The 115842-nt window shown below is 44.0% G+C and overlaps 1 protein-coding gene and 1 non-coding gene across 6 annotated transcripts; both read right to left on the bottom strand.

Annotated features, from left to right (window-relative positions):
* Window positions 1–7198: 7198 nt before the first annotated feature.
* Window positions 7199–103418, bottom strand: IQSEC2 (IQ motif and Sec7 domain ArfGEF 2). Of its 5 annotated transcripts, XM_056130013.1 has the most exons (16): window positions 102438–103418; window positions 67047–67076; window positions 52530–52625; window positions 28982–29243; window positions 27644–28045; window positions 23722–24617; window positions 21930–22091; window positions 21321–21443; window positions 20219–20385; window positions 15267–15406; window positions 14112–14237; window positions 12141–12240; window positions 11447–11608; window positions 9702–9875; window positions 9179–9228; window positions 7199–8571 (listed from the first exon to the last, which is right to left on the bottom strand). In XM_056130013.1, the coding sequence occupies exons 1-16, from the start codon at window positions 103142–103144 to the stop codon at window positions 7606–7608; spliced, it is 4563 nt and encodes a 1520-aa protein (XP_055985988.1). In that variant the 5' UTR covers window positions 103145–103418; the 3' UTR covers window positions 7199–7605. The 5 variants fall into 5 exon arrangements, with proteins under 5 accessions (XP_055985988.1, XP_055985989.1, XP_055985985.1 ...); XM_056130014.1 differs by lacking the exon at window positions 52530–52625; XM_056130010.1 differs by lacking the exons at window positions 9179–9228; window positions 52530–52625 and having other exon boundaries at window positions 8467–8571.
* Window positions 43559–43665, bottom strand: LOC130038245 (U6 spliceosomal RNA). The gene has a single exon (XR_008794624.1). It is a non-coding gene; the product is annotated as a U6 spliceosomal RNA (small nuclear RNA).
* Window positions 103419–115842: the final 12424 nt, after the last annotated feature.

Raw genomic sequence — 115842 nt, 5'->3', positions numbered from 1 at the left:
GTCCCAGCTTCTGAAACTAAAATGGAGATGATAATACCTGCCTTGCAGAATTGGTATGCAGTACCTGGTACTTGGAAGACCCTCAAAATCTGTTAACTTATTTTTATTTCTGCGAGCTAACAGTCAATGTGTCAAAATATATTAAAATTTTCCTTTGTGTCCATGAGCCCATATATTTAATGAAATATAATTTTATTTTATTACCCTGAATGTTTAGAATCTTTATCCTAGTTGTCTTGTGAGGAAAATTGTCCCAATTAATATAAATTCTCAGTGACACCTTGCTAGTTTTCTAGGTGTCTGAAGAAACCTTAGTCATTCCCCATCAGAAACAAGGTGAATGACCCAACTGAACAACTGTCCAGGAAACAGAAGGAAATAGACAAGGTTGTGTATATTACAGTAAAATCATGAGCTCTTCACATGTATAATCTTCTCAGTCCAGTCCAGTCCATAATTCTCATGGCCTTCATTGATGTCCTTAGCTCAAACACCTACAGAATTCCCATAGCCTTCATTGATGTCCTTAGCTCAAACACCTAAGGACAGATGGAAGGGCAAATGGAAACTATACAGAGTATTTGAAGCAGTAAAAGTCAATTCTTCACAAATATTAAATTCCTACTATGCATTAAGCACTTTTCAGGAATCTGGCTATATTGTAGTGACCAAGGCATATATGGCTCCATCTGACATTGACCATTGAGATATGCCAAGTACCTCATCATCCTGAGCCCTGATTTTCTCATTCACCAAATGAGGATAAATAAGCTCTTCTTCTCAGGTTGTTACAAAGATTAGAGATAATGATGACTACCATTCATCAAGGGCTAGGTGCTATGAAAACAGTATTGTTATTACTGTTTTACAAATGAGGAGATTGAAGCTAGGAAGCTTAAATTTACCCATAACATAACTAGTAAGTGGCAAAGTCAGAATTCAAATCAAAACCATGTCTGTCTGAGTATGCCCTGCAGCCACCTCCCATCCCTCACAGAAAGTTGTTCAAGAAACAAGTTCCTTTACCAAGTTTCTGATCTTGCTGGGAACAAACCTGAATATGAACAGAGCAAGGTTAAAAAATGGGAAGCATTAGGGAGTTCACTCTGGACTGGAGACTTGAGATGGCCTGGGTAAAGGTCTTAGTGGAGCTGGTAGAGAGCTGTTCTGGAAGGTGTGGCTGGGTTCTTGATCACACTCACCCCATTACTGTTTTCTGCATGAGAGGAACTCTGTATCACTCTTTTTATTTGGAAAATAGGACCCCTTTTAGTTCTGATGAGCTGTGAGTTCTGTCACTTACATAGATCTGCCATCCATCCACTTTTACCCATGCCATTTACTACTTTCTCTGAGAAACATTTACTGCCTGTAGGCCAGATTAAAAGAGCCTCCTCAAATTACCAAGACATCTGTGTGAACTCCTGGTTCTGTATATGGTGTATGTTCTGTATATGGTGTATGGTGGATGGTGGAGAGAAAAGTAAATGTCTGTTTTGTGCTTAATACATAACTATAAAATGATATATTTTAAACAATGAATTAGGCATAGTAAGAGATTAACAATAGTAACTAAAATAATAAAGTAGAGCCATTATAATCATGTGCACTGTAATGAAAGTTATGAGTATGGTATCACTTTGTCTAAAAATATACTATGGAACATAATACTGACCAGGTGGCCGAGTGTAACTGAAACCTTAAAACAGGAGGAGACTGCATAGTGTATCACTACAAAGTACTCATTAATTTCAAAGGGGGAAAGAGTAACTTATGACTTAGCCTAATGTCTTTAGTAAATCCACGTCTTTAGCTCCTCCTGAGACCAGGTTGAGAAAACCTGTTACCAAAGAGGAATGAACAAGCATTGCAGCTATGCCATGCTGTTGCCTGGGCTGCTCTCTCTCATTCTTTGCTCACTATTCAACCAACAGCATGGCCATACATACCTACAGGCCTTTGCACAAGCTGTTCCCTCTGACAAATGCCTTCTGTGAAGGGCTATTTTCTATTCACCCTTCAAGAAAGTTAAAGGAAAATTTCCAGAATCTGCTCCCTGACCCCTCTGCCCCACCACATGTCAAATTTTTCCCTGCATCGCACCCCCATATAGGCTGTGCTTCCTTCTGTGCCTGTATTTATTACATGGCCATATTATCCCTGACAGGCTATTTGTGAAGATCTTGTTCTGCACTATCCAGTATGGTTATTTAAATTAAAAATTCCAGGCCTTCAGTTATACCAGTCACATTTCAAGTACTCAGTGGAACAGTGCAGATAAAGGGCATTTTCATCATCACAGATGGACCTATTGGACAGCACTGTCCAATGATAAGAATTCTGTGAGATTCTAAGACCTTAGTCCTTTGACCTCTGTTATGTGTTGTCCTTCATCATCCACATTTCCAAAGAGATTGCCAGTAGAATCCTTAATTTAAAGGTAACCAAAAAAAAGATATCCAACCATTGTCTTTAGGTCCTTAAAAAGTAGGGAGAGAAGGAGCCACAATACTTCCAGAATCTGGAAGATGAGCCTTCTGGGAGGATGTAGGGTAAGAACAGCCTAGTATTGGGGGCAGCAGTAAAGATGAAGAAGAGAAATTAAGAGCTGGAGAAAGCATGAAGAGGTCCCAGAATGGAGCAAAAGCTTGGTACGTGGGTTGCATTAATCAACAAATGCAAAGAATTACTTTAAGACTAAGGGATCTTGGGCCAGAGTAATAGTATAGCAGGTAGGGCAATTGTCTTGCACATGGCCTACCTGGCTTCCATCCCTGGCATCCCAGATGGTCCCCTGAGCTCTGCCAGGAGTAAGTCCTGAGTGCAGAGTCAAGAGTAACATATGAGTACCACCAGGTGTGGCCCAAAAAGAAATAAATAGGGGCCGGAGCAATAGCACAGCCGGTAGGGCATTTGCCTTGCACACGGCCGACCTGGGTTCGATTCCCAGCATCCCATATGGTCCCCCAAGCACTGCCAGGGGTGATTCCTGAATGCAAAGCCAGGAGTAACCCCTGAGCATCGCCGGGTGTGACCCAAAAAGCAAAAAAAAAAAAGAAAGAAAGAAAAACTCATCTTTCTTGGACAGGAGAAATAGCTCATAGACCAGGGGTTAAAGCACTTGCCTTGCACATGGCTGACCCTGGTGCAATTCCAATTACTTCATTTGGTTCCCCCCCCCCCCCTTGGAGAGCCCGGCAAGCTACTGAGAGTATCTTGCCCGCACGGCAGAGCCTGGCAAGCTCCCCGTGACGTATTCGATATGCCAGATACAGTAACAACAAAGTCTCCAATGGAGACGTTACTGGGCCCGCTCGAGCAAATCATTTGGTCCCCCAAGCCCAGCCAAGAGTGATCCCTGATTACAGAGCCAGAAGAAGCTCCTGAGCACTGCCAGGTGTGTCCCTGTCCCCCGCCCCCAAGAAATAAACAGAAAACTGGGATTGAGGAATATGTGGAGCTATATTACAGTGGGTAGGGCTTTTGCCTTGCATACAGCTGACCTGGATTCTATTCCTGGCATGATATGTGGTCCTCCAAGCACTTACAGGATTAATTTCCGAGTGCAGAATCAGGAGTAAACCCTGAGCACCACTGGGTGTGGCCCAAAAAAGTGAAAAAAAGAATAAGGAATCCTGAGCCAGAGCCATACTACAGCCGGTAAGATGTTTGACTTGCAGGCGACATAAGCAGTTTGATCCCGGTATCCCATATGGTCCCCCAAGCACCAGAACCAGTAGGAGTAATATCTGAGTGCAAAGCCAGGAATAATTCCTGAACATAGCTGGGTGTGCCCCCCCCCCAAAACAAACAAAAAATAGGGAATCCAGGGGTTGGAACAATAGTACAGCAAGTAGGGCACTTGCTTTGAATGCAGTTGACCCGGGTTTGATCGTTGGCATCCCTGAGCTCACCAGGTGTGATCCCTGAGCACAGAGCTAGGAGTAAGACCCCCGATCACTGACAGATGTGGCCCCCAAATCAAATATAAAAGAATATTTATTTATTCAAATCAATGAAAATTTAGTATCCATGCAATGCCAAACATTGCTGGGCAATGTTTTGGAGGAATAACTGTGAATCAGACCAGTGTTATCTGCAAATAACTTAAGGCCTGGTAGGGGAGATGGATAATGATATGAAAGACTTCAGAGAAGATGATAAACAACACATTTTGTGAGGTCTTTAAGGCCATCTCACAATAGTGAAAAAATTCCATGAGGGATATTGGAGAGAACACATCTGGAAGATGGGTAATGTGTAGGTAAAACCCTGAGGTGGGAATTTACACATAAGTATTGCCATTTGATAGTGAGTAGATGGCCCAATGTAGTCAAGAAATGAGAGTCAGGACTACAAACATTGACTGAGACCACAAAACAATGGACCTCCACTGTCCAGACAGGAGTTTTTATTTGTTTCTGGAGATAGTCAAGAAAAATTTACTGGGCATTGGCAGGAGGTAGGCATTTCACATACAGAACTGTTATTATTCTGCAACTCTTATTATTCTCCCCCATTTTAAAAGTGAAAGAGCAGGTTCTAAAGGACTAGAGGACTTGCAAAAGACCACACACAGTCAAATTTGTAATGGAGTCAGGATCTGAGTGCTAAAATCTGAGCTTCAGAAAAAGAAAACCAACAATGAGCAGAAGGTGGTAGACAGGAGAGCAACCACAGTCCACCAAGGAAGAAACAAACAGAATGCTCATTAGATTTTATTCTGCATCTGTGTCTACTAAAATGCTCAGGTATGGTCCTCTCAGAGACCTCAAATTTTATATGTCCAGTTGCTGCCCATGCTTAAACATTCACATGAGGATGGAAAAAAACTGGTTACATCGGCTCTTTAGTGGGTTCATTCAAACCATTCCTTGTGGGAGCCATTCCAGATTCCAAGAAGGTATAAAGATTCTATTTATTATTATTATTATTATTATTATTATTATTAGGGTTTGGGGTCACATCCGGTGGTACTCAGAGATTACACCTGACTCTACACTCAGGAATCACCACTCCTGGTGGTGCTTGGGGAGATCATATAGGATGCTGGGGATTAAACCTGGGTCAGCTGCATGCAAGGTAAATGCCCTACCCGCTGTACTATTTCTCTGGTCCCAATATGAAGAATGTATTAACTACTGCCTCTGGGGATCTTGCTGACCTTAACCAAGGGCTGCTGTTCTTCCCTATCCTTCCTGGGCTTTGTTGAACCTCAAGATATAATCAGTGATGCTGAAAACATGGCTCTCAGGAGATGGGAGTGGGACCTGGCCAAGAAACCCCATCCTGACTTGTTATGTGGACTTGGGAAAGATCCTGCCTATCTCTTGGGTCTGTCCTCTCTCTGTAAACAGAAAGAGCATCCTTAAAGTTGGTTGTTGCGCATCTTTAAAGTATATGTGCAGAACTCTTAAAAAGTAACTAGCCCCTGGATTTCTAGTCCAGATCACCACCCACCCCCGTCTTCAAGGATAGATATGTGGACAGCTAGGGGATAGAAGGACTCAAGTGAAAGACCATACTAGTCCCAGGGAAGTTGAAAATACAAGAGAAGGAAGTATCTAATTTGTTGAAGAAAAAGAAAGGAATTAAGTTGCTGAGCTCCTACTTTAAATGCCAAAGCAGTTTGGTATGTGTTCCCTTATCACAACTTGTGTGTTCCATTGTAACTGCATAAGGTACTTCATTTCATCATCCCCAAAATTAAGGGCTCAGAGGCAGGCTTCCCCTGTGGGAAAGTGTCTATAAAGAAGGAAAACCCAGAGTTTGATTTTATTTGATTTTGTTTGCTTTGATGCCACACTGGGCAATGCTCAGGACTTACTCCAGGCTCCACACTCAGGGGTCACTCCTGGTGGTGCTTGGGAAGCCATATGGGATGCTGAGGATCAAATCTGGGTTGATAACATGCAAAGCAAGCAAGCTCTCTACCCACTGTACTCTCCTTCTGGCCCTGATTTTTTTAGGAGGGAGGTCATACTTGCAGTGCTCAGGGGCTTCTCCTGGTCCTGTGCTTGGGGCCATTCTGTGCTTGGGGAATCAAGTAGTGTTGAGGATTGAACCTGGGACTCAGATGGTTGAGTTGTATCTTCGACCCGGAAACCACAGAATTTGAACTGGATCAACTAATAAAGTCTGGCTGCTCTGTCATGCAGTTATTAACAAAATGAGATAGGGAATTCTCTCTCAACCTTGCCTCCCACCTACCCAGTTGCCCAAGCTTTTGCCATTAGCCCTTTATCTCTGAGCTAAGGCCTCTCTCTCTATGGGTTTCACCATGGGAGAGGGTCATAAGTAGGAGGCAGAGGCAGGAGGTGAGCACAAGGTCTTTTATGAGGCATCAAATATACATTCTTATATACAAGAAGGAAAAGAGACAATGCCTGAATCCCAGCTCCTCTCCATACAGCCCCTCCCACTGCTACCCTTCCCCACCCCAAACCCCAGGCTTTCCTGGCCCTTCATCCAGCCTGGGTCTGTCTGTCTGGACTGCAACCTGTGGAGTAGAGGGAAGTGGGAGGCAGGAGCTGAGAAAGTAGCTGGGGATGTGTGGCAAGAAAAGGAATTGGGGCTTGTAAAAAAGTATTTATAATAAATAAACAGGGCTGGAAAGGGCAGGAGAGGCAGTGGAGATTTTGATTAACAGGAGGACTCAGGCATCCAACCCCTTTTCTGATGGCATCAATCTCTGCCTTAGAAGAACATCTTGGGCTCCTGGTGGCCCTGAGGGAGCCTGTCTCCCCAGGGGTGAGGCTCAGTGCCCAGCCCCAGTGAGGTGTGTGTGGGTATGATCTGTAAAGTGCATTGTCTTCAGTTGTGGGTGGGAAAGGTGGAAGGGAATGAGGGGCATGCAATATGGGTGAGGGAGGGCAGTGCCCTTCTCATCTCAGATCTGAGCTCTCCGCTCCCCCCAAACCTGTCTGGACTTTGATCAGGAGGGGCAAGATCCTGGAGCCAAAAGACTAGGTTGAAACCCAGTGGAGGGAGGGCAGAGACTGGTTCCAGAGAGGAAGCACTGCACCTTCTGAGAACTGACAGAAGTAGGTCTATCAGTGCACCCACTGAGTCCATTGACAGTCCATGTTTTCTGGTAGGCTGAGACCCATTGAGGTGTGTGACTAGGCCCTGAGGTCAGTGCACAGACAGAACCAGCTGAGGTTTGGCCATATCTCTTAGCTCACATGGCCAGAGGAGCCTGAGGGATGCCTTCACCCGCACTGCTCCTGACACCTGCCCCTCCTTTGTCAGAGTCATTAGGGAGCTCACCCTAGCTTAAAGGTCTGAATCTACCAAGCTAGACCTCCTGGGGTAACGGGGCAAGGATGAAAAAAGGAAAAAGAGAACAAGGTTCTCCAAAGGTCCTCACCACTCCCCAGAACTGTGCCCAGGCTTCAGGTGGCAAGAATCCTGGAATCTGGAAGAAAACCCCATGGAGACTAGAGGAGGTTAAAGGGTGGGTCCTGAGGAAGGAAGGAAGTGGGAGGAGGACATTTCTATGTGTTTATATATATTTTGAAAAACTGAGGAAGCAGAGAGGGCTCAATGTCCCTCTTCTGTGGCTCCCCCAGGCCTCCCTGGGTCTCAGATTACACTCTCCATTCATCAGACCACGGTGCTAATCCGGCTTGGTTTGGCCTTGGGGTTTGCTGTAGATGGATTGGCTGTGCCAGGGGGGCCAGAAGCGTGCAGTGGGCCATGGGGAGAGGTGGGTGGCAGGGGTGAATGCGGAGTGTGAGGTGAGGGTGGGGGCAGAGGTGGGTAGGATGGGTGAGGTGGGATGGGTGAGTGCGGTGACAAGGGTGACTGGGGGTGGTGGGAGTGAGAGTAGGAACTCCCTGGTGGCCGGGACCCAGGGCCCCCAGAGGTCCCTGCTGCTGGCATCATCTGTGGGTGGTGGCTGAAGATGAAGTGCTTTGGGCCCTGTTTGTGGGCTGGTGGGTGCTGAGGGGCAGGACTGTACAGAGGCAATGGGGATGTGGGCTGGTGCAGGGGGTGGCGGCCATGTGGGGCAAATTGAGGGTGTCCTCCAGCCCCCCGTCTGGGAGCCCTGCCTGGCCGGCCCAAGGTGTAGTGTTGGGGGCCTGGGATTGGGCCATGGGCATGGAAGTGTCGATGTGGCCCTACAGGGGGTGCGGAGGCAGGAGGTGGGGGAATGGAGCTTAGCTGGGGCAGGGGTGGAGGCTGTTGAGGAGGTGGGGGAAGAGGAGGTTGCTGGGGTGGGAGGTAGGGTGGTGGGGCAGGGCCCGGTCCTTGGCAATACTGGGCATGCAGGGCCTGAAGCTTGGACTGCCCATCAGGCAGCACCCCCAGGCCACCATGGCTATGACCATGGTGGTGGTGGTGGTGATGGTGGTGGGTGGAAGAAGCAGATGAAGAGGAGGCAGAGGCCTGGCCTGTTGGCGGTGGTGGCATCTGGAAGGGCCCCTTGCCCCGCTTGCTTCCAAATAGGGAGCCCAGGAAGGATGAGGAGTTGGAGACGGGCCTCTGGCTCTTGTACTCCTCTGGCGGCGGGGGTGGGGGCGGAGGTGGCATCCTCTGGTGAGGGCGTGGACTGCTAATAACAGACCCCTAAAAGGGGGGAGGGGGCAAAGTCAGGCCACTCCTGGGTGTCCTAACCCCCCAACTCTAAACTCCACCCTGTCCTAGAGGGGTGGAGTTGGGGAGATAGGAAAACCCACCCCACACCCACTCCCGCATGATGAAAACCCAGTGACAGTCCTGTACTCGCACAAAGAGCTGCTCCTGCTCAGAGAGCTTGACTGTCACCTCAGCTCTCTGCTCTGCGCCTCAGCCAGGGAGAGGGAGATGTAGCACTGCTGCCTCCTCCTCCCCATTGTGAGGGCAGGGAAAATGTCAGAGACCCAGTGACTGGCTCAGGCACCAAAAGCAGGACTTGAGAGCAAGAGATCCTCGCCGGCCAACTCCCAGGGCATCACTACTCGCTGGAGTCTGCCCTTGGGTACAGAAGGGGCTCCGGAGAGTGGGAGACAGATGGAAAGACAGGCAGAGTGAGGACAGACAGAATTGAGGACAGATGGAGAGAGTGGTTGGCTGGGAGAGGCAGCCCACAGTTCTCGGCCGTGAAGAGGGGGAGCAACAGGTTCCCTCCTCCTCTGGGGCTCCACAGCAGGGCAGGGCTCATGCAGAGGACAGTGGGTCAGGAGTGGGCACTTACTTCGATGGTGCTGTCCAGCGATCCCACGCTGTTACGCCGCCCCCGCTTCCCTGCACCCACAAGCAAGGAGGCCCAGTGTCAGAGCAGCCCTCCCTGCCCCACCCTGCTGGGCACCAGGTCCCACCCAGGGACAGATACCCCTAGGTCCTCACCCCCGTTGAAGAGGGGGGAAGTGGGGAGGGGAGGAGGAGAGTGGAGGAGGAGCAAGAAAGGAGGAAGAGATGGAGGAGGAGGAAAGGTGGTACAGGAGAGATAGAAGAGGAAAGAAAGGAGGAGAAGGGAGCAGCCCAAAAGAAGGGTTAAGACCATGGTCCCAGTTCACACTCCCTGGCTCAAACCCTGGGTTCCTCCTGTTCTGACCTGGCTACCAGGCCCATGGTGGCAGGATGCCTAGGGCTCTGGATGAAGGCAGGGTGCGTGCAGGGGTGGTAGGTGGAGGGAAGACTGGCAGTCAGTGACAGGAGGCTACATGGCCACCAGGTCATGCATCTCCCCAGCCAGAGCAAGGGCCCAGAAGACTTGCCTGCATCAGAAAGATCTCTCAATGAACTGCTGAGAGCACCCCGTTTGAGCCCATCGCCTGCCCCATATGTGTCTTCCAGGCTGCTGCGGGCCAGCGTGCCATTCACTGAGTCCTTGGCCCCTCCGGGCTGTGAGGCATTGGGTCGCATCAGACCTTTCTGCTTCTCCAGCTCCGCTGGGTGGCAATGGAGGACAAAAGAAGAGCAGGTCAGGAATAGGAGTGAGAACACTTGCCTGACTTCACTGGCCCTCTTCCTCCTTACCAGTTCTGGCCCCAGGCATCTTGCTTTACTGTCCTGAATAGCTAGCACATCTCTGAGCTGAGTTCCATCTCAACCTCATATGCTACCCAGATCAATTTCATAAAATCTCTGGCTCACTGTCTTTCCTTGCTCTCTCAGTAACTGCTCCTCCTGCTCCTCTCATCCTTCTTGCTTCACACCTCTCTGTCTTCTTCCCCAGTTTCATCCCTCAGTCTGGCCTTCCCACCACTCCTGCTCTGCAGAAATAGAGCTTGACAGTGGTTGGTGCACAGCAGGAGCAGGCAGACCATTCTAGTTAATGGCAAAGGGCAATCACTCCCAGATTTGCTCCAAAGCACAGGGCTCCTGCAAGGACCAGAGCAAGAAACAGACAGAAATTGATTACTCTGTTACATGCCAGAAGAATTCTGGGCATTTAGCATACTTAATTTTTCTCAGGCCTCATAATAGTCCAGAGGAAAGTAGAATCATCTCCAATTTTGAGAGGGAAAATAGGAGAATCTGAGAAGTCTGAGAACTTGCCCAGGGTCATCTAGGAGGAGACTACACTGAGAGCAGCCTGAGTCCAGAGCGTGTGCTCTCCTGGACTCCTTCTACCCATCCTCCCTATAGAGGGTACCAAGACTTTCTTTCTTTCTTCCTCCCCTCATCTTAGTTTGTTCATTTCTCTCTCTGAATATCTCCTGGAGAACTGGAATATATGACCCTGCCTTGCTGAGCAGTAAAGGTGACCTTTGAACTGTGCAGACCTTATCAAGGAGCCATTGGTTGCATTTGTTTCTCTCTGCCTGTCTCCCTTTGCCTGAATCTTTATCCTTAACACCATGTTATCTAACTGAATTATTATTCGCTTGAAGAAGAGAAAACTTTGAGGTCATTTACAGGAATGATATGCAATCAATTTTTAAAAACTCAAATAAGATCACAATGACTTGGTGTGGCTCCTAGGGGCTGGGAGGTCATATAAATAGGATTTAGCTCAGGAGCTGGAATGTAGGGACAATGTGGCTTCCATCTCTCCTGTTCAGGAAAGTCTGGGAAGGAGGAATACCACTTGTTGAACATCTAGAATATTTGCCACTACTGTACTAGTAACATCCAGCTACTTTATGGGAACTTCATGATCTTAACTTCACATATGAAGTAGTGGGAGCTTAGAGAGTCAGGCAACTTGCCCCAGTTTACCTTGAAAATAAGGAGCATACCTAGGTCCTAAAACTAGAAGCCTACATCTAATACCCCAATTCTTCTCCTTGCTGCCTTTCAAGACAAGGAAGATTTAGTTCATAATTAGGGCTTGGAATAAAAGGCTCAGGTTTAAAGGCAATGACCCCCTTGTCACTGGCAGTACTCAAGCAGAGTCTGAAAGTACCTCAAATAAGGGTGAGAACGTTGGTCAAACTAACCCTCAACTGTAATATTCTAAAGGACAGGATGCTGGGTGTTTGCAGGGAACCATTTTAGATGAGGCTAGGATACTCACACTCCACACGGTATTTCTCCATTTCCTGCACTTCTGCGATGGACTCACGCAGGTCGGAAGTGAAGCGCAACCGGTCCTGGAGGCTGGGGGCATTGAAGATGATGAGGACTTTTCGCTCCCCACCAGGTACTGCAGACAGCAGCTTGATCCCAAACTGGTAATCTGGTGGGAAGGGGTGTGGAAACGGGTAGATTGGCACCTTGGTCAGCATGGAAGCAAGGTGGCTTATGTGTGCAATTATCTAAACCAACATCTTCTGTGTACCAGCATCTTCAGTTGTCCCCTTTTATCCTAAACATCCCCCAAAATCCTGATTACCAAAACTCTGTCATCATTCTGTCCCTGGATGGGAAAACAAACTGAAATCCAGTTGCTCTCAGGGAGCCCCTTCATGCAACTGAGCCCTGGAGGCTGCCAACCAGCTCCTGTGGCATGTTCCGCAAGGCATAGTATGGTCAGCATCTCTGCAGTTCCCAAGAAAGCACACACAACCTCAATTTTATCAGACTCCTGGGGCTTCCTAGACACACCTGTCATACTCTCCCATGGCCTACCCAGCATCCTGGGTCCCAGTATGTGTTTTTGGAAACCTTAGCTCAGCTATAACGGATTCCTCAAAATGGAAGTTGATGAGACTGAACATGAGGGCTAAGGCATAGACTTTTGCAATTCTGGGATCCAATAAGGAACTCACATGAATTCTGGAAAAGCTGCATGTGCATTTCCACAAGGGGAAAGGACTGGCGGAAGCTGTACGTCACCAAGATCTTCTTCTTCTGGAAAATTTTGGTGACCTTTGAAAGAGGTAGGAAAAAGATAAGAGAGAGGGTTTGGAGTTGGAATTTCCATATGGCACCTTTTTCGGATTGCCACCCTCCTGTCTCTCAGTCACTAACATACCGCATAACACATAACCACAAGCTGGGGAGAGTTGAAGCCCAAACAGCAGAAAGAGATAGATGGGAGAAAATGTAAATTCTTGATGTAATATCGATGTATAACAGTTTTTACAAGAAGTAAATGAATGCTGCTCCTTTCAGGAAGCCTATGCTAACACCTAGAAAACACCCCTCATTGATCTCTCTCCTTTCCTGAAGATCCCAGAATGCTGGTGCAACAGGTCATGCAAACCAAGAGACAGGAGTCTGGTTTTCATGAAGCTCACCCCCATCCAGCACATGAAGATCATTTTGACTGAACAAAATGGATAGTTAACAAGTCTTCTTCTCAATAGCCCAATGTCTTCCTCAAGTACTTGGGTACTCTGGACTCAACTAAAACAGGCACCAGACAGTTTTTGAGTGGTGTTTAAAAGTGAACAATTTGATTTGAACACAGATACAGCACACAGTTATTTTATCATTGTTAAAAACAAACTCTTTTAATTATGTGTGTGTGTTTTATAAAGGATACTTCCAGCAGGGCTATGAGCCATCAGGGCCATGCCCAATAGTGCTAGGGTGGAGGCAAAACATACTTTATTTTTCATCCTTTAGACAGTGAACTCTCCAAGAGCAGGGATGCATCTCAGTCATCTCCGTAAACCCACTACTTGGTTCAGGGATGGGCATATACACGTTTCTGTGCACAACAGCTACGGAAACCTCACTCTGACCCTGTGCAGCTCAAGGCACTCCTCTGAGCCCACTAAGTCCACTTCTTATCTCTTATTTCCCCCTCATGACAATTCTATGAAACAGATGTCAGCCCTATTACATAAATTAAAGGTCAGAGAGGGCATGAAGGGGCTTCATCTCAAACAGCACTCAAGTGGTAGTGAGTGTGGTCCCCAGAGGAGCATTTAACGATGTCTGGAAACATGCTTTAATTGAAGGAAGTGCTTTTAGTGTTGAGTAGAAGAAACCAGAGTGCTACTAAACATCCTACAATATGAGTCAGTACAAAAAATTGTTCTGCCCCAAAGGTCACTAGAGTTGAGTTCTAAAGGAGAGAACACCAAGACAGGAATATATCATACTCAAACCTCAGAGAAGTTGACTCAGTGAAGAGGGTGAACACTTGCTCTCTATGGTCCCATGGGCCAAGGGACCATAGTGAAAGAAACCAACTATGGATAGGATACAGATCCTAATAGTCAGAGCTATATGAGCTATATGCTCAGGAAGCTCTGAGAGGAAGGCAGCCTCTGTAGCCATGCAAACTGGAGCTCATGCAGGAAGCCTATTCTGTCCCCGGGGTAAGAGTCTAGACAGGACATCTTGAAATTTTCTTCCACCTGCAGAGTCCAAAGTGTTTCAGCTCTAAAAGACACATGTCTACCCTGGGGATGAGTTGTTTAATAATCATCTCATATACTCCCAGCACCCAGCATTTCAGAATGACCCCAGGACCACATGTTAACTTCACTCCACCTAAATCTCTGACCCACTAATGAGGTCATTTCCCACTACTCCTCCAGTTGTCTGTCCTCTTCTCTGGTCCTCACATTTTTCATGCTCCAGTGTGACTCTCACCACCTCTAAAGGAATCTCCATCAGATTAAGAATGACCAGAGTTGGTCCCTGCCTTATTCAAGACCACATCGATCACATGGCAAAGCACTTTACCTTTATGCCAACACCCAACCCTGTTAATATGGTTCACAATGGACTCAGGGGCCAGCTTGGTCATCTCCCCTCTGTGATCTCCCCCATGCTGTTCATACCACCAGAAGATCATTGAAGAGGAAGACCTCCCGCTGATGCAACCCTAGCCTCTGGGGACGGTTTGGATCTGGCACCTCATAGAGCTGGCAACAGCATACCAGTCGACGATGAGGAAGAGATAGGACCTAGAGAAACACAAAGAAATAGGTGCCGGCAAGACTAGCATACCAGTTTCTCGCTTCTGGCATCTTTATGTTGGCTAGAAGATAGTTTATCTGCAATACCTGTCATTGTCACTTGACTCAGGGAGTCTTCAACTAAGGCCCAAGGCTTTTGTTCCTGTGGATCCTGCTGCCTGCAATACCTTCCTTGGTCAACTTCATGTGGCTACATTCAATTTTGGGGGGGAGGGGCACTACCAGTGATGCTCAGGGCTGACTCCTGGATCTGTGCTCAAGGATCACTCCTAGCAGGCTCAGGGAACCATAGGGGACGCTGAGGATTGAACCCAGGATTGGTCGTGTCCAAAGAACTGCTATATCCACTGTACTATCACTCTGACTCCATTGTGACTACATTCTACCCCCTTTCCCAAACCTCAAATCCAGATCTATCTCTGCCCAGAATTCCTGGTTTTCCTGAACTGTAAATGACCTCTCCCAAAAGTTTTTAAGCCCATAACTGCTCTCCTGTGTGCCTGGAACCAAGTATACCAATAAAAGAATTAACAAGTTGCAGCAAAAAAAAATGACCTCTCCCGCCTTGGTGCTCCCCTAAACTATAAGGCAAAAAGATTGTGGGTTTGCTCAACTAGATTTGAAAGGGCCACCAAGAAAAGAGACCATGGGTGAGTTAAACCTGCTGTGTCCCTGGTGCCCAGTGACTGCTGAACTTGACATAAATGCATTTATAATTGTTTGCTAACAACCTAGAGCATGTTCCTTGCTTTGCTTATCAGCTGATTTTTATCTTGGCTTTTCACTTGGGTTTGACAGACAAAACCAGGTATAGCAAGAAAGAGTGACCTCTCCATGTCTATCAATGTGTTAGATGCATGCACATAGAGTGTCTCACTCAGTCAGTACTAAGCTCCCTAATTATCACCTGTGTTTGACCAGTGATGAGAACCTGGGGCTTATAAGGTGGCAATGACTTACCAGTAGGCAGAGGCCGATCCAAACCCTGCCCCCTGTGCAAACTCCCAAGGCACTTACCGGTTTCTTGCCCACAATCATGCGCTCCACAGCCTGCACCTGGGACACATGGTCATCATTGGTTCGCAGTTCACGCCCCTGGATACGCTGATAGATGCCTACCAGAAGGTCTCGTGGGATATCTTCGCCATTGTCAACCCCTGGGTAGGGGGAGTAACAGGAACATATCAGATGAATATGGGGAACAGGTAGCAGCAGGACCTTTCCACAATACTCTACACCCAGGCATGGCCCATAAACAATGTCCAGGACAGGACAGTCTGGGCCCTTTTAGTTCCTGGGTCAAATTGAGGCTAGTAAAAGTACCCTTCAACAATAGATAATTTCTGTCTTCTCTAACCCATGGATGATATCTAAACCAGAGTTCTTCATCCACTGGACCACAGACCATTACCAGTCTGCAGGTGTAGAAAGTTTGAAAACCGCTGGTCTACCTCCTTGGAAATAACCGTTGGTCCATGGACCAGCATACAGAATAGGTGCTGGTCCACAGGGATAAAAAAGGTAGAAGAATACTCATTAAACAACTGAGCATATGGATATTAAAATGATTATCTTTTTACCTTTTTTTTTTTTTTTTGCTTTTTGGGTCACACCTGGCGACACACGGGCTACTCCTGGCTCTGCACTCAGGAGTTACTCCTGGCAGTGCTCAGGTGACCGTATAGGATGCTGGGAATCGAACCCGGGTTGTCTGCGTGCAAGACAAACACCCTACCCCACTGTGATATCTCTCCAGCCCCCTCTTTTACCTTCTTTTTAACCAACAAAAATAATATATGTTAATATCCATCGGGCTGGAGCTATAGCAGCGCAGGTAGGGCTTTTGCCTTGCACACAGCCAACATGGCCAACCCAAGTTCGATTCCTCCGCCCCTCTCGAAGAGCCTGGGAAGCTACCAAGAGCATCTCACCTGCACAGCAAAGCCTGGCAAGCTACCCGTGACACATTCGATATGCCAAACACAGTAACAAGCGTCACAATGGAGATGTTACTGAGCCCGCTCGAGCAAAGCGATGAACAACGGGAGGACAGTGACAGTGACAGTGACAGTTAATATCCATCATTGGAGGGAAATGGAGAGCTAGTACAGGTGGGAAATTGCTTGCATTGCATGTGGTTAACCCCCGTTCAAATCCCTGACACCATATACAGTCCCCTGTGCACTGCCAGTGGTCACCCCAGCCCTGAAAACAGAGCCAGGGAAAGTCTTTGGGAAGCCCCAGTTGTGGCCCCAAGAAACCTCTCCAAAATGAATCCAGTGTTGGTAAAAATACAGGGAAATAGACAGGTATACAAACATAATTATTTTGGAAAGTAGTTTGGCAAGAAACTGAATATTCAGTGTTTTCTTTTGTATCTATCTGCCCTAATGAATTATCTAGACATACACAAACATAAATGAATTTTGGAAAAACTGGAAATAACTTGAGTTCTAGCAAGAGAGGAGCAGCTAGGCAAAGTTGAATGTGTCCATTTCATAAAATAATATAAAAATATTAAAAATTTGTTGTCTGGACCCAGATATATATTAAAGTAGGTAATGTTTTTTTAAATTTTTTTTGTGTCACATCCGGCAATGCACAGGGATTACTCCTGGCTCTGCACTTAGGAATTACTCCTGGCAGTGCTCAGGGGACCATATGGGATGTTGGGAATCAAACTCGGGTTGGCCACGTGCAAGGCAAATGCCCTACCCGCTGTGCTATTGCTCAAGCCGCAAAGTAGGTAATGTTTTAATGGGCTGGAGTGATAGCACAGCGGGTAGGTCTTTTGCCTTGCATGAAGCCAACATGGCCGACCTGAGTTTGATTCCTCCGCCCCTCTCGGAAAGCCCGGCAAGTTACCGAGAGTATCTCGCCCACATGGCAGAGCCTGGCAAGCTACCCGTGACGTATTCAATATGCCAAACACAGTAACAAGTATCACAATGTTACTGGATCCGCTCGAGCAAATCGATGGACAATGGGAGGACAGTGACAGTGAATGTTTTAATAATATAGTTATTATATGTAATCATATAAATTAATAATATAAAACACTGCATGGTCCCCTGAGAACCATGCTAGGAATAGTCCCTGAGTATCAATGGCTGCGACACCCCAAACCAAAAAATTATAAGTATAAACAAATAAAAAGTTGATGATTACAAAATGCATGGGAAAATTCTTGTAACGAGTTTTAAGTGAAAAGAGCAATACAATCACATGCATAGCATAATATTAACTATATAGAGATGGGATCACTAAGAAAATGATGGCTGGAGGAATCAGTTGGGACGGGAGATATGTGCTAATGGACCAAACATGATGACCTCGCATGTCTGTATTGCAAACCATAATGCCCAAAAGTAGAAAGAGAGTATGGGGAATATTGTCTGCCATGGAGGCGGGGGGGAGGCGGAAAGAGGGGGTATACTGGGGAGATTGATGGTGGGAAATGTGCACTGGTGGAGGGATGGGTGTTTGATCATTGTGTGGTTATAACCCAAACATGAAAACTTGTAACTTTCTCACAGTAATTCAATAAAATTAAAAAAAAATCTTAACTATATAAAAGGTTGGGCTGGAGCGATAGCATAGCAGGTAAGGCGTTTGCCTTGCACACACCCAACATGGCCAACCCAAGTTTGATTCCTCCACCCCTCTCGGAGAGCCCAGCAAGCTACCGAGAGTATCTCGCCTGCACGGCAAAGCCTGGCAAGCTACTCGTGACGTATTCGATATGCCAAACACAGTAACAAGTCTCACAATGTTACTGGGCCAGTTCGAGCAAATCGATGAACAACGGGAGGACAGTGACAGTGACAGTGATATAAAAGGTTACATATGCATGGGGGAAAATTAACCATAGTTGCCTGTAGGGGGCAGAATTTTGGGTGACTAAAGTGCTAATATTTCTAGAATGTGCAGATATTAATTTAATTTGTTTTATTATTTAATGATTGGAGGAAAATATATAAAATAAAAAACACACACATATATATACATATATATATATATATATATATATATATATATAAAACATATAGAGGGAAGTAGAGAGGGAGACCTAGCAAATGAAATGAATGAATGAACAAATAATGACTAATGGTAGAATTCTGGGAGACAATTCCTGATGGCCTCTAATCTAATTCTCTCATCCCAGTATACATCTTTCTCTACTCTTACGTTCCTGCTAAGTGAAACTAGTGCTAAATGCCAAGTGCCACTCACTCATGCCTCACTGTTTTCCAAAGTGGGTGATAAAATTCCCCAGGGATACTGGAAAATCCAGGAGGGGTGTGGTAGTGCAATTGAAAGGTACTTTGTGTTTGTTCCCTTCAAAAAGGTAGATTATCTTCTCTCTCTCTCTCTCTCTCTCTCTCTCTCTCTCTCTCTCTCTCTCTATAAAAGAGTATGGCAAGTCAGGTAAATTTGGGAACCCTGGTTCTAAATATTCCACTAGAAAAAATATCTTCTACTTTGGAGATATCATGCCTCCTCCTTGGACACGTGTGAAAAGCTTATCCTTCACCAGACAGATTTTTCGCTCAGCTGTCAGAGAACTGAAAGCTCCTCAGTTTTGCCAACCCTAAGGGTCAGAAGATTTGTATGCTTTCTTTGTTTTTCCTCAGATTTATTACCCTCTGTAGTTTCTGCATAAATAATACTAACATTTTTAATAACCTGCCCTTTGGTGAGAGGCAGAGCTTGACATTAGTGCAATAAACAACGGGAAAAGATCAAGGTAACATCATTCACTCATCTGACACTCAAAACTCTTGTATATTGCTTCCAAGTGGTTTTCCCAAGTGGATTGTCTATGCCATTGTTCTGAAAACAACTTTATGTTTTCTACTCTTGACTTTTCTATTCTCAATGCTTGGTACACTCTCCTCTAATTGCTAGGTATGTTCTTACTTTCAAAAATTCTGAACACACTTTTGGCCTCCGTGATATCACAATTTGCTATCTTGTGTTCAGTACTGGAAACCAAGAAAGCTCTCTCAGGTCAGGGACTATGAACTATCCCTCCACGGTTCTTTGTGCCCATCATAGAACCTGGTATATACAGGCACTCAGTGTTGGAGTTAATAAATGAACACAGGCAGTTGGAGCAGTATTACAGCAAGTAGGGCATGTGCTCTTGCCTTTTACGTGGCCGACCCAAGTTCAGTGAACAACCCAAGTTCAAGCCCCGACATCCTACATGGATCCCTGAGCCCTACCAAGAGTGATTTTTGGACACAGAGCCAGGAATATGTCCTGAGGAGTTCTGGGTATGATTCAAAACAAACAAAAATAAATGATTGCCTTAAGCAGAGGGTGGGCCAGAGAGATAGCACAAAGCTCTTGCGTTGCATGCAGATGACCCAGGTTTGATCCCTGGTATTGAATATGGTGTCTGGAGTCTGACTGGAGTGGTGATCTATGAGCATAGTCTGGGGTGGCTCAAAGACCCCAGAAAAGGGAAATGGTTCCTAAAATACTGAAATGCGTCTTCCTACTCCCCTGCCCCAGTGCTGTGGATCAAATAGAGCTCTCATGCATACAAGGCAAGAGCTTTACTGCTGAGCCACATCTCTACTGACAAGAAATAAGTCTTTCCTGGCATACATAAAGAAAATAAAGAATGGGGGAAGGAAGCAATGAATGAACAAAGTAAAGGAGTGACTAGTGTAAGCTCTGTAAGAGCCAGAGCTTTAATATCTTGCATCCAAGGCCTGTTAAATCACTATTCACTGCAGAAATGAGTGAAAAGACAAATAACTATTTGAACTAATAAGTGGATGCCCTGGGAATATCCCGTCTTGGCAGAAAGTAAGAGACTCCCAGGTTAATTCTCAGGAAGTAGATCTGATCTTTCTTACCCTTTATTCTCCCCCACTCCCCCCATCCAGCTTCCCAGCTTCCCCTTCTCCTCTCAGTTTCAGGTGGGAAAATGTGACAGGGAGATGGTCTGAGGTCACCTCTTAGATTCTTGATGAAGTCATCTAGCTTCATCTTGCGTTCTGCCTTGACGCTGGGACTGTACATGTCGGTATTGAGAAGGATAATGGCAAAAGCAAGGATGAAGATGGTGTCTGGGTTCCGGAATTGGCGAACGAGGGCTGGATTACATACACAGTACCGCTGGCTGCAGGCAGAAGGGATCAGGGTCAAGTCAGACACCAATCACTTTCGCCTATCCACCATCCTCCCTGTCTGGCACTACCAGTCCTCTGCTTCAAGAAATATTCTCAAGCCTTTGGGTCTTTTCTGCTTCCCCATGAGTAGAGCATAAAAAATCACAACCTCCTTACTACCTTTACAAAGCTTTGCCAGGTGGGAGTACATACACTAGCTCATGTCATCTTTCATAATTCTGCAAGGCAGCTATTAGAAATTCCACTTGACAGATAAAACGACTGAGGCCCTAGGTAACTTGCCCAAGGCAATAAAGCCAGTAAATGGTTAAGTGCAGATGAAAATCTACATTCATCCTACTGTATACCAAATCCTCCCATTAGAGGAAATAGTTTCCAACAACTCTTCTGTTTCTATTCAAAATTTTCCAAAGAACTAGAACCAGAATTTAGGTTTGTATCTATCTGATCTTGGAACAACTCATAGTAGAGGATAATAGAATCAGACATATGGATAATATGAAGTCAGACACAAGTTCAAATCCTGCTTCTTATATTCACTACATGAGTCTAGGCAAGTTTCTTAATCTCTCTAGACTTCAGATTTCTCATCTGGAAAATAGGAATCATGGTAGAAGTGCCTACCTCACATTCACAGAATATCTGAATAATCTGTGAAATAAGTATTTAAAGGGCCTTGCTAAGTACCTGGTAAGTTCTCGGTGAGTGTGAACTCTTACTGTGATGTTATCATTTATTGTACACCCATGTCCCAAATGTTAGCGACATTACCTACTGATTCTCACAACTACCTTGTAAGACAGCATGTATAATGGTCATTTTCTGATGAGAAAAGTGAAAGGCTCAGAGAGGTGACTTGTAGACAAATACTACCCTGCCCCTCAAATTAGGAAAGGGTATTTTAAGCAGTGGGATGCAGGCACACCTAAAGGCTTCGATGAGTCGCTCCACTTTCTGGGCCTCGCCCTGAACTCGGATGTGGGATTGGAACTTCCGGAGTGCATCATCCAAATCCATGGAGGAGAAGTCCATCTCATCCACCACACAGCTGAGAAGCAAAGAAGTGGTTGTGGCATTCTCAAGATCTCTTCAGAAAACCTTAGATCTCTCCCCTGCCCCGATCAAATGCCAACTACCCCCACTATGAGACTTAAAAAATCTGGACAAATGCCTGGTCCAAACAAGTACTTATGATGATGGAACATTTTAAATAACTCCATCCAAGGAATTCAAAGCCTGATACATTATTACTAAGGGCCCTTTCCATCAACCCACTGATTTCAGATATGGGAAAACTGAGGCCCAAAATAGGCCATAGGACAGGCATGCCTGTCCTGGGACCTCCCAGAATATTTTAGGAACAGCACCAAGACAAATGAGACTGCTTTGGGATAGAGGAGTATGGGAGCAGGAAGGTCTATTCATTCTGTTTTGAAAAGTTTATCTGAGAAAAAGGACAAGCTATCCCCTTCCTCCCTTATACTTTCTTCTTCCAGGATTTCTAGCCCAGCCTGCCCCATCCTGGGGTCCTCACTCCAACACGTCTCTGTTGAACTGCTTCTGCCGGTTCCCTAGGAATTCCCCTATCATCTGCCGGCTCAGGCCTTTCCGTTCCAGGATGAAGTGAGCCACGCCCACTGGTGTGTCTGACAGGAAGCCCCTCTCGATCAGATACTGGATACCCTTCTCTGGCTTCCTGCAGAAAGAGTAGAGGTAGATGAGATGACAGTCCTCCTGGAAATGGACTTTTATCCCATTTCTTGACTTAATTTTGGGCCCAACCATGATCTCAGATAATCAAGGAAATCAAAATAAAATGTGGTTCAATCTCTTCACAGTACAAATGAGAAAAACAAAGGCCCAACGAGAAGAAGTCATTTTCTCCTTTCACAAAGCTTCAAAATTACAAGTTTTCTTCAACTCAACTTTCTCCTTGATTAGAGCCATACAACTATTGGAAGAAAATGAAGGTCCACTGAGAGATTGCTCAATCTCAGGAGTCTTACTCTGTCCAGAAGGAACTAGGGAGTTATGAGAGAAAGGCATAACTTGAGAGAAGGGCATAACTTCAAGCTAAGCCCTCTCTCTGAGTCACAATTACCAGAGCAGGGAAGAAAAAAAGAGGTTACTCGGTGATTCAATAAAATTTAAAAAATAAAAAAAGGAATAACAACAACAAAAGAGGTTACTTTGCATCCTGCCTGCCACTCAGATGGGTATTATTGTGCTTCTGGGTTTCTTTGACAAAGTGCTCTCTCCTTTATACTAGGCAAAAAGCAGGTTTGAGTTATCTCATATTCAAGACCCTCCAAGGACAGAACTTGTAGGTTTTTGGTGCTGTATCATGTACCTTGTTTAATTTTGGGAAAAAAACCTTTATTTTATTTGGAGTGGTGGTTGTTTGGGGTCACACCCAATAGTGCTCGGTGCTTACTCCTGGCTCTGCACTCAGGGATTACTACTGGCAGACTTGGGACCACATAGGATGCCAGAGATTGAAGCCAGATAGATCATGTGCAAGGAAAATGCCCTATCTTCTATACTATTGCTCTGGCCCCAAAATCAAACCTTTCTTTTTAAAACCTCATATCCCTAGCTACCTAAAGGGACATTACTGCCCCCCATGCTGAGTTCATGTGAGAATTAAATACAGGTGCAGTGTCCCATAGACACTTAAGAGCAAAAACATTTGTTGCCTAATTGTATTCTAACCAAAAATTACACGCTTAGTCTACTCCTAAGCAACCAGCACAAGACCATGGCTTAGTATGAGCCATGTGACAGTCACTGCCTTGCACTCAATGTAGATTCCTAATACCTCAAATATACAAACCCTGCTAGTTGACAGAGCGGAGGCAGTAAAATCCATAAAAATCCATGAAAAAAACATATCTATCTTACATAGAACTATACAGACTATACAGTGAATCTGACTAAAGTCAGATTAGGGGTCTTTGCCTACTTCTCAGTGTGAGGGTTTTTCTATACCACTTTGCTTCTCTACCAAAAAGAGAAGATTCATAGTCCTTATCTTAAAACCAGTGAATCGGGTTCCAGAGAAAGCCAGCATCTCACTGAAAATCACGTATCCAGTCAGTCTAACAGAATTAGAATTGCCTCTGATGGCCTGTGGGGCAGGGCTAATCAGTTTCTTACCCTGCTATTCTGTGGCCAACCCTTTTCTCTGAATAATGATGGGAGAAACACCACCCACAAAATGAGAGGATGAAGGAGCCAACATCAAGTGTGGAGTTCAGTCTCAGGGGTCAAAGGGCCCTGGGCAGGTAAGGAAGGGACAAGAAAGGAGGGATAATGGGAACACATACTTATTGAAGAGGTTGAGGCCGATCCTGTAGTGCCGCCTCTGCACCACATCATTGTTGAAGGCTGGTGAGTCCCAACTATGCCTTGTCTCCCGCTGGTAAGTCTGTTTGCACAGACCTGAGGCTGGAGGCTCCCTCAGGCTGTCCCTTGAAGATGACCCAGAACTGCAGTTGATGGTCTCATTGGAGTTGCTAGAGCTCTCTAGGCTCTCATTATCTCCACCGTCAGAGTTCTCACCTGCTGCCTCACACTTTCCCAACCTCCGACCCCCAGCCACACCACTGGGCCCAGTGCCACTGTTGGGGGCTGGTGGCAGGGGTCCTGGTGGGGCGGGGGCTGGACCCTCTGGGGCTGGGTAGTGCCTATGTGGGATGGGGGCCCTGCCTGGTGGCCCCTTGTGCTTTAGGGTTCCATGGGGGCTACAGCCATCAGCCTCATATACAAGCTGGCGGTGGACAGAACCGCGATCTGAACGGTCACTCAGGTCCACAGAGCTGTCACTAGGAGGCTCAATGGTAAGCAGGGGAAGGTGGGCAGCTCGCAGCCGGAAATCCCGGCACTCCAAGCACCCAGGAGCCCTCCGAGGGCCGTCATCACGGCTACCATCTTCCCGGCCTCCTGGTGGCACTGGTGGAGGAACTGGAGGGAGAGGGGCCGGTGCCCAGAACTCAGGCCGGCCTTGCGGCGTGGGTTCTGTGCTGGGTAGTCGCTCAGGGGATGGTGGAGGAACTGTGTCATCCAAGTAAAGAGGAAGGTCACTGAAAGATGTGGCTGAGCTGTCCTCTTGCTGTTCCTTTGACTCTCGTTTCTCCAGCTGAGCTGATCCTGGTTCCTCAGACATGGACCCTGATGGGTGGCAGTTCAGAGCTTCATCAATGGATTCAGCCAGAGACTTTACCTATGATGATGAGGAGGTTGAGGGTAGGAAAGAAAAAGGAGGGAAGTAAAGAGAAAAGAAAAATGGTGGGATCATAGAAGGGAGAAGTGAGGGAAGAGAAAGGAGGACTCTTCTTGGTGGGTCAACCAAAAGAGGAATTCTCCTTCCCCTCCTCCACAGATTCTTTAAAATTGCATAAACTAACACCCAGGGAGCCATTGTGAGCTTATATGAGCTTGGATTAATGTCCACAAGTTCCCTATTCAGATACCCCAGTACCTCCTTCAAATCCATAGAAACCAAGCTAAATGCCACCTCCTTCCTGAGTTAACTCATAGTCTTACCTCTGCCATCCCAAGGGTAAACCAAAATTCTAGTTTTCTCTGGTATCTGTTGGGTTCTCTCTTAGGAAATCTATATTTACCTTTGAAAATCCAGACCATTCTGCTAACTCTATCTCTCTGTGGCACCCAGTCTCCAAGCTGATCCCTAACAATCCCTATCTCTCAGTATTCACACCTCAGGAATCACAGTGTTCCAGGGATGGTCTGTGAGATTTACAGTATGAATTGGGATATCACTTCTGAGAATAGGTTATGAAAGCCTGAAGTTTCTGACCTAAATGCTCATGCTGCTCTATCAATCTCTCCCTCCTTCCCTCTTTCTCTCCCTTTTTCTCTCATTATCTCACTGATGGAGAACCCACACTGTGAGTGGTTGTATGGAGAGATTATGTGGTTAGAACCTGAGTACTTTGGCCAACAACCAAGTTAAATGAGCTTAAATGCTGAGCCATCGACTCTAGTCAAGTGTTCAGATATTGAAGGTTTTCCCTAGAGATTGAAGGCAGCTTTATGGGAGATCCTGAGCCAGAATTACCCAGTCACTACCATATTACTGGTCCTAATTTTTCACAAGAAAATGTTTGTTGTTTAACCTTAGTCTTGTTTTGTTCTTGTTTGGGTGCCTCACCTGGTAGTGCTTGGGGACCACTTCTGGTGGTGCTCAGGGACTCATGTGGTGCCAGGGAGGAACCCTGGGATCCTTTATGCAAAGAATGTGCTCCAGCCCTTTGAGCTATCTCTCCAGCCCTAAGCCCAGTCTTTAAAGCTTAGTTTAGGATTTTTGGTTTGTCTGTTTGGAGGCCACACCTGGTTGTGCTCAAGGCTTACTTTGGGCTCTGTGCACAGAGATCATCCCTGGCAGTTCTCAGGGGATCATAGGTGGTGCTGGGTATTGAAACAGTGTTGGCCATATGCAAGGCAAGTGCCTTAATCCCTGTGTTATCTTTCAGGCTCTAAATTCAGTTTTAAAGTACTAAATGTTTAAGTAGTTTGTTACACAGCAATAAGTAACTTCACCCAAATAGCACTGAGACCTGAGCTCAGGCCCGACTGTTCCATTCCTTGATTCCCACCCGCTTACACACACATACCCCAAACTGTGATCCCCTTCTCCCTACTGTTTCCTTTAGGGATTGGTTCAGGTATGTTTTCTTTTTAGTTCAGCTCAATACATGACTTGGCAAAAGTGTTCAATGGAACGCTTGTTGTTTGAATGAACAGAACAGTATAGCTGAGTGATTTAAATCTTCCTTTTAGTACTTTTCTTCCCTCAACACCCTGCTTATCATTAACTGCAGAAAAGTATTCTTAGATTGATGGCAGGATTGAGATCAGAGATTAGAGCTGAGTGACTTCTTTTTGGTTTTGTTTTGTTTTGTTTTTGTTTTGCGGCCACACCCAGCAGAACTCCAGGCTTACTCCTATCTCTTTGCTCAGGGATCACTCCTGGCAGGGCTCAGGGATTCATAAAGGATGCCAGAGACTGAATCTTGGTTGGCAGTGTGCAAGGCAAGCCCTCTTCCTGCTGTACTATTGCTCTGGCCCCATGATTTCTTGTATTATAAAGCATTAATTTATCATTAGTTCATCAACTTTTTCTAGATACATCTTTGACTTTGGAAAGGAAACTAACAAGAACCTCTCAGCTACAAATGAGGTGCCTTCATTTATGTTACCTAGCTGAACTGAATCTTCAAAACTGTGAAAGGGTTATATTGTTATTTGGGTGATCATACTTCAATGAAATTAAATTGCCCAAGGTGACACAATAAATGGCAGAAGTAGAATTTGCCATAAGTAGCTATGCTGACACACCTTTAATACTAGAATGATCTCCCACCACAGCCCCCCACCTGTTACATTCCCACTCTTATGCTCTTGCTAATGCAATACCTATGAGAACAATGCCCTCCCAACTAACTCTAGCTAGTTAAATTTTATCATCTACAGAAGTCTCAGACCCAGTGTGCTCTTTTCTCAAAGAAGTCTACTTTGAGACTCCCAGAAAAAGTTTGTTTTCCATTCCCTGAGTCCTCATGCATGAGGTGATATGTTATCCTTTATCACAGCTCCAAATACAATCTATTTCAGGGGCAGTTATGTTTATCAGTATCTGCCATTTCCAACTGATCTGGGAGATCTAGTCCCATCTCAGATTCATATTCTCTGTCATGGTGCCCAGCATAGAGCTTGGTTCATTGTAATTTAGTAAAATAAAGGGTTTGGCTTTGGAAACCAGAGTTCCAAAAGGGTTTGGAAAGTCACTTCATCTTCCAAGATCCCTTAAACCTCCCTTTTTTTGGAAAGTTGGGATAAAAAGCGCCATCACCCATGAGGCACACACAACACATGGCACAGATGCAGACTCATCAGCTTTGATGAGATTAACTTAATTTGAGTATGGCTCAAGTTCCACAGAATGAGAACTTTTATTTTATCATATGTTCTATACACCCAAACTTTTTATTTGCTTGTTTTAACTACATACTCCTTAATCTCACCAATTCTTTCCCCTCATTCTTACAGTGTCCCCATTCAGATAGTAGCTATTTGTCATTAAATGATCTCTGGGTAACTTAAAAGATCTTTGGGCAACTTATATGTCTCTGGGCAACTGAAATAGTTTGAAGCACAGACAAAAAGTCAGAGGAGTAGCCAGAGCATGGGTCTGGGGAGAAAGAACACTTTTTTAGGGATGCTGACCTGTTTGGAGAAGGAGTCCTCAAGCTCTGTGATGTCATTAGAAAACTCTCCAGATGTGGTGACGGAGCTTCCCCCCCCATCGATGCCCCCACCACAGGAGCCTCCATAGGGGAGCCCCCGTTCAAGCCGGTGGCTACGGGCACCAGCCATGGCACCCTCGTCCAGCGAGGCAGGCTTGCCCTCGAAGTACGCTGGGTTCTGGGCCTTCTCATACTCCTCAAAGGAGAACTGCATCCGCATGTTGGAAAGGATTATACGGCGGGACATGCGGCTCTCTGAAGCTGAACTGCGGAGCCGCTCAAAGTTCTTGTTCATGCGGTACTGGCGGAAGGCCGTCTGGATGGTTCTGGCAGCCCTGCGGCTCAGGAAGGAGCCCCCATACTTTCTCTCCAGCATTTCCACCTGGCAGGGGAAGGTTGAGGGGAACAAAATCAGAAACTCACTATAGTCTCATCTCCCTGGGCGTTATCCCACCCCACTACCCTTCCAAGTCACAGTTAACTGCTTCAAACTGCCTGAATGCACAGGGCTGTGTTCTCAATGTTGTATTCTCACTTTGTTTCGATTTGCACTTGTCACACAGAAATGGACTGAGGTCGTCTTTCATTTTTACTTTCATTTACTTTTTTTTCCATAAAAGTTAGGGAAAGCAGAGATGCCAAAAAGGGAAAGAAAGCTATTGAGAGTAAGAAAGGGGGAAGGTGACTGGGATGTGGCTCAGTGGTAGAGCACTTTCCTTGCATATGGGAGGACCTAGGTTCAATGCCTGGCACCACCAGAAAAAAAAAAGAGGAAAGGAGAGAAAGAGAGGGAGGGCAAAAGAAAGAGGGGAAATGACTGGATCACCTAAGCTTTATGCTGTAAATTCATCCTAATTTTTTGATTTTAATTAATCCTTTCAGTTTTTCCTATACATCTTATTTTGTGTCTTTAAGGAAAATAAATTGTATGATATATTGTAAATATATTGTACTTATGCATGATATATTGAAAATATATTGTACTTATGCCACATATTGGATTGTTCTGAAACTGTCAACTTCTATGTGTGCTTCTCCCATTTAGACTCAGATTCCTGAAGACCAAGCCAGGTCTCATCTATCTGAGCACCTCAGTGCCATGTCTGGAGGCTGATCAATATTTGCAAGACTCAGTAGATGGTGATGAATGATTAAGTACAGGTAGGGGAGCAAAGAGTCCTGAAGTCAGTCTTTGCCTGTTCTAGTTTCACTGTCTCTCCTTGAATACCACCATCCAGGGCATTATCCCAACCTCTTCCTGAGCTCTCACATCCCCCTTCCCTCTCCCACTCCCCAACCAGAACCATCTCATCTGCACCTTCTTGTCCTGCAGGTCCGTGGAGAGTTCGTAGCTGTCCGATAGAGCCTTGGAGCGCTTGATCTCCTCTTCTTCCTGTTTCCTCAGAGCGACACTGGCTGGCTGGAGGCGAGCCCGCTGAGCCCAGGGAAGGCCCACCCCAGCAGGGGGGCCACCCATGTGGCTGCTGGTGGGGGGCAACTGGCTTAGCCGGTAGGGGGGTTGGCTCCCAGGACTATCAACCGCTGTGCTCAGGTCACTGCCTGGGGCATCACCCTCCACACTGTGGGGATGAGATAAGATGAGCCAGGATGTGGGAACCAGAGATGGGCCTAGTAGGCCAGATTGAGAGTGAGAAGACCAGATCCTTTCCCACAACTTCCTCATAGAAATAAGGTACACCAGTACTTAAGGGGACACCTTCCCACAAGTTGTCTTCTCACTGCCCTCACAGTCCCTTCCCTTCAGGTCTCCCAGATCCTTGCAGCTCTCAACTCACAAACCCTCATCCTTCCAGATCCTGTCCCTTACCTCTTACAACCTTGACCTTCATAGTCATGTTCCCCTCACCCCCATAGCCCTATCTCTCTATCTGTATCCTCATACCCCTTAAGAGAACTAATCCTTGAAGCAAAGATCTGGATTTTATAGGAAGCCCAGTTTGATGCCCCAAGCATTGCTAGGAGAAACCCCTAATCACAAGTGCTCTGTGACCTGAGCACTTGTCTTGCATGTATGAGATACCACTGGTGTGTCACCACCACTCCTGCAAAAGTTGTAGCTTCTATAGATCCATTCCAAGGCTCTCTTCTCCTGGAGGACCAATTCCCTCATAGTTTCTCACTCCTCTTTCCCACCCCACTTCTTCCCCTCACAGCTTCATTTCCTAATGGCTCTGTCCTTAGCCCTGTCCACATACTTGAAGCCCACTCTGCTACACCCTGTTCAACTAAGCCTTTCTTCTCTCATCACTCTGCCCAGCCCTGCCTTGCCTTCAACTGCCCAATACCCAGAGTTCCCCTGGCTGCTAGGGCAGGGAAGACAGTGGGAGACACCACCCATCCAGCATCCTTACAGATAAAGAGCTGCCCTGCGGGGTAACTTCCGTTTTCTCCTCATGGCCTCTTCTGTTCTGCGGTTGGATAAGGTAGGGGTCTCTAGGTCGTAAGAGTGGCAGGCACTGGGCCCTGTGCTGCCCTGCCCTGGTTATCCAGAGCTGTTGTGCTGCCAGACCTGCTCTCCTGGTGCCATAGCAACCAGGCTGCCAAGGAACCCAGGTGGCAACGGAGCCCAAGTGCCCTGAGCAGACTGGCATAGTGAGGAGCCCTAGAGGCAGGCACAGGAGAGGGGAAAGTCAGTGAAATATGGAAGGGATTTCAGTGTTCATTAAAAACTTCCAGAAGAAGGGAGCCAATTAATCAGCTCTGGTAACTATGTTAATGTGCTAATGGGTGTGGTTGGGGCTTAGAGAATAATATGGTTTCAGCAGACTCAGGGGTTGGGGAGAGATCTTGATTGGTAAAAGTTTAAGGGGCGATTCTCCCACCTCTGCTTAGCAGAGGCCAAGGCTCAGGCATAAATGAACTGGGGTGGGTGTTCAGTACACTGTTAGAATTGCGATGGGCCTATCCTCATTATAGAAGTGCACTTGGTTTACGGCCCAAGTGCAGTGGGGAGACTGCACCCAGGAATCTGGGTCCTCCCACATTGCTTGTCCTCTAGTCTTCCAATCATCAGTCTGCAACACTACCTGGAATAAGCTGGAAACAGACTGGAGGGAACACCTTCTGCTCTCAAATTCTCCTTTGGGGCCTTAGGACCTATGAAGTTCTCTTTCAGGGGCTAGATTCAGTCCAGTTATCTCCCAGGAATCTAAACATTTCCCTCTTCCTCCCACCTAGATGCAGATTATTTCCCACCAACCTCTTACACCTCCCCTCTCCCCTCCTAGCACACTCAAGTGATTTTCATCAGCTTTCTTCTTTGTTCATGAACTATCTATACCTCCACTATGTTTAAGCTGAAATTCCATACTTCAGTATTTGAAACTTTTCCTAGAAACACTAGCCATGCTTATAGAGCACTTAGAAAGTTCAGCACTGAACCATATCACCTTTAATAACTTGCCTACTTTTCAAAATACCCCTATTATATAGCTATTGCTATTTACCTTCATTTTATTTATTTATTTGGTTTTGGACCACACTTAGTAATGCCCAGGGGTTACTCCTGGCTCTGCACTCAGGAATCACTCCTAGCAGTGCTCAGGGGACTGTATGGGATGCCGGGAACTGAACCCAGGTGAGCCACGTGCAAGGCAAGTGCCTAACCTGTTGTACTATCTCTGTGGCTTCTATTAATAATCTTTATTTTACATATCAAGAAGCTGAGCTCCAGAGAGATTAAGTCACATATCTCTGGTCACACCACTATTAATGATTAGGGAAGGGTTCATATCTAGGCAGGCTGACTCCAGAGCTCCATATTTTTAAATAAGGCATAATACAGGTTTGTCTACCACCTCCCATCTTTCACTCACCCTTACCTCCAGCCCAGCCCAGATTTTGTTTCTCTTAAGTATCTTTCTGCTTTCTACCTCCCAAGTGCACAATCTTTTACCTGGAATAAAACCCCTATTATCTTTGCTACCTACAATCTGAGAAATGCCCCCACACCCTAGTTTCATCGAGATTTGGGTCATATGCCATCACTAAAGGCTTCCTGAAGCCCACCTCTGACTAGAAATTACTACTAATACTACTTAGAGCTCCCCACACAACACATTTCTGTCCTTTTAATGGTGCAAGTTAGTGTTGGAAAAGTATGAAAGCTATTCATGATTCCCAGAATCCCAGTACAGGAAGTGAACTTGGTAATCTCTTAGATAACAAGGAGCACACATTAGACTAGGGATAGAGTAATGTCATTTAAAAGCTTCCAGAGGAAGTGAGTCAATGAATCAGTTCTGGTGGCTATGTTAGTACATTCTCTCAACCTGAATTTTGTTTTCGTTATTGAGGTGGGGACCTCCCAAGCAGCGTTCACGGAACACTGGGGGTCCACTTCCAGCAATTCTTGGCTAACTGGGCAGTCAGTTCAATGTAAGGGCCTATGGATGCAGTACTGCTCTGGCCCTGCATTAGAGCCAGGGAACACCAGAGACATCTTTGTGGTGCTCACAAGGCCTCCATGGCCACATGGTGATGCTCAGAGACCTACATTCCTGAGGATTGAACTAAGGTTGTTCTCATGCAAGACATGAGCCTTTTACAATCTCTAAACCTGAACTTGAGCTACTTCTTTCAGATAACTGAGTATATTCTATGTACCAAGGGGCTAAGTACTAGAGATGCAAGAGTGAACAAGAAACATAGTTTACTTGGGAAGGGGACATTATAGTGGAAGAAGCAGGCTATAAATATATACTAACATTTCAGGTAGAAATAAGTGCTAACAACAACAAAAATACCCCACAGCAGTGGTAAAAGATATTTTAGATGTGGGAAGGTCTAGTTGAAGAAAAGACATACAATTCAAGCAAGCACTTATGGAAGGAGACTGTGAGGATGGTTCTCGAGATATGACCTCCTGCTTTATATACCCTTGGGCTTATTACCCCAACCCAGCTACATACTGCTCACCATTTCCCACAGAGCTCAAGATGCTTCCATGTCTGCCTGCCCCTCATACAGATTGGCTTATAAGTCCTTCTTCTGTGCTGCCACAGGGGACCTTCTTCTGTGCTGCCACAGGGCTTGTCAGTCACCTCTATCCCAAGGACAGTATACTAATTGCCCCATTGTATCCTCATAACTCATTCAGACAGGCCCAGTTAGCTACATTCATTTTTTTTACCCAAGAACTGATAGTAGATAAGAAGCTATGGTGTATCATTCTCAGTGAAATGAGTTAAAATGAGAAGAACAGACATAGAATGATGACACTCATTTGAGAGATGTAAAGAAACATAGTAAGAGAATAATACCCAAAAACAACATAAATGAAGGCCTTTTGGGACTGGTCCTTAGTATAAAGCTTACCACAATTGAGAGAGGGTGACTGAATCAGAAAAAACACCACTATAATAATAATAAAGGAAAATGATCACTCTGGACGAAAACTGGGTGCTGAAAGGAGGTAAAGATATATGCATAATAACCTGTAAGTAACAGTATTGTAAACTACAATGCCTAAAAGGAAAAAAGAAATAAGAAAAGTGTCTGCTATAGAGGCAGGCCATGGGGCAAAAGGGAAAACTTGGGACACTGGTGGAGGAAAGTGGACACTGGTGAAGAAATAGGTGCTCAAACATTGTACAGCTAAAAGTCATTCATGAACAACTTTGTATCTTATAGCAATTCAATAAATTAAAAAACTAAAATCTTTTATTATGGTCTGGGCAATAGGTTTTTAATAACGTTCAAGTTTTTGGTATTGATGTACAAAGTTACTCCACACTACTACCAACAAAACGCCTATGACCCTTTCCTGCAATATGTCACCTCTCATCTAAAGTTTCTTTAGTCCAACCCCTGCCCCTACTAATTATTAACTGACTGTTATGGTTTTAATGCATGCTGTTACTTCCCTTAGCACGACCTAGGTGCTCCAGACCCTCTAACACTCTATCTATGCTCCTGTGTTACTTCCTATTTGTTCCACTCACCACCCAGCTCCAAACCTGGCACTCTAAATTTATATTCCAGTCTCCAAGGTTTATCATTAGTTGGTATTATCATTTCCTTGAATTCTGTCCCTAATTATCACATGTAAGTTTCATGTATTTGTCTTCTGTTGAATTTAAATTATTGAAATTCAAATTTCCTTTTTGGATTTCTGGGCTTCAGTGCCAAACGAGGAGAACTCCTCTGTCTAGACTATTCTTGCTCCAGGATCAAAGAATAGGCCACCATGCACATATGTGTGTGTACCCCTGGGCACTGTCTAGAGGGCTATTCTTGGAAGGGACAGGAAACTGGAAAGCAGTATTTGTAAGGCAGGGTGTTAGGTGAAGAGACGATGTTACACAAATAATCACAGTACAAAACTGAAAGTTTGGGGGGCTGGGACTTTCAGAGGAAGTGCTGGGAAGCTCAGAAGAGAGATTCCGTCTTCTTGAAGGTGGTTGGGCAGAATAAAAATAAACTCACACTTACAGTGTACCTTTCTATGGCAGGTATTTTCCACACAGTATTTAATCTGTGTCGCAAATGTGAAGGACAAATCTGAATTCCTATTTTTCAGATGAGGAAAAAGGCCCCAAGAGGAAAAATAGCTACTAAGATCTCTGAGTCAGCAAGGGCCAAACAGGGGATCAAAGCCCAGATCCTGGGTTAGCTCTCCTGCCTTGAAGGTAACTGGGGAGGAAGCTATTGCCCAGAGCTTTACCTAGGACAGATTGGGAGAAATGTGAAGTGATGGGACCATTTTAACCAAGACACAGAGATGGAGTGAAGCAGGACCGGGCATTTCCTAAGAGTTCCCAACTGGTTTGTCCAGGGGTGGGGGCTGTGGACCATCCCAGATACTGTTCCTAATGGTAGGTCTCTCTCCTGCCTTCTTTTATTGGCACTGCCTGAAGCCAGGCAGCCAGCAGGGGATGGGATCAAGATGCAGTTGCCATGGAAATGAATGGGGGCTGTTGCTATGGATACCATAAGATGAGGGCAAGAGAAAGTCAGGGATGCTAAGGACTATCCCCATGACAACTTGAACTGGAAGGTGGGGGAGAACCGGAGAGAGAGACAGGAAACCAAGACAAGGAGGTCAGTGCACAGGCATTCAGACAGGGGCTTTGGTCTCTGAAAACAGACTGGATAAGGAAATGATACAATGTGGGGTGGAGACAGAGGGATGGAGGAATCTCATTCACTACCCTTTCTTCTGACACCTCTTCTGCAAGCTGTTTCTGTGGCCCAGTCCCTGTGCCATAGAGATCCAAATCTGAGGTCTGCCCTGCTTGGTAAGGGAGCAGGCAGGATAGGAGGCCTTCTGAAAGGGCTCACTCAGTAGACAACCAGGTAAAAATAACCTTGGGAGCACCAAGACCTGGGTATCAGTCGTGAGTCTGCTCTTTTGCACTCCTAAAAATAATAGCTGTCATTTATTGACTACCTACTTTATACTGGTCCCAGTAATTATGAAGGGTCTGGCTTATTCTCCCTGAAAGGGAAACATAAATGAGGAAACTAAGATGCAGAGACATGAAGCAGAACATCAGTAGTGGATCCAGGAGTACATCAGTACTCAGACTCTTAGCTACCACCCTGTATTGAGCAGTACTAGGTTAAGTCCTTGCATTCTCCTTGTCATACCTTTTCATAATTGGCATTCAAATAACCACATGCTGGTAAAATATTTGGAGTGTGTAAAGACCTACCCAGAAGCAAATAGAAAAGGCCAAGTTTAGGTGGAAGAAGTGTTAATTCTTCTTAGGTCATGGATTTGGCTACAAGGGTAGTAGACCTATAGGACAGCCAGATTTCAAACCTCACAGATCCCAACTGAGGCCCAGAAAATCAAAGTAACTTTCCCAGAGTCAAGTAGAATGGGAACATAAACCCCCTACTTTCCTGGACAGTACCTCCCTCTTAGCTTCAGAAGACTCCTGAATCTGCCTAGTACCCCTCTACCTCTCAATCTGTACCATTAAGCTTCTACAAATTATAATATAGCAGGTGACCGAGACTATAATGAGCTGATCCTCATTGCTAAACCTCTTCTCAGGTCCTTACATTTTTTTTCTTCTGCCAGGATGGCTTCCCCCTTCCTTAACTTCATTGGTCTGAAAGAGCTCTTTCAAATTTCTCAACTCTCTGCAAAGGCAAGCCCTCTGGGGAAAGTTTCTTGTTCTCTCCCATCAGCTACAGAGTAGGGTCAGCTACTTCCCCATCTGTGTCCTGTCACAGGTAGTCCTCATCAGAGGCTAACATATACTCTTTGGAACTGCCTCTCCCTTGCCCTGTCACTGTTTCCCAAAGGCAGTGGCCTAGCACAATTTGTCTTTGTGGACCTTTCATGCTTAGGCCAAAGCCCAGAACAAACCATGTGCTCAACAGCTGCCTTGCTCTCTTCAGACCACAGGAAACAGTCATTTGTGTCTGTATGACCAGTTTGCTTGACACCAGTAACCCTAAAAGCCAGAGACCCACATGTTCAAAATCCTTCCACTCAGTCTTGTGATTATCTCCACCAGACATATGCAGAGAACCTCCACCTCATACAGTCGACTCGACACAGTCACATTCCCTTAGCCACATAACAGTGCAGTCTCCCACTTCTGTTGTACCTGGTAGACCTTGCTTCAAGATACTCAGACACTTATGCATAGACACACACATCCCCCCCCCCCCCCAGATGAGAGAAGCCCTCCACCTCCTTCCACAGCATAGGTCCTCGACCAATTCACTTTTCTATTCAGTAGTCTTACACACTCAGGGCTCTGAAGGTGACCATCTGACCTGGACTTGCCCTTTACTTCCATTTTTGTGCTTGCTCACCCCACAGATCTCCATCTATCTGCAGCTGATGAATGAAGAAAATGTTTTTTCCTCCCTCAGCCACAGGTTAAAGAGTTTCACACACCCGGAGTTTGTTAAACCAAACAATTTTCACACCATTCCCCAACATGATCCTGGAATTTTCCATGGATTGTTGTCCCCATCTCTAGTAATACCTCCTCACTTCCTGCCACCTGTTCAAATCCTTCCTAGCCATCTACTCCTGTTCACTCACCTTCTTCCAGCATGTCATCCCCCACACCACCCCCCTTCTCTGATCCCAGGTTAGTTTCTCACTCCTCTTCAGGTAAGGAGCATATTTTTCTCATTCCTGAAGCTATAACTGCTCAATCATTTTTGTTCTTTGACTCAGTCTACTTTCCTGAAGGATTTTTCATCTTCCCTGGGCGATGGCGAATTTAAGAGAGAACACAGCCACAGTCTTACACTTAGTCCCTCACAATAGTTTATACTGAAGTTTTTGCAAGTGCTCAAACAATGCCTTCTGAAATAGTATGTATGGGAAGACAGGAAGAGAAGGAAGCAGGGGAAGAACAAATGAGAATATGAATGAGTGAATAAGTCCATGAGTTTAACGAATGAAGAAATGAATGAGAGAACAGGGGTGGAGGCACTGTAAAAACAACAGGACCAATGGGATAAGAATACTGAAGGAAGGAAGAAAAGAAAGGACTGAGGAACTCTCCTCTGGGCCTTAATCAGAAGAAGCTGGCATCAGTGCACACTGCCCTCACCATTCACCAGACCACTAGCTTTCTCTCTGGCCAATATCTTCATGACCGTCAAGAGAGGTAAATAGGTATAACCTCAATGCATAAAGGAGGAAAACAAAGGTCCAACAGGGGAGAATGAAGAGTGGGTGGGGGACACTGGGACAATGGTGGAGGGAAGTGGACACTGGTGGAGGGTGTGGTGCTATAGTTTTTGTGTATGAAACCATACTGAAACAGTTTTTTAAACATTAGTGCTTAAAATAAAATACATTTTAAAGAAATGTATTCCTGGGAGAAGAAAATAATTGCTCAAACTTACAAGGTAAGGTGCAGAAACAGAGGGTAAACCCAGATTTATCTAACTGTTCCTGCTTTTGCTTCTAACATACATCAGGGTAGATGTGCATCCTACAGCTCATAAAAGGTCTTCCACTCTTAGGCCTACAAATTCCAAGGGTTTAGAATCAACTTCTGGCAGGTGTAGGAGACATTTAGGATCACTGCATCTAGGAGAAATTACTTCCTTTCCAATTCAGAGATCTCTCAAGTTGTAGAAGCAGAACCCTGAAAGCACAGAATCAAGGACTTTTTAACCCCACAGAACATTTGAATCACACCATCAAAATTGTTGAAAGAGGTAGTCACAAAATAAAAGTCAAAGGATTGGTGAATCAAAAAATCATAGCACTGTGGAAATAGTGTGAAGTATAAATTTGCACAGAATGTCACTGAATTACCACATCTTTGTATAACAGGTTTCTTAAAATTTTGTCACCTCATATTGACAGGACATTGGGACATTGAATCTGGAAGAGTCTTTGAAGATCTTCTGGTACATACCCCACCCACTTCTCTTAAGTGGGGAAACTGGGTATCAGAGAAGTCAAATAATGTGTCCAAGTTGGTCAGCTGGTGCTGCTTCAGGCTGAAGAAGGCACTGGCATACCCATAGGGGGAACACTACATTGTCCATCCCATTATTGAGTGCCTTACGAGTGTTGATAGAGGCATAATTTAAATCCTACCCTTGCTACTAGCCCCATCTCTGCCCTGGGTTGGAAGGAAGGGAAGGCCCCGGTCATGACAGGAAGACTGAAGCAAGGGTGAGATGTAACATACTTCAGACAGAGAGAAGAGATCAGCTTTTATTGATGGAAATTCCTTTGAATACAGCAACAAGCATTAAAAAAACCTTTCCTCTTGATCATATGTACAGAGAGCACTATGGGAGTGGCAGGGGACATGGTGCAAAGGCCTTAAGCAGTGAAAAAGAATAGTGATGGCCATAGCAACAGGATAAGCAATAGAGAACTAGGCAGACTGATCCCGCCCCCATCTAGTCATCAGGGCCCTAGGCACCCAGCATCTCTGTTTGTGCTCACAGAGAACAGAGGTAGGTCCTTGGATGTCATTTGCAGACCTCTCCAGGAGTTGCAGGCTCCAGAGTGCCTGGCAAGCAGGGTGCGGGTGCGGGGTGATCCAGGTTCCAAGCTCCAAGCTCCAAGTTTTGCGGCTCCCACATTTTAGTCAGACCTGGACTCCAGCTTTATAATTCAGGGACTGGAGTTCAGGGGAGACAGCAGTAAGGATGGGACTTCCAAGAAGAAGGTGGGGGGAGGAAGGTGCAGGATGCTTGCCCATCTGGTTCCTGAAGCAGGGCATAGAGTCCTATAGAGGGTCGCTGGGGCAAGGGATGGGAAGGGGGGGCTGGTTAAGGCTTTTGCTTCTGCATAGAAAATGACCCTTGTCCTCTCAGTTATCGAGAGGAGGGGCTACTGCACTCGGAGGCCGGACAGCAGAACTGATGAGCGTCTTCCTCTTCCTCTTCCTCAGTCTCCTCCTCCTCCTCCTCCTCCTCTTCCCTGGGACCAGGAAGGGCAGGGTAGAGGCCACAGGCAGGGGGTGACAGAGAGAGGCAGAGGCATTAGTTTGCAGAGCAGGGGAGATACCAGAAGGGCTGGAACCAGGGAGATGGGGCAAGGACATGGTGTGACTGATTATACAGGGTATATTCAAGTCAGTCTCAGAGGAACCAGGTACTGTACCCTCCTGGGCGAGCCCTCCCCACACCCCGATGAGCTTCAATATTCTTAGTTGTTGCTGTTGTTTTGTTTGGGGGTCATGCCTGGCTGTGCTCAGGGCTTCCTCCTGGCTCTGCACTCAGGGCAATTCTGGAAGAGCTCAGGGGAAAATATGCAGCGCAGCAGATCAACCCTAGCACAGCCACATTTAAGGCAAGAGCCTTACCAGCTGTACACTCTGAGCCTCAAATAGGCTTTGGTCTTAAGGCCATATCCCAGCAGTAAAATTCCATTTTCAGTTTGCCAACCTCATCTGAATATCAATAGCAGCATACTTGATGGCATTTTGTAGCCTTCATCTCTTTTCCACCTCTCCATCCCTCCCAACAACTTTTTGTAGAGGGGAGGGATTTGAAGCTCAGAGAGGTAACCTGCCCAAGGTCATACAGCTGAATGAGTGGAAATATCAGGACTTAAATCCTGAGCTCTTGGAGCTCCAAGTCTCAGATTCATTACACCAGATCCTCAGGTTGAACTTGGTACTTTCTCTCAAAATTCACCCCTTCTTTGAAGGAAAACATTGTGTATTTCCTAAAGGATCGGTGTCAGAAAAATAAGAGATGCTTAGAAATGAAGTGTTTAAAGCCCACAGTTCTGGAAACAAACAAACCCGGATTCCCATCCAGTTCTATTCGTGTTTTCTGGCTATGTGTCCCAGGACGGCTCCTGCCCTTCTGTGAGCTTCAGTTTACTCATATGTAGAAGGGGGCTCATGTCAATTACCCAGGATTGTTGCAAGGACTGAAACATAGGTCAGGCACCTGGCAGCCACAAGGAATTAAAACATGGGTAATCAGATTTAGCAGCTTGAAAACCAAATCTAGTTCCCAAGGTGGCAGTGGGTCCAGACATGGAAGTATAGTAGTGCAGGTAGAAGTCCTTGTGGGAATGAGTCCCAACCCAAGAGTGCTGTGTAACACGTAGCAACAGGGAGCCAGTCTGCCCATGGTAGTCCCTGGAGTGGAGTTACAGGTTCATGGGATGGATGGACAGACAATAGGACTGTTTAGGGGCAGAGCCAATCTGGAGTTAGTGAAATGTTATCACCCAGCTCCTAGACCCCTTGGCTTGGGGGAGACAGTGAGTAGGGAGAAAGCTTCATGGAGAAAAGCAGAGGACTGGGAATAGACAGAAAGAGGGCATACAAGGGAAGTGACTGCTGTCTATCCAAGCATGCATGTACACACATAGTCACACTCACACACTCATATTCTCCTCATACTCATAGGTCCCTATGACACAGTCTAAAGAGTTACTGAGTCAGCAAAACCACATGAAGCAGGGCTCAAGTCCTGGGTCAGTGGTCTCCCCACCCTTTACTCATCTGTAATAGGAGAAATCTCTTATCCCTCAACAAAGTCATGAGGAACAAATGGTTTTCCAGCGCTACTGTTCACTCCCCTCTTATACTTCAGCAAAGCCCTGCTATTCCTCACCCTGACACTGCAGTTACTCCTGTAATTGCTCCCTCTTGGACCACATTCATCTTCCTAAAGCTCACCTTTAAGCACAAAACTCTCCTGTTCAGAAACCCACCTTGACTCCCTATGCTTTTTGAGTAAAATTTAGATTCCTCAACTTGGCAGTCAAGGCTTCCCCACCATATGGAATCATCTGGCCTTTCCTGTCAGATGGAAAAGGCATTGACTTTATTTTATTTTTTTTTAAATTTTATTAGTGAAACACCATGAGGTACAGTTGCAGACTTACAAATTTTTGTGCATGGGTTTCAGTCATACAATGATTGAGTACCCATTCCTCCACCAGTGCCCATTCCCCACCTCCAATGCTCCCAGCATCCCTCCCAGCCCCCCAGCCCCCATCCCACCCCACCCCAGTGGCAGGGCATTCCCTTTTGTCCTCTCTCTCCTTTTGGGTGCTGTGGTTTGCAAAAGAGGCATTGAGCGGCAATCATGTTCGGTCTAGAGTCTACTTTCAGCACGCATCTCTCATCCTGGGAGGATCCTCCCAACACCCTTTACTTGGTGCTCCCCTCTCTATCTGAGAAGGCATTGGTTTGAAAATCAGATAGTCGGTGTTTTAATATCAGCCCCGTCACCTATAAGCAGAGTGACATTGGGTTCATTTCTTCACCTCCCTGGGACTTCGTTCCCTATCTTTAAGGGAACAACTAGTTATTCTGCGGGGTGTGGTGTGAGTCAATGTATTCGGAAGTACCTTTCACAGGGTAGATCTTGGGCTTCCTCCTTGGTACACTAATCATTATCAGTTAGCAGTGTTCTGCTCACTCTTGTGGCGCTTTCATCAGACTAGGCTGCTCATTATTTCATCAGACTGGCCAACTTTTATATGCTTCTGTGCCTCTGCTAACTCTGCTTCTACCTTCTGTGCAACCATTTGGTTCTTGAGATTCCAGCTGAACTTCATGACCCAGCTCAAATGTTGCTGCTTCCTGCTGGAAGTTCTTCCTGACTCCCAAAAAGAAGTACTTTTTCTTTTTTGTTCTGCTTCCTCTTGGCTCTAGCACCATACACTTAGTCAGAATTTCCAGGTGTTGTTTTGAACTTTCCTGAAGCATCTTCCCCCACCCCTCACTAATGCTTTTATTGCCTTTACATTCCTCCCTCCACCCCCACCCTCTTTCCTTCTCTCTGAAAGAGTCTCTATATTATTTAAAGCCCATCTCTCCACCTGGGTTCTGGAGTAAGCCCCAGCTACCACCTCCACACAATTACCCCCTCTCCTTCCGGTATTGGTATTTCAAACCTCTCCCTCTCGGTTGCCTCCTTCCTACCAATATTTATAGAAGCTCAAGTTTCTCCCATCTGCAAATAAAAACCCTCAATATGCCCCCACATTTCCCTTTAGCAATACTGTCCTTCTCTTCACAGCTAAGCATCTTAAGAAATTTGTCTCCACTGGCCATCTCTACTTCAATACCTCCCACAGCCTCTTCAACCTACCACAATCTGCTTTATGCACCCAACCACATCACGGAAACTGCGCCTAGAAAGGTTGCCCAGGACCTCCCAATAGTTAAGCTAACAGATTCTTTTCCATTTGCCTCTTTCCCTAGCTGGAAATTGGCTGTTCCTAACATCCCTTCTGTGCATGGACTCTTCTTTCCTGCCCCTGCTTTCATGAGCCCGCCCCTACTGGTTTTTCTCCTACTTCTCTGACTACCCCTATCTCTTCTTCCTCTTCTGCTCCTTAGCTGTCGGTAGCCTTTTCCCAATTTTATTCTGAAAGGAGTTTCCTTTCATTCCACACATGGTTTACAGGCAAGTTCATTCCATTACATGATTTCAGACATGGCTAGGGTGTCTCTAGATTTTTTTTTTAATTTCAGTCCAAGATTTATCAAACTTAAATGCTCACTGGGCTACTCTACCAGGCTGGTCTTTAAAAGGTTTTCAGAGCTCATGTGATCTCTAGCTCATGTAATCTCTAATTCAACATATTGCCACTGCATGACTCATCATAGTGAAAGGCACTCCACCTACCCAGTCATCTCTTCCTTCTCCCTTAGCAGGTCAACCACCCAATCCTGCAGATTCTATGTCCTAAACTACTTTCAAAGCCCTGATTTTCTCCTCCCTCTTCAACTTATTTTGTACTCCCTGAGCCCCTGGTTCACTCTCCGGTCCTACTGTAAAATAACAAATATGCTCTTGGCTTAGGGCCTTTGCTCTTGCCATTCCTTCTTTCAAATAGATTTAGGGTTAGTCACTTTCAACATACATGCTTTGTTGTTTATTTTCTGTCTTGCCCACTGTAACATCCATCCGGAAAAACATCAGTTTTGTTTGATGCTCTATCCTTAATGCTTGGCACAGAACATATCACTTAGTAAATATATATTGAATGACTGAATCTATTCGCAAGCCAATAGTACACTGAAACTTTCTAGGATGTTCATCCTCAAACATTTTCACCTCTACTTCTGCCATGATCTTTTTATTTTCTGACTTGTCTCTTTTCTTCTTCCCTGCTACCCCTCAAATCCATCTCCCATGCTTTATTCTCACAGCCATTACCTTAATTATTCTCTCTCCTGGCAATAATCTTCCTTAGCCCTCATTCTTTATAAACTGCTCATTGTTCACGTCACTTCCTCTACTCAAGAACTGCTCATAGCAGTCTAGCTTTCTACCACAAAAAAGAAGGTTGAAAGAAGTCTGAACCCCAAAAACTGTTTGATGTGTGTTTAACCTCCACACCTTCCAATGTTTAGTCATAGCCTCTTCCACCTCATGACCATTATGAACACTCCCAGTGCATCTTCCCCTGTCTATCTTTTTTTTTTGAGGAAGGGGCCAAGTTAAAAATATGGAACGCTTCACGAATTTGTGTGTCATCCTTGCGCAGGGGCCATACTAATCTTCTCTGTATCGTTCCAATTTTAGTATATGTGCTGCTGAAGTGAGCACTATCTTTTTTTTGAGGGTTGGTTTTGGGGGTCACACAACCCAGTGGTAGTGGTAATTAGTGACTACTCCTTCTCTATGCTCAGAGTCACAACCAGTGGTGCTTATGTGATGCCAGGGATGGAATCACAGCCTCCTACATGTAAAAATAACTCAGAGCACTGAGTTATCTCCACAGCTCTCTTAAAAACTTTATGGACTTTGAATGATGATTCAAACACTACTGTCTTCACAAAAACCAGAAATAATTCTTCTCCAAGATCCACAGAGAAATTAGTACCTGCGGTGTTTTTCAGGATTTCTGGGAACCAGAAGTAGGATGGAAGTTGGTAATTATGTCTGAGAAAGATGACTTTGGATGCTGGGTATCAACAGAAGTTCCCTTCTCTTCCTGGACTCAAGTCTCTCTACGAAGGACAACATTTTTGACTTCCCTCTTTCTTTCCTAGACTTCTACTGGATCTTTCTCATTAATAATTCTCAAAGGATTTATATTTCATAATTTGAAATTAATATGCTTCTATGTGAACAATGACGACAGGAGTTGTGCAACATGGTAGACTTTCTCAAATCCAGTTTTATGCCCATACTTCAGAGTAAGTCTTTAAGGTTCTCTCCATGTACACAACACATTTTTCTATTGATTGCTAGTGCATCATTTCTTTAGTTGTTTGGTTTTGGTTATTTAGTGTGGCATTTCTTTTTTTTTTTAATTTTTATTAGTGAAACACCATGAGGTACAGTTGCAGACTTACAAATTTTTGTGCTTGGGTTTCAGTTATACACTGATCGAGTACCCATCCCTCCGCCAGTGCCCATTCTCCACCACCAATGATCCCAGTATCCCTCCCACAACCCCATCCCCCCATCACACCCTGCCTCTGTGGCAGGGTATTCCCTTTTGTTCTCTCTCTCTTTTTGGGTGCTGTGGTTTGAAAAAGAGGCATTGAGTGGCAATCATGTTTGGTCTATAGTCTACTTCAGCATGCATCTCCCATCCTGGAAGGATCCTCCCAACACCCTTTACTTGGTGCTCCCTTCTCTATCTGAGCTGCCTTTTCCCCTAGCATGTGCGGCTGGCCTCCAAGCCATGGAGTGAACCTCCTGGTTCTTATTTCAGCTATTCTTGGGTGTTAGTCTCCTATTTTGTTACTTTATGTTCCCCGGATGACTGCAATTTTTCTGTGTCTGTCCCTCTCTTTCTGATCCATTTCACTTAGCATGATACTTTCCATGTAGTACCACTTGTATGTAAATTTCATGACTTCATCTTTTCTAACAGCTGCATAGTACTCCATCGTGTAGATGTACCAAAGTTTCTTTAACCATTCATCTGTTCTCAGGCACTCGGGTTTTTTTTTTTCCAGATTTTGGCTATTGTGAACAGTGCAGCAATAAACATAGCAGTGCAGATGTCATTTCGACTGTACTTTTTTGCCTCTCCAGGATATATTCCCAGGAGTGGTATTGCCTGGTCAAATGGGAGCTCAATTTCTAATTTTTTGAGAATCGTCCATACTGTTTTTCAAAAGGGCTGAACCAGTCGGCATTCCCACCAGCAGTGAATGAGGGTCCCTTTCTCAAGTGTGGCATTTCTTAAACAATGATTTTTACCAAATTTATCTCCTATTCAAAATCCAACCCCATTATACCATGCTACCAACATGGTTCTCATCCTATTGAAGGGAATATAAACACTTATACATTCAGTGAAAACCATGGGCAGCCTTCCTTACCAAAAATGCATATAGGCTTGCATATACAAGTTTTGCATTACATTTCAGGAGTTTCATGGGCCCTCTGAGGCCCATATGGAAACTATGCACCTCGGATTAAAAACTTCTGGCTTTATTCAATAATTTCAGGCACTTTTGCATGTGCTATTTTTCCTTCTGCTGGGAATTCTCTTTCAAACTTGATCCTTTGTCCTTGGCTAAATCTTACTTATTCTCAGCACTAGCATCTAGGCTGCAGTGACCTGCACCAGCCCTATCAGAGCTAATCCTTTCTTTTGTTCTTCCACACTCCCAGTGATCTCCTCTGTCATGATCTTCCTCAGCCAACTGATGAGGAAATTGCAGAAGGCAAGAACCATTATGCAATATAACCTTTGGTCACAGCAAAACTCTACAAGTGCCTATTGAAACAACTACTAATAAAAGCTACCATTTTTTAAATACTCAATAATTTCCAGGCACTTATCAAAGTGAATTTCCTAAATGATGTCATTCACTCCTCAAAAAATGAATCCACTGGAGCTTGAATGATAAAACAGGGATTAGAACACTTGCCTTGCACATGGCAGATCCCAGTTCTGTCCCTGACACTGTACGTGGCCCATGAAGTATTGCCGGGGTCATCCCTGAGCACAGAGCCAAGAGTAAAACCTAGGCACTGCATGGTGTTTTTCAAAATATAAAATATAAAAATAAATCCATGAAATTGGTTGTTTTGCATTCTTTTAAACATATAAGGAACTAGGTTCATATATGTAAAGTGATTGGCTTATAGGTATACCCAGTTAGTGAGTAAAAGAACTGGTATATAAATTGAGATATGTTGGCATAGATTCAGCCACTGTTCCACCATGCTTCATTTCCCTGAAGTTGGGAGAAGGTATCTGTAGAATAAGGCCAGAACTTCTAATATGGGCTCAATTTATACAGGTGACCACCCACTACTTTCCTTCCTATGTTACCTCAAACTGACAACAGGAATCTGTCTCTCTCTTCCTATGGTGCAATCCCCTCTATCTCACATACTATTCTCAGCTACCTTATCCCAAAGTTGCACTATATCCATTCTTTTCTACCCAGAACCATCCCCAGATGAATAGAGCTTTTAGATATGATCCAATCCAATGTTACATATTGGTTCTAGGGTTATCTGCCTCTGCCCTTCAAGAGTTAATAGTTACCCAAAAGTGTTTCATCTCCAATCCTAAAATAAATCTTGAGAGGCATTATCCTCACTTGACAAATTAGAAAACAGAGGCTCAGAAGTTATAGAGTTGGTAAATGGCATAATTTGAACTCGAGGAAAGGACTGATTCAACTACTATTAACTCGCACTACGTTTTCCTGCTTGGAAGAGACAAAGGGTAGAAAACACCATTTCCAGTGGGTTTGGGGGAATGAAAGAAAGCTACGACTCTTTTTAAGCCTCAAGATAAATAACCCCCTTGTAGGAAACCATCCATGACTTCCAGATAGAATTAAGTGCGTTTCTTCTGGGAATCCTCTGAGCTTTCTTTTGCCCCATTGCAAACCACAATATGCTGTCTTGTATATATTACTTTTTCCCATTTGGATTTGAGCTTCCTTACAACAGACTGAGATGCAATTTATTCAGCACAAGGCCTACCCAAGAGTAAGCAGGGCAAATGCTTGTTGTAAATGAATGAGGTAGTATTAAAAAGAAAAGCAAGATCTGAATACCGGATACAGGAGATTACATAGAGGAGTAGAGTAGAGAAATGAGTTAGTGAAAACAGGGAAATGGCACATAGGAGAAGGTCAGTGATTTTGAAATTACAACACAGATATATATGTTTCTACTGCTACTATGGAGCATAGCTTTCTTTTAAAAGAATGTGAACATATTCTAAGTCTTGTTCTTCTGCTTTTCTACTTGCTTTTGGAGATTTTTCCATGTCAAAATATCTTGGGGTTTGTTTGTTTGTTTGCTTGTTTGCTTGCTTTTGATCTGCATGAGGGCAAAGTTGTTTCCCAGTGAAGGATTTGTAGCCTGTTTTAATTTTTCACTATTACAAACAATGCTCCAGTGAACATCTTCACATGCAAACACCCATAAGTAGGTGTGTGTGTGTGTGTATGTGTGTATGTGTGTATGTGTGGTGTTGGTGATGAACACAGATGGGAGAGATGAGGCAAGTTCTCTCCCCAGACCTAAAAGTAGTTTTGAAGGGTAGATGTCTTAAAGCTGCACTGATGGGTTAAAGGAATGTCCACTTTGTTTTGAATATTGATAAAAAATAAAGAGCATTTTTACTCATAAAATTCTGTCTTTGTTTTGAGAAACAACCATCATGCACCTTTTTAATTAAGAGTTGTTTGAGAATACTATCCTATAAGACCATGTGATAAAGACCATGCACAGTATGGCTTATGTTTGTGATTGGCATTGAGGTCTGTAGCTGTTCAAATGGGGTCTATCTAGAACCGTAGAGAAAAATGGGACCAATCTGTACTTCAACCAAAACAAAGAAAGTGACTTGCTCTTTAAGCCTGTATTCTCCTTTGAACACATATCTCACTTGTCTGTGTTTCTTTGCTTGCCTGTTTCCACTCTGGAGAGTCCTGTGCTCTCTGTGGAAGACTAATCCCTTTTTCTCCCCTCACATCTTTCTAAATTTCAATAAAATCTTTCTTGCTTAACACACTCACACACGCAGGCACACACACAAGCACGCACACACAAGCACACACATGCACATGCACAGGTATGCACCTACATACACACCATAGAAAGCTTCTGTTTCTTCACAATCATTTCAATTCTTTACTTGGGGTACTAAAAATTAGTAAATAGTACTTCATTCTGGTTTTAGTTACATTTCTTTAGTTACATTTCTTTTGCTTCTAGTACGTTTAAGCATCCTTTCTCATTTATTAGCTGTCTATTTTTATTTTTGTTTTGGGGGTCACATCTAGCAATGCTCAGAGGTTACTTCAGGCTCTGCACTCAGGAATTACTCCTGGCAGTGCTTGGGGGTGCCAAGTATTGAACCTGGGTCAGCCACATAAAAGGCAAGCTCCCTACCTGCTGTATTATCTCTCCAGCCCATTAGCTGTCTGTTTCTTTTCTGAATGTTCAAACTATGTTATTTCTCCATTTAAATGGGTTGCATACCTTTTTCTTAATGATTTCCAGGAGACATTATATATACAGATGAGAAATTCACCTTTGCCTGAAAGCAACGAAGCAAATACTTTCTCTTATACTACTGCTTATGTTATAACTTTATGTATATGTTATAACTTTATGTATAGGATATATCTCCATGCAGAAGTTAAGTTTAAAGAAGCCAAAATTATCACTATTTTATAGCTTCTGGGTTCTTGTTCACATTGTATGTGCATGTGTGTGTGTGTCTCCCTAGAATCTCTAGCACCCACTAAAGTTAAACCTAGCAATGCTCAGGAGGCTACTTCATGCCAGGGATTCAACCCAGGACCCTGAGCATGTAAGATATGGGCTCCAGCCAGTTAAGCATTTTGTCCAGCCTGTTTTTTAGGTTTTTAAGTCATGCTCAGAAAGGTTTTTCTGTCCTCCTAAGGTACTCTCACAGTTGTTTAATTTTTTGCCTTTGAATTTTATGGTTTTTTTTAAATATATACAGAGTCTTAGTTTCGATCCTAAATGATAAGCCAAAAGGTTCCATCCCTACTGAGTTCATACTAATTCATTGATCTGAAGTGAGTTCTTTATCATAAATCAAATCTCCATAGGTTTGCTTCTAAATTGTTTTGTTCCAATTTTTATATTGCTGTTTCTGGGATGTATTTATAGTTAGTATAGTTCTATGGTAAGTTTTTTTGTTTTGTTTTGTTTCTGGGCAACACTCAGTGTGCTCAGGGCTTACTCCTGACTCTGCTCAGAGATCAGTTCTGGGCTGGAGTGATAGTACAGTGGGTACAGTGGGTAGGGCATTTACCTTGCACGCGGCTGATCCAGGTTCTATCCCTGGCACCACATATGGTCCTCTGCACAAAGTCAAGAGTAAACCCTAAGCACAGTGGGGTGTGGCCCAAAAACCAAAGGCAAAAAAGAAAGAGATCACTCTGGGTGATTCTGGAGAGACCATATTCAGTGCTGGGAATGGAACCCAGGTCAAAAGCATTCAAAGTCTTACCCCCACCCTGTACTATTGTTCTGGCTCCTTTTTTGAAGGGGGGTCTCTTTATGACTTCTTATGGTAAGTTTTTGTATTTGGTAGGGCACATTCTTCCTTCGTTGTTCTACTTTTTCAACATTTTCTTGGCAATTTATGAGCATTTACTTTTCCAAATGAACTTTATACTCCATAGAGGTGGTCAGGGGGGAGGATGGGAGAGAAACTGGAGACATTGGTGATGGGAAATACACACTGATGAAGGTTGGACTATTGTATAACTGAGACCCAATCATGAACAACTTGTAACTGCATATCTTACTGTGATTCAATTTAAAAAATTAAATAAAAATTAAATTAAAAAATTTTAAAATAGCTGGAGTTGTAACTCAGTGTGAGTGCACATGTGAGGATCTGGACTTAACCTGGCATCAAACCAGGGTCAGGTAATGCAAGTGCCTTAATGCCTTGTACTATCTCTCTGGCTTAATTCCTAGGAATTTTATTTTTGTGTGTGATTATAAATGGAATTTTTTTTACTATTGTATCCTCTAAATATTGCTAGTATTTATAGAAGATAATGGGTTTGGATGTATATTTTTATGTACACATTTCTCTAATTTTTCCTATTTAATAAATATTTCCTTTTTTTCTTTGATTATTTAAATAGACGATCATATTGTATACAAATAATGCTAATTCTGCTCCTTCTAATATGTTTGCAACTTATTTCTTTCCCTTCTCCCTTTACTTTGTCATTCCCTTTGTTCTCAATGTTGATGCAACCAGGGTCACATTTGACCTATCATCAGGACACTCATTTTTACATATAGTTTTCTTTCCTATTAAATTTTTACCCTTTCCCTTCCCTTTGTTGAGATGACTGGAGTTGGCCCTGAGGACCCCAAACAGCATAGTCACTGGGATTGTGGTCAGGCATGAGGGGTGGTGCCAGGAATCAAACTTGTGGTCTAGCTGGCATCAGGCTTGCAAGGAAGGTGTTTTGCCTATGAACTCACCCTGAGAAGCACCCTCCTTGGATTAATTTTTAAATCTCATGGCTAAAACTTCCAGAAACAAAATTGTCAGCAGTAGGGTTAGCAATTATCCGTTTTTCTTATTCCTGATTTAAATGGAAATTTATCTAGTGCTTGCTTCACTGTTATGGTTACATTGGATGTTTTGTCATTGGGTTCTAATTTAAAAAAATCTTTACCATTTAAGGAAGTATTCAATGATTTCTAGTTTACTGTACAAGGTAAGTATTGCTATGTAACAAATTTCCCATGCAGAAAGAGGTAACTAAAATGATGAGCTTTAAAATCAAGGAAAGATGTGAAATTTTATCAATAATTTTGTAGTTTTTTTGTTTTGTTTTGGGGCCATACCCAGGGGTGCTCAGAGCTTACTCCTAGGTCTGTACTCAGGGATCATTTGTGGCAGGGCTTGAGGAACATTATGCGTGCTAGGCATAGAACTTGGATCAACTTTGAGAAAGACAAATATCCTGCACTCTGTACTATTTTTCTGGCCCCGGATTTTTGTAGTTTTAATGACAATAGATATATATTTTTCTATTTAATCAATTAATATATTTAATTACAATAACAGATTTTGTAATATTTGCCAATCTCTACACTGAGACAAGACTTCATTTGTCTTCTTTTAATACTGTTTGGGAACAATGTATTTAAAAATATTTAATGCTCTATTAATATATGAAATGAGAGTATCATTTTTCCCTTTTTGTCTCAATCTGTTCAGTTACCTATCTCCTAAAATGAATTTGGATGCAGTCATCTTTTTATATTATTGGATCTTTTAAGACTTGATATAACTTTCATTAAACTAGAACTTCCATCATATTGACCAGGTCAGTACCATTTCTGAGAAGAGAAGTTTTGTTTTTTATTGGAGGGGACACATCAGATGGTATCTCCAGGGCTACTACCAGAGAAATACTTGGGGTTTCCTCAGTGGACCATACAATACCCAGCGCTCTCACTTGCAAATGAGGAAAACATTTTGACCATCATTTTAACCCCTTCTCTATTGCTCTATTCAGAAGTTAATGTGACCCCCCAAGTCATCTTGTGATTTACATTTCCCTAATAAAAAGGAAAATTTCATCTAGATTTTCAGATTTATTGGTACAAAAGTATTGTAAAAACAGTTTCTTATCTCTTTGTTGGTTTTCTCAGAATCTATGGATAAATCTTTTTTATCGTACCTTATTATATTATGTTTTCTTCCTTCTTAGTCATATCTGCCACGTGGTGGTCTATGTGATGTATAGATCTTTTTAAAAAATCAGCTCTTAGTTTACCATCTCTTTTGTTTTCTATTTCATTAAGTTTTTGATTTATGTATTGTTATTACTTTATCCTGCTTCCTTTTGGTTGTTCTTTTTCTAGATTTTTGAGAGGAATAGCTATTTTACTTGATTTAAGCTATCTTTTCTCTCAAAAATTTATGATCACAAATTTTCCTCTGGGGATCCCCATGGCCATATCCCACTAGGGCATCATATGTTATTCTTATTGACATTTATTTTAAATAGTCTCTAGATTCCATTATAAGTTCCCCTTTAGCATACACATTTTTGAAATTTCAGGCTTTTTGCTATTGTTATATTCCCTTTTTATTGCACTATAGTTAGAAAAGGTAAAATTTATTTTCCAATTAACATGGAAAAAGTATTGATCTCCAAAGATATGGGAGATAGTTCCCTTTACCTATGAATACTCTTCCTTATCCTATCCTACTGGCAAACTCTTACATTCTAAGATTCATTACTCCTGCTTTGAGGACATGCATCTAGGGAAGAACTACAGAGTCTGAATGTTTTGTTTGGGTCCTGACTTGGTCCCTCAGTCACTCTCCTCATATGTGCAAACACTCATTCCAATATCACTCCATGGGCTGGGAGCAGTGGGGGAAAGGTCTGGCAATGGCAATGCATATTTGTCTGGAAGGGGGAGGAATTGGGTGGAGGGGTGGGTCTAGCTCTTACCTGCTCTCTGCCAGCCTGCCTGGGGGGGTAAGCTTCATGGAGTCAAGGACCTGAGTAGGACAGCAATACTGGTGTAGAGTATGAGACGCTGTGGACCTGAGAGACAGCGAGAAACAGAGAAAGAGAGACAGAGAGAGACAGGGATAGGGGAGAGGCAAGGTGGGGAATGGGGACAAGGAGGTCAGAGTGAATGGGGAGAGGAAAGGGGAAGACTGGGAGAAGTAAGTTGTGGAGGACAGGGAACGGAAGAGGAAGAGGCAGGCAGGGAGGTTGAGAGGGAGCAAGGAGGGAGGAAAAAAGGGAAGAAGGGAAGGGAAGAAGGGAGGAAGGGAAGAAAGGAAAAAGAAGGGATGGAGGGAAGAAGGAAGGAAGGAGGGAAGGAAGGAGGGAGGGAGGCAGGGAGGGGAGGGAGGGAGGGGAGGGAGGGAGGAAGGAAGGAAGGAAGGAAGGAAGGAAGGAAGGAAGGAAGGAAGGAAGGAAGGAAGAAAAAAAGAAAAAACCACAAAGTCAAGAAAGAGAGGACAGCACTCAAACCACAAACAGAGCACAATGACAACAGGGGGCAGCAGAGACAAAAGAGCTAGGCTGGGCCTCCTGTGTTCCAGGTGACTCCGTGGGGCCCTCAGCCACGGAGACACTGGGACACCACAGCAGGGAAGGGGGAAGGGAGCCCTCCCCACACCAGACGCCACACAAGTAAGAAAGGGGAGTGAAAGAGAAAGGGAAAAGATGTATGGGGGCTCCCCATTATAGAAAACTTCTCATAATAAGGGAAGGAGGGAGGGAGAGAGGGAGAGAGGAAAGGCACTGGGCCCGAAAGAAGAACCCAGGCCTGGGCATGGGGGTGAAGGAAATACTATGGGAGGAGAGGGAGAGAGACAGAGAGAAACCAAAAGAGACAAGGAAAGGGAGAGACAGAAAAGAGACAAGAAAGAAAAAGACAAGGCAAGACAAAAAGACACAGAGAGAAGATGGGAGAGGCAGAGTGCCAGAGTATAGGAGAGGAGGGGCAAGGGTGGAGGATATCTGACAATGTCTCAGTGGTCATGGTGACAGGATGGGACTCAGGGTTGAATGGGAGGGTTGGGCCCAGGAGGCCAGAGACCAGTGGGGCTGGAGTAGGAGTCTGCTTCCAACACCAGAGCTGTGCAACCCCGCCCAGGGCAGAGCCAATGTTCTGCCTCCCACCCCACTCCCCAACCCACGTGCAGGGCCCAAAGACCCCTCTGCCTTCTGCTTCTTGGATTATAATCCAGAAAATGTCCAATAGGAGAAGGAACAGCAAGGACTGAGGCTGAAGGGCTGGTCTGTTTCCTACCCAGCATGAGGCAGATGCTGGGAAGTGGAGATAGCCCCCCTCTCCCAGTTCCCCCAGTACCTGCCCCACCAGCTCTGAAGGCAGATAGTAGGTAGAGCAGGGCCACTCAAGAGTCCTGAGGAAAGACTTAGAGAGGCAGCTGCAGGTAGGTCAGCTACCCACTATTTCACTTGCTGCCAATTTCAGGCTGCCCAAATCTTAGAACCTTACAGAGAATCTTGGAATCCGAGGTTCTCTCCTTTACCTGAGACTCTAAAATAATTGTCAGATCAGAAATATTTTTCTAGTGCCAGTCATCAGCCCAAGTCTTTGACTGCTACCTCATTAAAACCTTAGACTCAGAGCCCCCTAGGATTCAGGGCTTCTTAGCAGCCACTGGGTGCCTGCAGTTCCAGGTCAGGCTAACATATCAGGTGAGGCTGGGTAACAATCACACCCACAACAAGGCCTGCTCAGGACTCCAGGGATTTGACAGTCTGCTTAGCCAGATGCCCCTGGAGTCACCCATTTAAGGTGGTTCCTTCCCCCAAGCCAAAGGCCTCCAACTGTAAGAGGGAAGTCAGTAACCAGGAAGTCAAGAGGCTGCTGAATGAGCAGCCCAGGGACCAGGCCCAGGTCCAAGCCTGGACCAGGAGGGAAGGCCGCAAGGGGAGAAGGATGGAAGTTCCTACCTGCTGTTCTTCCTAGAAAGGTCCATGGGTCTGGACCAGTACAGTTGATAGGCTCCTGGCCCAAGCAGTGCCTCTACGGTGTCACCACCCTCTCCTTCCCAGTCCTTCCCTAGAAGGAGGAACTAAGGGGGCAGGGCCAGGCCAGCTGGGCTGCAGGCCAGACTGCAACTGGAAACTTTGTTTCTTCCCCTATCCCTCAGGAGAGCAACAAACTCCTAGAAAAAGGAAGTCACTTTGAGAGCCACAGTGATTTCTCTGGTTTAATCCGCAGGTTGGGAATCCTGTGTCCACCTTTTGTACTTCTTCCAGTCTAGTACACGTCACTAGCGCTATCCTTCTCAAGAGAAAACTGAACTGGAAATACAATATCTAACTTGGCACAGATAATACAGTTAATAAGGGGCAGACCTCCCAAGACTAGGACCTGAGATGGCAATTCCCAGTTCTGGTATGTGTTCTGGCCATATGGGAATAAAGATATTGTTCCACAGACTTTTTCCATTAAGGCCCTCATAAATAGCACAGTAAAAGATACTGGTTATTGTTTTGGGATGCACCAGAAAAATTCAAATACCCATTTTGAGGGGCTGGAGTGATAGCACAGCAGGTAGGGCATTTGCCTTGCAAGCGGCCAACATGGCCGACCCGAGTTTGATTCCTCCACCCCTCTCGGAGAGCCCAGCAAGCTACCAAGAGTATCTCGCCCACATGGCAAAGCCTGGCAAGCTACCCGTGACGTATTCGATATGCCAAAACACAGTAACAATTGTCACAATGGAGATGTTACTGGGCCCGCTTGAGCAAATCGATGAACAACGGGAGGACAGTGACAGTGACAGTGACCCATTTTGAGAATTCAAGATGAGCCCTCAGACAAGAAGTTTTAGCAGTGTACAATAAATTTCCCCTCTTCTGTGTTTTCTAGACTGGATAAGAGAAAGTCTGCATGGGGAGAAAAGGAAAAAAGCCCCCAAAACAGCCATTCATAATTGAGAGCCTGCTCTTCCAAGGAAATTGCCCCGTCTGGTTTTACAGATAAGGGAAAATGAGGCCTAGAGAGGGAAAAGGTGTTAGTTAAATTCATACAGCCAGCCAAACTAGAATGCAGCACCTCTCCACCTACCTACTATAATAATCTCTCTCCACAGTGAGAAAGGGCACCTGGAGAAAGGACAGAATTGTGAGAAACTGAAGGATGTAGGGTTTCCAAAGAGTACCATAAAAGCACCTTAAAGTCAACCTTTCCCTTCGTTGCTCCAAAGCCCCAGTTCCTGGCTGCTCTGAGCAGAAGGTGGCCCTGGGAGGGGCCAAGAAGCCAGTGATCCAGAAGGAATAAGAGTTGACAAGCTACAGTCCAGCCTTCCTGTCTTCCTGCTTCCCTACTGGGGCAGCTGGTTCCTCTCAAGAAAGCCAAGGCATCTGAGTGAGATAAGCTCTCTGGACCAACACATCGTGGGCCTTCTGTGGCATCCCATCTTCTTGCTGACATCCTAAAGTCCCCCCTAGATTGTAGGGCTCTGGCCTCTATCCCTGCTTTTTCCCTCTCCTGCAACATCCTCAGTGCTTATGGCAGTCCTTATGCTCATCTGCAGTTATTTCCTTAAGAACTTGCACCTCTGGCCAGACCTCTTCTTGACCTGACAGAATATGAGAGACAGAAATTCTATTCCTACTCTTGATGATGATGCTATGTAATCTGGGATAAGCCCCTAAATCCTCTCTCATGAAACAAAGAGCATATATGTTGGAGCCTGGTCAAGCTAGCTCCAAGTTCATCTGAGCAATACTCTGAGGCTAAACATAATTGGCAATTCCTACCTTGTGGGTTCTTGTGAGAATTCGGTAAGACTCATGTATGCATGATTAAGTCTCAGCTGTAGGGCCAGAGAGTTAGTACAAAAATTAAGGCACTTGATAAGCATGGGGCTGTGGCTGTAGTCATCACCCTGATTCAAGTCCTAGCACCAAATTTGGTCCCTGGAGCACAGTCAGGCATGGCCCCTGAACACTTCTGGGTGTGGCTCAAAAACAAACAAAAAAAAAAGTCTTAGTTTTTCTCTCAGGAAAGCAGAAAAGACCCACAGGGAACCCAATTAATTTGGGCACCGGGGGAGGGGGGGATTTTTAGAAAAATGTCTTTCTTTTTTTTTTTGCTTTTTTGGTCACACCCAGTGATGCACAGGGGTTACTCCTGGCTCATGCACGCAGATATTACTTCTAGCGGTGCTAAGGGGACCAAATGGGATGCTGGGAATCGAATCCAGGTCAGCCGCATGCAAGGCAAATGCCCTACCCGCTGTGCTATCACTCCAGCCCCAAAAAATGTCTCTTGAATTTGTGTCATTCTTGAATTTTAGGCACATCGAGCATACTGAACAGACTGATGATGCTCCATCAGGGGCTGAAACAGAAAAAAGGCTGTGAGTGAGGAACTCAGCTGACCACAGGACACTGATAAGGTCTCCGTTCAGTTATTCAACAGAGCCTGTAGTCCAAGTGTAGCAGTGATTCAGTGTCCTTAACATTCTGCTCTCAAGGGACTATAGCTAAATGAGAAGTGACAGCCACTCAACATGTAATGTAATTAAGCTGAACCCAAAGTGGAAGGCAGCATAAGGAGGGTATTCTACACAGAATAAAAAAACTTGGACAAAGGACCCAAGGTGATATTTCCAGAAACTTCAAAGAAACCAAGGGAAACATACACCAAGGTGGGAGAACAGAGTGGAGATGTAGGAGAAGAACACTGATTGAGAGACTCAGAGGCCATGATAAGTTGCCATATTTATAATAAGAGTAATTTGGCCCTTTGATTGGCATGGGGGGGGGTGAGAAAATGTCTCTGAAGACATTGTATGAAACATATTAAAGAGAAAGAGCATGATTCTGGGGAGAGCGATGCTTTCATTTGTTCCCCAGGTGGGTTTATAATCCCCAGAGGAGAGGGAATTCATTTTGTGATTCTATCAAGGAGGGTCTACTATGAATCAGAGGTTAGCTGGTCCCCATCCCCCAGCTCCAATCAATCTCTGCTCCCTCCCCCATCTCCAACCTGGGTTCCACTCAGAATGCTTATAATGCTTTTCTGCTACTCTCTGATGTTCCAGTCTCTTCTCTGCCTGTGTCACCCACTGTCCAAAAGGAGTTTCCCCAACCCCGCACTCCCATTTCCAGCTCTCTCTTGTTCTTCACAAGTCAGATCGGAGCTTGTAACCCTTTAGAAACCTGCCCTGCCCCCTCCTCCATGATCTTTTCTCCTGCTCTCAGCATTGTCTATTCACATGTAATTGCCTCTTCTACAGCCGAAGCTTTTGAGGATCAGGAACCCAAATTCAGTACGTAAATTACGTATTCACTAAATTAAGTATTCACTAAATAAAGCTATTTATCCTAGTGTCCAGTATAGGGTATCTAATCAGGATTCCTAGGTTCTGGTGGGAGCACTCCTTGCTGAGATGGAGACTGCAAGATGAGCTATGGACACTAGAGGGCACTGCATCCACAGGAATGAATCCTGGCCTGAATCCTGACCAAGTCAAGCCAAGACAGGAACAAATGCCTCCAGGAGTCCAGGCAGCATTAAAAAGGCAGTTCTTCAATTCTGGGACTAACTGACCACTTCAGTCTCCCAATTTACATTCTACCTAATCTATAGACAATTTTTCTATTGATGGACCCATTCCATAGTGAACAGGTCTTTAGTTCTTTGCCAAAGCAGGCACCACAATCCTCCAACAGCCTAGATACAGTTCCTTACCTCACCTTACGCTGCCCTCACCTAGCTAACTTCTACTCACCTTCCAAGTCTTAGCTTAGATGTCAGCTTGGAGAAGCTTCTATGACCCTCAGGCTAGGATATATATATATATATATATATATATTGCTTTTAGGGTCACACCCAGCGATGCACAGAGGTCACTCCTGGCTCTGCACCCAGGAATCACCCCTGGCGGCGCTCAGGGGACCATATGGGATGCTGGGGATCGAACATAGGTCAGCCACGTGCAAGGCAAACACCCTCCCCACTGTGCTATTGCTCCAGCCCTAGATATATTTTTGAGGTATTCCCACAGCACACTAACACATCCTGGCTCCCTGTAATCACCAGTAACTGTTGGCTCTTCGATTTCCATCCCAGAACATACGCTTCCCTGGAGAAGGACTCTATTATTCATCTTGTATTGAGTGTATTTCATTTAATATAGTATCTGGCATGTTTTAGGTACTCAATACATCATCTTTGGAGTGGCTGGATAGTTGAATGGATAACCTTGTCACTGTACCTCTCGGTTGCAGTTTTCCCATCTGTAAGGTGAAAACAATCACACTTACTTGACAAGGCAGCCAAGATAATTTAAGATGACACATGTCATGTGTATCAACACATCAATACTACTATCAATACTGATACACAACAGACATTTTCAGAATTAAAGAAATTATTAATATTTAGAATAGTTTGATAAAAGGGAAACTTGAAGGACATTCTTCCCTGAGATTGGAATGATCTTTCTTACTCAAATTTATCATTTACATGTGAAAGATCGTCATCATGTCCTCATAGATGCTGTTGTTCTCTTTTCTCCTTCTCCTCCTCCTCCTTCTCCTTCTCCTCCTCCTCCTCCTTCTCCTTCTCCTCCTCCTCCTCCTTCTCCTCCTCCTCCTCCTCCTCCTCCTCCTCCTCCTCCTCCTCCTTATTTCCTCCTCCTCATCAACACCCAATAGTGCTCAGGGATTTATCCTTGATCAATGTTCCAGGATCACATCTGGAAGGGCTCTGGGAATTATATGCAGGTTTGCTACATGCAAGGCAAGCACCTTATGAACTATACTATCTCACAGGCTGAGATAATGGCATTAACAATAAGAAGCTATCTTTTTGGATAGTGGTGATAGGGATCAAACCCAAGGTGTCACACATGCAGGTGTGCACTGTGCCACTGTGCTTAAGAAAAATATTTATTTATTTTGCTTTTTGGGTCACACCTGGTAATGCACAGGGGTTACTCCTGGCTCTGCACTCAGGAATCACCCCTGGCGGTGCTCAGGGTACCATATGGGATGCTGGGAATCGAACCTAGGTCAACCACGTGCAAGGCAAACGTCCTACCTACTGTGCCATCACTCCAGTCCCAAGAAAAATATTTAAATAAAAATAACAATAGCACCTACCATGCACTTGCCATGTGCCTGACCAGAATTAGGAGGTCTTGAGGAGTTGGTAGGTACCCTCTATTCTTAGCCTCAGTCAGACAATGCAAGAGCAAGTTCTAGGTTAAAGTCATGGCATAGCCCTTGAGCCTGGGTTAGTCATTATGGTTAATAGTTTCAAACTCTTTATTCATAGGTGAAAAGTTTTCTAAGGGGTCATTAATTCCCTCTATAATTAATGGAGAGACTGCAGGGTTTGCATTAATGGAGAAGTCTGCTCCAGCATCAAGCTGATAATATTGATAATGTGTGCCTGTAATTATATGCTGCAGATAACTATAAATTCGGTCACTGCACTAATAAAACACAAAATTTTCTGAAGCAACCAAGAACTAGGTAGCAACTGTACTGTAAAAAGAATTATTCCAGTTGTTCTGAAGCAATGAAAATAATCACACACTGCTTGTAATGGTAATATTCACTGAGCACTTAAAAGATACTTGGGCACAAAGTAAGGAGATTTGTTTAGATAATACAGGGCATGCTGATGCAAGACCACGGCACTTGAAAGCAAAGCAAGCAAATGTTGACTTGTATTGAAGGAGTAATACACACATCAACGAATGATCTTTCAATTGAGAATTTTGAACACAGTACACTGCCGCTACTCCCCTCCCCCTCCCCTACATTCCTCTGTATCTGACCTCCCTCAAGAGCCATAAAAATTGCTAATTGAGGGTATAAACACCAAAAACCTGGTATCTTCTTTCTTTACAATTTCCAAGAGAATAAACTTCCCTTCAACCCCTTGCCATCTTGTTACCATAGGTTGGAGAAAAGCACCGCTATCCTGTAAGGGTGGCTCCTGAAGCTGAAAGGTCCTGTACCTTCCAAGTTGGCAGCATGTGTTGTTAATGAAGGCAGAGAAAGCTAGTTCAGAGAGGAATCATTGACAAAGAAAGATGGTCAGGGTCAAGCAAACCATGAGTGATGGAGAAAGATGAGACATAGGCTCTCAAGATGCAGAAAGATAGCAATCATGGTCCTTGACTTCTTGGCCCCACTTCTAGTTGGCATAAGGCCTGGACATATTTCACTTACTGTTCTCAGAGTCTGAGAGATGTAGCCTCATAACAGTCCCCCTACACACACCCCCTTTATTCTTGAGTGAGTTTGAGTGGGTTTCTGTTCCCTGCAACAAAATGTACTCAGACTAAAGACAAGGGAAAACTGGGAATACAAGTGCAGGGCTTGCATAAGCAAAAACACATAAAGAAAACTTATTTCAGGGAGGGGTGAATGCAATTATAAAGAATTCATGTTTGTTCACCTAAATGCTCCTGACACTTGCTACCATAGACACACGCTCCATACACACGGGTGTGCACGCTCATACACACACACATACACTGACACACAAAGAAAGTGGCAACCAGACACACTTCTGTAGAGACAATTTGATACACATGGACATAGGCCAGCACATGGGCTGCCCTTGTGCTCCTCAAAGCCGGCACAGACTGTCACACACAGGAGGGCATCCACACACATGAACACAGTGGTGCTGCCCTCCAGCCACGGGGCAGGAGTCAAGGCTTCATTGGGCTCTGCACAGCCTCCCTCCCCAGCTGCCAAGTGACTCATCCCCAGGGCTGCTAATTAAAGCCAGGACAGAGGGGACAGAGGCAAGGGGAGGGGTAGTGAGTGAAGGCAAGTTTATTTTGGTGCCAACTAGGCACACAGCCAGCTTAGGGGTCACCCACTTACTGGGACTGAGCCAGACAGGGGGCAGGGGAACACAGCAAGGGGAACACAGCAAGGGGAATGAGGACCCTCTTGGCCCTTCTTGTTCATCTCGAGTTTTCTGGAAAGGTATCTCCTTTGGGAAAATTACCCACCCACACCCCCTCCATCCTCCTCCTCTGTCCTACTGTCAGATTCCAGCTCTACCCACTCTAGACTCTTGTCCTTACAACTGGTTTCTCCTCCTTCGCTAACTACTATTTGGGCTTGCCAAAAGTGGCTCATCTGTGTCTACAGCCTGCTTCCGTACCCCCCACAGATCACTCAACATGGGCCTGGTAGACAAGGAATGCTCTGTAAGTGCTTCTGGAATATGACTAGGTTGGCCACATTAGAGCACGGTGACCTGAGAATTTGGATTTGCCTCCAAGTTCTACCCTGGGGTATGTTCTTAGAGCTCCCTAAGTCTTAGTTTCCTCATTTGTAAAATTATAAGACTATCTAATATTAAGATTATTGTGGGGCTGAAATGAGCGACTATAGGTAAAGTGCCCAACATGGCGCCAGCCTCAATAGCTTTAATTGCTACCCAGTAGGTGCTGTTGCTCAGTAACATCCCCCTCAGGCTGTCCAAGCATGAATGATAAAGCCAAGTTCCAAGACCGGTTCCACCACAGAGTACCTGGAGGACTTCAAACTAGTCATATGAGCTCGGAGTGTGGTCGCATGTGCCAAATGGGGGTTCCCATGATAATTTCCCAGATTGGCTATTAAGATGTATATCTGTCAAATGCTCTGTGTGCAAGCCAGATCTTAGAAGTGGCCTGATGAAGGACAGCAGAGATTACCAAAGATAGCAGCAGGTCTCAGGTATTTTGGGTCAGAAAACCCAAGGAGGAAGGAGTCTGTCAGGGCAGACTATTACTTCTAGGAAAGGCAATCCCTGATTGGGTATGACTGGAATGAGGCCACTCCCAGCGTCAGTCAAAGAACATTCAGTAAGAAGTTAGCTACAAGGTCCCAGGCAAAGGAAGTGGTGGGCACTGAATGCTGGGCAGGGTGGGCAATCAAGGCTGTGCAGAACCGGAGGCAGCATGGGAGGAAAGGTTTGATGCAGCTGGGAAGGCTCTGGGGACTTCTGGTGTCTTGGGCATGTGGAGGGTGGATGCCACAGAAGGTCCATGTGGTCTCTGTTATCACAGATTGTCAGGAGGTCCAAAGAAGAAGAATCTTAGAGATTATCTAATGCAAACTCCTGTTGGACAGATGGGGGCACTGAGGCCCAGAGTGGGAGGCCTCCACCGGGAACAAAGCCAGCACTGGATCCTCCTCCCACTTCTCCTCCTGACTGCAGTGGCTTTGGTTGCCATGGGGATGTCCCTGACTCTGCGGGTGTCAATGACTCCCCCATCCCCTCCCTTCTTGCCTAGCAACAGGCCACCCCCTCTGGCTCTCATCCTTACGCGCGTCTGGTGTCTGACAACCCCAGCCTTGTCCCCTGGGTCCCCCACTCCTGGCCCAAGTTCCAGCCTCACCCTCCCTGCAGCAGCAGTGCCTCTGGGCTGGATACCATCTGCAACTGTGAATATAAGTGTAGGTCCCTCTATCTTTTCAAATTCTAAGTTTCTCAAGTTAGACTCCAGAAGATGACAATAGAATGGGTTGGGGGAGGGTTGAGGACAGTACAATCCACTGAGCCCCTGTTTTATGCTGAATGAGCAAGCACTGCTGTTATCAACCCAGAGAACTCACTGCTACTGCCTCCTCATCCCCACCTCATTTTATCATGAAGGAAACGAGAATCAGAAAAATGAAGTGATTTCTCAAAGAATATACAGGTTGGGTGCCCACTCTGTGGACACCTGGCTTTATCATGGGAACAAAGCCACTCTGTGCCTTGGTTGAATGTTTAATGACTTCTCAGATTTCTACAGGAACCCAAGGAACCCTTCATTGTCTCCCAGTTCTCCCCAGTACCAGCTTTTCAGATTGAATTTAGCCCAGAACTTCCTCTGGCACCCCACACTTAGAAGCCCCCAGCCCTAGTTCCTGCCATGATTGGTTTTCAGTCCACCCACCGACCCTCTTATTCTTGGCTGTTCAGCTTCCACAACAGCCAGGGCCCAGGCCTTCTCCTTCATGCTTCTTAAACACACTAACATTATTTGATGAAACAAGGACACTGGGTTCTGAGAGACAAATAGGTATGTCATGTTACTAGAGAACAACCTTGCCATGAATGGGGTCCCTTGCCTGCATCCAGCAGCTGTCACCCTCCTCTGCCCCCAATATAACATGCTGCTGAGCCCAACCTTTCTTTTCCACCCATCCCCAAAGTCCAGTGATGACAGGAGGTGCCCATGACCTAACCTCCCTACACTTTTTCTACCCCAATCCCTACTATCAATTCTTGATGAACTGGTTTTTACTCCTAGGGATTTGTTCCTGGCGACAGATAGTACAGTCATCTACAGCCCAGCTCAGATACTGCCTTTCCTATGATGTGATATCTGACCCCTAATTGAAGTGAGCTCAATAATTTACATGTGAACAATATGGACAGTCCTTCAAAAACTAGAAATTGAGCTTCTATATGACCCCGCAATACCACCTCTGGGAATATATCCCGAGAATGCAAAAAAGCACAGTAGAAATGACATTTGTACCTATATGTTCATTGCAGCACTGTTCACAATAGCCAAAAACTGGAAAGAACCCAAGTGCCCTAGAACAGATGACTGGTTAAAGAAACTTTGGTACATCTACACAATGGAATACTATGCAGCTGTCAGGAGAGATGAAGTCATGAACTTTGCTTATAAATGGATAGACATGGAGAGTATCATGCTAAGTGAAATGAGTCAGAAAGAGAGGGACAGACATAGAAGGACTGCACTCATTTGTGAAGTATAAAACAACATAACATGAGGCTGACACCTAAGGAAAGTACATACATGGGACAGATAGATTGCTCCATAGCTGGCAGCCTGCCTCATGAGCAAATGGGAGAAGGCAGCTGGAATAGAGAAGGGATCACTAAGAAAATGATGGCTGGAGGAATCGGTCGGGATGGGCGATGTGTGCAAAAAGTAGATAAAGGACCAAACATGATAACCAATCAGGGTCTGTATTGCAAACCATAATGCCCAAAAGGAGAGAGAGAGAGAGAGAGAGAGAGAGAGAGAGAGAGAGAGAGAGAGAGAAAGAGAGAGAGAGAGTATGGGGAATAATGTCTGCCATGGAGGCAGGGGGAGGATAGGAAAGGGGGGGTATACTGGGGATATTGTTGGTGGGGAATGTGCACTGGTGGAGGGATGGGTGTTTGATCATTGTGTGATTGTAATCCAAACATGAAAGCTTGTAACTATCTCATGGTTATTCAATAAAATTGAAAAAAAATTTACATGTGGGTCCTGAAAGCATCAGTAAGTGACCTGGCCCTGACCTGTTGTGAAACAGGATTTTCCCCCACTTGCTCACGATCCGTAGCCCAGGTTCAACCCTTGCTTTCCCATTTGCTAAGTTCTCAAGGGTTCTCTGACCTCCTGATGTGTGGACCCAGGAGTGTCAAGAAACACATATCAGTAAAATAAAGTGCTGGCTCTGGAACTAGACAGCCCAAGTGTGAGTCAGAATGAGGCCAGCCTGCCACACTGGTCTGCTTTTTTTGGACAAGGCAATGACCCTCTCAGGAACTTCTTTTTCCTGATATGCGGTCAGGAATCCTAATTCATGTCTAATAGGGCTGTAGTACCCATAAAATAAGATCTTGTTCAGAGTTCTTTGTGAGGAGCAAATGATCACTGCTATTATTACTAATTATTAGAATGAGGATGAAGATGATACTTATTATCTGCAAGGCTTCCGAAAGCTCCCACAGTGATATGTGGACAAATCTTCAGGATTGGTGCCAGGGAGATTAGGGTTTAAACATGGGCTCAGTCAGCTATTAGTTGCATGGCTGTAGGTGAAACCCATGAGACAGCCTGGGCTTCAGTTTCCTCCACTGTAAATGGAAGAAACAAGGCCAGCCAGATACTACTGGAAAAGGATGAAACAAAAGAAACTCCCTGATAACTTCTGTCAAGGGCCAGCCTATGTCATGGTAGAACTTATTATTATAATTATTAAATACTCTGAGTTATAGGTCCCAGGAATTCCTCGTTAGGAAAAGCTCAGAACATGAAATACCTTCAATTGGGTTCCTTAACTGAAGACATTTCAGTGCAGCTTCCTGGGAGCCTGTGCTCAGGCTCAGCCCAAGTTGCTACTCTTCAATCCCATAAGGGTAGTGCAGGCTCCATATCATTTACTGCACTAATGTCTTCCTAAATACAAGCACAGGCTGGGCCCATGCTCTAATTCTTGGCTGCATGCTATCACAACTGTCTCATCATATACCATTTCCCTGGACAAGAGGCCCATGTTCATCCAGTCCCCCTGCTTTCTGGTGGCTCAGTACTCTTATCCTATAACTCCAACCCCAGCTCTGGGCATCAGTATGCTCATTCCAGACTACTTGCTGGGGATGCTCAGACATAGTGTGTCTCATAATGCACCTGAATATGTATGCTGGATCTTCTGCTCTCTCCTTTGCCCACTGTCCAGATGCCAGGCCTAGGCTGCAGCAGATTTTGGGGCGAGATGTTTGCTGTACAATGGTTCATACCTAAGTTTAAGAGCAGGGGCATAAATCCAACCTGTTCTCTGTTCAGCAAGTCAGCAACCCTGGGGAGGGGCTGAGGGAGCCCAGTGGAAAGGGAACATTTGTCCAGCTGACGCACTCAGAGGATTCTACTCATCATAAAGGTACTGTATATGCCAGTCCAAATTCTGACTAGGACCTGAGGTATGTTTTGTGCCTCTGATGCCTAGGCCTATCTTATCTCCTGAGGCCTTGTACTAATGCTATGGACCTTAATGCTAAGACTGGATGCTACCCTGAATCACCCTTCCAGTAATTCCGAAGACACTCTATATTTGACACTTCACAAAGTATCTGCTGCATTAAGACCTGGGAAATGCACAAATAGCCTTAGTCTCTAACCCAATTTTACTCCCACCTTAAGTGGCAGATAGGTAGCATTCTGAAAACTTAGTAAAATTAGCCAACCATTTTCCTAAATACACACATAAAACCAAAACAAAAATTGAGAGTACACTTGTCGCCATAATGTATATTTCTACTGTATAAGAAGTCTCATACCAAAAATTTATCTAAATCCCACTACTCAGGGATACAGTACTTGGGGTGAAGCTGATAACGTTTGATAGGGAAGGAAGCCCACAATCTAGTGTTATCCTCTCTGAGAAGAGAAGATTCCATGTCCACAGTCGAACTCTCTGCAGGTTGACCTTCCCATCTGGACTGCTCCCATGAGCCCCTCACAAGGTTCAACCCAGCTCCTGAGTCAGCTAACATCAGAATCACTGAGGAGCAGTTTCACCCCTTCCCTACCCTAACCACATCGACTCAGCACTCCCATGCCATTCCACTCCATACCCACCCTTGGTACCAAGAGGACAAGACCCTTTAAGTTGGCCCCACTCTTGCCCATGGATCTCAAACTAGAGGTTCCCACCCCCAGTCCCTGTCCCATATCCCAGTGACTATAAAAGAAAGGAGGTACTGACCTGACAGTTCTGGAATTCTCACCATCAGATCTAGAAGAGAAACAGAAAAAATAGAGACCATCAGCATGTACTGTCTAATTTTCTCCCTTTGTCCTCTGCAGTGAGCTTTAGGCGTAATGTACATGATAATGAGGGGAAGAAATTTCATGCAGTGAGGATCACTAGTGCAAAGGCCCTAAGATTGTAGAGGGCCTGGCCAATTACTGGCAGGGGGAGGAGGAAGTGTCTGACTGGGGTGGACACTTGAGGAGAAGAGTGACGGAAGACAAGGTCAGAGGTTTGCCAATGAACCCCCAGGTAAGTCTGTGAGGAGTGACACTGTGGACAGGGCCAAAACTCTAGCTTTAAACATAGAACCAGCTTCAGATACTAGCTCTGCCACTTACTCTCCCAGTAGCCTGGCCAAGTCACTTGCCCTCTTGAAAATTGAGGCTCAGTATTCTCATTTGTAAGATAATGCCAATCATCTCACAGGGTTGTTGGGATGATTAAGCCTTGTGGAACGCACAGACAAATGCTAGGTATTATTAACAACATAGAATAGGCTTTGTCAATTTCCTGGTCCAACCTGCTTATTTTCCAGATGAAGAAAATGAGGCTAAGAGGGTAAGTGAGTCATCTGCTAGGTTCCTTTCTGCTATGCTGGTCCGCTTCCTTCATTGTGAGGCCCCCTCAGAGGCAAAGGAAGGACAGGAGAGGAGAATAAAGTGGAGGACAGCTTTAAAAGAATTGAGAGAATTACTGAAGTCTGAACCATACCTCTCTGGCAACTCCTGGCCACGCATGTATGCATGCACGCACATGTGTGTATGTGTGTGTGTGTGTGTGTGTGTGTGTGTGTGCGTGTGTAAGAAAGTGAAGTTTAACAAGGAGCAAGACAAAGAAAACTTATAAGTAGCCTTTTAAAATCCTCCTTCAACCTCTCACCACACTTTTATATCAGACTGCGGAGAGGGCAGATGAACACATCATAGTTTCAGGTTACAGAAACCTTTAGCATTCGTATGACTTTTTTCATTGCATGGCAAATGTCATCTATACTGGCACTGTTTCAAAATGAGAGAGAAACACAGAAAGGGAGGTGGACCTCAGAAGGGAGTATTTGTTGAATGTCTCATTGGATGCATCCTAGTACTGGTGCAAATTGTAGGTGAGTCAAGTATGTCCAGTTCTGCAACTTGTACTGTCATATAAGCCTGGGGAACACGCAGTCCCATGACCAGCCTCAGAGTTTTCACTTGTGACATGGGAGGAGTGTTTCCAAGAAGCCCCCGCTTTGTGGCTGTGATGATCCACCTAGCAGAGGCTTCATGCTTAGGTAAATACAACAATATTTACCTTTCTCAGCCCCACAAAACCCAAAGCCACCAAACACCTTTTCATACCTATTAAAATGATTCATCTCCCCCTGGAGTAGCAAGATGGCTTCCAAGGCTTGTTAAATTACTTGTAGATACCAGATTGGAGGAGCCTGACTTGTCATAGGATTAGGACCAAGAACCTGAGTCTCAGTCTCTAATAGTAACCCTCTGCTCCAAGTAGACTTATTTCCATACCATCCTATTCCACCTCCACCCCCTGTTGTACAGTATTCTGTACAATAGGCAATGATCCAAGAATATAAAATCTTAAGACAGGGATCAGAAATATAATATGAGGGTAAGATGGTTTCCTTGCATGCAGCTGACCTGGGTTTGAGCCCAGGTGAGTTACTAGATTCTCATTATCCAGTGTTAAGACAGTCCCTTCCTCTTCAATGCTCCTTTTTCAAAGAGATTATGCACCATAATAGGTACTGCTGCTTCAAAACTATTTCCATTATGCTAGTCTCCAAGAGAGCAGCTGAAAAGAGAGAAAGAGCTCCAGGTGCAGTGTAGAGTGAATTAGTCAAAAGGAACTGATTCTTAGTAGTCTGAGGGTATATGGCACCCCAACTAACAAAAGGTATGGGGGTGCATAATGTCTAAGGGGGCTAGCACCTTTATACACTTAGTAGATTACTTAATTATGTATAGATAACAATCCTCATTAACTTGGGATCATCTTCTGACTCTCTGGGGAAACTGTGCTGCCCCATGGTCAATCCACCCATCCTTTCCTGAAGCTGAGCTTCCATTCTTTAGGATAACAGTACAGACTACCAGGCAGATTGCTGAACCCTGTTATGGTTATTCCCTAACTGACAGCATAGACTTGGACAAGTCACATCTCTCTGGATGTTAGTTACTTAAGTGATACAATTGTGATACCCAAATACCAAATAATCCTCAGGCCCTAAAACACTTGATTTCTTCAGAATTTCAAAGTTTCTCTCTTCTGTGAATTGGAGCCAGCTGTTTGCTTGATAAAAAAGGCCCAGTGTACTAAATTCCCTTTATCAATCCATATCAAGAGAAGAGATTGATTCCCCTGCTATTCCCACAAATTTCTCTTTAAAAAGGCTAGTAAGGACCCTGGGGTCTTCCTAGTTTAGCTATCAGAATTAACATTCCAAAGAATGATGGCCAATAAACAATAACTAATTGAAGCCTTTGTACATAGCGACCATATTTTTGGAGCCAAATCAGCATGTAATCTGGCCAAGGATTTTGATGTTGCTGTTTCCAGGTACACAAGGAAATTTGGCAGATGGGAGAATTAAAGGCAAAGTATAGAATGTTCCTGTGCCTTTGTGGGGCTTATAGGGACAACGTGGCAGAATGATTAAAAAGTATGTGGGCCCTCAAGTTGCCAATTGGGATATGTGCCCTCACCTTTTGGCTGGATTCCCTGCCTCAGGTTTGGAGCTTCCAAGCCATCTGTAACAGTACCTGGAGAACAATAGGATATCTCGCCTTAAGTACCTGGAATTAAATCAACAATGTTTTCTCTGAAAGCTCAACTAATAAAATAAACATAAAATGTATCAGGAACAAGATATGCAACTACTGGAAAGATGCAGTATATACATATTAAATATACGTAATCAAGATTATATGGTCACCAGCCAGGATTTGACTCTAAAAATAGGTCTGGGGGTTGAAGAGAGATATATCAAGGATTAAGGCACTTGCTTCTCATGAAGAAAAACCTGGTTTAATTCCTAGCACTGCCAGATTTTCTGATGCACCTTGTCATGGCCAAAAACAGAGTAAAAACAATTTTTCTAAAAAACAAATCAGTGTTTTGTTAAAAAAAATAAGGGCTCATTATGTTAAGAGCTGTGAGCCTTGAAGGGAGAGCTGATGCTGCTCAGTGCTACCAAGCATTAGGCTAGATTATTGCAATAAAAATGTGAATACAATTTAGATTCAACTCCTTTGAAGGGTGGGGGGAGGAAGATAAGCTTCTCAGTTTCCTAGTGCAATTTCCATTTTTTAAATAGGAACTTTCAACCCCCTATGCTTGTCTAGTGTCTACCAGAACATTTTGAGATCATGCTACTCTTTAAAAATATGTGTATGTTAAGATGAATCTCCAAGCTAAAAGGGAAAAAATACAATTCAAAAAGCTTTATGAAGGAAGGAAGGAAGGAAGGAAGGAAGGAAGGAAGAAAGGAAGGAAGGAAAGAAGGAAGGAAGGAAGGAAGGCAGGAAAGAAGGAAGAAGGGAAGGAGGGGGAGGAAGGAAGGGCTCTTGCAGTGCCAGGGATCAAACTCAAGCTTTCACAGATGTGAAGTGTGCAGTCTAACACTGAGCTACATTCCTGGCCCAACAGATTTTATTGTTGTTGTTTTGGGGCCCACTTCAGGCAGTATTCAGGGTTTAATCCTGGTTCTGCACTCAGGAGTCATTCCTAGCAGGCTCAGGAACCATATGAGGCTGTTGAAAATTGAACTCAGATTGGCTGCATGCAAGCATGCAAGGCAAGCGACCTACCCGCCATACTATCACTTTAGCCCAGGAGATGTTTTTCATTTTTGTCAAAATTTAGTAACTTAAATTTTTTTAGATACTAAAGAAATAGCCAAACCATAATACTTAAAATGAGAGAGAGATAGAAGAGAGGTGCCTGCCATAGAGGTCCACGGGGGTGGAGGGTGGATTGGAGGAATGGAAGGGAAAATGGGGATACTGATGCTGAGAAATTACATTGGTGGAGGGATGGGTGTCAGAACATTGTATGACTGAAACCCAATCATAAATAGCTTTGCAATTCTCTCTCATGGTGATTCAATACAATAAAAAATCAGGAGATATTTTAATTAATTTATTTTCCCCCCTCCCCTTCTCCCCAGTTGATATTTTTAAAGGGCAACTTTGAACAATGCTCCTCTCATGAGAATCTTTAGGAGAAAGCTGGTACACTGGTCCAGGTATCCTGCATATCTCTTCAAAAACTGAGAATCAGGCTATGTCCTCAAAGCACCTTCTTTCTCCACAAATGAGCTTATCTAACCATGTGTCTTCAATTGATAATGCCCTTCTCACATTGGCAACTAAAAGAACATCTCAAAAGCCCAATTTAGGGCTGGTTTGATCACCAACAAACATCCATTACCCTGATCCCCGCAAGGAGTAACTCCTGATTGCAGAGCCAATAGGAACCCCTGAGCATTGCCAGGTGTGGTCCCACAAACAAAACAAAAACAAGCTGAAAAGGCTCAGATCAGTTGACATGCTCTCCTGCTTCAAACATTTAATAGCTGACCTTCCTGTTGGCCAAGTCTAAGCTCTGCAAAGCTCTAAACCTCAGAGACTGGGAATATGGCTTAGAGATAGAATACACATCTTGCTTGTGTGAGATCCTGTGTTCAATTTCTAGCATCTCCAAAAGGAAAAACAATCTAAATCTCACTCACCCTCCTATGTAGTCTTTCAGCAAATCTGTTCTAGCACATTTGTATTTGCTACATAGAACATTCTTGCCTCTATCTAAGTTAAAATAATATTTTGGTTTGGTGCCATGGCTAGAAATCAGAACTTCTCACACATTAGACAATATGTGTGCCACTGAGCTACAGTCCTAGCCCTAATTTAAAAAGTTTATTTTATACAAGTGCTATATTGAAGAGTTTAAAAGTCAAATTGTAAAAACAGATTTTTGTTGTCATTTTTTGGGGGAGCCAGTGATGCTCAGAGTTTACTCCTGGTTTTGTGCTCCAGGATCACTCCTAGTGGATCAGAGGACTATATGTGGTACAGGGGATTGACCAGAGTAGGCTGTGTACGAGGCAAGTGCCTTACACTCTTTTCCATCTCTGTAAAGTGACTTACCCTCTGGACTACCTCTGTAAAAGGATTTTAACAAAAACAGTTGTCTCCTTTTCAACTCTTGTTTTGTATTCACTTTTATAATGCTGAAGTCTATTTTGCTGCACCTGTGAGACTGACCTATGTCAAAAAGATCAGAAACAGCCAGTTCTGGTGAGGGTGCAGAGAAAATGGAAACCTCATTCACTGTTGGGAATATTAATTGGTTCAGTTTCTACAGAAAACTATATGGAGATTTCTCAAATGACTGAAAATGAAACCCAAGTTCAAGCATGATGTCATGAGCCCGATCCCTGGCTCTGACCTACATGCCAAGCACAAATCCAGTGGTGCTTCCATTTGGGTTCCACAGCACCACAAAGAAGTGGTATGATTTCTAGTGAAATGAATGTGATCACTAAACATGCGCACCCTCTGGCAAGCACTGCAACTAAGTGTGTGAGCACCAATCAAGTGTGCAAACTCCAGTAAGCACCACAACCAAGTGTGTGTAACCCTCCCATTGTAACAGAATCATCAAAGAAAAGAGAAGTGAAGAGAGAAAATATTAAAAATAGATTTACCACATTATCAGGCCATTCCACTCCTGGATTTCTATTCAAAGAGCATAAAAGCACATCTGAAAAGATATTTTCACACTATTTCCAGTAGCAATGATCTGGAAAAAACCTAAGTGTCCAACAATAGATGAATGGATCAAGAAGTTGTGGCATATTTCCACAATGGAATACTCTTCAGCTGTAAGGAAAGATGACATCTTGTCTTTTGCTACAACATTGAAAGAACTGGAGTGTGTCAAACTAACTCAAAAAAAATATAAATTACGAACGAACTCAATTATATGTGGGATAAAAAGAAACAAAACAAGGGAACAAAAGTCAAATGAAAACAAATCCTTAGAATATCCACAGAACTGAAATGACAAAATGGTGGCAGGGAGTAGGTTGGAAGTACAGAGAGGGATACAACTGACTGTTGTGCAGAGATTGGCACTATGGTAGTGGCCATGAAGAATGGGAGATGTTTCACATCTAAAGCACCTATAACAGGAGCGAGGTCATGAGTTTGATCCCTGGTGATACTACATACCATGTGTGGTCATGGAAGTTCTATTACAGTGCATAGGTGATAACCAACTGCACCACATGTGTGTGCGAGCACCCTAAGGCAGAGAGGAGGAGAGCACTGGTAAGCACTGTAACTAAAAAGGTAAGAGAACACTGGGGTTAGGAATGTAACCCAGAGAGATCACATGTGAGTTCAGTGACTTCCATTATTACAACCAGAATGTGCAAGAGCACTGCAACTGAAGGAGTAAGACTCTTAGCAAGAAGGAGCACAACTCTTAGTGGTAAGCACTCCTAAAAGGAGGAGAGCACTGGTAAGCACTGTAACTAAAAAGGTATGAGAACACTGCGGTTAGGAATGTAACCCAGAGAGATCACATGTGAGTTCAGTGACTTCCATTATTACAACCAGAATGTGCACGAGCACTGCAACTGAAGGAATAAGACTCTTAGCAAGCACTGAAGCCTGATGTGTAAGCCCCAGTGAGCATACATCACTAAATGTGCAAGCAGCACAAACAAAGGTATGGAACCCATGCACCCTAACCACACCATGGCAGCAATTACATCAACCGAGGGAAGGTAGGCGAAATACATAAACAAGCAAATAAAGCAGGAAACAGTTGGTACATTTTGTGCAAATTAATGAAAATATGGGGGCAAAGAAATAGTATAGTGTGGAGGGCACTTTCCTTGCATTTGACCAACCTGAGTTCTATCTCCATCACTCCATATAGTCCCTCGAGCCCACCAGGAGTGATCCCTTAGTTCAGAGTCAGGAATAACAACTAAGCATCACCAAGTATGACCCTCGAAAATGAAAAGGAAAAAATACAGTCTTATAAACTAACATTATCTTAATATAAAAGAAAGATAAGGATAGAAGATATAACTCATTGGTTACTGTGTGCCTCACATCTAAGTGGCGCAAGGTTTGACTCCTACTATCATAAAAATAGTAATAAAATATATATTACAAATAAAGATGCAAAATTAAAAAGGATTTATTCTTATAATATATTTTAAATAATTTAATTATAAAATGGTAAATAGAAATAAAACATTAAAATAATTATAAATTGTCAACATAGTCTGTTCCTCTTGTTAACATGCCATATGTAATGCTAGCTATATTGCTAAGTTTCATTTTGTTTTTCTAGTGTGTCCTTTTTCACTTTATTTTAATTATTATCTTTGTTTTTTTTTTTGGTTCTTTGGGCCATATCTGACAGTGTTCTGAGGCCACTCCTGCCTCTGTGCTCAAGAGTGATCCCTGGCAATGCTCAGGGGACCATATATGATGGTGGGGATGTGAACCAGGATCAGCTACATGAGAGAGCCTTACCTCCTATTCTATCTCTGCATCCCACTCTCAATTATCTATTTATTTACTTTGTTTTGGGAGTCACACCTGGTAGCTCATGGGCTACTCCTAGTTTGATGCTCAGGGGACCATGCAGCACTGGGTATCAAACTTAGGCTTTTTGCATGCAAAGCATGCACTCACCCCACTGAGGTAGCTCTCTGGTGCCTGATTTATTTTTTTAATTTGTTGTGTGGGCTGGAGTGATAGCACAGCAGTAGAGCATTTGCCTTGTGCGTAGCCAGCCTGGCCGAGCCGGGTTCGATTCCTCCATCACTCTCGGAGAGCGTGACAAGCTACCGAGAGTATCTTGCCTGCATGGCAAAGCCTGGCAAGCTACCTGTGCCAAACACAGTAACAACAAGTCTCAAAATGGAGACGTTACTGGGCTCACTCAAGTTTGTTTTGTTGTGTGATCTTCATCAAAGTGATTGGAGAAGTTTTTGGTACTGGATTGAACAACTTTGGGTCTTGCACATGAAGACATACATGTACTCTACCACTTGAGCTACACACAGGTCTACTTGTGTGCTCTTGATAAAAAAATTTTGGTGGGTAGAGCGGAGTGATAGTAGTGAAAGAATGATAGAGTGATAGCAGGTAGGACCTTTGTCTTGTACCTTTGTCTTGTACCCTATATGGTCCATTGAGCATACCAGGAGGGATCCCTGAGTGCAGAGCCAGGAGTAAGCCCTGAGCACTGCTGGGTGTACCTCCTCCCACAAAACAAAATGAAACAAAAGAAAAATTAAACAAAATTAATACATGCATGTAGATTTCAAGTCACAGAGTACCTCAAAGATGATAACAAAAGCACAAACTCCCCACTCCCCTCCACCTCAACTCCCAATCTCAGAGACAAAATATTTTCAATTATTTTAACCACTTTTCAGATTGGTAACCCCTTATTTCTAAATTTGTTTAATTTTGGAGGTTGCATATGTTATGTATCAAGTATCTACTATTCAGAGAGATAATATAGTACTCTTACGTATTTGCAATGCTCAACTGTCCTTCGCTAACTTAAAGACCAAGATGACTGCCCTCCGACGTCCTGATAGATCTATCACATCTTCCAGAAGGGCAATGGAGAAGATTATCCATCACTTCTACTCAGATCTCCTTGATAGTCACGTCCACCTGCCCACATACCAAATTCCACAGGATGGATATGTCATTCCCAACATTCTCCCTTCCAAAATCCAACATGCCATTTTGTAGGTAAAGAAGTGCACCCAGTCCAGACAAGGTCAGACCTGAACACCTGAAGAATCTGCCACCAGTACTTGTTAATACACTGGGTTGGCTCCTCACACACTACCTTTCTGAATGCAAGGTTCTGTCCCAATGGAAAATGAACAGGACCGTTCAATTGTACAAGAAGGGAGAAATCCACAACATTGGCAACTATCACCTGATCTGCCTGTTGTCCGTCGTCTCCAAGTTGTTCACTCGAGTAATCCTGAATAGAATAGGTAGAAAACTAGATGAAGGAAAACCATGCGAGCAAGCTGGGTTCCAAAAAGGATTCAGCACGATCGACCATATCCACATAATGACCAAGCTCATTGAGGTTTCTCAAGAGTTCAGGATGCTGCTCTGTCTAACGTTCATCGATTTAAAGAAGGCCTTCGATTCTGTTGAGACTAAAGCGGTCGTTGAAGCCCTAGCCAAACAGGGTGTTCAAACTCAGTACATCAGGATCCTCTGCGAACTGTATTACAGACTCACCACCAGGATCTCACCATTCTACAAGGAAGTGATCATCAATGTCAAGAGAGGAGTTCGGCAGAGTGATTTCATTTCACCGAAACTCTTCAGTGCCACCCTCTAGAACGTCATGTAACGACTGGAATGGGAATAAATTGGAGTGAAGATAGACGGTCAGCAACTCCACCACCTCCACTTCGCTGATGACATCGTTTTAATTACACCAAACATTAGCCAAGCAGCATGAATGCTGGCCGACTTCGATGGTGAGTGTGGGAAGGTCGGACTGCTGAATCTCATGAAAACAATGTTCATGAGAAATGAACTAGTTCCTGACATTCCATTTGTTCTCGATGGAACAAAAATCTCCGAATGCAGCAGTTATGTGTACCTGGGTTGAGAACTGAACATGAGGAACCACTTGGCACCAGAACTGTGTAGGAGGAAGAGAGCAGTGTGGAATGCCTTCAAGAGTGTCAAAAAAGTTGTTAAGAGGACAAAGGACCTCCGGCTCAGGGCACATCTTTTCGACTCCACTGTTCTTCCTGCTCTAACATATGCCTCAGAGACCTAGGCCCTATGAAAAAAGGATGAGAACGCTATTTGGATCACCCAAAGAGGAATCAAAAGAGATATTTTTGGAGTATCATGCTTCACTCAAGTGAGAGAAGGAATCCACAGTTCTGACCTCCATCGACAATCGAAGATCAGGGACACTGCCTCATTTGCCAAGGTGTCGAAAATCAGATGGGCCGGACACGTAATGCGATTTGGAGATGGCTGCTGGACTGGAGCCATTACCAACTGGATTTCACGGGCCGTCAAAAGAACATCTGGCCTCCCACCTATGAGATGGTCAGACTTCTTCATCAAGACCTTGAACAATTGGTTTGATGTTCTTCGTGTTCTGGAGTGAGCAGAAGCCATTGGGCTACATTAGCATGCGACAGGGTTGAATGGAGACGTTACTGGTGCCTGCTCGAGCAAATCAACGAACAAAGGGATGACAAGTGATTACATACACTGGAACCCCATATTCCAGCTGTTATTGTAGATGAACATTCCTCTCATTCTGCTGGTGTAGTTGTATCTCAAAATTTTAAGTCAAATAACTAAATACTGATAGTTTATATTATCAAAGTACTAAAAAAGGATAAACCATATCAAATGCTATAATTATATTTCCTTTCCAGTTCAACTTCTCTCCCTCCCCAGTAATTATAATTTTGCTTGCTTGTTGAGTTTTCTTCATATGTATCATCAATTCTCCTTAAATTCTATCACCAGATCACTTCTTCTCTCAATTACTTTGACATGTAGGAGTCCAGGATGGAATATGATCACCATGTGATCCCCTGAGATCTGCTGGGAGCAACCCCTGAGCACCATCAGCTGTGATCCCAAAAGACTGTATCAACAATGCTGTAAAATCTCCCCCACCCATCAACAGAAGTGTTCTTTTACTTCTCTCCTCTCCTCTCCTCTCCTCTCCTCTCCTCTCTTCCTGTTTCCAAAATTCATTAACTGTTTTTTGCATTTATGGCTGGATTTTTGTGAAGTAAATTTTTTTATTTTTTAAAAATTTGTTTTTTTAATTGGATCACCATGAGATACACAGTTACAAAATTGTTCATAATTGGGTTTCAGTTATACAATGTTCCAACGCCTGTCTCTTCTACATTTCCCACCACCAATGTCCCAGTTTCCCTCCCACCATCTCACCCCTGCCTGCTTCTATGGTAGGCACTTTTCTTCTTCTCCTTCTCCTTCTCCTTATCCATATCCTTCTCCTTCTCCATCTTTTCCTTCTCCTCCTCTTTCTCCTCCTCTCTCTCCCTCCTCCTCCTCTTCCTCCTCCTCCTCCTCTTCCTCCTCCTCCTCCTCCTTTTCCTCCTCCTCTTCCTCCTTTTCCTTCTCCTCTACTTGGCAATACGGAGTACATTCTTCAGTGTTTTCCTCTAAGGGAATCAATGGAGGCACAGGATATAAAATCTCCAGATTTTACATCTAAATTTACTTTTATTATGCCTCATTCGTGATTGATAATTCAAATGGATATAGTTTGGAAACCATGGTGTCTCAGAATTTTGAGAACACTGCACATTGTCTCCTATCTTCTAGTGATGCTTTTGAGTAAGTCCAATGCCATTTTTCCCCTTGATGCTGTGTTTATTTGTTCTTTTCCTCTGGACGTTTAAGGAACTTCTTTTTATCCACGGTACTTACAGTGGCATACCTTGGTATGGGACATTTTACCATTTATTTTGCTGATCACTTAGTGAAATCTTCATTCCCTCAGTTCAGGGATATTTTTCTATGTCTCTGGTAATCCACTTCCTGCTATGTTCTACATTTTCTATTTCTAAGTCTTCTTTAATTATTATTTTTGTGTTTGTTTTGGGGCCACACCAGGCTATGCTCAGGGCTTACTCCTAGCAGGCTCAGGGGACAAAAATAGGATGCAAGGAATCAACTGCATGCAAGACAAACACGCTTCTCACTGTTATAACATTCCAGGTCCTGAAACTCTTGTAATTAAAGGTTGGAATTCCACAACTGATACTCTAATTTTGTTATCCTTGCCTCTTCCAGTTTTGTCATCATTTCTGTTATGCTGTGGATCTCTTCATCTTACCATTTGACTTGACTCTTAGGAGATTTCCTCACCTTTTACTTTATAATATTTTGCCAAGATCTGTTTAGGCTCTCATTATCTTTATTTATTTTATTAATTTTTTAATCAAATCACTAAGAATTACAGAGTTACAAAGTTATTTATGATTGAGTTTCAGGCATACAATGTTTCAATATGAGCCCTTCACCAGTTTCCACTTCCCTCCACCAATGTCCCCCATTTCCTTCTCCCCAAGCTTGCCTCTATCGCAGACACTATTTTCTTTTTCTTTCAGTTTTAATTTTTCAGGTTTCTTCTCCCTTTCACTTCTGATTCATCCAAGTTCCTTTGGGAGAGTGTCGGGTCACATCCTGCGGTGCACAGGGGGTTACTTTTGGCTCTGTCCTCTGGAATCATGCCTGGTAGGCTTGGAGGGACCATATGGGATGCATGGAATTGAACCCAGGTCAGCTGTGTGCAAGGCATGTGTCCTACATGCTATACTATAGCTCTCACCCTCCCTGCCCCTGCCAAGTTCCTTTTTAATGTTTATTTTATTTTTGGTCATCTTTGTAGATTGATTGTCTTTCTCATATAACACTCAATGATAAAATAATCTCTGTGGAGACTCTCATTTGATTTGTACTTAATTTTTATTCATTCACTGTGAATTATGTCACTTCACTTCCGGGAGCTGGGTTTTATAGTCTCTGGGTCTTGGCCGTTGATGGGATTACACTGCGCCAGGGGGCCAGTTGGTGGGTGTGACCCCCGCCTACTGGAATTTGGAGGATCTGGGTAGAGGATGCTCAGCCCCAATCCGAGTAGGCTTGGAGATCTCCGCCCCGGGACCCGCGTGCCTTTGTTCCTCTGCTGGTACCTTCATGTGTGCCGAGAGTGGTCTCAGCATGGTGGTGGCTGGTTCTGGAGGTCTTCGGCTGCCGGAGCCCTGGTCAGGGCGGGGAGGAAAACTCAACCCGCTCCCCTCCAAGGGGCCCCGGTGAGGACAGCCAGGCGCGGGGGCAGGAGACTCTTATCATTTCATTCCTACTTTGGACAAACTGGCAGGCTACTGAATGTAACCTGCCCACATGGCAGAGTCTGGCAAACTCCCCGTGGCGTACCCAATATGCCAAATACCAGTAACAATGAAGGGTCTCATTTTCCTAACTCTGAAAGAGCCCTGAATATGACACTTTTTAAAAAAATCTCAGGGCTAGGACGAAGGAGACGTTACTGGGGCCTGCTTGAGGCAATCGACAAATAACAGGATGGTCGTGATCGTGATCATGAATTATAAATTATATCGGTTGAGATGTAAAATACAAATTCATGATTTTCAGGTATACAATATTCCAACACCAATCCCTTCACAAATGTCCATTTTCCCTCTCGTTCCCTAGCCCGCCTCTGTGGCAGGCACTTTCTGCTTCCACCTTCCCTAACTCATCCCTCACCTGAGTGACAAGCTTCCTATTGCAAGTCAGTTCTCATGCTCTTCATTTCAATATAAATAGCTTTTGGGCATTTGGTATTCCCTTACAAAGTTTTTTTTTTTAATATCGCACATATAACAGAGATCATTCTGAGTCTGTTCCTGTCCCTCTAACTGAAGTCATTCAACATGATACTTTCCAGGACTATACACATAGCAGAAAATTGCATGATTTCATCTTTTGTTATGACCAAGTATTATTTCACTCTGTATATGTACCATAGTTTCTTTATCCATTAATTTGCTCTTGGACACTTGGGTTGTTTCCAGATTTGGGCTATTGTGAATAGTTCTGCAATAAACATAGGAGTACAGATGTCTTTTCAGCATTTTGCTTTTAGGTCCTTGATGTGTTTTCTTAGGAGGGAGGGAATTGCTGAACTTCCACACAAATGGAAGTTCAATCCCTAGTTTTTTAAGGAATATTCAGATTGTCTTCCAAAAAGTCTGATCCAGTTGACATTCCCACCAATAGTGAACGGAAGCTCTCTTTAAACTATGCCAACTCTGCTGTTGTGAAAATTACATGAAAAAAATATACCTCTCTTAAGGGATTTTGCCTGGTGATCAGTTATCATGACATTAACAAGCTGATGGTAAATTCTGTGTGTAGATGGATCTTGTTAGGTGGTGTGTAGCATTACAGAATTACTGGGGTGAAAGCTTCTTACTGTATGCAAGATTCCCAGTGTCAACTTTTGGAGGTCTTTTTATCCTGATGGCTGTCAGTCTTTCTCGAGAAAAGACCTCTCACATGCTCCTGGAAGCAGGGGTAAAACACATATATTTGTGTATTTCTACCTGTTTTATCCTCTTTCTCATATTTCAGCTGACTATGGGGACGCAAGAAAGAGATATAAATAAATTTATTCAATTCATTATGCTTAAAAGGAAGTTCTACATTCCTATTTAAACCAACTCCTATTCATCCACTATGACTCACTTAGGTAAGGCCTCCTCCAGGAAGTATATCTTAATTTCCCTAGAGTAGGTGAGGATCCCTTGCTCTGTTCTCCCACAGGATCTTTTACTTGTCTCCATTGCAGCCTTGATCAAACTGTCCTGAAATTGTCCATTTATGTCTGACTCTCCCTGAAGACTGGGAGATCGTGATGGGCTACACCTCCATCTTACTCAGTTCTGTATCCCCAGTTCTTAGAGTCTAATACACAGAAGTATAGGGTAAATATGTGATAATGTAATAATCAATAAATAAACATAAGACTATAATAATGGCAGACTCAACCACAGGGATAACCTCAAAGAAGAAGCTTAATAATTCTCACACTATGCTATTTCACTAAAAGTTTTAAGCTCCCTCAAAGATATTTGTTCAAACATAATTAACAGAGTGAAAAAATGGGTCCAGTTTCTATATCCTACATTGAGAGGATGCTTAAGTACATTATAGTATATAAATTGCCATTAAAAATTATGGTCAGGGGCTAGAGTGATAGGACAGCGGGTAGGGCGTTTGTCTTGCACACAGACGACCCGGGTTCAATTCCCAGCATCCCATATGGTCCCCCAAGCACCGCCAGGAGTAATTCCTGAGTGCATGAGCCAGGAGTAACCCCTGTGCATCACCAGGTGTGACCAAAAAAGCAAAACAAACAAACAACAACAAACAAATGATGGTCGGAATAATAACTGTGAATGATCATGCTGGACAAGATCTGAGGGTAGGGGATATTTTTGATAACCTTTCAGTATCAATATTGCAAACCACAATGTCCAAAGGGGGGGGGGAAGAGCCTGCCATAGAGGCAGGCAGGGGATGGGATTGGGGTGATGGGAGGGAACCTGGGGACACGTGGTTGGAAATGTACACTGGTGGAAGGATGGTTCTTGGAATACTGTATGACTGAAATCCAATCATGAACAGCTTTGTAATAGTCTATCTCACAGTAATTCAATAAAAAGATTTTTATTTGCTTTTTGGCAGGGAGGTCACACCCAGCAATGCTCAGGGGACACTCCTGGCTCTGGCTCCAGAATTACTCCTGGAGGTGCTTGGAAGACCATATGGGAAGCTGGGAATTGAATCAGGGTCGGCTGTGTACACGGCAAATGCCCTATCCGCTGTACTATTACTCTGGTCCCTCAATAAAAAAGTTTAAATGAAAGAAAGTACATGGAAGCAAGGTTCAGAGAATTCAACATCTCTGAAATTGAGATTCAGCCATGGTCAAATTATTTTATGCAAAATTATTTGATTATAAATATGCATCTTTGAAATCACAAGCCTTAATTAAAAAACTATTAGAACTATTACTGTAAAATATATATGAATTAAATTTATCATGTATTTTCAAAATATCTAAAAAATTATTGAAACAAAAATAAAAGGGAGAAATGATGGTCAGGGGGCCAGAAAGATAATACAGTGGGCAGGGTGCCATCCTGTGTTTGTTCCTTGGCATCCCATATGGTCCCTTAAACAAGTGAAGATGATCCGTGAGTACAGAGCCAGGTATAAGCCTTGAACCCAAGCGCCCCCCCCCCACACACACTGCAAATGATGGTTATGAGCCATAGAAATAGCTCAACATGCTAAGCACATGTAAGGCATGTTTTGCATATGGGATCCCTGCATAGTTCCCCAAGCATTGCTGGTAGTAACCCCAATGCACAGAGTAAGGAGTATCCCCTGAGCACTGCCAAGTGTGGCAAAAAGATGGTTATAAATAAGAATCAGAACCAGGGTCTGGCTCATCTGTAGAGCAACTACCTTTTATGTGTGAGTTCCTGGGATTAATTCCTAGCACAGAAAACAGAAAGGAAAAAATGTGTTATGAAGAATATACCATCACATGGAGAAATGTTGAAATGAAATAAGCAAGATAATGTATGAGTGAAGTATTATTTCAACCACAGAAAAAGAATGCAGAAAATGAGGAAAATACACTAAATGTGCATAGTAAGTGGGCTTGTGTACAAAATTATGGGTAGTATTTTGCTCCTTTACTTTTCCATTTTTTCTAAATATTCTACTAGAAGAATACATCTGGCATATCATTTTTAAAGTGTCCAAGAAATGGAAATAAGTATGCTGAGATGTCTATGAACAAGGTTGTGTCAAGGTGGCTTCAGGATCTGATGAATAACCAGAAGTTCTGCCTGGGATTCTCTATTCTTCACTAACCAGACACCCTAAAGTTCCTGAAAAATAGAATAACTTCCTTCACAAGGCCCTTCCTCACTACTACTATAGACCTAGCTCAGGAAATCAAAGGATCTTGGAGCCAACCTACTACACACATCAGTATCATTAATAGATGGTGCTTGGAAACAGCTCCTCCACTAGGTCCCACATATTAGAGGCCTCCTCTACAAGGTAAAATATCTGAGTCAAGGCAATATGTCCATCAAGATCTTTGCATTGGTCTCCAGAATCCCAGAATACCTTACCCCATATTTCTTCAACTTACTTTCAGAAATTGTTTGTTTTTATTATTTGTATCCATCTTCTAGGTCAAAGGGAAAGAAGATATTACAAGTGTTTGAATGTGATTTGGGTGCTCATCTCATATACACCTGAAGGTTCTTCTGAAGCAGAAAGGGGAAGAGACGAAGGGAGCAGAATACTTTGGTACTCAACTGGTACTTTGCATGGATGGCACAAATGTAGAAGCAGACAAGTACAGACTTCCATAGACCTCAGGTTTATAGGAAGGCATGGCTTTGAAGACAGATCTGAGTATAAGCACATTTATTTATGTGCAACCATACTTGAGTTCATTCCTCTCTTTGAACCCCAGTTTCACCAAATATAAAGTAGGTACAATAATTCTTTCTTCACAGAGCTTTGGTAAGGCCTGCTGGGGGTAGAGAAGCACAGTGATTATAAGCTAAGGGTTAAGGTAAAATAAAACTTTGTCTGAATCCTAGCTTTTTTGTCCCCTAATTGTGATTTACACAGGTAAAGTTCAGTTTGCTAATATATGTAATGGAGATAATAATAGTACTAAAATGACAAAATTGTTGGGAGGATTATGATTGCAATGAGTATGTAGCAACACTGGGAAATACTTAAATTAAAAAAATGCTATTTAATAATGGCCACGCAAATACTGGCTATGGCAAAGATGACTCTTCTTCTGCACTCCCTAGATCCCCCTTCTGGGCTTAATTCTTTTCAGTAGTGCTTGCTGCCATTTGAGATATTTTGTGCTTGCTTATTAGTTGTTCTCTTCTACCCCTGACCCTCACATACACATACAAGAATGTCAACTCTGGCAGATTTTATCTGTATTGTTTGCTATTTCAAAATGCCTAGAATAGTGAGTGGGGTACATAGGAAACGTGCTTCAAAAATCACATAGAGATGTGCCATGTAAATAGGGGTATAAAAAGGCATTCTTGGCCATGTGAATAGTCAGAATATAAAATATAAGCATGGGAGCAAAATGAAGTCTATTTAAGTTTAGGGAACACTAGACTACTCAGTAGTAATTGACTGCATGGCAAGGAAGGATACAAAATGACTAGAAAGATGATCAGAGTAGCCTGACCCAAAGGAGTGCATTAAAGCTTTCTCAGACTGCAAGTATCAGGATGATTATGACAGTCAGGAAGTGGAACAGTCCTGGGGGAAGAAGTAAAGATAACCCAAGTTCAAATGTCACTGAAATCATGAGTGTTAAAAGTGAAAGTAAAATCCTTTTGAAAGGTAATTCAGATAGAAACATTCCTTTCTTAAGGGATCATCTGAGCCAAGACTCAGACATAGAAGTGGGAAAACAAAAGGAGAGCCAAGTATAGAAATCATGTGAATGATGACAAACTAGACAGTTCTACTAAGGCTATCAAAAGAGAAGAACAACTAAATGAACTATAGATGAATCAGAAAACTTTTTGGATGATGAATGTAACCAACTGCTTTCAGTAATGGATTCACACAAATACTGAAGGCCAAGGTGGTACTGGGAATGTCAAATCAAGACCATGGAAAGTATCATGCTAAGCGAAATGAGTCAGAAAGAAAGGGGCATAGATAGATTGTATTCATCTGTGGAACATAAAGTAACAAAATAGGAGATTAACACCCAAGAATAGTCGAGATAAGTACCAGGAGGATTACTCCATGGCTTTGAGGACAGCCACACATGCTAGGGGAAAAGGCATCTCAGATAGAGAAGGGAGCACCAAGTAAAGGGTGTTGGGAGGTTCCTCTCAGGATGGGAAATGCGTGATGAGAGTAGACTATAGACCGAACAAGATTGCCACACAATGTCTCTTTTGCAAACCACAGCACTCAAAAGGAGAGAGATAACAAAAGGGAATGCCCTTCCACAGAGGTAGAGTGGGATGGGGGGATGGGGGATGGGAAGGATACTGGGACTGGTGGTGGTGGAGAATGGGCACTGGTGAAGGGATGGGTATTCGATCATTGTATAACTGAGACCCAAGCACAAAAATTTGCAAGTCTACAACTGTGCCTCATGGTGTTTCACTAATAAAAATTTAAGAAAAAAAATCAAGACCATGGTGGTTTCAGTTGTTGGTTATCCTTTTGATGGTGATTACTCTTCCAATAGTCCTTTCTCTCCACTACTAATTGAACCATGATAATAAAAACAATGCTGATGACAATATTCAAATTTACCACATATTTGATCAAGAAAATACTTGTCAATAGCTGGAGCTATAGCACAGCGGTAGGGCATTTGCCTTGCACGCAGCCAACATGGCCGACCCGAGTTCGATTCCTCCGCCCCTCTCGGAGAGCCCGGCAAGCTGCCGAGAGTATTCGATATGCCAGACACAGTAACAACAAAGTCTCCAATGGAGACGTTACTGGGCCCGCTCGAGCAAATCGACGATCAACGGGAGGGCCTTTACTTTACTTACTTTTACTATATTTTTTTAAAAATTAGAAACTAAAGAGGTCAGTATCACTTCACACTTCTAAAAAGAAGAAAGATAGACCACACTAAAACAAAGAGAACCTTGAGTATAAAAGAGTGAGAACTTCATGCTATTATCGTTGGAGAATCACTGGGAGGCTTGGTCCAAGGAGAAATAAAGTCAAATTCTCCTAAGATCTCACTCCTTTTAATTACTACATCAGGCATTATTTGGGCCTTAAAATATTCTGCCTTGTAATAATCCCAAAATAATAAATTCACTCTTAATAATATACCATTATCTGGGACTTGTGTTCTCTTCATAACAGCAATGCAGACAATTAGTAGTTTTTCAGGTGTAGATGTGGAAACCAAGAAGTAATGTGATTTACTTAGAGCCACACAGTGAATTCATGAAGTTGAGATTTAAGTCTGGGTTTGTCTGACTCCAAAGCCAATGCTTGTCACTGTTCTACAGCAACTTCCTTCTGTAATATCATAACTAAGACACACATTGTCTCTTTACCAGCCATGCACTAGGCCCCTCTCCCTCACCTGGCTTCTATTTCCCCTCCACAGAGTGAAGCCCAAAGCTCCCACATCATGCACATCCAAGCAGTGCTCCTGGAAGCTATAACCACTGAAAGACTGAAACAGGCAGCTCCAAAAAGAAATGATGCAGTTAGACACAGGTTACTGCAGCTCGGATCAGTTTAGCAGCATAGGAAGAGAGAGAGAGAGGGAGGGAGGGAGAGAGAGAGAGAGAGAGAGAGAGAGAGAGAGAGAGAGAGGGAGAGAGAGAGGAGAAAGAGAGGCAGGGAGAGAGGAGAGAGAAAGAGAGATGGAAAATGGAACTGGCTTTCAAGCCCCCCCTTTTTGCCTCCCTCTGCTGTAGGCAGAGCAATGGAGGTTCAACCATGATGGGAAAGAGAGTGGGCGGAAGGGGGAGCAGCTAGAGCAGCCTGCTGTTGCAGAAGCCTCAGCACAGCCTCAATGCGCCTCCTGTGTGCTTAGGGCCTGTCCCTGGCCCACCTGCTCCCCTCTCTAAGCCAAGGAGACTGGGCAGCTCTCCAAGCACCCACCTCTTTCTGTTTTAGCACAGCTCACAACATGCAGCCGACTCAGGCCCTCTGGAATCAGACAATGAGGGAAGCAGTGGCAGGATCAGGACAGAGGTGAGAGCCCCGGGCTGCAATTCCTCAGCTGAGGATACTAACATGATTTCATGGATACAAGTGGCAGAGGCTGAGAAAAGGAGTGCTCCAGAGGCTGTCCCAGGAACACTCATGTTAGGGCTGGAGCCAGAGGCAACAGGCCAAACTGAGGCAACTTGGGGCTGATCATTTGGAGAATTCACTAACAATGTCCATTCTCTGTCTGGATCGAGAAAGCAAAACAACCATTTTTCCCTTTCCCCCAAAGTTTATTCATGGAAAGAGCATGTGGGGAAATAGCCATGGGGAAAGAGAATCAAGACTGACTAAAATCAATTATTTGTAGTTGAGTGGGCTGTACCCGGAAGTGTTTGGGAGCTGGCCCAGAGATCATTCCAACAGTGCCAGGGGTTGAACCTGGGCTCCCTGCATATTCAAAGCATGTGCTTAGCCTACTGAGCCATCTTCTCAATCACACAAAACCCTTTTGGCAAGACGTGACATAGTTCAGTGCTAGAGCACTTGCATTGCATACATGAGGCCCTGGGTTTGGTCTCCAGCATCAAAAAAAACATTTGTGGTTTTTTTTTAAGTTGAATAATGGTTTGTAATATTACATAGGTTTCAGGAGTACAGTCTGAAAATTAACATCTTCTTAACACCAAAAGTCTACTTTCTATCCATATCCATGCAGCTATTTTACCAGATTTATGGCCCCTTCCCCTTCCAGCAACCCTTTTCTTCTCCTGGTCTAAGAGGATGTTTTTGGTTTTTTGTATTTGTTTTGGTTTTGGGGCCACACAGGGGTACTTAGTGCTCACTCCTGGAGGGTTCAGGGTGCCACAAAATGAACCCAGGTCAGTCACATGCAAGGCAAGAGCCCTATCCACTGTACTACCACTCTGGACCTCCTATTTTTTGATTGTTTGTTTCAAAATAAACATTTTTAAAAACTGCTCTAGCTTTGGACATCATGAGCACAGAGTTTATCTCCCCTCTCTCCCAAGAATCCCTCTAAAATGAAAGTGAATAGAATAACATATACATTCCTAACAGTAAAAAGGATAGAAGAAGGTGTTATCAATGAATAAGAGATGTCAAGAAATTTCTGGAAGCAAAAATCCAAGAGAAAATATTCACAAAGTAAAATGATCAGAGGGCCGAAATAGAGGGATGAACAGAAGGAAATATGAAATTCTCCCTTGTCCTCCAGGGCCCACACCTAGAACACAAGTTGCTTGGCATTCACCCCTATGAAAGTATCAGAGGGTTCCTACGAATGAAACTGTCTGGAATGAATTAGGTCATCTAATGGCAGGTTGGCGCCCCCAGAATAAAGTGCTTTTCATTCTAGCGTTTGGAAAGCACCCATTATAACAGCCAGCTCCCTTGTGGCTCACCTAAAATAAAGCCAGCAAGTGGACAGGTCACCCTGGATATACAGATACCTTAGTCAGACTTTCTGTAACCCATCCTAAAACTGAAAAATAGAAAATATGATAGAAAAGTTCAGAGGCCTAGAAGATCATCCAAAAAGCTCTACATCCAACAAACAGACATTCCAGAAATGAAGACGAGATAATTACCAAAGAAACTGTGAAAAAATGGAAAAGTGAAACAAATTATAAGAGTTCACCAAGTACCAGTAATAATAAATAAAAACCATATTTTTTCCTGCCATACCCTGTGGTGTTAGGAGGCACAGGGTAGCATGCTATGCTAGGTACTGAACCCCAAGTTTCCTTCATGTGCTCCAGCCATTTGTGCCATCCCCTGGATCCTGAAAACAGATCCTGGTCTGATTGCAGGTTATATAGGTTATATTAAATTTGCAAAAACAAAGGATATGTGATATTAGCGCTCTTCTGTGAACATATTATATTTCAGTGTGACATGTTAAATTCTTCTTTTAAAATTTTCATATAAAATGTGTCCAGAAGATGCACTATGATTAATCCATGATTTCAATGAGTTCTACACAACAGTAAGTAAATAAGCAGTATATCAAATACATAAAAGAGAAACATATTTCAAAAACTGGTTCAAAAATGAAACAAGGTTAAAAGGTGGAATGATTTTGAGCAATTGTAGAGCATGAAAAGTAAATTCATTGGATCTTGAGGCTGGGAGCATTTTATTGGAATACGGTGACTCTGTGGGAAACATGGTGCAATTATAGTACATCTTTTGGCCCTCCAATGAATAACATGTTCATAATACATAAACAGTGTTGTGGTGGTCAACTTTTAAACTCAGTTTCTCTAGATTAAGAACTGGAGACCTAGTTATTGTTACAAAGCAGAATGCAAAAGTAATATATTTTTCTGGGTTCAAAAGGAACAGGTTCCATAAAGTAGAAGGTGGTAGGGTGGTGGAGAAATGGAGAGAATGGGGCACTGATTATCATGTCTTACAAACAGAATGATCAAGAGATACTCTGAGAAATGGATAGAATCAGAAATCTCAGTTTAAACTATGTAGTCATATAATTACTAAAATTAGTAATTTTAGGAGAAAAGGAGCCAAGTGTTGTCAATAAGCTAAATTCTCATTGGTTATAAGAGTCAATTGGTACTATTCAGCATTAACAAGTGAAGAAATAACCACTGACACATGCTATTGAGAGAAATGAGGCTACCACCAGAAAACTTAAATGGTAAAAGTCAGCATTTATAGGATATGGAAGTGTGTGGGGGTGGAAATCAGGAGGGCAGAGACAGTGTTTTACTATATGCATTCTGTTTACCATTTTCCCTTTTTTAATAACACGGAAAAACTGCTTAGATTAGATTTAATTTTTAAAAAACATATGCTTTCTCTTTCTTTGGACCTCAGTCTCCCACAGTGTACACATAAAATGGGGAAGTGGATGACCCTATGTGGTTAAGATACTGTTTTCCAATCCAAGCTTCGGTTCAGAGCAAAAGTAGAACATTACTTTAGTAAAGCACTGACTCCTGACTAACCAACCCCTCACCTCCTACTACCACAATCATCCATGCAGATGTATTCTTTTTTATATATTTAAATTTTTTATTTTAGGCACCGTGGTTTACAATACTGTTAATGGTAGGGTTTCTTGCCTAAATCATTCCAGCACCACACCTTCAAGTGTCTTCTTCCCTTCACCATTTTCCCAGAGTTCCCTTCATCCTATTCCCCCATCATCCTCCACACCCCTGTGTAAGCTTCATACAGAAGACCAGTGCTTCCCAACCTACACAACCTGATCTACTTCAAACTCCAGGATCACCAGTCCAGCCTCTCCAGCCTTCCATTCATTCAGCTATTTACACCCATTAGTTATTTATACTTGCCTGAGTCACGAATTTTTTGAGGTGACTTACTCCAAGAACATAAGTTAAGGAAAGAATAAAAATTGAACTAGAGAGCCGGAGCGATAGCACAACGGGTAGGGCGTTTGCCTTGCACGCGGCCGACCTGAGTTCGATCCCCGGCATCCCATATGGTCCCTCAAGCACTTCCAGGAGTAATTCCTGAGTGCAGAGCCAGGAATAACCCCTGAGCATCGCTTGGTGTGACCCAAAAAGCAAAAAAAAAAAAAAAATAAATATATTGAACTAGAATATAAAAGCTCAGAAAAAGAGATCAACAGAGATCCAAGTGCTATATACTTCAAATTAACTGGTAGCTGAGTAGAAGGAAGATACAATAAGCCATAACAGCCTGATATTAGGAAGAAGGAAATATACTAGTCTTTAGAGAAAGCAAATCTTTGTGAGCACTGAATTCTTCAAAACATTATTCATGGGAGATTTTACAAAGGAGAAGTAATGCTTTGTTTCCTTTAAGTTTGTATCCTGTTTTGATAATATGCTAATTCAATGAATTAGCATGATTTAGCATGACCATATCCGCAGGATAACCAAGCTTATTGAGGTTTCTCGGGAGTTCAAGATGCAGCTCTGTCTAACGTTCATTGATTTGAAGGCCTTTGATTCTGTTGAGATGGAAGCGGTCATTGAAGCCCTAACCAATCAGGGCATTCAAACTCAATACATCAGGATCCTCCATGAGCCGTATTACAGATTCACTACCAGGATCTCACCAATCTACAAAGAAGTAATCATTGATGTCAAGAGAGGGGTTCAGCAGGGTGATACCATTTCACCAAAACTCTTCAGTGCCACCCTCGAGAACATCATGCGACGACTGGAATGGGAAGGAATGGGAGTGAAGACAGATGGTCGGCAACTACACCACCTCCGCTTTGCTGATGACATTGTTTTAATAACACCAAACATCAGCCAAGCGGCACAAATACTGGCCGACTTCGACCGTGAGTGTGGAACGGTAGGACTACAGCTGAATCTTACGAAGACAATGTTTATGAGAAACAGCCTCGTTCCTGACACTCCATTCGCTCTCAACGGAACCACCATCTTCGAATGCAACAGCTATGTGTACCTAGGTTGAGAAGTCAACATGACAAATGACCTGGCACCTGAGCTGCGCAGGAGGAAGAGAGCAGCTTGGAATGCCTTCAAGAGCGTCGAAGAAATAGCTAAGAGGATGAAGAACCTCCGGCTCCAGGCACATCTCTTTGATTCCACTGTTCTTCCTGCACTAACATATGCCTCAGAGACCTGGGCCCTACGAAAACAGGATGAGAACGCTATTCTGGTCTCCCAAAGAGGAATTGAAAGAGCTATGCTTGGAATATCATGTTTCACTCAAATGAGAGAAAGAATCTGGAGTTCCAACATCCGTCGACGATCAAGAATCAGGGATGCTGTCTCGTTTGCCAAAGCGTCAAAAATCAGATGGGCTGGTCACGTAATGAGATTTAAAGATGACTGCTGGACTAGAGCTGTTACTGACTGGATTCTACGGGATGTCAAAAGACCGCGTGGCCGCCCACCTACCAGATGGTCAGACTTCTTCATCAAGATCATGAATGATCAGTTTGAGGCTCTTCATGTTCCTGGAGCGAAGAGACGCCATTGGGCTACACTAGCACGTGACAGGGACAAATGGAGACGTTACTGGCGCCCGCTCGAGCAAATCGACGATTAACGGGAAGTCAAGTGATCAAGTCAAGTGATCAGGCATGATTTAAAAAAATTAAAGAATCCAGATAATACCATGATTATGAAATGAGGTATAGAGCGTATGCTTTGGCATGGTTTTGGGCCATTTCCCCGATTTTTTTTCCCACAAAAGACTTCATTGAACAAAAGATATGATTGAGTACCAACAGGTATCTGTGGATGGCATTCAAAAGTTGTAAATTGCCATTAAGCTCAGAGAAGTTTACACAGTGGTAACCAGTGATAACCCCGTAGTAATTAGGGACAGAACCTAGATTCCAACTTAAGTTTTTTTTTCTCCAGTGATCATTTCTTGTGATTCTTGTTATTCATATGATGGTGCCTGAAAACAAAGGTACTGAGGCTGGAGAGGTCCTGTTCAAGGGAGAAGGAGCACACTGATACAAGTCTGCCTTAGTCAATGAAAACAGAAACAGGATAAGCATACACTCAGAAACAATCTCTGACCTGCCTCCATTCCTTTCAAAAAGTACCTTTAAGGCAGAAAGCAGCAGAAGAAAGTTGGGCGTGGCAGGAACAGCTTTTGATCTAGGAGAGCAGACTTTAAGTGCTGAACTGGAGGAGACTCTGCCTGCCATCAAAGCAAGGGACCCTTTAGGAGATACTTCCTCTTCATCAAATCTTCTCCTACAAGTTACCAACCTTCTTGGGTCCAAAAGAGACTCATCAGTAAGACACAAAGATAATGATCCCTGCCAACTTTACAGGCAGGAACTAACACATTTGAGGAACAATAATTTGAATGCCAGTATTAATATTAGGGGTTGTCTCTTCTCATCAGAGCTCCTTTGCTCTCACAATGAGTGGGCTAATACAAGGTCTTTCTCTCTTTGGGCCTCAGTCTTCTCATCTGTGAAATGAATAGCTTGAGCTGGGTGCTCTTTAAGGTTCTTCCAACTTGACTTTTCTGTTGGTGTTGTTGAATCTTTCTTGATCACATGGTTGGAGCGATAGGACAGTGGGTAGGTCCCTACACGAGGCTGACCCAAATTTGATCCACAGAATTCCATATGGTTCCACAAGCACCACCAGGAGTGATTCCCTGAGCACAGAGTCAGGAGTAAGACCTAAATGCCACTGGGTGTGGTCCGCCCTCCTCCAAAGAAAGAACTATGGTTTTCAACACATCACCCCATACTCTACAATGCTATCCTTTTCTCCCAGCTGAAAACCCTATGTTGGTTCCCAGTTCCCAGTAGTAAAGCTCCTTATCCTATTATTCACATGTCCTCATGATCTGGACTCAACAACTCTTCATGTTCCTCTCCTGAATCTTCCTGTATCCTTCACCCCCTGCTTCACGTTCTAGTTTTTTTTTTAAAGAGCTCCCTACCCGCACTCCACAAAGACCCTAGCATGTGGGGTGCAGGTTACACATGCTGGTTCCAAGCTTCTGTACATTTCCCATTCTGTCCTCTCTGCTTTAAATTTTCCTTTGGTGCCCAATTCCCACCAACCCACACACCATCATCATTGGTTACCCAGCTCACTCCAACCCTCAGAATAGGCATTACCTCTTCTATAAAGTCTTCTTTGAAAATCTAAATCACATATATTACTTAATTCTCAAAAGATTCATGGTAAGATAGATTATGATATGGCTAGCATATCAGATGTACAGTTGGGGGGGGTGGTGAGAAAGATGGTACAGAGGGTAAGGCACTTGCCTTGCATGCAGCCAGCTTGTGTTTGAAACTGACACTCCATATGGTCCCCTGAGCCTGCCAGAAGTGATCCCTGACCATAGAGCCAGGAGTAAGCCCTGAACACAGCCAGGCATGACCCCAAGCAAAAACAAAACAAAAATACTCCGAAATGTTCAGTTGGGTGAGATGTCTTCCTGTTATATAAGGACATTTTAGGAGGAAAAACAGTACTTTAGAACATAAATTCAATGACAGTAATTCTACAGTAATTTTCAAGAAGAAAATATTGGTTTTCCTTTGGTGAATGAATACATCCTGGAATCCGGTGGGGAACAACAAGGTCCAGATAATGCACTCATTTTATCCCTTAAGAAAAGAAAGAAAAATTGTATAGCTACAATGAAAAACATTTAATATTATCAAATTGTACCTATCAAGTGATGAGTGTGATGCATTTCCTTCTAAAATATAAAGGAAATAGCCTGACTGGCCCTGCAGCCCTGGCTCGTCATCTTTGTTTTGCAAGGGATGTGATGCATCGATTTGGGGTGGGTGGTTTTATTTGCTACATTCTACCTTTAGGGGGCAGGGCAGTCTCACATAATATATTCCATTCTTTTTCCTTGGCTCTACAGGGAACTTTGCCTGGTGTGCTAAGCAGCCTGAAGGTTTTCTGATATGTGTGTGTGTGTGTGTGTGTGTGTGTGTGTGTGTATCTGGAGGCTGGGAAACATGAGTACCACCTGCCAGAAAATACAGTTGTATCCTTATTTATTATTTGGGAAAATCGAAGATCTGAAAGTTGGAATGAAGTCCTTTCTTGGAATCACCATTTCTAAGAATGCTTAAGTCCGATAGAGTGTGGGCTCCTAAATGCTTGAGAATGCACTTCTCCATGTAAATGCTTTCAACATGGATGCTTGGAGAAAGGCTGACTAACAAGAGGAAGTAAACATAACTAACAAATTATCTTGCCCTACATGAGTCGTCCCCAAAGAGTCCCCAAGCCATTTATTTCATCATTCTTCTCCCAATCAGTGTTTATTATTCTGTCAGGAAAAACAGCAGGGAATGATCCAGAGGTGCTCATTTTATTTTGATTCTGCCCAATTCAGGGTCTGAGCTCAATAAAGAATTTTCTGGGTAAATAAGCAACATCCCAAAGGACAAGGCAGATTGCACACAAGCCTTATGGAAGCCTCTTTGTTCCTTTCAGAACAGAAAATTTTGCACTGAGGGTCAAGGCCATGGGATGACATGGGACGTCATGGTCATGGTATTAGCCCTAAAGTTCTTGTTCAAGTCTTGTTCAATTGTGATACCCAATATTATATCAAACAAGGATCCTGGTGAGTATGAGGAGCACAGAAAACAGAAGCCATAATAGTTTTTGGGAGCATGCAAGCCAAACTAATTCGGAAGTTGAATTTTCTCTATAGAATTCCTAGAAGGAAAGAAAACTTCACTGCAAAGTCTCACCCTCCCGATTATTCCATAGCTTAGAGGCCAGCTGGGCATTCTAGGGGAAAGGGCAGCTCAGATAGAGAAGGGAGCACCAAATAAAGCGTGTTTGGAGGATCCTACCAGGAGGGGAGATGCATGTTGAAAGTAGACTATGGACTGAACATGTTTGCCACTCAATGCCTCTTTTGCAGACCACAACACCCAAAAGAAGAGAGAAAACACAAGGGATTGCCCTGCCACAGAGGCAGGGTGGGATGGGGGGGGGGATGGGGGGGATATTATCCATGGTGGTGGAAAATGGGCACTGGTGGAGGGATGGGTATTTGATCATTGTATAATCGAAACCCAAGCACAAAAATTGTAAATCTACAACTGTACCTCATGGTGTTTCACCAATAATAATAAAAAAAGGGAAAAAAAGTCTCACCCTCCCCTCTGCGATCAGCGCACCCAGCATTAAATCTGAAATTTATTTGTCTACTCAAAACTTATTTGAGTTGCTACTTTGTGCTGTACTGTGTCTTTCAAAGTTTTTAGCTTGTTCATTTTGGCCTGTAGCACCCAGCACAGGGCCTGCCATAACATGTACTCAACATGTTATGGCAATCAAATCTCAGTCCTAAGGGCCTCTCAATAAAATACAGGGGATACTGAAAAGAAACAAATAATGTCCAACACATATAAGAAGTGGCAAAGAAGAATGTAGGAGATGGCTCAGTGGCTAAAAGTGCCTGATCCCTAGTGCCACCCACCTGAACTCAGAGCAGTCCTAGTGGCTCTGCTATATGTGATTCAAGATGGCCCTGCAACAGAATGTGAAAGTTTTCATACATAGCTGGGTGTGTTCAAGGACCACAACCAAGCATGTAATCCACCCCAGTGAACATCACAATGGAAAAAAATGTATGAGCATCAGAGCCAAGAATCTGACCCTGGGCAAATACTAAACCAGAATGTGCTTGAGCACCACAACTCAAATAAGTGTGAACCCTAGAGAGCATGTGTGCAAGCTCCGCAACTGATTTGACCCATGATGAACACCACAACCACACTAAGCATATGCAACACTTAATCATCAAAACAATAGCAATGGATAGAAAGTGTTTGGGAAAGAATGTCAATAAATACACTGTAAGAAGAGGTATAGGGGTAAAGTGTTCATATCAAGGTCAGGGACAAACAAACACACAAACCTGAGAGAAATGAAAGCCAAGTTCTACCTGGGAACTGGATAAAGCAACCCAGGAGATGAGAACAGCAAATGCAAAGACAACCAGAGGTAGTCAGAAAAGTAGTGGAATAATGGGGCAGACAGGCCAGCATGGGGAGAAAGGAAAGGTGAGGCAAGATCCTAAGAGTGCTAAGAAAAGTGCCTGCCATAGAAGTAGGCATGGGGTGGGGGGTGCGGGCTGATGAGAGGGAACCTGGAGGGAGGGATGGGTGTTGGAATACTGTATGATTGAAATCCAATCATGAACAGATTTGTAAGGGTCTATCTCATAGTGATTGAAAAGATAGTTTTTTAAAAAAGAATACTAAATATGACAGGCACAGGATTCTTAACATCTTACCATAAACCACCAAAAGAAAGAAACCACTGGTGTCCTGCAGAAAGTTTGGCCTAGCCACGCCTCATCACGAGCTTAACGGAGCAAGAAAAAAAGGGTGGGGCTGGAGCAATAGCACAGCGGGTAGGGCGTTTGCCTTGTACATGGCCAACCCGGGTTCAATTCTGCATCCCATATGGTCCTCTGAGCACCGCTAGGGGTGATTCCTGTGTTCAGAGCCAGGAGTAACCCCTGTGCATCGCCCGGTGTGACCCAAAAAGAAAAAACAAACAGAAGGGGCATCTAGTTAACTGGGCTGATTAATTTTTTTCTGCTTGCGACCCCTTTTTGCCACTGCCGAGAAACAATTTGGATTCATTACATGTTTGATTTGGAATTCATTTTTTATTATTGTGCATTCAGAAACCTTTTACTGTTGCTAATTTTTTACCTCCTCCCCACATTCAGTTTCAGTTATATATGGGGTCCTGACCCACAGTTTAAGAATCTAGTAGGTCTAGGAGACTATGGAAAAAATACAGGAGGCAATCCTGACTCCAAAAATGATCCTTAAAGCTCTGAGCTGGAAGAAGAGCCAAGCCTGGAGTCGTGTTTCAACATTTTTATACCCCACCTGCAAGTGCTAAAGGTGTATTAAAAATTACAGAGCCAACCAATTCTGGACCTCATGTAGGTGTGTAAACTGAAGGACCGTTCTGATTTGTTTCTTCAGCTAAAATGAGGCTAATACATGCCCCCTGGCAGGGACTCTGTGTTGATGAGATCAGAGGCAGTACTTCATGATGGATAGTCCCCAGATCACTGAGAACACCTGGGGCCCTGTCACCTGGGTTTTATCTGGAACCTTCTTAGCCCTGCTATTTATTCATGGAGTGACCTTGGTTAATTTATGTGACCTTTCTGGCCTTGGTTTTTCAATCTGTAGAATGTATTTAATAGTAATAGCTCCCATCAAAGGATTCATGTGAATACTGAGTGAATGTATATGTGGAAAGTACTCAGAACAAATAGTTCTTGCACACAGTGTCTGCAGGATGGTTAGCTTTAATTACATAAATTTACCTAAACTACTATCTAGCAGATGAAAAGCTAAGACCTAGCACACATTTGGCCTCTGTGTCCATGCTTCCAGTCTTTACTCTGCTCCCAACATGCTCAGAGGCCACAGTAAGCAGGAATGATATAGAGTAGCAGATGGCAAGTACAGGTGCAGATTCTTCCTCTCACCTCTACTTTCATTGCACACCAGGAGTCCAGTCATTCTTCTTCAAAGGTCCCCATCCAGGTCCTTGATTAGTGCCCTGTCTTCTCCTGATCCTTCCTTCCTCAGAACTTCCACTCTTCACTACCCCTCTCATTTGTCTGAAGCAGCATCACCATGGTGGTGAGGCTGGAACCTTGTGTCTCTGGGGGTGGGGGTGGGAGGAAGGCTTAGCAAGTGCAAAGAGCATAGAATTAGCTCTGCCTGGTGGCCCCTCCTGCTCAGTTCACACAGCCAAGAAATGTTTGTGGCTGACAACAACCCAATTCCTGCCCCAGATCTAGCCAGAGAGGCAAGACTCCTCAATTTTTCATTCAACTCAACAGTATTATTTCTTCCCACGCAATTATAATGCTCACACTGAAGTGAGGGCAAAAGAAATGTCTTTTTCTCCTAAGAAGCAGAGAGAACCTCTCAAAAAGTGCCGAAGACACCAAAAGAGACACTATTCCAGAGCCCCCAACACCCAGAGATGGCTTGCTTCCTCTCTCCCAAAGCTCTCTCTCATCCGTTTCAGGAAACACACTGGCACTGACACCCTTCTCCAGCACCCCCCTCACAGCAGCTCTGAGAGACCATGGATTTCCCTGTCTGTCAAGAATACCAGGTGTCCTCCATCATGGACATCAGCAGGTCTGTAAAGTCTTTCAGGTACTGGAACTACATGGAGGTGAGCAGGCCAAGTTCAATAATGAAAGCAAAGTGTAGTGATTTCCTCTAAAGATTTGAGGTGGGGGTAGGAAGGTGGGGGTGGTCATAATTCAAGGGGGAAAACCTGAGCCATGGACAAGATTAGAAACCACTGGTAAACAAGCCATCCACTGGATGAGTGAAAGTCAGGTCTCATCACACTCTGTGCTAGACTGGAAAAGCCACATCCCAAGCACAGTACAGGCCACACTGCCTTCCAGAAACCTTTCCAGAAAAGATGGTGCAAAAGCATATAGGAATCTGGGTGCGGGGGTTGGAGGATGGGGTGGCACTGGCATGGATAACAGCTGCTATTAATGGGTCAATTTTCTCAAGACTGGGAAGCTTTCTTATTGAAAGTGGAGCATCAAGTGTGACACCTCACTTCTCTGAGCCCTCTGTTTCTTCAGCTGTAAGATTGGGACTGTGGTGGTGGATAGGACTCAAAGTCCGTTTCAGAGAGGACCATCAACAAGCCGCCCCTGGGCCCAGGACCCTCTTTCCCTTCTTCCTCCAGCAGAGGGAGCTTGGGGATCAGGAGCACCTAGCCTGTACCAGCTATACCTATCCTCCCCCAATGCTGCAGCCTCTGCTGCTCAACTCCCACCCTGCCCGCCCTGCTTCTCACCCACTCCTTCCAAACTCAGAACAGGCCTGGCAGGGGAGTTGCTTGCTACAGCAGCTGCAGCAATCCAGGCAATGGCTACTGTATCAACAGGCCCCTCTGACACCTCCCCTGGAGGGAGAGAGGAGAGGAGAGAGACATAGCCTTCTTTCCTCCCACATGGACTACTCCCCCACCATATCCCAGAGTCCCCTCTTACTGTCCTAATCCTCTAGATGCCTAAGCATACCCTCCTTGCTCTCTCAGCTCAGTACCTGGCCAGGATCTGAAGCCAATACACTCCTCTGGGTTGAAAAGCTCTAGAGTAAAAAGAATAGGTCTCAGAGATTTCTGAGCTTGGGTTTTAGTCCCAGCCACATTAGGAAATAGGACCACTATAACCTTGAGCAAGGTCTTTTCATCAAGGAGCCTCAGTTTTCCCATCTCTAAAATGGAGTTGCTAATGCTCCCTGCATTAGCTGTTGTGAGGACCAAAAGAGGTACAGATGACTGTACAAGTATACAGTCTAAGGCTAGAAGAAATATGAAGTACTGTCTAAACCCAGTTGTCTGTTTGGTAGCAAGTGTGAAGCAAGGAAATCCGACTACCTAAAGGATGCACACAAAAGAGGAAAGATCCACAGGCAGTATAGTGCGACAGCAGAAGCACAAATCTCAAGAGCAAACAGGCTTGCAGCCAGCCAAGACACTCATATCTGCATCTGCAGGATGGTGAATCGGAGGGTAATAGAATCCTGAAATGGGGGAATTCTCAGGCCATTTCATTGATTTTTATGCCCAATTCAGTCTCCAGCTCCCCTCAACCCCCACCCCAACCCCAGCCTCTGCTGAACACATTCAACCAGCGCTCACCCCCACCTGCAGCAGTTTACTGCAATGCCAGATGGCCAGGTTTGAAAGTTCTCCCTGATTTATCACAAATTTCTCCAGGTTCTGCTTCGAGGAGCCACTCATAATGAGGCTGCTTCCTCTATCACAGGCCCGACCACTCTAGACAGATCTTCCACAGCCACGCTCAAAGACCATCATGCCCATCCAGTCTTCTCTGCCCCACCTCACCAGGGCTCTTGCCTCAAAGGGCCTGATTTGGTTAATCAGTACCTTGCCTCCAGTGTAGTGCCCAAGCTGCACACAGTGAGTCCTTCAGGAATGGGCTCCCAGCAACCCCACCTAGGCAGGATTGCCCATGTACCCTGCCCATGGACTACGCGGGGCCAGTTCACACCAAAACTCAGCTGAGGGTGCATTGCAGTGGCCCCAGCCAAGACCTTGAGCAGTAGCTGCTGCTCCTGGGACCCAGCCATCTCAACCCAGCACCCCAGCCTGCTGCCTCACCACGGGGGAGTTGCAGAGAGCTGTCTCCCAGCAGATTTCCTGAGGCAGAAGGCTTCCCCACCCCCAGCCCAGCCTCCAAGAGACACTCCACTGGTTGTGGCACATGGTAGGGCCAGCTGAGCAGTGAGAGGAGGGGGAAGGACCGTTCATTCGTTAGAGGACTTCAGACTTGTTCTGTAGTGTAGCTGGATTAGTCACAGGGCTGTCAAATCTATGCTGGAAGGGTCCTTAAAGAGCAGCCAAGGCAGCCGTTGCCTTGCAAAAGGGGGAAATGGGGACCTGAAAGAGGAAGCGACTCAGTCAAGGTCATAAAGCCAGTCTGCAGCAGAGCTGGAAGGGGAACCCGGGTCTCCTTAGACCCAGTTCAGTAATCTTTCCCAAAGAGCAGAAAAGAAATAAGGCAGCCCTATGAGCCCCTGACTTTCTCAGTCAGAGAACTATTCCCACCAGTTTATGGTGGTATTCACACAAAAAAAGTGTACACAGACCATGTGCCACAAACCCAAGAGATACTGCCAACGTGTCCCAAATAGGCAGGCATAGAGACCCCAACTGGTAAACTGGCACTGGCCCAATGAAAGGGAAGCGCTATAGACTACACTTCTCTAAAAAGCATCCCATGTTCTTTAAATGGGGAGTATTTTTCTTGGTAGAGAAGGGATGGTCTTGGAGGAGCTAGTCAAGGGCCTGGCCTCCATCTTTGCTCCCCTGGCCAAAACGTGCTGCAGTTCCTCTCTGAGGGAGATCTCAGTTCTCCAGCATTCTGGTCACTGGTGCCTTTCAAGATAAGGAAGAAGCCGAGGCTGCCAGAGAAGACAAGACCAGGGACTTAGATGTGTAGAGGAAATCTCATCAGGCAATAAATAAATAAATAAATAATGGACGGTGGTGGGGGATGCTGGGGGAGCTGTGAATTGAAATGTAGCCTACAATTTAAAAAAAAATCTCAATCAGCCCACCTCACATAAATAGATGTCCAAGCTGTCGAGGGACGGCTAGGAGGTGAAGAAGTGGAGGGGTGGTGACAGCTCTAGGCCCTGACTGGTCAGGTTTGGAGAAGAGTCAAGCTGCACTCATCTGGCCAGCCTGCCTAGGTGGCTCTCAGAGGGGTGTTGGCTACCTGAGGGGAACCTAGTTTCCCCATTCTCCTCCACCACCACCACCCTCAGGTTACACCAGGAGAGGAAGACAGGAAATCAGGCACGGGTTTTCTTACTTTACCAGCCAAACAAGTTGAAGAGGGAACTAGAGAGCAAGAGCCCCGGGTACAAACACACATATCTTACTTTCTCTGGAGCGTTGTGGCCGGGCTGGTGCTGGTACTGGTGCTGTGGCCACCGCCGGCTCCGGGGCTGGAGCTCCTGGATGCGCCACGGCTCAGTTGGCCCCGCTCCCGCTGGGCACGGGACCCCACACCCACCACAGCCGAATATCCGCCTTCCTTCTCGCGGCCGGGGTGCATGGGCCCAGCATCCCGCCCGCCACGCTCGCGACCCAGGGCTGGGTTTTCGTGGTGCAGGTGACACTGGGCCATGTCGCGTTCGCGGGCTGGGTAGCCAGTAGTGTCCTGAAGCGGGTAGGAGGCATCCCGCTCCTTGTCCCGATATATGGCTTCCCGGTTCTGGTAGGCGCCATCCCGGTTCGGATAGCCCACGTCCCGGGTCGCCTGGTGGAACTGGCTCTCCCGCAGCTCGCGGTGGTGGAACTGGGTCTCGCGCAGGTTCTGGTATTGGCTTTCACGACCGGGGCTGTCCCGCACACCGTGCGGGTCCCTGTGCAGCTCCCCGCGGTGCAACTGGCTCTCCTCCCTCAGGTCGCGGTTCTCCTGGGTGAGCTGGTCCAGCTGGCCCTCCAGTTCTTCGATGCGCCGCCGCTGGGTCTCCAGCAGCTGCTGCTGGCTTTCGATAATGTTGTTCAGTTCCAGCAGGTACTCCACTGCCCGGTTGGGGCTTTCAGATCCCGGGCCCCCCGGGGGCCCCGACCCCGCCTCCATTCTAGCAGCCCAGGGACAGGGAAAGGGACAGGAGAGCCCGGTCCCTGCTCGCTCACTGCGCCACCCTCCCCCGGGCCCAGCCGGGGGAGGGGGCCGGCGGGACGCAAGGGCGCGCACCGGGCTTGAGGGCCCGGGGGCCCGGGGGGGCCCGGGAGACAGCGCTGGGACTGATGGCACGGGGAGCAGGAGCTGAAGCTGCCGCTGCCGCTGCCACCACCGCCACCGCTGGGGAGGACGCGGCCCACGGCGCTCCGCCCGCTGCGGAGTCACTGCGCAGCGCTGCCGCGCGGGACCGCCCCGGCCGCTGGCCCGCCTCCCGCCCCTGCCCCCACCCGCTCTTCTGGCCCGCCCCCGCACGCCCCACCTGCAACCGCCACCCGTACCCAAAGCCTGGCTGGCCCCAAGGCGCCCACTCCGGTCCTGGGCCAGCCCCATCACGGCTGTCAGAGATCTCTCTGTTGCACTGGTCCCAGAGTCCTCACCTATTGAAACCCATCATCCTAGTGCCATTTAATGTCCCTCGGCTTTGCCTGGACAAGATCTTCACCTAAGATCTCTGAAGAACCCTCACGCCGGACAGCTCCCTGGTCCGGGCATTTCATACACTCATCTTGTAGTTCTGCAAATCACAAGTGTCAGATTCCCCATCCCATCACACCCACTGTAACACCGATCTCAGGCAACCTTCCTCCAGACCATTTCACCATCTCCTCCTGGCTAGCCCTTGAACCGTCCCTCCAGTACAAATTGTTCTGTATCTCTTCAGCCTAGCCACACTTCAGCTCCCAAATCTCAACAGTCCCTGATACCCCCACTTTCCCCAATACATACAGCATCACAGACAACAGCTTTTCCAGCCAGCTGGCTGCTAAACTATCATCCAAATCAGTGTGAGATCCCCTATCTCAACCCTAAACCTGAACCAGGATCCCCCATGTACCATGTTAGCCAATCCCTGGGTCTTCCATTCAAGTCAATACCAGGATCGCCCATGTCAATGAGTTTCAAAACTTCCCATAGGAGTCAGTCTAAGGATAAAAAGCTCCATTTTTTCACTCATTAATTCAACCTTTCTTTTTTTTCTCCTTTGAAAGTGCTTTCTCCATTTTCTCATAGTCTGTATCCAGTGAAATAGTTCTCATTTGGTATCCTCAAATGCCATTTTCCTAAAGCCAACCCTGATGTCCCCAGCAGAGTGCTTGCTTTCTGTCTCCTTTTGATGTTCCACTGCACTTCCTTTACACTTCTCTGGAGGCACTTGTAGGACAAGTGGAACTCTTCTTTATAGCACACTTGTTTGTGTTTTTTTGTATCCTTTGCCAGACTGAGCTCCTTAAAAGCAGAAACATGTCTTCACTTATCTTTGTGAATAGGTTGGGGTAGAGGAGAAAGCATGAGTTTCACAGTCAAATAAGACTGGATTTAAGTTTTATCCTCTTATCTCTGAACTTCCATTCAACTGTCAATGACATCTACCTTACTCAGGTGGTCCTGAAAAAAAATCATGTTAAAACATTTGGAAAAAGAAAACCCACAGCATAAGAGAAAATACTTACAAATCATACATTTGATAAGAACCTTATCTAGAATTTGTAAAGAACTCCTACAGCTCAACAACAAAAAGGTAACCCATTTTTTCCTAATGGGCAAAGGACTTGAATAGATATTTCTCCAAAGCAGATGTACAAATGACCATATGAAATGTCATATGTCGTACAAATGAAAATATGCTCAACATCATTAGTCATTAGGGAAATGCAGCTCAAAGCCACAATGAACTTTCTGAGCTCCCCATAAAACATTGTTCTGGGTTCTTAATATTAACTTCCAGGAAAAAAGTTCAGAGTCCTTGACACTAAAGATGAAGAAGTAGAATGTTCTTATATTTCTTGTAGCTGGAACCCATTGAGGTGGCACCAACCTTGATTTCCAAATGAAAAGGGGGATTTGAAAAAGAAAATCTAGTAGAATTGTTATGATAAATCTAAAGAGAATGTAGAAGGCTGGAGGAGTGGGGTGGCAGGAGGGAAACTGGGACATTGGTAGTGGGAAATGTACACCTGGTGAAAGGACAGGTGTTGGAACATTGTATGACTGAAACCAAATCATGAACAACTTTGCAATGTGTATGTCATGGCTATTCAATAAAAAATTAAATAAAGATAGTGTAAAAGAAACTTCTGTTAGTTGGCTCATGCTATTGTTTCCTTTGAAGACAGAGCTTTCAAATGACATATCCTCCAGATACAATGGTCAGTGGGCTGTGCTGAAGTTTTCTGCTGCTAGTGAGATCCTAGGAGGTAACTGCTGGCTAATTACTTCCTAGGACCTTTGCCAAACCGACCCAGGCAGCCTCTTAGGATCAAAGATTTCTGGTGATCACTGATCCTAAGGCCAGTCACAGGACTTTCACAAGGACTTTGTGCAACGCAAACTAACCTTGGCACTATGCAAATATTGCCATCCCATGCAGTAACAAGGATGCTCATTCAGTAGGTTGTGTGGTGAATGCTGGCTGGGCATATTGTGCACACACATGGCATAGTCTCCAATATACATCCATGTTTCTTCTAGAGAGATTGAAAAATAAGAGCAGGCTGCAATTGAAGAGCTGTGACCAACAAGAAATTTCAGGGAGAAACAACTGCTTCAACTCCCGAGTTTACCACTACTAAACCCAAAGTCATGGTAGGTCTGAAGTGTTCTCTGCTCCTTTCCAGCAGTTCTCTACTGAGGACTGAAACAATTAGCCTGCTGCTGAAGACTCATCTGCAGCTCCTACTTCTCAGGATACTAACTGGGAGACAAACATCCACTGAAGGGTACTAAGCTATTATATAGACACTTAAAAGAGAAAATGATAATAAACTTATTTGAAACATAAACTTCAGGGTCAGAGAGCTATCATCTGGATCGACACATACTTTGCATGCAGTTGAACCCAGTTTGATCCCTTGTACCGCAATGTTTACCCAGAATCGTCGGTTCTGGTTCTTGACATCTCTGAGCACTGTTGGGGTGGCCCAGATAGTTCTTCAGCACCGCAGGGACCAAACAACAGCATATCATTGGACCCTCACATTGACTCACAGACCCAGTTGGCCAAGAATCCCTAGGACAGGATCCACCCTCTCTCCAGCCTCTTTAGCATTTTTTATTCCAAAAGAAAAAGAATCATTAGCTTCCTAAAATTCACACACACAATGAGATATTTCATAGACACTGTAATAACCAAAATAAAATGAATTTAAAAGGATAAGTATTGCCAAACATGTGGAGAAATTAGAACCCTTGCCCTAGCCAGTAGGAATGTAAAATGTTACAATTGCATGGGGGAAAATGTTTTAAAATTCTTCAGTGATTAAACATAGAATTACCTTATCACCCAAGATTTTCAGTCGCATATTTGTGTGTATGAAATAAAAACACATCTTCATGTAAGAATTTGTCCATGAATATAAAGTAACATAATGGGAGACTAACCCCCAAGGATAGTAGAGATAAGGGCCAGGAGGATCACTCCACAACTTGGAAGCCGGCCTCACATGCTGGGGTAAAAGTCAGCTGGGATAGAGAAGGGACCACTAAGTAAATGATGCTTGAAGAGTTCGCTTGGTATGGGAGGTGCGTGATGAAAGTAGACTACGGACCAAACATGATGGCCACTTAGTACCTGTGTTACAAACCATAACACCCAAAAGGAAAGAGAGTAATAGCGAATGTGCCTGCTACAGGAAGGAGGGGATGGGATGGGGGTGGCAGGAGAGATATTGGAAACATCGATGGTGGAGAATGGGCACTGGTGGAAGGACGGGTACTTGATCATTGTATGACTGAAACGTAATCACGATAGTTTGTAAGTCTGTGACTGTATCTCATGGCGATTCATTTTAAAAAAAAGAAGAATTTGTCCATGAACATTCATACCATTACTCACAACAGTCAAAAAGTGGGTGGAAATAAAGCCAGCGAGGTGGCTTTCTGGGCACAAGCACATGCTGTGCATTCAGGATCTCCAGGTTTTATCTCCATAGTACCATATGATTCCCAGAGAACCAAGTGATCCCTGAGCATGGAAAGTAAGAAAGATAGATAGATCAAATGGTTATCTGTTGATGAATGAATAAACAAAATGAATAGTCTGCGTAGAATATTTATTCTATCATAAAAATCATGGACAAACATTGAAAACATTACAGTAAATGAGAAAACATTATCCTAAAGAAGACACAAAAGAGGAGGTGGAAGGAAGCATAGGAACATTAAAAGGAAGTTAACACTGACGGTGGGATTGGTATTAAAATATTGTATGACTAAAACTCAACAATCAATAACTATGTAAATCAGTTATTTAATTAAATTAAATTTTTTTCAATTTAAGAAAGTACATTTTTAAAAAGAAGACACAAAAGGTCACATATCATATGGCTGCATTTAATAAGAATTCCAGAATATGTTAATCCATTCAGACAAAACATAGAGTAGGGGTTTCCACGCACTGGGGCATGAGTGGGCTAATGGGGGAACTGCTAACGGGTATGGGGTTTGGGAAGAAAAAATAGGAGTATTCTAGTAGATGTGATGATGGTTGTATAAATATGATAATATATTCAAAACCATATTTTATGTATTTGAGTTTGGGGCCACACCTATGATGCTCAGGGCTTACTCCTGGATATGCACTCCTGGCAGGGCTCAAGGCACCATATGGGGTGCTAGCGATCAAACCCAGATCAGCCATGTACAAGGCAAATGCTGAACCCACTATACTATTGCTCCAGCTCCTAAAACCAAAGTTTAAAAGAGAGAATCTTATGGTATATGAGTAATATCTAAATTAAATTGATTTCAAAAACACCTTTGACCATATCTAGCACATAACATTGATAATTATAATAGCTAGCATATCTGTAGTGCTTACAATGTGCCAAGAACTGTGCTAAGCATTTTTCATGTACAAATTCACTTAGTCCTCATGACATTGCTATAAGGGAGGTACTGTTATGGCTTCCATGTTACATATGAGGAAAGTGAAACCCAGAGATGGAATGATGTGTCCAGAGTAACACAGAGGAATAACAAGTCTGTTCAGAAGTTTTCTTCTCACTTATTTGTCTATGTCCTCAGTACCTTGGACAAAATAAACGTTCCAAAGTATTAAATGAACATATACATCAAATACTTGTAATACTCAACAAACATTTAAAAAGCATGTGTTATTTTCTATGCAACAATTTTATTTCCAGTCTTATATTCGCTTCTATATTTCAGATTCCCTGCTGGTAGGATAAAAAAAAACCCAAAATATTTAAGTGGCTCCACTGTGTCCTAGACAGTGAGAATATAGCATGAACAAAATGCTAACTTCAGAAAGCTAACATTCTAGCGGGGAAGATAAACAATAAACAAGTCAAAAATATAAAGCACGGTGTAGTGTCCTCTGAAAATTAATTCTCACCTGGAACCTGTGAATGTGACCTTGTCTTAGAATAAGAGTTTTTTAACATGTGATCAAGTTAAGTTGAGATCATACCTATCAATATAAATTCTAGTCTAATGAATGATGTCCTTCTAAGAAGAGGAAAAGTTGGATATGTACACACTGAGATAAAGACAGAATTGGAAAAAGAGGAGAAAGAAACGGCGAAGTTAATGAAGAAGTCAAAGAAGGGGGGAGGAATACGAGAGGCAAGGGGAGGTGAGGTGAGAAGAAGTGAGGAGAAAGGAGGGGATGGAAAAGGAGGGGATGGGAGGGGAGGGTAGTAAAGGGGAGGGGAGGAAAGGAAGAGTCACATTGAAAATGGAGGCAGATTGGAGTCTATACACCAAATAATTCCAAGGATTTCTGAATAACCATCATAAACTAAAAAGAGGATGGAAGGATTTTTTCCTAGAACTTTCAGAGAAAGAAAGAAATTTTCCCTACTGTGGATACCTTGCCTTGGATTTGTCAAAGAATAAATTTCTATTATTTCAAACCCAGTCTGTGCTACTTCTTACCCCTTAGAAACAAATACAGAAGGCTATAAGTACTCTAGACAAATTAAAAGGAGGAGAAGATAATGGAGAGCTCTGGGTGAATTTTCCCACTGCTCTGGGCCTGAGTCCTAAGGGAGCAGCCAGTATAGTTAAAGAGATAAAACCATAAGTCATTATAAGAAAAAGCGTGGAAAGCACTAGAGAGGTATCACCAGTCCTGGGGTGAGGGATAGTCTTTTTAGATGTGAACTGAGCTTACAATTTTAACAAATAGAAGTGAGAAATACTTGTTGAAGGAAGTCATGCACAAGGAAGGGAATGGAACAGTCATGAACATTGTGGGGGATTTTATGCTGTTGTTGTTGTTGTTGTTGTTTGCTTTTGTCATGCTAGGGATCAAACCAAAGGCCTCTGACATGCAAGGCAACTGCTCTACCACTGAATTACGTCACTAGCTTAAATGCAGTGTTCTTAAACAATCATACTTAATTGAAGAGAGTAGGAGGGTGTGTGTGTGTTTATGTGTGTATGAGTTTTGTAAGGGATAGATGAAAGACATGGTTTGACTCAGCTTATAGAATATCTGTTCCCAAACAGAAGCATTTCTGCACCGTCTCTAAGCAATGAAAAGCCATGGAAGGTGTTGTATCAGGAGAGAAACATGGTACGAAGGGAGAAGCCCACATGGATTCTGTATATACCAAATGTTACACATTGCAAGGTGTTGTACTGGTTCATTGTTCAACAGAAACTGTGGCACTTTCATTCCTGCTTATTGCCTCCTAGAGTCATTTCCAAAAAGCCTCAATTGCTGGTGTGATTGCTACAATTCCCTTTAGTCTGGAGCCAGCTTTGCCAAGGAATGTGGGAAAGAACCCTGAAAACCACATCTCACCACCACCAGGATTCAGTTAACAAGAATTCATAAAAATGAGGGCCATAAAATGTTTCTCTCAGATGCAAAGGCATCTATTCATATTGTAAGAATCCTTCTGAATTCTTACAGCTTTATCCATAAGCATATCTTCTCCTATACCTGTTAGCTGCCAGATACAAGATGGAAACTTTTTAAAAATTTTAAATCATTGATTTTTCCCCCTCTAATACCTCCAAGGTATTAGAGCCTAGGAGATTATTTTTAAAATTTTTATTTTATTGAGTCACCATGAAATAGAACATTACAAAGCTGTTAATGGTTGGATTTCAGTCGTACAATGTTCCAACACCCATCCCTCCACCAGTGTAATTTCTAAGCACCAAGGTCCCCATTTTCCCTTCCACCCTCCAAACCACCCCCTATCCAGCCTGCCTCTATGGCAGGCACCTCTCTTCTCTCTCTTCATCTTTCTATCATTTTAGGCATTATGGTTTGCAATACAGATGCTGAAAGGTTATCGTGTATATTCCTTTACTTGCTTTCAACACTCAGTTCTTGTAGTAAATTTATGTTATAGATGAGGACACAGGACTAGAGACAAATGATTTTCAACCAGAATACAATTCTTCACTTGGACTTTTATCTCGGGGTTAGTGTTCCAGAGTCTTAAGACTATTCTTTGGGCCAGAAAGATAATATGGGGTTAAGGAACATGGCTTGCACACACCTGATCCCAGTTCAATCCTTGGCATCACATATGGACCCCCTGAGGTCATCTTTGAGCACAGAGACAGAAGTAAACCCTGACCACAGCTGGATGTGGTCTGAAACCTTTAAAAATATTATTCTTTAAAGAACATAATGGTAGGAAGGTGACCATCTGTGACGAACAGAGAAGGAAAACTGATGGGAAAAGGAAGATTCTCATCTCTGTGGGGATTCCTAAAGAGAGCAGTACTTAAAACTGAGACAGCATTTGGCTAATTAATTATCCTTCCAGTCCCTTTGTAGAAAAAGGGACAAGATGTAACCAATGTACCTGTCAGCGTTAAATAGTCTCACAGGAACAAATCCTAATAGGCTACTCAAGTTTCAATTTGGGAAAAATTTCTCTCTAAGGATGATTTGTAAGCTTGGTCCTTTTAGAGCATAAAACCAAATAGCCTGATGTGTTTCCAAGTTTGTCCTAGCTGCCATAAGACTTTGAGTCAAATTCAGAGTTCAATTATAATCCAGTTCATTTAGGTACCTGGCAACATTTATTTGTGATTTCTTTACATGGTCTCTGGTCTATTTCCTTCTACGTTTTTATCCTTAATTTTTTTCTTTCATGTTATACCCATGACTTGCCTGATATCCTCTTTAAAGTAGGGGTGATTTAAATCTTATATAAACTAAACTACATTTACAGATGTTTAGGGTATTTGAACAAATGAAAAACATTCAAAAGAACAGATGCTACTTGGTTTAGAGTAGAACAGGATTATGATGCTTAAACAGGCTTATGATTACTGTCTTGACTGTCCAATAAGCTGTCAGTGGGGTGATGCAATGAAATTAGTCTACTTTGCTCAAAAGGAAGAGCCCGAAACAATGTTGAAATTACAGGGAGGGTGATTCCAAGAGGGAAGAACTCTCACAGGCAAGGCTTAGTGAAAAAGATGAGTTCACTATCACTGAAGATAGCGGGACATCATAGTGGTGGAACAGCCTCATTTAGAGGTTCTGTTGCAGAGGAAAAATAAACACTTTGATAAGATGATACTAAAGGCACTTTCTACCGCTTATGTCTTGATATATACAAAACTTTATTCTAAATGTAGAAAAGAAATGTGGGGTGGAGTACGGGAAAAGAAGGCAGGAAAGAACAAGTTCACCGAACACTGTAACATTTTAGCCAATAACCGTGAACTTTAATTGCTACTGAGACATATTTTAAAACAGAAATGACCCATAAACAGAAACCAAACCTGCATTTACCCAATCCTTTTCCATATAACTCCTTTAAGGGGGTATAAATGGAAGTATTAGTTCCATTGCTGCCACTGTCATCTAAGGAACCACTATTGAGATTGAGACCCATAGAGCTAGAAGAGGGGCCTTAAAGATCTTGATATCATAAAGCCCTCCCTTTAGCACAGAAGAGAAAGAGGCCCAGAGGGTAAAAGAGTCCTACTTCCTCTCAACTACTTCACCTTGTCACATGCTACTGAAGGACTTAAACATTTTTATCTTTCAATCCATGCCTACCTGAAGTCCTACGACACTAGGCAGTTGAAACACTGATATGAACTGCTTGGAAAAGCTGGGACTAGAAGCTAAGCCTTTGACTCTCAGTTTATAATGATTCCATGACAATACTTATTACAGTTTATTTCAGCAGACATTTATTTGGCATCTCTGAGAATTATTTATTATTATACTATTTATTTGTTATCTCTAAGCCTGGAGCCAGAGCAGGAGATAAGCAAGAGGCAGGTTGGGCCCTCGAGGAGCAAACAGTTCCTCTTAGTAGCTGGGGTTTCCCCTCTTGGGCACTGAGCACCTGTTATTCTTCTGCCACACTTAGCTTCCCCCCACTATTGCCTTTGCCTACTTTTCAACTATTCACTTCTCAGACCTTAGTTTAGGGTTGAGGCTGTAGCTCAGCAGTAGAGCATTGCATGTGTTCCAGGCCCAACTCTGTAAACAATAGAAAAATAAAAACAGACTTCAGTTCAAACATGATTTCATCAGTTTTTCAAGGCCAATTCCTCTGATATCTGCTCTCAATGTTCTTCCTTGAACATATAAAAAATGTGATTATATATTAATTTGTGAAGTACTTTGCCTCACTCTTTCTTCCCATAGCCCTACAAGGGGGCAGATACTCCATATAGTTTTGTTCAACACTGTAACACAAATATTCAGGACTTGGTAGGTAAGTAAGTAATAAATAATTTGTGCTTGTTGAATGTATGAATCAACAATCTTATTGAGGTATATAAATAGATATATTCAGCTACAATGGACTATGATAAGAGGTATGGAGTAATAGGGAAAATATTCTTACTATATTTTGTTGTGCCAGGGTTGGAGCGATAGCACAGTGGGTAGGGCGTTCGCCTTACAAGCGGCCAACATGGCCGACCCGAGTTCGATTCCTCCGTCCCTCTTGGAGAGCCCGGCAAGCTACCGAGAGTATTCAATATGCCAGACACAGTAACAACAAAGTCTCCAATGGAGACGTTACTGGGCCCACTCGAGCAAATCGACGATCAACGGGAGGGCCTTTATTTATTATTTTATTAGGGATTGAACCCAGGGCCTCATACATACAAAGCATGTTCTCTACCTCTGAGTGGTATCCCCAGGCCTACCAAAATAAATTCTTTAGGAAATAAGATGCCAGTTCCTGTTATTATCAGGCTTATAAAACGTGTAAACATTTTATAAACATTACTGCCAGGCAACTGAAGCATGGAGTGAACTGCATAATCTTGTGAAAGCACCTTTTTGTGAGTAGACAAACCAAAGATATGATCTCTTTATTTCCATAGTCCCATAGAAGGCTGGTTCAGTCACATTAGGACAGATTAGGCACCTAAGTGTTGACTTGGGTTCAGGAGCAATTCGCAAGATCAGACCACGTAGGACAGGCATTGCCAAAGGGAAAGCTCCTATGATTTGAGATCTATGGATTTCTATTCCTCAACATGTTCAGTTTTAGAAGAAATACCAAAAGGATGGAATAAAAAGACAGTTACACATCTTTGAGAGTGGGGCAAGACCTACTAAAAGGCATAGATAGAATATGTTTCCCTCAGGTAGTGGTGGTGGTGGTGGTGATGGTAGTGGTGGTGATGACAATGATGATGAGTGATAACAAAGAATGGATGTGGTCTCCCTAGAGTAACCAGCCATTGCATTTGCCCAGAATTGTTTCAGTCTCCACGTGTCTGTTGGAATTTACAGATGCTACCTATTTTCAAGATTAAAGAGTCTGAGTAAAAGAAAGTCGTTTCCTTGTTGAACATCGTATTATAAATTAATAGCAGAAATGGGATCAGCATCTAGATGTCCACATCCACAGCGCTGTTCTCTTTGCCCCTGCCTAGCATAATTTCACCTCCTTAATCAGGTTGTCTATCCCTACATCCTCTAGAAATCCTTATATTAGCTACCCCTTAATCTTTTCCTAGATTTCTCCCTCTAAAAGCCTGAAACACTCATTTGGCATTTAGTGTGTGTTACAGGTTGCATTTTTTCCTTCTTTGTGTTGTTGTTGAGATGACTTGGGGTCCCATACTTTTGTTGTGGTGTTTGCTTGTAGTTGGTTCTGATGTTCCAGAGATTTTACACCTTTTGCTCTGAAGCAGGGTATCCTGCCGTCAGAGACTGGGGTCACTGTTGAATAACATTGGGTTGTTCTTGTTGCTTCCGCAGGGAGCTTAGGTTTATTGACCTACTCCCACAACAGTGCCCCTGAGGCACACCCAATTCCATCAAGCACTAATACTTTTATATTGCTTTTCTCTTTCCTTTATGTCATTTACATGGTTTATTTAGCAATGTCCTTTTTGTATAGACACAGGAAGACAGTTCATGCTATGCTTTGTAACATGAGAGTTAATTGACTTCAAATAATATTTACTCCTGAGCATCCATATTTACTTGACTTAAGCCTCAGTTGCCCTTAGTTCTTAGCACTCCAAAATCAGGGTCCCAATGAAGGTACTTGATGGACCCAGGAGAAATTGCTAGCTACCCTGGCATCAAAAGGAGACAAGCTAAGCACCATAAGTATAATAAGTTAAGAACTTGGTCATGGAACAAACTCTGTCATGACCCAAAAAGAAGTAATTAAATAAGGGCCCTGATAGGGTTAGGAAAGACTAACCTGGCCTGAGGACTATGGTCTGGAATATATAGAGAGATGTCCCCAGGAAAAGCCACCCTTTAAGTTTAATATGTCTCACTATGTTCATACAAAATGACTAGAAATATTATAAGAAGTAAATTTCCTATGATTGTTTGAGTGGATTACTAGCTGAGGAAAGGAGAAAGCAATACACCCTGGATGGAATCCCACACTTAAGCAGATCTAGTAATCTGGAGTGATGAACGCTCAGATGAGATTTTATCCTTTAGTTAATCCCCTGAAGGAGTGGCTTTACATCTGTTTGTTGTTATAATAATGTTCAACCTCACCTTTGTGTATCCCCACCCTTCTTGATTTCTATATCACTATGCTGTAAGGGGTAAGAGTGCACCAGATGGTGAAGACTAGAAAGTCAACAATTAGAAAGAGGATGAGAACTGAGACTTTGGGACTATGGGACAAGAAGGAGGACTAGATGATGATGATGACGAGAAGTAGAGGACAATGAGACTACAACTAGATGAGGAAGAATAGAACAATGTAGAAGACTTTGAGGTCTACTAGGAGACTAGCATGATGGAACTATGATGACAGGGACTCAACCAAAACTATGACTATGATTGCGACATGAGGAGAGAGATCGGACTACTCTGGGGAGGAGAGAGAAATAAACGGACTACTGACCATCCGGGGCCTTGTTTCTCCATTCCCCCTGTCCTTCGTCCATCAGTCCATCGCCATCGCCTGGCCCGGGGAGGCAGCTCTCGGCCACAGAATGCTTGTGTCCTGTTCACCCCACCTTTCTTTCTCTTGAAAATTCACAGGTCACCAGTGGCAATGCTGCTGATACTCAGAACATGGGGTAGTGCCAGGGCTTTGTGCCATCGTACCTGCCAGGCAGGCATTCTACCTCTGAGTCACATCCCTGGAATCCTGTTAAGTTCTTTTTATAAATATTAAAGTGCATAACTAGTAAAATAA

The sequence above is a fragment of the Sorex fumeus genome, unplaced genomic scaffold (assembly GCF_029834395.1).
Source record: "Sorex fumeus unplaced genomic scaffold, SorFum_2.1 ptg000073l, whole genome shotgun sequence".
Lineage (NCBI taxonomy): Eukaryota > Metazoa > Chordata > Mammalia > Eulipotyphla > Soricidae > Sorex > Sorex fumeus.
The sequence above is the reverse complement of the archived record's forward strand: the minus strand, read 5'-3'. Positions and strand labels throughout refer to the sequence as shown.

Excerpts from the sequence above, each read along its gene's own strand:
- IQSEC2 (XM_056130013.1), bottom strand. The coding sequence starts at position 103,144 with ATGGAGGCGGGGTCGGGGCCCCCGGGGGGCCCGGGATCTGAAAGCCCC. Across the intron at positions 67,077-102,437 it reads GCCACAACGCTCCAGAGAAA|ATCTGATGGTGAGAATTCCA; the intron begins GTAAGATATGTG and ends TTTCTCTTCTAG. Across the intron at positions 15,407-20,218 it reads CTTCATCAAGAATCTAAGAG|GGGTTGACAATGGCGAAGAT; the intron begins GTGACCTCAGAC and ends CCCCCTACCCAG.